We start from the raw sequence: 144179 nt of genomic DNA on the forward strand, positions 1-144179 counted from the left end.
GGCTCTGGGCTGAAGCTGCAAAATCCAGTTTTTCTTGACTTTACATATCCCCCAGCTCCAGTCAAGAATCATCTTTTTGAAGTTAGCGTATCTGTGAGGCTGTGACAGCTGTGACAGCACTGATGGGCAGCCAACCTCCTCCTTTCACTCTTGGTCTGTAGAAGTGAACCTGGCTTATCCACCCTCTGCCAGTGTCTGCCCCAGGTGTAGTCTGACATCTGCTTTTTTCCCCCCCTTCCCACTGAAGTTCACGTCTCATTGTTCTGACAAATCTCCGAGTTGTTTAAATCATCTACATTTATGATGGATGGCTCCTCATATTTGATATACCTCTTAGCTCCTTGTCATTCACAGATTGCTGTCAAATTCACATATTCCACCAATAAATAACAGAATAAATAATGTCACTGATAAATAGGGTGAGCGATGTTCACCTCAGCATTGATGCTGACGGAGTTGAACTGATCCTGCTCCATGGCTTGCTGCAACACCCTCTTAATGACTTGCTGCTCCCAGGATGTCAACTGGGGTTATATTCACCTTTATTTTATTAATAACTAGACAATAGTTCCTTGCTTTCTGTGAGCCACCTCTGTGTCAGAGATTTTGTTAAAACCTGACAAATGACTGCTATTCCACCACTGAAGTCCTCAGTTTTACTACCTATGCTCAGCAACTGCTAAGCTAAAAAAGAGCAATCATTGGAGTAATGGGTCCTAAACACAGAGTTAGTATTTGCTACATGAGTAAAAAGTGCAAACAAGAACCGTAGGTGACTCACTATAACACTTGGTGTGATGTGTTTCCAGAGGTTCAGCAGCCAGCAGAGCACTGTAGATGGTTCAATATATGACTGCAAAGGAAAATAAATTAAGTAGCAGGAAAGCCAAGGAGAGGCTTGAAGCAAGATGCTGATAAAATTACAGCAGAAATGAAACCCAAGCACTCTCTGAAGAGCTGAGTAACACGTATGGTAGAACTGTTAATGTACCTGACACAATACTTTTAAAAGCAAAATCCTGTTCATTTCCTCCAGTCGATCTGTTTCATACCAAACAGGACATGTAGCCAGAACACAGTATTTGAGGCCATGCAAGATGTGCTGGCGAGTGGCCAGCGGCTGCCTTTCCTCCTGGCTGGCCCCAGCACTGGGGCAAGGAGCTGGTGGCTGGCAGGATGTAAGCACCTGCAGGCAGGGCTGCCAGCTGGGGCTCCCTGCCGGACAGAGGGGTCCTGAGGAGGCCTCTTGGCCTCCATCCTATGTAGAAACAGCCTGAGCCCACTGGACCAGCAGAGGGGCTGCCGGGCACTGTACCCCTGCACCAGGGCAGCTGCAAGTCAGCACCATGTAGCACATTGGAGCCATAATTCGGGAGCAGCTATGCTGCTACCTGGTTTATGCCTTTTGTCCGGTAAAAATTCTCTGCAGCTCTTGAGAGAAAGTTTTGCTTTCTTTTTTCTCACCTGATTTCCTCATGGGTTACCATCCCCTTCCTTTTCTTGCCCATGGCTCCCCTTTGGTCTGGATTGCGTTTGGCCCTGTGGCACTGGCCGCCTCCTTGCCCTCTCCAGCAGACCCGGTGCTCTCTCCCAGGTTTGGGTTCTCTGCCACTTCAGGGAGACCTGGGGGGCAGCAGAAGAGAGGGATAGCTCAGCCCTTGGTCAAGGCTCTCCTCAAGCATCAAGAATGACAGATCTGGGTTTGCTGGCCACAGTATGACCAGCACAGCTCTGTCTGTTGCTGGGCCAACAGTTTCACAGGCTTGAGTTTTACAGTGCTATTTGAGCATGTAATTGCTTTATCTTGTAGCAACAAACCGGGTTAGAAATGGAGCCCAAATGATAAAGTACCTAAGAAAGGAACAGAAGTATTGGGTATCTATTCTCACTGCTGGTATTTTACAGTTTTTTCCAGTTGAGGGTGGAAAGTCAGATCACTGGTACTGTTCAGAAACAGATATTACAGTCACTGGGCAGGGATATGGAGAAAAAAAAAGAAAAAGCAACACTGGGGACTGTTACCTCAGCTGTAGATTGTTTGTATCTGTCCTGAGAAGCAATGGCTGCAGACAGCAGTGATGTAGAAGGATTTGGCCCTGCCTTCATATGAGCCTCTCATGTGTGACCAAGTACACATCATCAACAGAGGGAGAACTGGGTAACAGCAGTGGTTTTCAATGAGGTTTTTGTTTGAAGTATAGGTGGTTGTACTGACAACATAGTCTCTGTTTAATTCTTGATGCAAACTATCTTCTCTAGAAGTTGCTGCTCTGAAATTTTGCCCTCTAGAATTAACCCCCAAGTACTCCAGAAGGAGCCAGAGTAAGACACATCACTACCTCTCACAGACAATTTTTTTGGTTTTTTTTTACTGAATAGCATCATTTTGAGGAGGTATCCATTGTCCCTCTAGGAAAATGTCTTTAGGCATAGAGATTTTTTTTTTTTTTTGGAAGGAGGCAAATATTACGAGCATTCATTTTAAATCTGCTGGATTTATTTTTAGGCATGGAGCATTAATGGGACAAAAAACATTTTTCTGATATTTGAAAACACTCTTCCTCTTAAATGACATGCTATGTACTGATGTGGAATAATACCATGAAGGAAAACAAATAACAGCAAACAGCATTCCTAATTAGTCCTATGGACTTGAATATGAGAGGAAACTAAGTGCTCTGGAACATTTTTAAAGGATGATACTGCTGTTTCCTGATGGTACTTTTATATTTGTCCATAATGACTTGTTTGTCTGTTTGGCAAAGCCACTTCTAACGGTCTGTGAGTCAGGTCCTTTGGTAGACCTGCAACATTTCCTGAAAGTGTGCACATGAGGAGACTCCCAGGGACTCCCTGGCATCATGTTTTCTCAGAAAACAAACTCCAACAGAGTGACTTTCTGAAGTAGAAAAATTCTCAGGTTAAAATAAAGGACTCTTTTCACATCCTTGAAGGGCAGGTCCTTCCCCTAGTCTTGTTTTTGAGTTTAGTGCCTTCTGTGTTACAGCCTCCAGCCCACTCCTCTGTGTCCTCGGGAAAGCCACCATCTCTCTGTCACCACCAAGGCTGGCTTTAGGGTGCTCCCTGCTCCTTCCAGGAGGCATGTCAAGCCCTCAGGGCATTGCAATCACCTCTGTCCTCTCTCACACTCCTTCTCCAAAGTGGGGGGTCCCTGAGCTCTCTCAGGAGGGATGACTCCCCTCTCCTCCCAGGAGGCTTCACCAACCCAAAGTGCAACAGGGAGAGTGAAGCAAATTGGCAGCTTTCCTACCTGCCTCTGTGTCTGGCTGGGCCAGGCTGGGAGCAAACACAAAAACCAGAGCTGGGCCACCAAATTGATTATGTGGATTACTCCCTCTTTTGCAGAATTACCATTTGATGTGTTTTTAGAGCTGAGTTTTGGAGCCTCAGTGAAGTAAGGGCATGAAAGAGTGATGAGAGAGAAGATGACACCGTGGTATTGCCATGGGCAGCTGTGTTGGCTCCCGTGTGTTGCCCGTTTGTAGTGAGAGATAGTGGCTTTTGTATCGGGAGGGTAAATAAAAATTGGTATCAACCTAGTGTAGAAACTTGAAACTGCTTAGTAATATCCGGCTGCACAAGGTTGTTTCTCTGCAAGTTTATTTACATTCGTTTTCTAGTCAGAAGCATGAGGAAGTGCACTGTGGAGCAGCTCCCGATCTGCTGGTATGGGCTGAAGCGCCTAGACAGCAAAATTGCATTTCTATTTTTTCTCTAAATAACTGAAAGGGGGAAAAAACCCTAACATCTTTGTCTGTAAAGACTTTGTTTATATGAAGGAAAGTTTACACAGCTTGTGGAGAATTAATTTGTAGGAAATGAAACCTCTGTATCTTCTTCATCTTATATACATGGTCACTGCCTCATTCCAAATCATGCCACCACTTGGGTTAAAACTTCAGGGTTATCAGCAGGATTTCAGGTTTCAGGAAGAAATGCTTTTAATCTTAGATTGAGAAAAATGAGTAGAAAGAAGAAATGTTAAATCTTGCTTTATAGCCTTTTCAGGCACGGTAGACTTAGTTAATATCTTGACTTAAATCTGAGAGATTCTGGGGAGGATGCAATAAGTCCAATTTGCCCTACTCTTTGTGCTGTGGGACACAATTGCTGTTGTTGCCACCAGGTGCGGCTGGGAGTCCATTTTGTACTGTCCTTGCTCTGGCAAATGTGGGTGAGGGCTGTCTTGGTCTCACCTGGCAGTAGTCCTGCTGCTGAGCTTGGGACACAGAGGCTGTAGGGATGCTCAGCTGTGCCAGGCAGGAATGGGGAAGCATGGCCAATTTGTGGCCATGGGAACTGGGAGAGCTGTCAGAGTTGCAGGAAAGCAACATCAAAAGGATGGCCTGAGCTCTGACTTCCACTTCCCCCCAGCCAGAGGAGGGTCAGGAGAAAGCCATACTTTCCAGTCAAAACTGAATGGGAAACTTACAGTGTTCAGGGTCACTTTAAGAATGTAAAAAAGACAGACTCCTGAATGAACTTTTTATATCCTCTGATCCTCTGCCTCTGCACATCCTGCTCCCGTGGGCAGTGGGAATGACAAAAGCCTGAACTATACTTGTAGTATTTTTAGCCCAGGCTAAAAATACTACAGCAGCAAGAGGTGCTGGACATCTTATGGGAGAGCACATTTCCATGGACCTTCACAAACACTTGTTTTTATCCATAAGGCTTGGTAGATGTCAGCTGCCATTGGTGTAGGTGCAGCAGTCAGCTGAAACAGGGATGCTTGTGCTCATGAAAGGTACTTGTCAGAAATGAACATGGTACCTAAACAAAAACTGCATCCAAGGGCACTTGAAATCTGTGGTCAGTAAGGATGTTTTGGTCAATGTGCAAACCTTCTCAAGGTGCAGAGGAGGAGTGAATGACTCCACGAGTTCAGGTTTCAGCAGCAGCCGTGCATGATCAGTTAGAAGTGGTTCTGCACAGCTTTGGGAGGGTGCTGGGCTGTGCAATGCTGAGAGGCCTCGGCACCTCACACTGCTGCCCCTTGGGACTCTGAGCGTTGCCGGCTGGCCAGTAGCCTCCCGTCATTCCTCTGTGGTGCCATGTGAAACCTCCTGTTGGTAGAAACCTTCTTCACACCTGGAAATAAAACCCCAGTTGGGTTGATTTGATAACCAGGAAGGAAGCAAAAGCGTCATTTTGATGTTTTTGGTAGATTTGCCTTGCCTTTTCTGGGGAGTTCAAGTGCTCTCTTGGAGCTGGCTGGCCTCTGCAGATCTCCTGGCCTTCCTTGTTTAGCCTGGCACAGCTTGAAGTTTTCCACTGAACCATTACCAGGCATTCGTGGCAGCATCCACTCCCCCTTATTACATCCCCCCCCATCCCCTAGTTGTGGATGTCTTTTAAAAAACAAAGTTAGAGCAATGATAAATAAACAGTGCAACCCAGGACTCCTGTGAGAGAGAAGGATGCAGACTTAGTAATAATTAAGGGTCAAGACATAAAGGAAAGAGCAAACAGGAAATAATGGGGGGGGAGGACAGGTCGGGACACAGCAGGGGTTGAATGTGACAGGGGACATTAAACTGGAAGCCACGTTGCCAGCTGGTGGCCTCTGATCCAGGTTGTAACAGGTCATGGTGGGGGCCCTTGTGTTGAAGAGAAATCCGTGTAGTGCTGCTGTTCTGCCCAAAGGATTACCCCAAAAGCACCTCCAAGTGGTGCTAGCAGTCCCACATGGACTTGCTCTCCTGTGGACCGTGCTGGAGGTCTGCCATGGACTTGGTCCAGCACATCTCATGAGTACTAAATTCACTGCATTTTCTGAAGAAGAAAAAAAAATAGATTTATTTTCAAGATAGGTCATCATATCTTTTAACTTACTTTTTTTTTTTTTTTTTAATAAAGACCAGTGGTGCACAGAGGGAGGGAACCTCTGCCGCACAAAATCAATATCAATTACTACACTGTAAAAGACTAGGCTGTGCATATGTGCTGTGGCAATGACCAAGGCGAACCCCCTTTGTGCAGGGAGTACTTAGCTCTTTCATTGCATTTGTGGCTGCAGTGGTAGTCGAGCTATTACAGGAACAATTGATGAGGCTAGCTGACGTCAATACTTGAAAAGAACTTCACCTGTTTTAGAAGTAAAAATAAAAATGGATGCCTGTTAAAAAATATAATTTAGAGTAATCAGGATGCTATATAATAAGAGCTCTGTTGCACGTAATTGATGCTCCTCTCTCATTTAGCATTGTGGTTTGTCTATATTCAATTTCCTCACATGGTTTGGTTATTGCTTTTGATTATTACTATCCATATCTAATGACAAGTAAACTTCTTTTTCTCCTCATCCCTTTCAAAATGACCTTGTGCCGTTTTGCATTTAAGGGGAAAATACACATGTACTGACTGGGCAAAGTCCTAGCTAAGTTTTGCAGTCACAGTTTGGCTGGTTGGCTTTGGTGAGCAGCTTTGTGTGAGCACAAGGAAAGATGCAGGATTTCACCTCAGAGGTAAAGCTCTCACACCACTCTGGCAGGCTGGTGCTTCAGGGTTAGTGGTCTTCTGTCAAGGTCAGGCTGCAATTCATCATTTTAGGCTGAGCACCAGAGGCCCCATCCTAGTTTCCTAATCTAACGTGTAACTCAGTATTTCCCTGGATCTCCTGAACTATTCTGCTGAACTCAGCACAATACTTCAGGCCCAAAATTTAGCATTTAAACTTTGATTGAAACTGCATGAAAGTTCACAGAAGCATGAGTTGAAAGGAAGGTTTTAAAACTTTCCAAGTAATGGTTAAAGAGCCTTTCAAGCCCTAAAGAAAAGTACGTTTTGTCCTTGTCCCTGGCCATGGCAGATCTCCCTTTGCTGGCCACCCCAGGGTGGTGTTAGACCTTGCATGGCTGATGGCGGGGGCCTTGGTTGCCATCACCCTGGGAAGTGGGCACCTTCCTCACTGTGGGAGCTGTACTTTCTCCAGGAAGACACACAGACATTGCTCCAGGTAGCTGAGGAAATGCCCAGCCCAAGGCAAGGGAGTGACGACCACTCTACAGCCAGCTCCTCTCACCTGCCTCAGCTCAGGTGGGAATTTCAGAGGCACTAGGCTCTTCTTCCCCCTGCTGCTGGCTGCAACCTCTCCTGCTTCTCCAGCAAGACAGGCTGACCTCTCTGTTGCCCAGTGGGATTGGGCAGGAGAGGCTTTCTTTTACAATCTCCCTTCAGCAGAACACTCTTCTCCCTCAGCGCCTCCATACCAGCATTAGCTGCTTGTGTTATTAGAGTTCACCTCCCCCCCCCCCCGATGATCTGTTGCTTGGGTCTCTGTCCAGGGCATATTGATTTGAAAAAGAGGATCATCAACTTTAACAGCTTTCCTTTCCTGTGCCAGCTGCTGTAATTTCTCCTGTCACCTCTGGGGATTTTCACTCAAGAAGAGAGACCAAGCTGTGCAGAAAAGGCAAGAAAGTCCCTTGTTTAAATTGGGCTCTGTTGGAGGAATGTTCCCCCTCCCCAAGCAACGGCTGGATACTTTCCTCGGTTGTGTAGGAAGGGCCAACTGAAATGTGTAAATCCAAGTACCATATTTTGCTGAATGTTGACTCTTACGAGATTTCTGATGAGATTACTAGATGACCTCCTAAAGCCCTTTCCCACCCAATTATTTATGATTCTGGGTTGCTCTAAGATTTCATAATGGCTCCTTTATGACTCCTTACATAGTTTACTTGCTATTGAAGTTAAATGAATTGGTTAGTAAATTCCTGGATGCCCCTTTTTATAACTCAGTTGAGTGCTGTATTTTGTGGCTCTGAAATCCTCTGGCACCTCATCTGTTCTCCATGAACTTTCAAAAATCACTGCTCGAGGTATCTCACTTCCCTCTATTAGCTCTGTTAGTAATCTTGGATGCTTGTCATTCAGTCCTGTGGGTTTATAAATACTTTCCCAGGAATTCTTTTCATCTTTCCTTTGAATTTACTCCTGATTCAACCAAATCATCTGTAGAATCCAATCCTCAGAGTTGTTTCCACCCTCAACCTTGACTGTAAAAAGGCAGCAGTAATTGGTGAAGAGACCTCAGTTTCCCAACACAGGAAAAATGCTCTTGGTTAAGGCTGTCAGCTAAGACCCAGAAAGACTAATTCCTGCTGTACATTGAACAGCTTTTCTGTTAATGATTGCAAACAACACATTGGTCAGCACACAAATTAACCTTCTATAAAGGAAATTCATTGATGAACTACAAACAAATACTTGATTCGAAAATCAAGACTGTCATTGCTTGAAGAACTGACTGCTCTGACCACATCTCATTTAAGCATTTTGCCTCAAAATTCAAGTTTCAACAGCTCAGCAGTTGATCAGATGAGCTATAACAAAATGGGATTAATCAAGCTAATATCACAATCAGAAGAGTACTAATAAGAAGCCCGTAATACATTTAACAATCCACTGATTTAAAATGTTCTGAATTCCCTTAACAAGAACAATGATAATGACATAAATCTGATCAAATCTTCGGTGAACTGGGCTTAGTAAGGAATATGTAAAAGTTCCCTTGAAAGTGTGAAAAATCTTAAGTAATTTGGACAAAACTGTAATAAAACAAGTAAGTATTCAGATTAGTTTTGCCTAGCTCCCATATGTCACAAGCTAACCTGTAGCTGAATCTAGATGAAGGCAGTTCCCCATTATATAAAGGTACATTTAAGCAGATGAGAAACAGGTTTTGCAGCAATCAAAACATTAGATTAAAAAAAAAAAATAGTTCCTAGTTATCAGGGGCACTTCTGTTGAGGGAATCTCATGGCAATCAGCCATATGGACCAGTCGTATTTCTGACTATGTGCTGGTCTCAAAACACTCTGGCCTGCAGCAAAAGCTGTTCAGTTGTGCTCAAAACCCTCCCTGCACGTTTACAGTCAGAAAAATGTCCATGTGATCCAGGGAAGGAGGGTGCTGAGGTCATGATTCTATGCACACGCATATGTTTACACCCATGAATTAGAGTGGGAACGTTCATGTGCAGAAAGCTTAGCATATGTGTTAATCTTTGCAGGACTGACATGCCCAGTCCTGATACAGATCCTTGATGGAACTTGCTTCCCTGCCAAGTGTTTATCCTAAGCTCCAAATGGGCCAGTCCTCCCTCACGGCAGGGTGTGAGCTTCCCCCACAGCAAGATCTGCCTGCAGAGAGACATTTCCCGCAGCAGCTCCAAAAATATGTCCTTTGGAGAATACTTTTCCCCACCTTCTGCAAGTCTCAAGCCATGTGACATTCAAACTTTTTTCTTATGTTGCATCCCTTTTTTATAGGAGAGAACAACACTGGCTGCTTTTTCTCTTTCAGGCTTCTCCAGAGACTTGCTCTTTCTATTTCAATACCTTTTCAGTATAGTTGATCTCCACCTATGGATATAAGGCACAGCAGAGTTTAGTGTCATCCATCTGTACTTGCAGACCTTGGATTTGCTCTCAAAGTGGTGAGAGTGGAGAAGGACTTTTATAGAAATAAACAGCACTTATTATTTCAGCTCCTGGACTCCAATAGTTACAAGTGACAAGAACTAGATTATTAGATTTCACCAAATACAGGCATATTTTGATGTGTGGGTGTCAGTTGAAAAATAGATTATGATCTTTAGAAGAGCCCATTCTGTCGTATTTCTAAATAGTCCAATATCATCTTTGAGCTCACTCCTGTGATTCCAACTCTGCCCGTGCCCTCTCTGGTGTGTACCTTGAATAATTTTGTTGTAAGAAATCCTATCTAGTAACAAACAATATTTTGCTGAGATCTTCAGTAAAGCACTCATCATTTCCCCTCCTTCTTCCTCCCCCACACTTGCATTTGCTTTCACACTTGCAAATGTCCTTTCTACAGCTGATCTCTTACCATTAAATAAAAACTAGCCTGTAGATTTGTCTGAGAGAGATCGCAGGTGCTTACCATAACCATTGCACCCAAAGACCATACTGAGTGAGTGATGCACAGCTTCACCAACTGGTATTTACAGCTGAAATATTGCTGAAATGTTTGATGTGTATGTGAACCACAACAAACTTTCCATAGCCTATGTAAACAAAATCCTGTACAACAGAAACCAGGAGCTATCCGTATTCATGAATGCAGTTGAAGATTTTTTTCAATTAGCCATTTAAGTGGTACTTAGTAGAGAAACTGAATTGAAATCCAGGCACGAGGAAACTAAACAGGGTGGTAATAGAGATTCTTTAATGTACTTAAACCTATGTCATTTGTATTCCTAGAAGTATTACAATTTTCTGAGCTTCCTAAAAGTGTGAAGTGTATCTCTGTTTCCCACATACATTACTCCACAGACATAAGTCATCTGTTAAAATAGACTCTGTAATAGTCTGAGAAACGCCTCTGTATCAAGCACGTTTGTTTTGGCATTCATGCTCCAGGCAGATGCACAGGAGGAGGGAGTGATGGCTGTGCAAGGGGCCCGTGACACTTGGGGACAAGTAAGTAAAATCAAGACACTTGTGAGAAAAAAGTCCGCGCTTCCAATCCCCTCATCTCTTACAAACACAAATGGATCAACAAATCTGGGTGACAGTAATAGCCAGATTTGTGTGTGTGCATCCATAGGACTTCAGCCCCAGGACCTTTGCTTTGGCACCTCCACAAGCTTCTCTGATCTCTTATTAAGCAGCTGAGCAATCATTACTTTCATAGTGACCAGAAGCAGGCCCAGGACACATGAAATTGCAGCCCTGGCCTCTAGGGTCAATTTGTCCAAACCAAAGAGACATCCCAGTGCTGGGGTAAGGATGTGCAGTGGTGTGTCTCTGAGTGCTTTGCTAACAGCCAAAGACAAACTCCTCTGCTGCAGACTGCCTGGGGAACACACTGCCCAATCCCAGGTATAAGTCTGCTGCTTAGCACAGGATCTTTCCCTTGGGGATGGGTGCAATGGTACAGTTAACAGGAAAACATCACGTGGGGGCCAAAGAGGAGGAATTCTTGGAGTACTGTGGTTTTAACTTAGTCGTCCTGTGAGTTCTCCATTGAGTAAAACAGCGCATTTTAGATATTCAGTTCTTTATTACTTAGAAAAACTTTTTAGCCTGTTGAAATCTTCAAAAGATCTCATCTGATGTCCACACTGGTGCCTGGTACTATTGCAGTGATTGTAGCTGGACTTGGATTTATGACAAATGGGTAAGCTGTGAGCTGAAGTCAAGGTGGCACCAGCTTGTACTGCCTGGAATGACTTGCTGCAGCCGTGCCAGAGGGGCAAGGGGCTGGTGCTTTGAGTAAGGCAGGTGTAACCTGCTCTGAGCTTACTCCGTCCATCAATTCAGCAAACTGCTAAAAAGAATCAATTCTGGTTTGATTCTCTACCAGCACAGACCTGATGAAGGCGGGTATGGAAAGGGCAGCGTTCCCATGTAATTCAGTGGGGAAAAAAAAAGGCTAAATAACAGGATGCACTTTGCATGTGTGTTTTCAAAAAAATCCCATCCCGGCAATGGCAGTATGAACTGTGAAAGAAGATAATACCTGTGACTTTCTGTTCTCAGATGGTAGCAGATTAGCACTTTAGCACTTTAGCTGATTAGCACTTGAGTGTGCTTGGACAGCAAGGTGCACTATTTTAGCCTTTTCTTTACATTTCATCCCACTGTGCTTTGAAGGAAGATAGTTACCAGCATCAGGAGGAGTTGGAAGCAGCAGGGAATGGCATAGTTCAGCGTGCTTCTGCTTCAAGAGGGTACTGTTGAATTACTGCATAGCAATCCAGAGGCTCACTGCATCACCACTATTCAACATGTTCAATTACCACAATCTTTGCATTTTGTTATAGGATATTATTCATCAGTAACATAAATCAGAGGCAAAACAAAGCAAGCAGCAAAGAGCTCTGTAGCTCTCATTTTTCCCTATGAAAGGGATTTTCTGTGCATGACAGTACACCTGATAGAAATTGTAACAAACTAAAAAAAATCCAGATCTGGTGCTTGCAGTAAATCTTTGTCAATAGCACACAAACACCAGGGCACAAATCTCCATGAAACATCCCCAGCCTTAAGAAGCAATTCCTGCAATGATGTTTATTTGTGCCTTGTGATAGTACAACACGGCTGTTGCAGTTCGAGGGGTTTCTGGGGGGTCACTGCCAGCCGCTCTGTGAAGGTTTTCAGGGCTGGAATCACCCCCCACCGCCCGTCCCTCGTGGCAGGGACAGGCGGCGGAGGTACTTAAGCCGGGAGACAGAGACCACGCAGGGAATCCAGCAGCAAAGAAGAGCTTTATGCAAATTTCCCGCAGCTTATAAGGGCTGCTGGGCCAAAGAGGGGACTGGCCATTTGGCTAGCCAATGCAAGGAGACAATATAATAACTATGGCAACACAGAAACCAATGGTAGACAAGTGAGTTAACAACTTCCAAACCCCGGCACACGGCTACTTATGTAGACATTCCAGACATGAAATTACCTGAAATTGGGTAGCTGTCTCGGCAAAATAAACATTCCAACTTTACAGAAAGAGAAAAAAATTAGGAAGTATTCTTCAGTCTGCAGCAGTCAGCCCCGAACATAACATAGCAGGGGTTGGAAAGCATGCCTCAAGTTAATAGCTTCTCTGTTGTAGGTTCCACGGTGGCACAGGCTCTTCTTTTTGAAAGGGCTAAGAAGGAGTTGGTTCTCCCCATGCATCCTCAGGCTGTGCCCTTCCGTAAGTGCCACGACACACGGCCCTCGTCCAACTGTTTGACAAGTGGGCCATGTGTGCAGAGCATCCCTGTGAGAAGATGGCAGTGAGACAGAATTTCATTAAGATGTTCCTCTGAGCACATCCTGCTTTGCTGCACTGTCCAGCCCTTTTTTGGTGACTGCAGAGACCAGAATTAATCAGGGAAATGAACTGGCCTTTTTCACTTTGCAATTGTTTTTGTTACTTTACTCTTCATTCTTTGTCAGCTGTTTTTCCTTCTTCCCTACAACAATTAAGCAAAGAGGTGATGAAATGAAATGCCTTGCAGAAGGGTTCGCACACGAGGTTTGACCAGTGTTTTTGAGACAGGGAATTGTGTGAGTGGGAAGTGTTTGTAAGCTTTTGGAGACTTTTTTACACTGCTTATCTCGTGGTCTCAATGTTCTCAGTGCATGTTCCTGTGAGTGCTGTGCCAGAGTAGCACATGAGTGCTGTTAAAGAGAGAGATGCATCACACATTGTGTTCAAATTTGACTTCTTGCCTTCTCCTATCTTGGCATGGATATACAGACCTGCTAATTTTACTGTAAATACTGAGATGCACCACAACGACCAACCAATCCAGCCATGAAACTGTTTAAAGAGCTTGGATATGAAGTGGTTTATGGCCAAGGCTTTAACTGCTCACTCCCAGCTGTCCATTGGCCTAGCTAGAGGGTCACTGAGATGTTCCACATGACACTGAAAAATACACAATGTCATGGCATTACTAAGGCAGTCAAATAATAATAATACCTGTATGGCCAAGGAGAGAAGCATCTTAAGACATTGTGAGAGCCTTTTTGGTATACAAACCTGTATCCAGGATCCCCAGGGATGTCACGGGGATGCCAAACACCTGCCAAACGTGAGCGCAGAAATTTAATACTTCATGTGCAGCTACAAAGCAGAAGTGCCATCTGGTCAAAAAGCAAATACATGCAATATCTGAAAGATCTGGAAGCCAAGGAGAAATATCCCATTCCACTTTTAACCATGCAAGCGTGTTTCAGGCAGGATTTATGCCAAATCATGTAGCCTTAGGGGGGTGATGAAAACAAGACAAATCCAGGCAGGCTCATTTCAGAGGTAGGCACAGTCTGCGGCATACTGTCATTTGAAAGAAAGTGTACCATTTTTGCACAAGGCAAGAAAATACTTGAATTGGGACTGGCATTAGGAATTGAGCTGTTTTACTGGTGCTCTAAGCATGGCCAGGGAGCTGCTGGTCTATGGAGTAGTGGCCTCTCCTGTGACTGGGTGGTGGGAAGTGTGTGATGTGGAGGGAAAATCCAAGCTGCCTTTTAGCCATCCTACTTTTGGTCTTTTTTCTAAGTACTAGGTGTATTATCAGTGCGGTACTGATGCACACAAGGTTTGTGCCATGTTGGTGGTTTGGAAGTTATCCATGAAGTTATTTCCGTACACACCAGGGCGCCAATTCAGCCCATTCACAGAAACACGCTCGAAGACAAAACTAAGTATTTTTGAAATTTGAGAGGAAAAAGCACCTCTCACCCCTCCCCTTCCTCCCAGCTTTCGTCTATCACTAGTTTTAAACCATATAAATGAGTTGTAATGCCAGTCATTTCAGCAACACAGATGTTTGCAATAAGCATACAGCTGAGAAGTGTAAAGTGAAGATGAATGTATCATTAGTATGCATAAGTAAACTTTTGCAGCCCATTTGTCAGATCAAGCTGAATTGCATCCTGTCTTTCCAGATTACAAATGTCTTGTATTAAAGCAACAGGTTCTTAAGAAGGCTGGGAAAATGTCCTGCTCCAATTGCTCACTGTAAATAGTACAGTGCAGAAACTGCTCAGTCGCTTCTCTCTCTCGGCTTTGGAAGTAAAAGCTTAGGTAAAAGCTCGATTGTTCCCAGTCTGAGACCTCATTCCGTGAGAGGCTGGCAGATCCTTTCCTATCACGGAGAGGTCCTAGCAGCTATCAACTACTGCATCTATGACAAGATGCTGAAGTGATAGATAGATGTGTTCCTTCATTTGTTTTTAAGTTGCTCTTAAACACATTTTCTTTGGAGCAATGTTTCAGCCAAACGAGACAGGAAGGTAGATGATTTTTTTTTTTGCCTTTAAACTACTGAACATTTTTAAAAGTGAGCTATGCTTCAGTGTTTTTTGGCACACGGAATCCATCTTAATGTGGAGTATATAACAAAAAGTGCCATGCTTTCTATAAAGATCTTAAGGAGAAAGACTGAGCCCCAGTACCACATTGTAAATTAACTATTGTCCTTTGTCAGCATCGTGTGTGCCCCGTCATGTCAAATAACCACAGTTGGCATCCTGTCTATGAGCACAACCCCGTTCATTTCATTCACCCAGCAGTGAATAATTCATATAGCAAGTTTAACCCCGGGCAAAATACACTGACATCAAGAGTCACTAAACTATAGTCATTCACAGAACAAAATAGTTATTCATGCTTTCAATGTGAACCATTAAAGCTTGCCAGTTAAATTTAAGAATTAATTGAATTAATTCATTTAACATCGTCTGAGCTCACAACAATGTTGTTGTATGCTTGCTGTGCTTTGCTTTACTTTCCCCCTTTCTTTTCCAAATTGTTTGTACCTGGAAACTGAAATGCTGTACCAAGCAAGTTTTAGCAAGTCCTGTAAAGGCAAAGAGCTTTACAGGAAAGAAGATAATTCCTAAGTCGTGATGTGGCGCCCTCAACTTATAGCATTAATCATCAATTATTAGATGGTAATGTGGTTATTGGCAGCATTTAATGCAACTTAAGTGAGCAATGACTGCTCCTAAAAACCTGGACCTGGCTCCCAGTGTGTAGCAGGGCAGAGTGTGTTGCCTGCCCAGGCCAAGGGTCTGTGCCTGGAGCAGGACATTGCCTGTTCCCTTGGCGATGGTTTCTACACATCCTGGGGCTGGAAGATGAGGTGGGCCTGCATCAGAGATGGAGGGAGTGGATAGACCCTCCTGCTTTCCATGAGACCCTGCCTGGCACAGTGCTCCTGGGTCATAAATAGGTGATAGCACTGCTCAGATGGCAGAGGAGCACAGGGAAGTGAGGTGGAGCAGATGAGATGAGAGGGGATTACACCGAGTTCTATTACCATCAACTCAAGCTTCTTTTTTGTTGTTTCCTTGCAAGAAAGAAAACGGTTCTTGTCTGCTGATGGTGGCTCTTCATGGCTGTCACCACATAACCACAAGCACGAGGGGTGGCGTGAGCCCTCACAGGTGCTCCTGCGCTGGCAGGCATTGGCAGGAGGTTGTCACAGAGGCCTGGGGAGGGATTCGCGGGTGTTTTCTCAAAACACTGTCACTTACAGGAAGAAAAATGTTTCCTTTGGTGGTTTATCACATGGCAACAAACAGAGGAAGTGAGTTTTCCTCTGCCACGACCAAAAGAGCTGGTGGATGGGTGGTGTTGGTACGGTCCTGCTTAGTCATGTGGGGAGGAGACTGCATTGTTAAAGCTCCACGTGTGGTCGCTCTGTCCTTTCCAAGCCCAAAGTGGGATGGGAGTGGCAGCTAATTAGGAGTTAATAATTTACTCTTTTGTGAGTGATGGATGTGCAGTATTTGCGCTGCAGGCTCTCTGCCCTTTCAGTGTAACTGCTTTAACTTTTTGCATGCTGGTCGCTTTGAGAGTGATCAGCATCTGTGGCCTCACAGAAGAAGCATCTTCTGACTGTGAAGGGATTGCTGTGTGTTTTTTGGCTCTGTGGCTGACAACCTTTTCTCCCCAGCCAGCAATAGCCTCTATGCACATGTGCATCCCTTGGCTATTTCAATCAGTCTCCAACAGCTTCTGTAGCACAAGGCCCCTCACATATTCCTGGTTTTTGCTCAGCAGCTATTTTTTTTCTGTAAGTTGCTCAGTTTTCTTCCCAGATCTGTTTAAGTTGCTTTATTTGGAAAACAGCAATGAAAAGATGCAAGAAAAAGTCTGCTTTACCTTACAATGGCTACAAACTGTGTTGGCCTTGTGTTCAGGGAATCAGCTGAGGCAGGATGAATCCCTTGCTGCCACCACCCATTCTGCTCTATGTTCAGTCGAGTCTAAAATTTGGTGTAAAATCTTGAGCATCTTCCAAGCTGAGAAGTCCACTTTGGAGATGATTTCCTTATGGTTTGGCACAAAATAATTAGCTGAAAACTACTTATCATAGCCTGCTGGAAAAATAGATCATATTCCAAAACACCTGCTTCCTTCTTAAAAATCACAGCTTCTGATCTGTGTAACGTAACACTGACAAATCCAGGTCACCACTTTTATTGTGATTAGGGCCATATGTGCTGTGCTTCAGCCTCTGCTCAAGGCCTGCTGCCTGTGTGTGAGCAGGCAGTGTGGAAACAGGCAGTGGAGAGGGTTGGATTTGGTGCTGGACACCACGTGGCAGGGTCTTGTGGAGGTAGGACACTGCTGTCATAGACTCCGGTGGCTTCCTTTCCTCAGCACGGTACAGCAGAATTGTGCAGGATTGGCCTGTACCAGTGCCTGATCCCCTGGACAGGCTGTCTCACCTCAGCAGAAATGTGCCTGCAGCTGTGTGAGCCCCCATGTGAACTGAGCCACAGTTACTGCAAGAGCTCAGTCCTGCAGGCCCCGGGTTATCTGTTGGGCATGACTGATCCATCCAGGTTTATTTTGAGTTGCAGTTCACACGGAAGAGCTCCCCTGGGGGTTGGAGGAAGCAAAGGGATGTGTGTACATGGGGCCAGACTTCCCCACGTCCCTTCCCACCCCTCATCCCCAGTGCCCGTCCACAGGAGGTGGCAGTCCTTTGGTGCCAACTTCCCAGTGTGACTCTGGCAGAGGAGCTCTCAGGGGGCTTCAACAGCTCTGGCAGAGACAGCAGCGTCTCGCTGGGCACCCACTGGATCTTAATACACACAGCCCGTTGGCCATCCATAAACCAAACCAAGCAGAGCACAATTCCCTCTCCTCCATCCATCCAGTTGAAAGGGCACTTGTGTGCCTGTGTGGGAAATTCTGGGGGAAGTGCACTTTTTGTGGGTTATCTGAGGGCATGGGTTCTGTGTAGTCTTATTTTCTGGTACTTTTTTTAAGGGTGAGTGGTATGTGAGGTTATTGTTATTTTTAAAAAAAGGAAATTTCTACTGGAGGACTCATTTTCATTTTTGTAATCTACCTTTCTGACCCTTTTAACTTGAAATCGCTCTGGTGTCCCTCCAAAAATCATGCTCGTAGAGAGAATAGACCCTGCCCTCTCCGATGGCAGGCTCTGCTTTAGCCTCCAGGAGAAAGATTGCTGAAGAAGGCATGAGAAGAGACAGTGAAAAAACATTAAAGCTCGACAAATTCGGGCTCAATAAAGGTGTATATTTTTCACATTGGGCTTAGTTAACCATTGGAGCAACTTATGTAGGGATTCAGTGGATTTTCCTTCACTCGAAGGCTTTAAATCAAGCCTGCATGTACTATGATATGCTTTAAGAAGAGCTTGCAGACTTAATTCATAGTTGCCTGAGTGAGGGTTTTTGGTATGTTTTGTGCAGCTGGACAGAGCAGATGGTCAGAAAAAGATCTCCCTAAGCGATCTGTGTTTAAGTAAGCAAACAAATAACCCCCTTGAAAGTGATATCCACACATACAGATGGATGAAAATCGCAAGTCCTTAGCAATGCTAGAAAAGGAAATGTTTGTGTCTGCTGTAACAGACCGGTTTTGGTATTCCAGATGCTAATTTGCAGGGAAAAGTGGTAAACGGTTGGTGCTGAGAAGGACAGTGTTAAGATGTAGCACTTGTTAGGGGAATGACCCTCACACCCTACAACCCAGTGGTGTTGACAGAAAGAGCTCACGGTGGTGTATCCCTGCTCCCTGACTTTCGGATTCCCACCAAGCCTGAATGAGGTGCTTCAGGTCTCTGAGCACCTGGAGGGGGTTCAAGGCAAGGCTGTCCCAACTAGGTAGCACAGGGGGAGGCTGAGCTCCTCTTTAAACCCTGCTGCCCAACCTGGGTCAGTGTGTACAGCTCTCTGAGCACTTGGATCAGGCCCCTCTCCCCTAACAGCCAACTGAGAAGGCACCAGCCCTCCCAGAGAATGTCAGGGAACAGTTGGAGTCCTTCATTAGAGAGAACCTAATTATTTATGTGATTTTACATTAATGACCTGGCAACAAGATTTATTTCTCGACTTATTTGTTTCACAATGTGGTTTCTTCAGCAATCAATTGATATTTGGTTAGCTTAATAACTATCTTGTTAAAATTAAATTAAATGCTACTCTGATTTAACTGTATTAAAATAAATGTTGTCATTGTTAATGAAATGCAAATAACTATTTAAATTGTAGCAGTGCTTCATTGAGTTGCCACTGTTGGGTGGAAAGATGTTGAAGAACACACCAGTGAGGCGGGGGATGACAGGAGGTGCTGAGAGCAGGACCCCAGCCAGCACCAGCATGGCAAATGGGAGCTTCCCCTGGCTCCAGCAGGTCCTGGATGACAACTGCAGTGGTACATGAAAGCAAAGTTTCTCTGTTTAGATAGGCAATCTGACCCTTAATTTTCATTATTTGATACGCCTACTAGTCTACAAGCATCTAAATCCAGATGCAGGTTCCTGGTATCTGAATAAATGTTTAACAGACAATGAGTTAAAATGAGGGATCCTCAAGCTTTCCCTGTAGTGTGGGTCAAAACCTGACAGAACATTGGTCCCCATGCTTATTTACTTCCTGTCACCTTGGATTCCCACGGACAGAGACTTGTGCCCCCTGCTTTGGCAGACATGGATGGAGGCAGGGATGGAAGGAGGACTCCTCTGCAAGTTCCTGCTGTAAAACACCTGTCCATCCCACCTCCCCATCACACCCCATTCCTCTGGCAGGTAGCAAGAACAGACAGGGAAAAAGTCATCAGTGAGTTTGGTCTGGAAATAAGGATTTACAAGCAGACAAGCAGCTCACTTGTCTCTGCTGCTCCTTAGGTCTGAGGAGAAATCCCTGGATGCAGGCAGTGGGTTATCAAACACCAGCAAATTGTGTATCTCTGCAGATCTTTCCATCTCTGTAGATGGAGAGAGCGACGTCCATACAAAAGTTACAAAATGAGAACTTTCCACTGATATGGATGCCTAAGTGAAATAGTAGAAACGGCAGCTGGAGTCATCAGGAAACACGTCCCGATGTGTTGCTAAAGCTAAACGCTGAAACTACGCAGCCTGAGCTGTGTGGTGGGCAGGGCTGATCCAGCTGCCTTTGTAGTGGGCACTGATACCACTTGTGATGCAGCAGGAGCCAGGGCAGGGCTGCCCGGGGAGGGAGAGAAGGTGAGTGCAAAGACCAACCTCCAGAAGTAGGGCCAGGTGGACATCCCTGCATTTGAAGGGGTCTGCACATTTCCCGGAACAACAGAGAAAATTAAGGTAATAGTGCTGCAGAAGCAAATGGTTTCATCTTTTGTTTACACGTGCAGATAAACGATCCCTTGTATCCCTATTGGCCGAATTTGTATGCACAACTCTTTGTTACTGAGTTACAAGTACTGCAAGAACAGCACAAAGTTTACAAAGTTTGAGCAATACCCATAGAAAAATCCTTGAAATAAGCTAACTACAAAAAAGGATCAGCCACAGGGTGAGTTCCCAGTCCTTCTCTCTGAAAGCATGACCCCATCCAGGCATTAAATATTTACACAAACTGTGTAACCAGTTAACTGGGCAGCAAAGAGTAGACTCCTAACACAAAGCATGCTGCAGTTTGTAACACTTGTACTTTCACCTATGTGCATTACCAGTTATTGACAAAAGTGCAAGGTGCACACGTGCATGCTATAGGTTATTCAAGATGAAGTGCAGTACTGGATCTGCATTCCTTCCACAGTCCAGACACGGGCATTTCATCATAGACATGATTTCCCCACCCCCGCCCTGGATATAATGATACAACAGATCTAAGCCTGGGGGATATAATAGATAGAAGGAAAAATCAGGGGGGAAAAAGGAGTTAAGTTTAGCTCAGTATGAAATGTGCAAAGATTTAGACTTGGTGTTGTTTTTAATAAACTTAGATGAACAACATATGATGCCTTGTATTATATTAATCTTCCAGTGCTTGATGCTGCACGTGATTTTCCAGCAGCTTTCATTTATTGAATTCCCTGCTTAGATTTTTAGTGAAAAGCAAAGAAGATTATGAAACATCCTGTTTTTAATTCTCATTTAATTGCATACAATTAGCTAAATGCATCATTTGCTACAACTCCAGTTAATACATAGTTAAATGTAATTTTTACAATAGTATGCCAAATGACATATTAATAATATTTGGTATCATTAGCACTAGATTACAAAAATATTTGCATAGTGCTTATTAGGATGTGATATGATGTGTTTCCACATTGGTTGACTATGTAGGTGACTAAGGATTATGACATAATTCTCAACCCCTAGCCTGGATTTTAAAGCTTCCAGATTTGTTTATTTATTTTAGAAAAGAATAGTCAAGTTCCTGACGCTGTTTTTGTGGCACCGTTTTCTAGAATAAGTGCATTCAGCCTTATTCCTGTTCAGGCTACACTTTTGTAGTTATACTTAGTTTACCTCAGTTCCCTGAAGTTTGATTTCTTTCTTCTTCTCTACTATTCATTCTGCCAAGAATGAGGGGGGGGGAAATTGATCCTGCCTTGGGGATGAGGGACTAGAGTAAATGACCTCCGCGGGGCCTTTCCAGCCCTGTTTTTCTTTGATCCTGCATAGTCTGGAGCTATCGTGCATCCAACCGGCTCACGGTGGAGTCAAAACAAACCGGTGTCCACACTGGTCTGCCACGTCTGTCCTAAGAAAAAGAGAGCAGTGCAGCTCCAGCCATCCCTGGGTGCTTTTGTAACAACTGTGCCGGTGAGACAGGGAGATGCAGGGCTCTCTCCTGGGTTTGATGTTACTGCTGCTGCCCTGAGGGTACTGGGTTGAGCCCCTTGCCTTCAGGCTTCTCATTTAGCCCTGGGATTCTGGCTGTCTCCCAGCTGGAGGGGGCTGCTGTGCTTGCTGACTGTGCTGAACGCCCTTCGCTGCAGGGCCTGGGACATATGGCATGTGACAGTAATGCACTGTGCTGCACTTTGCAGACAAATTGAAAGTGTTTCCTGATGTTGTGCAGCACAGAAAAACAGTGGCAGCTTATGCCAAGGTGTGCCAGCCAGCGGTGTGCCAGAAACATCAGGATGTTGCAAGAGGGACTTGAGGTTCCAGGTTTCATCCTGGGTTTGAATTTTGTCTTTCCTAACCCTAGGGATGGCTCACTCCAGGGCTTTGGCCTGGTCCAAGAGCCATGACAGGAAGCATTTGCAAAACTTGAAATGACATTTGGCTTTCCCAGGCCACCCAGTGTCTGGGCTTTCTTTCCAGGGCTGCAAGTACTTCCAGGTGTTTGGGGCAGAGCCATATGTAAAAACATCCTTTTCAAGAGCAATAGCACTCTGCCGCTTGTGCTGTCTGCAAAATGGAAGTAACAACAAACAGGAAACCTTAGGGATGAGGGTCAGGCAGAAATACAGTTCTGGCAATTGGTTGGAAACATCTAAAAATAATGATTAATTTAGAAAAATCAAAATGAGGTGTTACTTTAATTGTGGTGTCAAGTTGCGGTCTGAGTGGCCTGGAGGCTGGAGCAGAAGCTGCAGCGAAGCAGGGGGACTCAGGATTTATGCAATATCTGACATTTGTGATTTTCTTTGAAATAAATTTTCTTTGAAAATAAATACAAGTAGCTGCAACTCAAGAAAAGCACAAACTCTGCCCCAGAGCTGCCTTTACTCTTCACAGGGATCACCTCTTGCTAGAGGGGAGTTTAGTCTATGCTTTTCCTGCAGTCTCTGGGCTGGATACCTGTGTCTGTACAGGTGGTAACCCCAGGCAGGCAGCAGTCTATGAGGGCTGTTTGACAGCTGTGGGGTGTAATGATGAGCTCATGGAGGAAGAACAATTGCTTTGGCTTTTATTGTGTCCTTCTGGATTTTTTCAGAAGTAAAATTGCTCATGGAGGGTTTCTTTATTTCTTTCCTTCTTTCTTTGTCTCTTAGCGTCTTGAGACAGAAGTATTTAACAACAGAGCTTAATAGAGTGTAAAGTTACAGCAGAGAGAAAACGGAGAGAAGTGAGGTGAACATGAACTGGCTTCCGCAGCCTTTGACAGCTCATCTGGTGGGAATAATGAGTAATTTATGTAGCATTCCCCACTTCAGATTATTGAGTGGCTAGACTGAAGCTGGGAAACTCTCCAGGTCCAAATCAGATACAACAAAGGGGATATTTGTAGTCCTTTGTGTATTCCTTTATTGTACTCATTTTTATTAATTTCCTGATACTGAAAATATTTGGGGTGGGGAAGACAAAGTTTCACATCCCACACACTGTCCTCATGGTAGCTGCTCAGGGTGCTGGGATCAGCACGTCTGTGGCAGGTCTGTGAGGCTGTGCTGCCAGGTTCAGAAGAAATTCAGTGTCAGGGAGCCTGTCCTGTTCTGCCACAGAACCTGCCCTGTCCTTGAGCCCACCACTGACCAGTGAGAAGAGACTGAAAAAATAAAGTGTTCAGGTTTAGTTTACCAGTAGGGAAGGGTCCCAGAGAAGTACCACCAAACCATTTGCTTGTCTACAAGTCTGCCTCTCCAGGTCCAGACTGACACTCGGCTGGTTCTGCTTTGTCCCAAAAACTGGCTTACCAAAGGATGGCCGCCTCCTCAGCAGAGAGCACAGACAGGATGAAACTGCAGTCCCTGTCTGCAATCTCAGCCCATAGGCAGTTTCTCCCCTGCTGTGTGTCTGACAAACAGCCTGAATTCCTAACCTCGTGGCCATACAAGCAGTCCCAGTCTCACCCACAGAGTCAGCATTGCTATGGGTACCTCGTCCTGCCCTAGGGAAGGATGAAGGTCAGAGAAACACTTGGCCAGGTGTACAACTTTTCCCAACTGTCCAGGGTATGCTGAAGACAAATTGTCAATTTGGAGCAATTCAGGGGAAGACAATTAAATCTCAGTAAGTTCAGAAAGCAGTGTTTTCCTTAAAATTCTCCAGAAAGGTGCTGTGGGATAGTGTGGTCCAGATGATTGTAAATGCTGACCTCATCAGCTGCTGCCTCCAAACTGGTCGTCCCAGCCCCATGCCTGCTCCTGGCACAGCTCCTCTGTGTAACAGAGACACTTATATGGGGCAGGACAATGCTCTGTGGTCTGAACATGCCAGGGGAGCTGGGGTGACCCACTCAGACCCCTGGGAGTGCTGTGCCTGCCTGTGTCCTGCTGTCCTCCTCACCCTTTGGAAGGGTTTGTGCAGCTGGGTTTCGGTTGCCTAAAGGCAAATGATACACAGTAGACTGGGAAACATCTTCTGTAAAAACAAACAAAAAGAACCCACAAAATCCAAATAAACCCCTTAGAGACCCTTTCCTACTGCAACTATTCCAGTATAAGGGGCTAGAATAGCTTTTGTTAGAGGGCGGAAAAAAGGGATTTTGGATGGCAATATATTTTGGCTGTTTTGCAGCTAACAAAATCACATGCTACCCATAACACTTAAGGGCATTTTACCTTACAGGTTGCAAATAACTTTTTTGGGTAACTTTTAAACAAATCCAAATGTGTCCTATTTACACTTATTCACGCCTGCTAAGATTACTGGAAATCTTTATATAAAATTTAACATTTCCTTTAATTTCTGAACACGTATGTCCTTGAAAAAAATACACCAGAAATTCCTCTGAGCCTGATACTCTCCAACTGCAATCCTTTTACACCATTGCACCCATCTTTTGTAGACAACATTACTTGCTCTGGCTTTGTACTAGTGCAGCTAGAAATAGAATTAGGGCTTCTACCTCCAGTCAGCATTATTCGGCATTAATCCTCTTTGGCAGAGGTAGCAGCCAGCTCACTGCCAGCTGTTGGCAGGCCTCTGTGAAGCACTGGAGCAGATGTCAGTTTTAGAAGTTGAAAATGCACACAGTGTTTAGTGGAGAAGTGTTGTAATTTTCTTCAAAATGAGTGACTACACTTAAAAAATTTAAGGCAGCTCTTAGGATGGGCTCTCTGCACTCCCATGAGCATTTGGTAGCTGATAAGGGAGGAAACTGAAAATTAATCATCCATTTTTTTCCATTCTCATGCCAATTTACTGTATTAGCATCTTGATATCTTCATTTGTCTATAAAATGGACAAATTACTCACCTGCACACTCCACCACAGAGCAGTGAGGCTTATCCAAAATCCTGAAATAATAATGTTGTAATTGTAGCAACCGCCATCAAAGGGGCTGAAAGTGTTCAAAGGAGAAATCATAATTCTAATTTTGTAAGTGGGGAAAGTGAACAGAGAATGGTGGTGACCTGTCAGAGGGGGTGAGTGGCAGCAGCCAGGCTTCCCAATGTCCCCTGCTTCTCCTGCAGGGCATTAGGTGTGATGCCAGGACAAGCAGTAAGGACACTGCCATAACACAGGAGTCTCCAGGTACACCTTGGAATACTCTGGCCCTGTACACAGCATACAGCTGTAGGATATTGGCCTGTGAGCGGGGGTAGCTCCTGCAGAGCCTTCTCAACCTTCTCCTGCAGGTGAGATCAACCATATTTTCCTTGCAGGATCAGGGCTGGGTCTGTCTGTTGTAAGAATCCATAGTTCTCCTCTCTAGAATTTGATATTAAGAGTTTCATAATGCCATTGCTTATGAATGCTTCCTCACCTTGTTCTCCTGGTATCAATATAAATCTACTTTTTCTCTCTCCTTTTAAGTACAAGGCTAGTATTTCTTTCCATCCCACACAATCTAAACCTAGAATACCTGCAGTTAGTTTAAACACTACTAACAAAACCTGTGTTTGCAAAGAGTTGGAGGCAAGATGATGTAAAGTTCATATATGAGTATATGAAAGCCAAACTAGCCTTTGGATAGCTATGGATAATTCTTTCTGTCCCATAAAAGACTGGTAGTTCATATTGTTTTCCATATTTTATTTGCTGGGATTTCATACCGATTATGGTATTTATTTAAAATAACAAGCTATGTGAGTCCGTCCAATTTCCAAGAACCCCATTGCCACTGTTCATTACAAACTATGATTAGTGACAGGCTTACATTGTTAATGTCCGCAGGTATTCTGAATATTAGACCTGCCTTTTGTGTGTAGTTCTCCCTTCTGGTTACCTGGGACTTGTCTGCTTGTATTCCCTCACCTCAAATTTTTACCAAGCAGAAATTATACACTTGTAAAACAGGCATACTGTTCTGTTGCAGGGAATCAATGGCTTTGCTCTCAGTCCTCTCTTTGTGTGTTATTAAAAATAAAAGTTTTTCTACATACAGCATGAGTGCTGTTGCTGATTAAAAGCTTCCACTGGCATTTGAATTAAATGCTCAGCACAAGGTAAAAGTGAAGGTAAAAGTTTGCTGACAGCTTGCAACTTCATGGCATGTTTCTCTGAAGCTGGAGATGAGAGAGGAAGATACAGTGATAGGTCTTAGGATTGGGTAATGAACTAGAGCTTTGTCTCCAGAAGATTGAGTTTTATTTTCTAGTGCAAGCTGGTGTTGGCTTTTAGACCATGTTCAGGTGCTCAGCTGGATTTTTGGCCAATTTGTGGTGTAGATCTACTGTTCTGATTCATTTGTAACATCCCTAGAATATAACTTAACTTTCTCATTAGCCTGTACTTTCATTAAGAAATGATATATTTAAACAGGGGTTACAGCTAAAACATATAGCTCCAGTTTCAGATTCTACAAGGAGAAGTCAGCAATGATCAGGTTTGCTGTGGCTCCTTGGAAGTGTAGGACAGCCCATACAGCCCAGCAGCAACCCCAAAGGCTTGTTGAATGTCAAGGACTCATGGTCCTAGAGATTTGGTAGAGACCCTAAAGATCATCTACTTCCAAGCCTCCTGCTGTGGGCAGGGATGCCACCCACTACATCAGGAATATATATGTAGGTATATCCAGGCATGGAGATATATGTATACATATATTTCTTCATGCAGTCTTCAGAAATGTGTGCCCTGCCCCATATGATGCGTAGAATGGTCTCTTTGTGGAGCCCTGAAACAATGGGTTTAGAGTATGGCAACAAAGAGAGCAGCATTGCCACAGTTGTAGGACTCAAAGGACAGGTTCGAGCTGTGTCTCACCAGAATTCACTTCCATTGGAAAGTGAACTGCAGATAATCTAAACAGAACATGTGCAGAAGATCCTAGTCTCTATATTACTGCAAGAAGAACAAGACAGTCTCAGTTAAAGTGAAAAGAAGCCCTCATTCTCAGCCCTGTATTAACATGTTTTTCATTTCTTTCTTTCCAAGTTGACCAAAGTGAAAGCAATCTGCCTCAAATTTCATAGTCAAGATTTTGTGCCAAGATTAGATGTAAAGTGGGTCAACTATTCAAAGCTGGTAATTTATGTGAATACAGGATTTGTACCAATTTGTTGTTATCTAAAATGACTAATGTTTCATGAAAACAAATTTCTGCTTGTGGATTTCTCTGAGAATGGCAAATACTGCTTTTGTACCAGCATGCCCCTCTCTAGCACTGTTTATGGGTGACTGGTGACTTCAGACAGGCAGGCTTCTCTCCCTCCTTGGACACTGGTGTTTGAGGTGCAGAAAGGCAGGGTTGCCCTTGAAACAATCCAGGAAAGAGTGGGAGTAATTTCTGGAGTGAAGGAGGAGTTATGCCAGATGGATTAAAATATTTTTAGGTCATCTAATGTTGTTGGGGGAAAAAAAAAGATACCTTTGTAATATATATTTGCAACCATAAAGCCTCCTGAGACTTGCTCAGAGCAGGAAACAGCTGATTGTCAGGCTTTTAGGTGTATTGAATTGATCTGTGTAATAATGAGAGGTGTAATGGGTACATTGAATTCATTGTTAATACCTGTCCTAGGTGATAATTGCTATAGATTTGATCATTTTATGTGCCCCCAGCATTGCCTGGGACCTGAGCAGGAGCCTGCCAGGCACAGGACTGCAGGGAACATCCCCTGCTATGATTCTTACACAAGTGTGGTCTGTACTCTTGCCCTGTCCCTTCCTTTTCCCATGCCTTCCTGCCCTGGCAGCAAAGCCCTTTGCCCCAGGGCAGGCTGTGGGGTGAAAGCATCTCCCTGTGGAGGGAATGAGTCTCCATGACACCCTGTTTTTGAGGTACCCTGACTGGCTAGGGTGGTCTTCAGCCGACTCTGATACAGGGCCATGGCAGAGCATCAAGAAGCAGATGGGTGCTCACTAAAAGCAAAGGGCCATTTGGCATGCAGTCATTAGCCATTGCCGAGTGCATTAGTCCTCTTATGTCTTTCAGAAAGTCATCCTTTTATAACAGAAAATTGCTATTTTGTTCCACGTAGACTTAATTTCTATAATAAGAATAAAGCCCCTTAATTAGGGCTATGAAGAGGCAAAATATCATGTGCTTCATAGGAAGGACAGTAGCTGCTAAGCTCAGGGAAGGGGTCATGGAAGGGACGCTGGGGCTGCTGTGGTGTGGTGCAGGGTAGGGCCCTGCACCAGGGTGGCTGCCACAAGTGTCCTGCAGCCCAAAGGGCTGCCCTGTGCCACTGAGACTGCACTGGCAAGGTGTACTTGGCCTTTTCTGGCAGCAAGGCTTTCATCTTCATGTGATGTGATCCTTGCGCCTTTCCAGCCTGCCCGGCACCCCCGCCTTCGGTGACCTTCCTGGAAAACCACTGCTTTTTGTCAGACATTAGGATGGATATTGTGCAGATTTAGCTCTGCCAGAAAAACAAATTTTCATCATTTATGTCCAGTTTTTGTGGTTTTGGGATTGGCTCAGCTATTGATAGTGAGGGGCTGTGAGCTGCTCCGGTGCGGCGGGAGAGGGGGATGAGAGCATCCTGCACCATTCATTGTCAGCCATCACCACCTAGTGGCAAAAAGGCTCTGTCTGGATTCAACTGCCAGCTTACGGGTCTCTTTCAAGGCTATTTCCTCTCCCCTCCTCCAAAAAAACCCAAACCAAAACAAAAAAAAAAACCAAAAACGAATGTTCAAATAGAGTACACATTTGCTGGGCTGATCACAGACTCACATGAGCTTTTTTAACAACGTAAAATTTCGTTTCCTGCAAGGAAACACTTCTGCCTCATGCAAACTGACATCCAAACTGACTCATATATGTTGTCTCCTAGACACCTCGACTGTGTACGCAGATAAAATGGAAGTGGTTTAGCTTTTGCCCAGAAGTGAACAGATGTTTTACACCACCCAGACTCATGTAGTAGGGCACTAATCCTCAAATCCAAGGAGATAGGCATCTGTGGTGTATGTTTTCATCTACTTTTATCAAAAGGAATAGAAGCCCCTGTCCCTAAAATGAAAGATAATCTGGTTCTTCTAAGTCCTTTAGTGGTGTACCCCAGAGAACAAGGGTGGCAATACTAAATGGTGTTGATGTAGGAAGGGCACCTTCATTTCCTTGTTAACAAATGGTTAGCAAAACTAAGAAACTACTGAAGTCCACTAAAAGAACAGTTGGGAATAGAAACTATATTGCTGTCCTGGTCTCTTCTTTAGCATAGGCCGTGTCAACCAGTTTCAATTGCCTCTGTTGCGTTTTCCTTTTCATTCTTCCCACCCACACTTCTGGAATCTTAAACTAATGCCTGTCCCCTGGCAAATGTTCCTCCTGGTTCACTGGGACCCAGGCTTTTGTCTTCTGCTTGTTGCCCTCAGCTGTTCCCTCAGAGGGGAGTCTATGGGTGAAATCCAGGTAGTGCCTGGTAACAACACTTTCTTTAGATGGAGACTACAATAAAACTTGTCACCAATAGTTCAATGTACTCACTGTGGCACTTAAATTAACTGACAATGGAGTTATGGTTCCTTCATTTAGTTGTGATTATCATTTTAATTTCATGATTTCCAAATAGATAAAATGCTTGCTGCCCTCAAGAAGTGTGTTGGCAAGGTGTTTGCTGACAGAGCAGGCTCCCTCTGCCCCATCCCTGAACTAGTGGCTGAAATACTCCTCTGCCTCTGGGGGACCAGACAAGGGCAGGATGAGCTTGTGTGTGCATGCAAACCGCCCTTTTAGATGGTCCCTCTGTGCCTTTAAAGCCTGTTTTCAAAGCTGCTGTGTGCAATAGAGTTTTTCAACCTTCGTCCCTGCCTCCCATTACCCCAAATCTTTGTAGGGTGCGTGGGGGAGCCCAGGCAGGCATAAGAAGTGCACAGCCATGCTGGCAGCCACAGGTGCACGAGGAGAAGGAGAGCCATGGCTCTTGTCACAAAAATGGGTTTGGCTTCTATAAATCCAACTTGTTCCAGCTGCCATTGCCAGGCTTTGGGTGATGCCTGATCAATCCCTTGGTTCCTTCTGCCTGGGGGTGGCCCAAACTTGGAATGAACGCTATGGCATACCCTGGCAGCCTGCAAAACCGGTGACTTTCATGTGCTCCTCTTAAGCAGGTGCCTGCACAAAGCCTTAGAGGGTGGGATAATTAAACCACGTCATATTTAGGAGGTCACCTCTATACCCTGGACCTCACAAGGATTTGTAGGCCAAGTAGGCTGACATAGAAACAATTACAGTCTCACTGGCGGCTGAGTTTCTTAGCATAAGCCTTGTGGATTTGGGGTGATACTGGTTCATGATAAAACATTCCAGGTTTTCTGCCTGCTTTTTCTAATTTTTCCCCCATGAGAAAAAAAAATTAAAAGTATCTTCTGAGCCTACTAATTTCTGCAAGGGGGAAAATTTCCCAGAAATTTACTACAGATGAATCTGTCCTGTGATGCCAAAAGTGATTTTCAGTGAAAGGTGTATATACAATTCCTGGTCTACCTTGTTGGTAGTTTTATTTTGAAAAGTTTTTTGGGGGGTTTCTATCTAATAGTGATATGATCTTAATGAAGAGTAAAATCAGAACAAAACAAACCTTGTTTCAGCTGTTTTCTTGACCCTCTCCTCATGTGTACACCTGGGCTGTAGTTTGTGTAGCACGTACGTGTGTTGGTTTTTGGCCAATGTTCAGCCTCCCCTCTCTTACCACCAAAGGTACTGGCTGGTGGGAGATCAGAAAACCCTTTAGGAGCAGAGGTCTGTGACACCTGCCGGAGCTGTATTTCAATGCAGGGCAAGTACCATATGTGTAACATTTTTGGGAAAATACTTCTGGAAGTGCAGGGCACTCGGCCAAGGTTACGGTCTTTCTGTGGCCGAGGGGTGATGGGCTGCAATGTCCTCTCCGAAACACACGCCTCTGACCTTTGGTTGGCCCACTGTGTATTTGCAAACAGGCACGAGCAGCATGAATGGCAGCAGGCAGGACTGTCACCCAGGCAGTGTAAAGCCAGCAGAACAAATGGGAATCTGCCACCTCAGTGCAGCAGTTGTCCCCAGCCTGCCAAAGAAAGCATTTTGCAAGTGCCTCTGGTGTGATGCAGGGACTTACTAGCAGGCTGAGGTCCAGGAAAGGCACTTGCTGCATGAGACTTCATGAAGGCAGAGTTGGCAGAAGGCAGGAGGGAGCTTGGGAAGCAGACAAAAAAATCAGCAAAATAATGTGAAGGAAAGTGTTGCTGTGGGAACCAGCTGATGGTCAGCAGGGCAGAGTCCAGGCAGAACTGCCTGACCTGGCCGGCTGCTGCTGGACACTGGGCAGAGAGCGGAGAGAGCAAGTGCTCCACCCCTCTTCTGAGAGGCCCCTGAGCACAGGCTCCCACTGTAAGGCAAATACTCTGTGGTTTGAACAAATACTATGGACAGAGTTCAGGGAATTTCTTAGAAACCCTCACGCTAAAGTCTATTACTCTGAAATTAGTGATTAGGCTGCAAAGGATTTGTCTAAAGTGTGATTTAAGGTTTGAACATGTCAAGCCACCTGTGCTGATGTTTTTTAGGTCAAAGCCCCAAAGGAACAGTGTAGGGGGCATGTCCTGGGGCAGAGAAATCAAGGGACACGTGCAGGGACAGACAACCCCATTGGTTAGAAGGTCAGATGGTTTTAGGGGATAAAAGGGGGCGGGAATTCAAATAAATTCTCTTTGATTTCCACCTCAGAAGAGCTTGCACATTCTTTATCATATAAAGACAGCACCGCCACAGAACAGCTGGCAGTAATGAGTCCCCGACCTTTCATTGCTGACTTGTGACTGACTTTCCCTCATCTCACACCAGCACACAGTAAATTCTTCCAACTTGCCACATTTATCTTGGAAAGTGACTTCTCAAGGAAGGGGAGTATCTCTCCTCCTATTTCCCTTCCCCTCTCAGAGAAGAGCCCCTTCCTCTTCCATAACATAATGAACTCAAAATCTGTTATATGTATTTTTTCCATGATTTTATGAAAAATTCAAGCCAACTTCTACCTGTCTGCAGTGTGAGATGGTAGGACTGAGACAGTGAGAGGGGAAAGGCTTGTCAAACCAACAGCTGCATTTAACTTACGTTGCTTGTTTCTCCCTCTCCCTGGAGAGACGTACAAATGAAAATTCAAGAGACCAGAATAAAAAAAGCGTGGCTAGGTAGAGGGTGGCATTAACAACAAAATGGGAAAGGACATTTTGTTTGCATTGCAACGGGATCTGTTTTTAAGAGCTTGATGTATGTTTCATGTAATAAAATCACTTCCGGGATTATTTTTTCCAAAAAAACCCAATAAAAAATAATGCCCATGCCCACTGCAGAGAGCACTAAAATAGTCCACTCCAGCCACTTCAGACAGGATGTATGGAAACAATCAGCATTAGTCTGAGGTAAGAACAAATAGAGGCAACTATCTGATGACGCAGAATAGAGAGAAGAGCTGGATTTTGCTCAAGTAGATTGAATGAGCCAGTGGCATTGGAAGGATTATTAGGGATGATGGAATTGATAATTTGTTTGACCTAGGAACTGCTCTAATCGGTGGCCATCCCTTTGAATATGAATATCCCGTTGAATATTTGCAGTAACTCTCCTTGAAACAAAACAAATGTGTTCAGATCTCCTCTGGGTAGGGGGGAGGCTGTTTTTACTTCTGAGATGGGGGAAGGCAATCAGATGTCATTCAGTGTTTTAAAAACATGCTCTTTCTTGAATTGGCAAGAGCATCTCAAAGTGATTGTTTTTTTCTATGTATATCTCTAATTAAAGGTCTGGGTTTCAATTAGTCTCTTGTTTTCCTGGCCTATAATATCACGTCGGTCAGAACATTTTGTTTTAAGCAGAAAGCTCACCTGTAAGGGCCCAGCCAGTACACATAGTGCTCTGAGATATTTTTAGCTATAGATGAGGTGGGATTTTAAAAATGAATATGGGAATGAGGTATCCGGGTCCTAGTGAAATTCACTTCGATGCAAGTATAACTTTAAAAATGAGCTAGTAAGTTATGTGAACATGAGCGGGAAGGAGCCTTTTTTCTTGATAAACACTATTCAAGCTCTCAGGTGTCAGAGGCACCTTGTCTCCTCATGAAGTCTTCTACAGCATCTATCCCAAGGGTTACCATCTTGACAGGAGCCTGGTTCCCCCACGGGAAAACCTCTCTTTCCAAGTCTAACCAGGGAGATACTTGATGAAATGATGACTCAGCAACTGGCAGTGTGTGAGGGAGCCACTATCCCCGATATTCCCTGGGAGCCCCTCTGCTCCTAATTTCCCTTACCTGACCCTTTCCTCCACTCCCCCCGCCTCTGCTTCGGGCAGGTTGTCTGACCCTGTGTGTCATCTCAGGCATGACTTTCAAGCATCATGACAGTAGGAGAGCAGCAGGTGACACGTGTGAGCCATGTGGGCAAGATGCAGTAGCTCTTTCAGGTTGATTTGTAAGCTTTTATAAGAAACACTGTATTTTACAGAGTTAAATGACACAATAACTGAGAAATATATCTTTATTATTAGAACATTTATATTCTAGAAATTTTTATCTGGGGTTACAGTACAATCCAATTTCTTCCTAATTAACTAACCTGGCATATTTCAGCAAGTAACTGTAAATTAGGTTTTGAGAAGTTTAAGAACATGCACCTTCTTTTACTCTTTTCCTCCCCCAAAAGGACAACTTACAGTCAAGATTTTGGTGTAATAAATAATAAAATAAACATCTCATTTGTGAACTAGTAGTTGCACTTAACTTTGGTGACTAACAGAGTAGATAGGCATTTAAAAATAAAAATATTCTTTCAGTGTCAAGTGGATAAAGAAACAGATTAATATATTTTAATTTATTATCCTTCTAAAGTTTATCTTTATTACCTTCAATAAAGGTAATTTTTTCAGGTTTCTAAAAGGATGTGGGAAGCAATAGAAAAAAAAACTCAAGGATGCTCCTATTTTGTAGTTTGCCTATAAAAGTTGTCGTGACACACAATCTGACCCAAGCCCATGCAACACAACGAACAACTCCTTTTCACCACACACAATGCGGAGCATAAGGCCAAGTGTGGCCTCGTGACGTAGTTAAATAAATATTAAAATATCATTACAACCTAAATACCTGAATCGGTTTTACACTGTGACTTTCTACTGAAACAGTGTTGAGAAACTTTAAACATATATCTGATTGTTCTCTATATACTATTTAAAATAAAAGTGAGGAATAAAACTCTCTTTCTTCACTCTGCTACTTTCTGGGAGGTCTGTACACTGGCAAATGTATGACATCTGTAGTTACCTGATCATAGCTGACTGATCAGTCATCTTCTGCTTTAAAAATATTGCAACTCACGTGCTTATTGCAGCAGTAATCATAGTGATACACTGTCTTTTAATACTCAGTTCTGCTTACAGACATAGTTATAAAAAATGAAAAACATTTTTCACAAATCTTTGTACACATACTGTAAAAATCACCTTCCACATAAACAATTTACATCTGTTATGAGCATTTAAAAAATAAATCACACAGACTTATCTCGCCTATCCTTTCTTTTTCTTGAGAAAACAAATCTCATCAGTAACATCATCAGGATGTTCATATCTGTAAACATGGCATAAGGATTCATGTTATCAAAAACTGTACACGCAAAAAATCATCTTGATAAATAAATACTCTGATAAATAAGGATCCTTTTAATTGGCACAAACCAATGTAAACATGTGCATTTCTGTTCTGCTATCACCTCTAACTTCCTTGCACTTGGGCCTTTAGTTGAAATTCAGGGATCTCTCAGTCCTGTAAAGATTCTTCAGGGATAAAAACATGAAGGATCTGGGTTGTGATGGTGGCTGTTTAGGCCTCTCATGCCTAAAAACAAGCACAGGCAGGCACTGAGCACGATGCCATGCTTTAACCCCTCACTTGCTGCACCACAGCTGAAAACCTGCCACTGGCACTTGGCACTGAAATTCCTCCTCCGGCTCAATTCGGTCCGTGCTTGTCAGAGCTGCAGTACCAGCTTCTGGTTTCCTTGTTAAGTGACACCAGAGGAGCCCAAACTTGTACCAACAGGACAATGTGGCTGCTGGCAAGATTGAGTGGTTTAAGGTACCCAATAAAACACGGAAATGTGTTTGACTGGGCCTATAGCAGGAAATCCAGGGTAGCAATCTACTGCTGTAAACAGCCTTCAGGCAACTCCATTAGACTTTTTGCATCTAAGTATGTCTGTGCAAGTAACAGTTAGTCATTGATCTTACACCTACCTTAGCTGAAAGATTGGATATTTAGGTGCCGATTAAATGGATTCTTCTGAACTTCGGCAACAACACAGATGGAAAATAAATTACCAGGCCACATGCTGCCAGTAAAATAAATAAACGTACAGCCACAGTACTGCCCAGCAAGATAACTGCAGTCATTTAAAATAAGGTCTATAAATGACTAAATAAATAAATAAATATGTGAATAAATAGAAAAACCTCCAAGTAAACTGAGTAAAATGTCACTTCTCTTACGGCGCCCAAAGAGGGAATGGCGTTACTAAATAATATAAATCTTCCATATGTATATATTTCTATATATTATATCTGATATGTTTTGGCATGGCCAGATGGATAGGAAAAAGTGCGATGACTAACTTCGTTCAATATTTGTTGTGTCGAAGCCAAGTTCCCGCGTCACTGTGTATTGCTCACCGCTCCTGTAGCGGCTTGGCCTTTTTACCCATCTTTGATTTTGAGCTCACTTTCCTGGCAGAGCAGACTGGGTCACCCTTCTTTTGTGCTCTCCATATCTCTCTTGGGCAATCGACAGGTTCATAGAAGCATTTTACTGGCTGCAAGCTGGTTTTTTCATCCTTTGCTTTTTTCAACAAGATTCTTCCTTTTTGAAAGGAATGAGGCTTTGCATCAGGGATGTTATATGAAGCGTGCTGACTTCCTCGGCTCCTGAAATTAGTAACAGTGACCATTAATAACTATTATTCAATCTTGCAAAGTGATAGGTCCCCGAAATACCCCAAAGCCAAACAGTTTTGAAGACAGAAATAGCCTTGTTTTACAGAATCAGGATGCATGTTAAAAACAGAGTTGCAAGATGAACCACATTTCTCAGTGCTCAAAAGCCTTCCTCACTAAAATAATCCCCACATGTGTAACTGGTGGACTCCTTATGTGTGTTCATCTAACTTTTACCCCAATCAGCATTCTGCTGATTTTGGAGTGCTGAGACCTTACTGAGGTCTGTACTTTGTGATCAGCAGGGATTTTAAAGATGCACATGTTCGCAGCAACCTTCTGCAAAGAATGAACATCCCATGGTCTCTGGAAGACCACACAGCACCTGTTACAGTAGAAGGCAGGTGGAGGAACTGTAGGAATTTCTTGGTGGGATCTTGGTGCTGCCTTGGAGCTCTCCCAGGGAGCTGCTGCTGCTACTAATGGTCAATGCCACAGGAAACTCCACACTCTGCTTTTGTGCTGACCACACATCTAAAGGGAAACTTCAGCTTTGCTTTTAGGCTTTGATTTGCAATGGGAGAAGAGGAAAGCGGAATAAAGCAAATTGGTGGGAAGAAGGGTGCGAAAGCTTAAAGGCCAAAGTAAGATGAATTCTTTGTACTCTCTGTGACGGTTCATGCCTGGCGGGATTTGCAGAAATTGGTGAGCTCAGGTGGAGTGACAGCACAGTGCCTGGTGCTGCAAAGGCTGAACCACGCACTGCTCTAAAATTTTACATTGAAACTGCAGTTCCACAGTTTAGCTAAGTAAGATCATTTCAGTCCCTTTTAACATAATTTTGAAATGTTTTACAGCAGATATATGTAGTGTAAGAGCAGAACTATGAACATAAGGCACCAGCTCATGTCTGCCCAGCTCCTGTGACTGAAGTGAAGAACAGATGTGCTCATGTACAAGTCGATCTCTTAAGGGATCCCACGGGGCTATTTTCCATAGCTCGTTATTTCTCAAACCCATGTATCTGTAGTATTACTTCTTCTGGGAGTTAAATGATATTGCAGCACAGTTGATAAAGCCATTTTTGGAAAAAGCTATGGTTATTCAAGTGTGTACAGAACAAACCCTCTCCTGCTCTTTAAAAAGACCAGAAGGGTGTCACGAGAGCCTCTGTGTTTGTTGATGGGAGGCGGTGAGGACCAGTTGTATTACCTGGTTGGCAGCTTTGCCAACTATAATTCACTAGGGGAAGTTTTGGGGGGTGAAATGCTGTGCAGGTCCAAGCTGGAGCTTGCAGGCACTGTGCCATGCTGGCCTGGTGCAGGCCTGGGCTCTGACCACTTGCTGGGACTTAGGAATGACTTGTGTGTCAACACAGGTGGTGGCCACTCCAGTTTACAGATGGTTCTTGGGCACTGTTCGTTACAGTCCCACTGTTTGTTACAGTTACAGTTTTGTAAAAAGATGCAGCACTCTGTTTTTCTTAGATGTTTTTGTAGTGAAAAAGTTTTATCATTTATTCCCAGAACACATGCAGGCATTATTGCAGGTGATTGCAGGTGCTGTTAGGCACTCCTCTGCTGCACTGAGTGATGCCATTAAAACCAGAGGGTCAAGGTTAATATGGTCAGAGGGGACTGCCTAAAGGGGCCAAACTGTATTTAAATTGAACAAGTTTATGGTAGAGAAGATGGATGTCTGTCCCTAATTCACAGTCAGGCTAAGAAGGTATTGATGGATGGATGAAGATGCAGGTCATTGCACATGAAATGCAACACTGCCATCTCCAGATGTGGGAAATACGTTTTCATTAAAAGCAGCAGCTCCTCGATACAAGTGACTGCAAGTCTGAACTTCTACTCAAACATATTCCTAACCTGTTGTGTTAAGGAGAATGAAGTCCCAGACCTGCTGTGGTGCAATGGGAAAAAGAGCCAACCTCGTGTCCCCTCTAGGAAAGGCTGCCCCAAAGAAGGACGCAGTGCCTGACCGCCACTTGGCCAAGCAGCACGTGTGATGCTCCAAACCACCTGCTGGGACTCATGACCAAGTCCCAAAGACAGGGAGACCAGCCCCAGTTGGTTCTGCTGTTCCCAGGACAGCTGCTGGAGTAACCTGAGATGATGTTAGTGCCCATGCTTTGTCAGGACACTTGTCTGCTTACACGTGATTTTTAAGTCTGCAGTGTTACTGTCAGTTAGCAAATGACAACTGTCTTTCTCCTACCTACAGAATGTTAAAGATATTTTCAACTGAAACTGGGTCTGTGTTTGCCAAAGAGATTCAAATCCTGTAGCTCTGCAGTAGGCTGTTACAGTCAGCAGGAAGGAGTAATTTGTTTAACAGAAAATTAGTCTTCTTTATTTTCCGTAGAGAGTATCTGATTTTAGCTTTAATTTAGCAGAAATCTGTTTTTCCTCTATTATATAGATCATAAATATAGATCATAGGCAGGTAAAGAACCTGATCCAAACTCAACCTGAATCAGGCTTTTGGATAAGGTGAAATGCAAAAGCAGAAATGTAAGCATGTCAACTTAGTGTATTTAAGTAAGAGAAAAAAAAAGAGATATACATACAGGCATCTGGGTTTCTTATTTAATGAAATGTCTGTAAACTGCAATGAAAATAAAACCAAGTTATTAATATCACATTATCAAGTAACTAAAGTACAAGGATAAAATATACACAGTCTTTAAAATTGTATTTCCATTCTCACCTGCTGTTAAAACTAGAAGAACATCCATGGAAGAAACTAAAAAAAATCCTCTTTTACAGAATATTACTTTTCCGGCTTATGAATATGTTTTTAAAATTCATAATATGTGAGTTGTTAGTGGTTGGATTTTTCCCATTATTTTTATTCTACCTATAATCAAAGTAAATTGCCAAAGTACTGTGGGCTGAACAGGGATCTTTCACATTAGATTAAACAGCCTGGATACAGGGAGAAGTAATCATTGTGTTTGAGATAATTAATAAGGGACAGTGCCTGAATAAGCTGTATTAAATTAACTTTCTCTCAGAGCCTTTAATTTTGCAGTGATACATTTCCTTTACACAAGTGCCTAGGAAACTCCAGCTACAAGCCCTTGGCTCTGCCAGAGCTGCACCGAAGGGTGGAGGGAGAATATGCAACATTTCTCTTCCTTCCCACTCCAAATCCTGAGACCAGCTAGGGACAGCACAGCCTCAGTGCCACTACGAATTTGCATGACTTCATTTTTTACAACAGTTTGGTTCACAGTGTGAAAACACTTTGTCTGGTCCCTCTTTTGGTGGGGGTCCAGAAAGGAGGTGTTTAATGCCAGTTCAGCTTAAATTGATATGAGTTACTAAATCGGTTCTTTGTACTGAGCTCCCATCAGAGCTACTAAACTGAGCCTTTGAATATTATTTAATGAAGTCACTGAGCCAAGCAAGTCAAATCTGGCATCTGAAAATGATTATGTTCTTATAAATGTTCCCTGTGTCCCTGGTATTGTCCACACTTTGCAGATGGATTTTTGCCCAGCCTGACTTTGCTTGTCATCTGTCTTGGATGGAGTCTGAAGCCATCTCATAGTGTGCTTTTCTGTAATTACCTCCTGAAGGTCAGGATGGCCAATATTTGGATGGATGACCTTAGAGGAATGCTGAAGTCACTCAAAAAGCAGGACAGCTGCCTTGAAAATTAGAGCCTTCCCCAAGCAATGCTGCTGAGCCAGGAATGCCAGTAAACACATCAAGAGCAAGGGAGATGATTTAATATTGAGGATCATCTTTATGGTCCCACTCAATCTTCTCACAGACACTGTTTGAGATGTCCTGCACTGGACTTCAGCACATCTATATTTATTCAGGTCTTACCTAAAGCTCTTTGTCTTCCAAGTGGCTACAGGAACCTTTCCTTTCCACCACTGCTTACCTGTTCATTTCTGTGCATGATCAAATGCCTTCCTCTCGCACCCCAGGGTGAGCAACTACTCAGCACAGGCAGCATGGGGTATTCATTTAAATGAAATGTTCTTTGGAAATCCTGTGCCTAAAACTTGCCATATAAATGAAATGCATTGTAGGAAAAATACTGAGTGTAAGTATTAAAAATGAGGGCTTTTAGAGAAATGATGCATTTTTAAAAGCAATGTTCAGACAGCTTTAGCTTCTAATCCATGGGGGGCAGGCCTGTGGGAATCCATTCACCATTACTATGTCTCCCATGATAGTTAACTAAAGCCAATTTGCCAGCAGGCTGATATGTCACCTATAGGGATCTGTGTTTTTCCTGAAAGTCTTTAGACATCCCAAAATATCTGCCAAGTCACTAAGTGACATAAAGAAAAGTGTTCGTGGCAAAAGGAACAGCCGCAGTAGTCAAAACTGGAAAAAAATTTAAATATCTGTTTCAAATGTTTCATTTTTCTCTGCTCTCCCTTTGCCACCTTTGGCTATTGCTGCTCTTACGCTCTCTGCTCCTTTCACTCATGGGAAGTGGCGGTTTAAAACCTAAATAAAACACACCTAAAGAAACACTATACATATGCACATCTGCCTGGAGTAGCAATCAGCCCGACCCAGACCCACGGAGCCCACCCATATTCAAACTGCAGTACTTTCCCTCTGGGGAAGGGTTTCAGGGCAGGGAAGGACTTTGGTGGCTTACCACGTGCTCGCTGCCGTCAGTGTGGTGGCACACCATCTGCTGATTTTGGTAATACTCCAGCTGCCTCTCCGCCAGATCCACGCGCTGCAACAGGTTCTCGATGAAGTGCTGCAGCCTGGCTTTCCCCCGCACTTCTTTTTCTGCTGCTTCTTCCAGGAAGTGGTTGAAAGTAACAACTTCTCTGCAAGATGGAAACATTGCAAAGAGGCCACATTTAAATAACAGAAGGGCCCTGGTCTCACCGCTGTCAAAAATTACTGATGCTTCTCCTGTTTTACATGGTGACAGCCTGTGGTGGCTCATTACTGTCCTTAAACTCTATCAAAAAATTACAACTTTTTTGTGGACAAGGCAAAGATCTGGAAACCCAAAAGCTGAATTTAAGTTTATAGGCAGTGGGTTTGGGGTGGGTTTTTTTCTCATTATTAGGTCTCTTGGAAATAGTCTTCAGGGGTCCACAGGATAGAAATGTCATTAAGTATCACCTCTCGAGGTGATGGAGACAGCTATATCTGCTTTCTTTTTTTTTTTACTTAACCACGAGAAACAGATTAACCCCCAAATTCATCTTCCCATTTCATCATAATCTTACAGTAGGAGTTTAATGTTGCTACTGGGGTGGTTCCTAACTTAAAAGGGCTACTGTGGCCACTGAGCTTCATTTGGGCTGCCATCCTGCAAGTACATCAAAGTGCAGTGTTATGATCTGGAGCTGGTGGGAGCACAGGAGATTAATTGATAATCTACAGATTACAGACCAAGGAGTGCATGCATGGGAAGTTTTAGGTCAGGAGTTTAGAAATCTGTCTTATCTGGTAACACAACTGAAAGGAACAGACAGAACCAGTGACTGTGAAAGCTCCCAGCTCTGTACTGGGACACTGCTCATTTCGAACCACTCTGCATACTATCAGTTTACTGTCAGTAATCAGGCCACCCTTTGGACCTCTGATATCAGAGGAGTACCTGGGTGGGAGAAGTCTGGTTACAGATTGAAGCATGTATTACAAAAAATGGCAAATCTGAACATGCAGGACTTCCCTGGTTAATAAATGCCAGGATAAATATTTCTTACTCTGGCAGTGAAACAATGTTAATTTTTTGCTTTGTACAGAGCAGAGCGGGTGGGAGTTGAGGGAACCGGTTCTTGCCAAATGAGAAAGGGCAGGATTGCTTGGTAGAATTACATCGCCTGAGGAAAAAGCCATTTTAAGTAGAAACCAGGAAACAGTTTGTAGCAGAAATAACCTTTCAAAGCTCAGCTTGTTTGTGACAAATCCTAAATTTCTCTGTGTTTCATTGTTTTAACTCAGCATAAGTGGAGGTAATCGGTTTAACACAGTACAGTTGTTTTAACAGTGTGCGATTTCGTACTAAGAAGAGTCGGGCACAAGTGGTCAGCCATGGAAATTCACTGTCTAGGATTCAGGCTGTGCCTGCCTGCTCTATACCACAGCAGAGTGCTGCCTGCCTGGCTGATCTAATGGCAGGAATGAGGTAAAAACAAGGATGTGTTGTTTGGATGAAGAATATTGATGAATGTTAGTTTATATTAACTCACCCACAAAACCTGGCTTAAGAAACAGAGAGGTACCTTGTTTGTTAAACTCAGCTATTCCATTCCATTTCAAGGCTCTGCAATTTCTGTGACTATTAGCTTGCCCAGAGCAACCTGATCCTAAAGAGCCACTGAGGAATGCTTAGGAACAAGCCAATCTAAACTCATTAAGGTCAGTTTTAGGGCTTTATTCTCACCGCACTTACAGCACTGTAACTTCTTTAATTTCATGATGCCACTCTGGTTTTGGGTTAGCATAGGAGCAACCTGAAGCCCTTGGTGCTCCATCAGGCTCCTCTTTCACAGGGGACAGGAAGCACAAAAGGACAGAAACTCAGCAGGCTGGCTCCAAATCCTTTTCCCTTTGGGTAAGGAAGAGCTGTGCATAGCCTGGCAGGATTCTGGCCCTCCAGGAGGGAAGGGTGGGCAGCGCAGGGAGCCACCAGCCTGGGACACCCTGAGGATGACCCTCCCAGGGACACAGCCAGCTTGTGTGTCTCACTGCAGTGGGAAACCACAAACATTGAATACCTGGCATTTATTTTTGGAAGGGTGACAGTTTCAAGAATGCTAACATTTGTAATTGTCTCAGCAAAGGTAATTATAAAGCATTCATTAATTGCCTGCTCTATGGCACAAATAATCACCAACAGATTTTCCTTTCCTACAAATATCTCATTATATATGCCATAAGGAGGCCAGGGGGGAAGCAGTGTTTTTTTCAGTAGATTTAGACGACTATCAGGAGGAGAACAGACTCATAATGGCAATAAATTCCTTAGTATTTTCCTTGCTTTCTAGATTACTAAAGATAACTTGGCATCCTACATGCCATTATTTGTTAGGAACTGTTATTAGCAGCCATAACAGCATATCCGTAACTTCTCTGTGTTTGTTTAGCTGCCTCAGTACAGCCTATGAACCTGCCTTTAATAACTTTAATCTAAATATTTTCCTTTGGGCTGAAATGCACTCTGTAAATTCCCCTTAGAAAGACAGGAGCCAGAACATACCCACACACTGGTCACACACCTTGTCCTGATAAGCAGCACTTCTGTCAGTTCAGCTACTTTCTTTGTTTCATCTCTCAGAAGAACAAGATCAAGCTCTGAGGAATGACTGCTAATAAACTCTCCCTACTTGCTCCAACGCCTCTTCATCACAGAGCTTGCTCCATGCCACTCCTGTGCCTTGGTTACCTCAAGGGAGTTCCCAGAAGAATTTTTACCCTCCTCTCACTGTGAACAACAGGGAAATGGTTCAAAGAATTCATAGCTTCCTGCAGCTGCTGTTTATCTGTCTAATTGCCTTCCTTGTCTCTTGTAGTTTGACCAACTTTTTCTTAGCCATACTGATGATCATCCCTTCAATTCTATTTCTGGATACCTATGATGAGTTTTTGCTTATGTTCTTTGTTTTACTTTCAATTTTTCTCCAGGCCTCTGCCAAGTTTTTGAGGATTATGTGAGATGATATCTTTTACTCTCAGCTCCTATGCTTGTGGAAAGATGGATATTCTGAGAGGCCAGACATGCTCCTCATGAAGTCTGGGGGAAGCTGAGGCTGTGAATATTGTGGGGCCCTCTTGGCACAGGCATAAACCAGAGCACAGCAGCACCAGCCCACTGGGCTCTGGGTCTTGACAGAACAGCCTTGTCCTGCCTTCACCTGCAACAAAGAGTCATTTTGTTAAAGCCTGGCTCAGACCTGAAGCATTGCCCTTTCTAATGAGAGGTCTCTGCTACCCTGTGCTGACTATTCTACATCAGGAGCACTGCTGCTATACTGAGAAAAGGTTAGGTGGAGTTATTAACTCCCCTCATGAACTCCTCTGCTCCCAGCACCATCTCTTTCCTGCTCTGCTCCTCTGCCCAGCAGCCTTCTGCCCCCTTTCACCCAGCTGCACCCTGGCACTTGCTGTAGCTCTGTAAGCAATAGAGCCTGCCACTGAATTTTCTGAGTGGAGTAGATGATGCTCAGTGCAGCTTAGATCTCTTAAATTTCTGTAATGGATGTCAGAGTGATCTCATCTCTTTGCTTATAGTTTGCTACACCAACACTAAGGTATGTTGTATGGAAAATGTTTTGTTAGAGGGCTGTGACTGAGCAGCAGGGAGAAAGGTGGGTTTCTTACTTTGTCTTGGGTGCTCCTGTCAGACAAAACCTTTCAGGAAGAGGGAATTGCTGCTGCTGCCCAGAGAGCAGAGGGCGCATTGAACTGCCAGCAGCAGGATGAGGCAGGTGAGAGGGAAAGACAAGGGGCATGCAACCTGGGAGGTATCCAAGAGGAGCAGGAGGTGCCTGTACTGCCAGAGCGTCAGAGAAGAGCTGTTCCCAGAGCCAGAGGAGCCCAAGGGAAATTTATGGCAGTGCAGCAGACAACTCAGAGGTGTTCAGCTGCAAAAACAAGTGCAGGGGGAAGGACGCACTATGGGCAAGAAAGACTTGCTGCCCAAGCTTTTATTTTAATCTGATTCTGCCAGGGAGTTAACCTGTTATAGTTAACCAAACTTAAGTAGTTTGGTGTTTTGCATTCCAACTGCAGCCTAGCTGCAGACAACCTGCACTGAAACCTATCCTCAAATCTTCTTTATGGGGGCTGTTACCATGAAACAGCATGAGATATGGTCAATAAGGTTACAAGTAACAGGCTGACTAGGTGACATTTATTCTTCTGGCTTTACCACTAGACTATACAGTGCTTCTTGCAGGATGAGTGAGCTGCAGTTCTTGTTTATTGGAGCAGTTGCTGGCATATGGACCCTGGGATACACTTGTATGGCTTTCAGCAGCTAAGCATGTGATACACTGAGTAGATGCAGAGGGTGGGACAGCTCCAGCTCCTTAACACCTGACAAGAAGGGCTAATGATTTCTCACATTGCAACCAAGCCCTCCTACTGATGCATAGTACTGATCCCAGGACTAATTACAGCAACTCTGACACCTGCAACTGCTCTGTAGGTGGAGACAAGCATGAGGCTCTGTGCAGATTCTGCACCCATGTATCAAATCCCTTTAGGGAATTACATTTAGAATAACTCTGCCTAAAAATCAACAGAAAACCAAACACATTATTTTACCTGAAGATGGGAAAATTCCTACTACAGTAAGCAGTAAAGTGATTTACTTGTAAAATATTTAATATGTACATTCATTAAGTACTAATGCCACTGACCTTATCCACCACCCAATTGGTGTTACTGCCAGAAGGCTGCTCTCTGTTATTCATTAGGCTGTGGTTTCACATTCCCACACCACTATCAGCACGTTTGATTTAAGAGGTTCACACCTCCGCCTCAGAAAGTTATTGCACCCATTCAGTGGGCTGTGCTCTAGATCTGAGCCCTGAACTTACTGGGGTGACACTGAAGATTAAAATACTTTATTTCGCAGAACCATTCTGTGGGACAGTCATGCCACGCTTGAAGCTGTGCAGCTGCCACGGGGGAGTAATCTCTCCAGTGGGAAGATGAAAGAAAAGGAAAGAGGGAGCAGGACTACCTAAAACTGAGAGTGGAAGAACAATGTGTAATAGCAGTTGTATTCTACTCGGAGCAAATCAAAACTGTTTTGCTGTACAACTGTAATTCACATTTTAAGGAAAGCTGTTTTAAAGCATAAATTGCAATGACCTCTAAAAGCCAGCTCTTAATGCCATTGTCAAGATGTTATTTGCACAGATAATTTCATTAATTGCAAATTTAGAATGAAGCCACTGGCAAGAATAACTACTGCCCACCACAGCTATTCTGAAACAACCCTCGCATTCCAGGCTATGTCAGAGCAGAGGCATGACCAACCTCAAAAGAAATGCATTAGACTGGTTAAAGAAATTACTGTCAGAGACAGGCCAGCATACTACATTAATGCTCTTATTCTATAATTAGGAGACAAAGTGAAAGTGTTTAAGTCACCATCAAAGGCAGCTTCCAGCTGAAGACCATAACTTCAAATGTTTACCCTGTTCAGACTTACTGAAAAGCAAACTCTACCAGTCTCCATTTTCTTACATAAATTCCAGAAACAAGCCTCTCAGTGTCCTCTAGAAGTTAAGTTCCTAGCTGGTTTTAGTTTCAATGCTTTTCTTGATATCTTATTCAACAAAGTCTTACTCCCTTTGGGCATGCTTCTGTGTTATCTTGAAGATCACAGTACTCACTCTGAGTTGCACTCTCCTTTATCAAACATTGAATAATCCCTTTCAGGGCACATTTTCTAATTAAATCATTCCTTTGCTCAGCAGCTCTGTGCTTAGACTGATACTACTTCGACTATGTATAAGTATAGTCAGTGTTGCACCTCCACCTGTCCTGCCCAACACAGTTCAGCTCCCCAGAGGCATAACACAAGTATCACAGCACGTACCCACGTGCATATTAGCATTGCCATTTTTGTAAGGAAACAAAAAGAAAATTCAACTACAAACATACCTTCACTTTATCACTGCCTCTATTGGACTACTAAAAGCCTTATTTAAAACAAACAAAAAATAATCAACTGACACATCTAAAGAAATAACCCTACTGACCCTACAAGCTCTTCAAATGGCAGCCCTGTTCCTGCTGGTGGCCTAAACCAACACAACTCCTCTCATCGGAATGAGAGGTCAACCTTAAAACCTGGGAGTGCTGTCCTTTGAAATTAGTGCTTGGATTTGCAACAACGGTGTAACTCTAAGAATTTACTCCCTGCAGAGTTAAGAAGTCTGCAGAGGTGCTGCTTGCTTGGAGAACAGATCAGAGAAACCAGCCTCTGACAACAAGGCCACATGGTAAGTCTCAGGTTTTATGTCTCTGTCCCCCGTGCTTGGTCCCGGCAAAGGCTCAGGACATGTGGGCTTTTACTGGTAGAACAGAGAAGTAGAAATGAAATTCCACCAAGTGAAAGTGCCCTCAGGTGCAAAGATCCTGCCGAGGAGGGCCAGAGTCACAGCAGTGTAAGGTCTGCCTTCGCAGGGCTGGGCCCAAAGGAACTGTGTGAGGCCTAGAACAGCTCCACCCCCTTATTCTGGCAAACCAGACATTTAAACCAAGAATTTAAACTTTTTCTGCCTAGGCCTTCTTGGGGCTTCCTAACCAAATTATTCTTGCTAACTCACATTTTTTCTTTCCCTCAGCTTTCCTATTCGACTTTACAATCAGATCCAAAATCAGAGCCGTTACCTACTGCAATTGTGCTGTTATTTTCTGTCATTTTCCTGTATACCCTTCTAAAGAGGAAGTTTTTTAAATACCAACTTTTTTTTTCCCATAGCCAATTTAGAGGGCACAACATAAACATCTGAAACTTCTTTATCAGGATATTGTTACTTTTCAAGAGTTACTTGAAAAGGTCCCCATAAAAGTTTTCAGCTTCTTTTCTAGAAGAGCTTCCAAAGAAGAGGTTTTTTGACCTTATGTAAGAATTTTTTTCCCCCTCTTTTGGATGGTTTGTGGGGGGTTTTTGGGTTGTTTTTTTTTTTTTTACTCTCACTCAGATTGATCTAGACTAGCTCTACCTCAGTCTCTGTGACATCTAGAAATGCATATTAATTATAAACCCTGTCTTGCCTTCACATGCACCATATTCCATGATGTGGTAGTAGGGACAACCATTCAGAGACCAAGGGAAGACTAGTTGCTTTTACTTTCTTAGAAATAGGATAAGGAGGTGTTTCAGGGAAGAAGGTGTTTCCTTTTTTCTCCTGGAAAGAAGTACAAATTTTCAGCAACAGTAAATCAGTGCTAATTTTAAGAAAAGTCATCCATATTCACAAGATTACTTATGGAAAAAAAAAAAAAAATCCAAAGAAACTGACGAAAGCATTTATTTCTGAAGGTCAGCAAGTATCAAAGCAGTCCCTAAGGGATGCCTTTGACTTTCCACAATCTGCAGTGAGAACTCCGGCTTCTGCAATTTCCATTAAGCAGCCTTGTTTGGCTTTCTAATCATCTGGACTTCTTCCAGAAATCAAAGCCAAAGTTGAAATCTTCCTTTTTTGAAGGAGAAAGTCTTTTTAGCACACCGAGTAAGTTTTGAACACACACTGAATATGTAAACAGGTCTCAGAATTTACCAACAGTGCATAAGAAAGCCAGACAAGTGTCACTGATGCTACCAAAGTCATGAACATCCTTTCTTCTCTCCTCTACCACAGCATTCCATCTAGTGCCTCCCTGCTACCAGAGCAAAGCTAAGCATCCCAGGCCTTTTTAGAGGTTCAGATTTGAAAGGCTGCTCTAGAAGTACCAGTCCTGCTCTTACAAAGCATTGTTTATACCTACCTTCCTTCTCAATTTGCTAATTATACAATGACCTTTCAACTGGAAAGCCATACAGCACATTTTTCTATGTTATCCCTCATGATGGGAAATGCAGGAACCATCTGAACAAGAAAAGAACCCAACACATTTCCAGTTTTTCCTAGGTGAACTCTACCTATTCTTACACCCTTTGCCTATCCTCTCAGTGTCCTCAGAGAACCTTCAGAGGCAATGCTACAGGGCCAATCACAGACACAGGCAGTAACCTACTCGGACTCCCCTCTTACCTCTTGGTACTCTGGGCTGATATTCTTCTATCCTGTCCTCTAACATGCATAAGGCACATTGACCTCTAGGAATTAACAGGCTGCTGTGTAAGAGCTCATTCCTATTGCTGCTTTTGATTCCAAGTCTTTTTATCTTTGTTGAAAGTGGAAGCGTAATCCTAAAAGAGTAATATGCTGGGTACTCTGGTGAAGCCTATTGTGCAGCTGCCTCTTTTGGTTAGTGTTTCTTACTAGCCAAGTGACCTTCAGTCTTCCCTGTAACACCAACTTAGGAGCTACCTCACTGGTTATGCATTCACTCTCCTCCTTAAAAGATGACAAGAATTCTATAAGCGACCATCTGCACTCCTGCCCCTTTCCTGAGCCTGGCAATGTCCTAGTGTGAGGGACAGTGTGTGCCCATTTCTCTTCATTCTGTGTTCAGGCTTTTCTGGCCTCAGAACCACAGCCTGACAGTACTGCTGGTAAAGCAGTCTGCCGAAGGGGCAAGTGGCCTCCTCCTTGTTCCTTTTCCTCATATAGTTAAAAATCACAGCTTTTGCTGTCTTATTCTTTTTACAGATCAGTGTCCTTTGCCATCCTCCCCATATTATACCCATTCTTTCTACCCAGATAACTCCATTCCCTCTTCCTCTTTTCCCACGTCTGTTCTTCTGCAGCATTGCAGAACTTTGGTTTTGCTCCACTGAATGGTTCCAGCTTTCTCCTGACATTCCTGTTTTTCCTTTCTGGATCCTAGCCTCAAATTTCAAAAACACATTCTGCATTTAGTTTGGGCTAAGATTCATACCACTGAACTTTAGATATCTGAAATTCTGCATCTAGCCCAGACAGCTGCTTATCGGAGAGCCCCTGTACTCTGAAGAGAGGAGAAAGACCTTCACAGAACAATCCCTCCTCCTCTAAAATACTTTTCTAGAACAAACAGGATGAATCACACTGTGAAAGAGCCCATTAGGGCAGTCTGGCTAGATGGGAATACTGCTTCAAGCTGTAAGTTATCTTCATGGCTTCTTTCCAGCATACTTTTAAATCTGCCTAAGTTATACTATTATCTTTAGTTTCACCTTAAATCCTTTAATCTTCCACGAGGATCACTTGATATTTCACGAATCAGAGGTTCTGTTGAATATCCCCTCAAGGAAGACGCACACCCCAGGGGCTCAAAATCCCACCCCCTTTATGTGTCCTCTCTTCTGGAAAATCTATAGCACTGCTTCAAGATAGATGCTCCTACTGATGTGGGAGCCATCATCGTCTTTTCTTTTAGTCGTTAGACTACAGGAAGGAATGATGAAAGCTCTCCAAACTTCCTACACTGCACTCCTACACCACCTTCCTTATTTCTTCTAAGATCAGTGTCATGGCAACTAGCACTTCTCATCTTCCCTTTGTAAGCCGATGAATTGGTTTAGAGGCACTCCATTACCAATGCTCCTTATTTGCATTTCTCTAAAATAAGTTGTGTTGCTCTGAAAAGCCTGAAAGGTTTTAGCAAGTGCTGAATAAACTAAGTAGTTCATGTATAAATAATATATCAGCTATCACTACATTTTTAATGGATGCATCATGAACATATTTTTAGATAGCTTATGTTATTCAGAACGGCTCCGGCATCTGCTTCTCAATCCCAATTCCAGTTTCACAGTTCTGCGTCCATCTAAAACATTAGACATGAACTACTTGGACATGGCCTTTTCAGTACTGTCTCCAGTACAGCTTCACTGTTGCACAGGAGACCATCCCACTCCACAGGCAGCCTGCTGACCATGGTGGGATGGCTTCAGGAAAAAGGTGCTATTGGATATTCTCCCATACTTCCTCCAGATTTATCCACCTATATCTTCTTAAAAAGATGATGCATTAGAGATGTCACTGTAAATCAGATGACATGCTGATGAGAGCTTCTACTTCTCCCTACCCTCATGAAACCAGGGGCACAAGAGGCATTGGGAAGCGTAAAAGTCAGTCATGGGGTAGTCAAGTACGAAAGCCACCTGCACAGGGAGCTGTCCCCTGCCCTGTTAGTCACTGGAGAGTCAACCATGAAAACCACCTGCTCGGGGAGCTGTCCACTGCCTTGCAGGGACACAGTCACACGGGCTACAGCTCTAGAAACGCAGAGCTCTGAGCTGGTGAGCTCCAGGCCCTGTCAAACTCAGCAGGCAGCTGAGCCATCCCCTCTCTTGTCCTCCAAAGGCTGTGACTCACACAGGGCCAGGCCAGCCTGCGCCAAGCCACTGGCTCTCGCCTCCCCACTTACTCCTCTTTGCGGTGAAGCTCCTCCTCGGACTCGCTAAGCCGCTGCTTCAGGGCTGCGATCATCTCCACGGCCACGTCCACCTGCCTGCTCAGGGCTCGCTCCCGCCGCTGCACCTCCTGCTTCTTCTGGGACAGCTGCACGAACGCCGCCCGCACCTCCAGCAGCTCCGCCGTCTTCTGGGACAGCTCTTTGGTAAGCTTGTCGATCCGCTTCTCGATCGTTTTGTCCACGGCCTCCACCATCCTGTTAAACTTTTCCCGGACGTGTGCCTCGAAGGCGGCTTTGGAGTCAGTGGCTGGGAGCCCGGGTTTGGATACCTGCTCGCTGGGAGACTCAGCTGACACATAGTTGGCCAGATAGGAGCCGGGGCGCTCCGCGGGCAGCTCCCGCGGCTGCCCGCCCTTCCCGCTCCCGCAGGACGCGCCGCCCAAGTTCAGGAAGGGCCCCGCGGAGCCGCCGGGGCTCCCCGGGCTGCCCTGGGGCGCGGGCTCCGGCGGGGACACCAGCTCCGCATCCTTCAGCGGCGAGAACAGGCTGCTCCTGGCCAGCAGGCTGCTCTCCTGGAAGCTGTGGCTGTACTCCAGGTGCACCCGCAGGGAGGAGAGGCTCCGGAACCTGGTGTGGTCACCGCATCGCGGGCAGCGGAAGGGGAGGCTGACGCTGCCGAGCGGCTCCGGCCAGGGGTGCCCGCCTTCATCCCGGGCCGTCTGTTGCATTCCTCGCCAGGAGGGAACAGCCCGGGTCCGCGCCCGACGGGGAAACTTGGGAAACTTTCCCGGCGATTCCTCAGGGGTGCCGCGCCATCTCCGCCCGGGGACGCGCCCGCGCGGCGCGGCGCTCCCGCCGCCTGGCCCCGGCCGCTCCGCCCGGCTCTGCTCGGAGCGGCTCCGCTCGCCTCTGCCGCCGCCGCACGGGCCTCGCCGGAGCTCGGCGCGGCGCGGGCCTCGGCGCCCGCAAGGTCGCCGCACTCACCCGACTTGTTGCTGGCGGCGGCGGCGTTTTCAGCAGAGCCGTAAATCAGCCCGGGCGCGGCGCCGCCGCCGCGGGGCGGGGCGGGCGGGGCGGGGATGGGCAGAGGGGACCGGCGGGGATGGGGATGCGGAGCGGGGATGCCCGGCGGGGGATGCTGCGGGTGGCAGCACCCGGCCGAGGCCTCGGGGCCGGGGTCGCTCCCCTCCTCCTGCCCCCGCCTGCCGTGGGCACCAGGCCGGGGGGTCCGCGGGGGGGTGTTTGCAGGGCGCTAGTAGCGGTCACAGCAAAGCAATGAGTGAGCTGCGCGGGGTGTGTCGGGGAGATGCTGAAGGATAACGCAGTTAAAAGCACTTAAGCGGCAAGATACGACTGGCACGTGCAAATAGGTATAACCTGGCCTTGGCTTTGGGGGAGTATAATTGTTTGTGTGATTTTAAACCATAGAATCATAGAATCAGCTAGGTTGGAAAGGACCTCTGAGATCAAGTCCAACCCTTCTTTTTTTTTTTTTTTTTAAATCCAGTCCGGGTTTCCCCCCATTCCGTACTCCGGCCTAAATCCAGCCTGGGTTTTCTCCCCATTCTGTACTCCGGAAAAATCCAGTCCTGGTTTTTCCCCATTCCGTAGCCCGGAAAAATCTAGTCCGGGTTTTTCCCTTTTCCGTGCTCCAGACAAATTCCAGTCCGGGTTTTCCCCCACCCCCGAGAAATTATTCAAACCGTCTTAAATGGGGCCTGAACGGGAATGGAGGCAAGGATGGAAAGGAGGTCCTGCTCCAGGACTGTTCACAACCGAACGGAAAGAAAAGCGCCACAGGTCCTCTCTGCTGGACAGGAGGTACGCGGTTGCAGGGACAGGGCTAGGTAAGTGCCCGGAGGTAAGAGAGCCTCCAGATCGAAACAAGGCTGCTTTAAGCAACCAGGGGAAGCAAATAGCGCCGAAACAAAAAAGACGGGAGGAATACCTGCCCGGAACAAAAACTGCTCAGGGAATGGGGTCTGAATACACGCCGCCCAGCCCGCGAACTCGTTTGCAGACCGGCTCCCTCAGCAACTCCGAGCCAGCCAGCACGGCCCCGGACCTGCCTTTCCATCTCCGAGGGTGAGGGAGGCAAGGAGGACCAGCTCGGAGGTGGGGGGGGCCGTACGTAAGTGATCAGGAGAGAAAAGCAAAATCTCTCACTCTTCAGTCCTTTTTTAATCACTTGTGGGTAACTTAAAACCAAATAATTGCATTTTACTAAAAAACGGGTATGCAAAAAGCTTTAGGGGGTTCTCCTGGGGAATGGGTCTTTGTGGCTAAAAGTTGTAGTGAAATGCATCGGTCTGGGCTGTAATTTGCCCCTGTGAAAACCTTCTGCCAAAATATCGTATTAAACAAAAAAAACCCAGAGTTTTGGGAAAAGGAAAACAAGCCCCTACAGAAACAGTTTCTGTTAGGAGAAAAAAGAGAAAAAAAAAAAAGGTAACCCTTCTGCTACAGACAGCCTTAGCAGAGTAAGAGAGATACGCTGTTAGTAGTCACACAATAAGACTAACTTGTTGCCTAGTAACCAGCTGAGAGATTTGGATCTCTCCGGCCAGAGAAAACTACATACCCAGAAAAATTTGAACTGTCAGTTTCTCGGGAGAAGTAGATTCTCTCGTTTTCTGCCCCTGTTCTGGGGAAAGGAAAAGGTAAAACCCTCCTGCTTCACACAAAAACTGCAACTTTGCAACCTTCTGGTTGGGGAAAGAAATTATCTCGCCTTGCAGCCCGGGGTGGGGGGGGAAGGACAGAAATCCTAAAACCTCTCCTCTCTGGCTTTCAGTTTCCCTGCCGTGTAGAATGGGGGAAGAAAGGCACTGCAACCGGAAAGCCCTTATATCACTCAGTTCCTTATCGGTAGCTAGCTTCTAACAAGCCCTTTTGGGGGGGGGGGGCAAACCCAAAACCTCTGGGGAAAGAGAAAAAAAAGGCTACCTTCTTCAAAGAAAGTTTAGAAACCAAGTAAAGCTCCTACAAGCTGCCTTTATACTGTCACCCTCTAAGATACTCCTACGAACAAAAGTCAAAGATGAAATTGTAAATTTATAAAGTTATTAACCGTAAAAGTCTAAGTTTGTCTCACAAACCAGAACCCTGAATGTGTGCTTGAACAGGCAAGCTGCTTTCAGCAAAAAGGAAAAGAACTGTTACCAGATTCCTGCGATATCTGCAAATGAGAAATGAAATCGACTTCAAAAACCACACGGAACGTGAACTCGGACAAGCAGCAACAGACCAGAAACTGTAAAGTAAAAATCACCAAATACCTTGCCTTTTGTGTTTGCAGCAGAACCTCTTAGTGTAACACATAATATTAAGTTTTGTTTTGTTGTTAAGATAATGTTTGCCTGTATTTCCTAATTGTTTCAGCAAAAGAAAAGATTCCCTAATAATTCATTTTAAGGTTCATGCAGGATTTCATGCGAATAATCAAATCAGGTTATACCAAAACAGCTCACAGCATCTGCTTTTAATAAGTTGCCACTTTAAACACATATTTGCCTCATTGCTTTTACCCTAACACACACCATACATCACTGACAAACTGCAGAGATACAAAAGGACTAGAAAGTTGCAAACAAGACCACATCACTGTGACAGCTATAAAGGGCACTGTGTTTACATACAGATTGGATTTAAAGAGTTTTCTAGGTTTATGCAATAAAAACAGGTCCAACAAAGCAAAGTTTTTACAGGTTGAAGTGAATAGCAAGACTTTCATATGATTCTTAAAACCGACTATAAAGATATGCAGGCACCTTTAAACAGCTATGACTCCTTCATATGCCTTTATAATGCCAAGCTTTGTGACTCAAATTATTCTGACATGTATAATCCTACTTTCCATTTCAGGTATAGAAAAAGCTACACATTGCCTTGAAAAAAGAGTCTTCTTGCTAAAATGAATTCTCACTTGTGGTGTTAAAAGTAAGGCTGTAGAATTTTGTTCTTAGCTCATTCTAAGGCAATACATCAAAGCATTGATAAGCATGTTTAGTTACCTTGATAAGCTTGTCAAATAAAGCATTCAGTTTTGGACCCTCACACTGGATCATGCAATTATTCAAACTGTCTTAATAACCCTTGTAACTCTCCAAGCATACAAGGAGTAAATGCAGTATAGAAGTGTGCATCTGACACTGGTGTCCACCTCAGATTGGTGTGAAGCAGCCACGTTACTCTATCAGTTTCATGCATTTAGCTGTGCTGGGTTTATATAAATATATATTTAGAAGCCAGAAAGCTTTGTGGATTTTTTGTTTGTTTGTTTCTTTGCTTGGTTTGGTTTTTTATTATTATTTCTTTTAAATATGACCCTAATTTAGTCTCAGTATTTAGGGAGGGGGAGCAGTAATAATGGGATTTCCATTTGGAGTATGAGGAATGGATGTCACAGACTTACAGAATAGTTTGGTTTGACCCTTAAATGCCATCTAGTCCAGCTTCCCTGCAGTGAGCAGGGACATCTTCAACTAGATCAGGTTGCTCAGAGTCCTGTCCAACCTGACCTTGAATGTTTCCAGGGATGGGGCATCCTGCACCTCTCTGGGAACCTGGGCCAGTGTCTCACCACCCTCACTGTACAAAATTTCTTCATTATCTACTAAATCTAAAGTCTAAGTCTTCTCTAGGTCTAAATCCATGTGATTGATGTTAGAGTACACAGCCAATATGTTCTCTCAATAGGGAAATATGCTTCTAAACTTTTTTTATGCCACAGATGTGTTTCTATTTTTATAAATTTTTGGAAACATGGGCAAGGCTGGTTGTAGAGTAGCAGCCTTTTTGAGGTAATAGTGAAATATTGCACTTCCAAAATCTAGTGCTTGAGGCCATAGTGGTAATATGCTGCAGATTCTTTTTATTACTGTGGGAGAAAGCACTGCAGTAAAGTTTAATCCTGTACTAATATGTCTGTTCCTTGAGTGCAATATACAGGCAGAGTCCTAAACACTGAGAAAATCTGAGCACATTGATAGATGCCTTTGATGTAATTAAGACATTCCCAGTATATTATTCACCAGATGGCACATCAAAGGAAGTTACTCAAATTGCATTTCAGAGCTTCAGCTAATCTCTAAAGTGTGTGGGCTACCATCCAGGCTGCAACATTTTGCATGAGTTAGTTGTCCTGTATCACCTTGTCTAAATGTGGTGATTTTCCCTTCTTTTGTCCTCAAGCAGTACCAAAAACCAGAAGGGAGGTCATGAGGGAATACTTTTAAATTGTTTGTTTCCAGATTCAGGGCTTCTGACTATTTCTTTGTAGGAGGCCAACGCTGGCAGGATGTGACCCTGCTCTGATTCCCGTTTTCTTGGTTGTTGTCCTCTATTGTCCATTATCTTTCTCTGTTGTGCCCATAGCCTTCCTACCTTCTCCCCACATCAGGGGAAGGTGTTTGGGGCTGAGGCTCCAAGGTGCAGATGGATGCTGTACAAGTGAGGTGAACTTAGTATGGTGGGATTTGCCTGAGGCTCCATCCACATTTAGAAGAGCTGACACCCTCCTACCCTCTCCAGCCAACGGTAACAAGAGACATCATGGTCTTAGGAACAGAAAATGTCGATGACTTTGAAGGAGCCCATTGATCTGCAGCCTCAGCTACATGGGTTTGGACAGTTAGGTCTGAAATCCATCAACCATTTAGTCCCAGCAATTCTTCTTTCAAGGTTTCTCAGGGTTTACTGCACTCTAAATATTTGTTTTGCTGGATTGGGATCCAGCTCCTCATCTCTTCAGTTACCTACTCGTGATGCTCCCATTTGGATGCCCAGTTCAGCTATTCTCTCAGCATTTGGATGGGAACAGCCCTCCTTTTATATACCAGTAAGTGTGCATTGTACAGTGGAGGACGTACATCAACCATTATATGTCTGAGCTTCATCCCCTGTGATTGGAATCTGGAGTGGGTAGAATCTAACACCATCACTAACACAAAGCCTGGATTGACACAGCCATAATGCATGACTCATTCGTGAAAGTTTGCCAAGTGCTAGGGAGGCATTATCCAGCTTATTTGTATGCATCTCTCTCTTTCAAGATCTCTTTAAACACTTTGCAGTATGATTTCCAGAAGGATAAAAGTTACTTAAATAAAACCAGCATATACCAACCTGCTGGTGCTGTAAGGAAGGTGGAATATTCATAATATTCAGCCTTTTTTCAGGTAGTGATCTGTATCTGTTGTACAGGTCCCATCTGACCTCTTCCTATTTTGAGGGTTCCTACAAGCTTAAAAATCCCACTTCAAAAGTGAAGTAAATTTTGTTTGGCTGTGTCATGGTTTGAGATAGCCCCAAAATCTAATTCCCTAGTCTAAGCCCCCTCCCACATCCCATCCTAATGTGAGATGGGTTTTTCAGACAAAACACGCCAGACTCAGAATGGGGCAAAGGGAATATATTACAATGACTGTACAAATAAATATTATAACACATTATACACACGATCACAACTGTCTCTACCATGACATACAGTATTTACAATGGATCAGATCTCCTCTCCCCTCCAAATAAAAGTCCAGGAGGGAAAGAAGGACAGATCCCTTCCAGTCTCTAAGCAGGAGAATCTTCTAAGGCAGCAGGTTTTCCTCATCTCATGCATGGAGCAGTTTTGGCTGGATTTCTGCCAGCACTCACGAGGGAGGTATCCAAACTCCCTTGGCCCCTTGACGCAGGCAAAGGGGTCTTCCGTGGGCTACGTCACCCCAGACAAAGGTCGTTCCACCACGGTCATATCACGAAGACGCAGGGGGGTCTTTGTGACAGTCTGATATCTCCAGGAGATTCAAGCTCCTTGCAGGGCCTCTGTGCCCTGTCTCAGGCTGTGAGCTTCCCTGTAGCTTGCAGCAAGGGAGGGCCCCCAAGGTCACCCTCTCCGTATTCCTCTCCATCCTGGTCCAGCTTCCCAGGACGCTTTTGAGCTTCTTAGCTCCTCTCTCTCTCCGGTGCTGCATGTCTAAAACTCTTCTCCAAAATAGGAGTCCATGTACTCCTCCTCTCTCTAGGAGGGGTCTCCAAGGGAGTTTGGGGGGGTCTGGTATCAGTTTTTACCCCCAAAAACTCTGTACCTCTGCTGCTGACTCTCCTTCCAGGAGTTCTCTCCTGCTTGGCTGTAATGCTTCTGTTGCTTCGTCTTATCTCTTCTGGCTCTGTGCCACCGTTTCTCCATCCAAATGGGGCTTGGTCCCATCTCCAGATTAACGAATGCCTCTGTTAAACGCAGGTGAGCCTTCCCAGCATGCAAAATTCCCCCTGCAGTTTCTCTCCAAGGCTTACATGAAAGCTGCCATGCTACCCAGGATTAGACTCAGCTGCTCCTTCTCTCTTGAAAGATTTTATCTTAAACTCAGGCTGTTTGGTTAGATCAGTAGATTTAGTTTAGACGTGCCCAGAGGTGAAACCACTGGCAACAGAGGGAATGATTCATCCCTTACAGAAATCTGATCCCTCAGAGCCGTAGCTTGGAGAAGCCTGTTTGCCATGGATGACTTTCTAGCCAGCTATTGGGATGACTGACAGGAAAATGCAGTTGGTGACATGTAAACCAGCATGGTGCCAAGTATGTATGAAACTTATTACCCCTAAAATGGTCAAAGATGTAGTTGTTCTCCACCAACCTGATGATGCCATGTAGTAAGATAATTTGGAAGGAATGCCTAAAAATCTGTGTGACTGGAGTGGTGATGAGAAAAACCCATTTCGATTAGTAACGAGTGTACTGCCTGCATGAAAGCTGCCAATGATGTTCTGGGTGCTTCAGTGCCTGCTGGTGCCAGTCAGCTGTTTAAATCCATCCAGCAAGAGCGGGTACTTGTTTGTGTAGCAGGCAGAGGCAACAACACACATATGACAGCAAAAGAACACATCCCTAACTCAAAAGTGTGAGAGATGTACATTTGGGGAGAGACATGGAACAACACAAAGGGCAGTTGAGGAGCAACAGCCCACTCATACCTTTCAAAGCTCACTCCTGGGCTGGTGTTTTAAAGGTGGAAGTTAATACATGTCAGGAGGGGACTATATGACAGAGCAGGGGTGTTTTTAAAAAATTAAGACTGTAGTCCCACTGCCAAAATGGCGTCTGGACAAAGATTCCTCCCAGATCAAAGGTGCCACCACAGAAAGCTCTTGCTGCCCATGGAGTACCAAGGCTGGCCCACCAAGTGCACCAGAGAGCCAAAGGTTGCAGGCTTTCTTTCCTGGGGATAAGGGCTCGTTTGCTTATTTCAGCTCAAGCTGCCACTCCCACAGCCAAAAGTGCATAGGGACGAAGATTCGTCCCGGACAAAAGGTGCCAACACAGAAAACTCTTGCCGCCCACCGAGTGCCCAGGCTGCCCCACCAACTGCACCTGAAAGCCAAAGCTTACAGGCTTTCTGTCCTGGGGCAAAGGGCTGCTGTTCCCTGTAGTGAGTGTCCACACTATGAGATAAATGAAGTTAGATTCGGTGAGAGAAAGCTTTAGCAGAAAAGCAAGGCACTACCTAATGCCTTATCTCTGTAAGTAGGATGACTCAACGTTGCAGAGATTGTTGATGGACAGGGATATGAAAGACATTTCCCAGTAGGGAAAGAATAAAAGAAAGCGGAGATTGTAAGTTGTTTGGTAAAACTGCCTTAGTGCATAAACAAAGTTTGCCCAAAAGTATTTGGGAATTATCTTAAACAGCTGGTCCTCTCTGTCCCAGATCACACTTGGATAACTTCCCCTCTGGGTCTGCCTTAGCTGTTGAAAGAACCTGTTATTAAAAATTTACTTGCTCTTTGTTGGTCTTTCTTTAAACAGCCTGATTGTTTTTTAATGACACCGTACAAACACATCGTTAGAGTCAAGTGCTAGAAATAACTTCCTAGAACTGAATTTGATTTTTAGAATAAGAAAGTAAATACGTGCATGTGTGTAAGTCATGCATGCACCCAGGCAGAACTAGTTATTTTTATTCTTCTAGATAAAATTGTCTGTAAAACATGAGGTGCTATTTGTTGTTACCATAATTCATTATTTAAAATGCTAATGGTGACATGAAGTGTTGTCTCAGCTCATTACAAGCTATAAGATGGTTAGAAGAATGACAGAAATCTCTGACAAACCAACTTCAGGTAAAATACAGTTACTTATATTTGCTACTCAACCCCTGATTTTTCATAATGGTGAGTAAAAATGGGTCATATTATTGGGTGAAAAAATACAATCATTTGCAAGAAATGTTTCCGTCTCACAGTGAGGAGAGCACAGGTACAACCCAATTCCATCCTCTCCCATGGTTTGACTTTAAGGGGAACTGGATTAAGGGAAGAAGTAGCTGGATTGGTTTTCCTCTGTGAAGCCATGGTGAGCTTGAAGAGGTGTGTGGCCCATCACCTCAGCTGGGGGGCGTTCACAGGACATAGTGTCTTTTGCAGCAAGTTTCTCTCCTTAGATCTTTCCACCTTATGAAACAATATTTTAGTTCCTCGTACATGTGAATGGACAACTTCAATCCAACTCTGCAATGATTCAGCAAAAAATCATCACCTGTATAAAAGCTGTTGTCTGTGACACTGGGGTTATTCCTAGGAACAGCCTTACCACTCTAATGAGGTCCTGGAATCTGCTGTGCCGCGGCAAATAGTTTTTGTTACAATATGGCTCTTTTGAGGTTTCGTGGAAGCAAGTTGTTTCACAGAGGTATTGCACTCCACAAAGGGGCAGAGATTGGATTTAGGGAGAAGTTTGGTGGAGACACAGGGACTACGGATGCTCAGAATGGAAAATTAATTGTCAGATCTAAAAAATTTAAATCCTCTTATCCCTGTGGAGGTATTTCTTCAAGCACTTGAGTGGATGAACTGCTCACTATTTTTTCAGTATCTATTACTGTAAGAAACAGGACATAATTTGCAAGCCAGATTTTCCTTAGGGGCCAGAGGTTTTAAAACCTCAGATAGAAATTTCCAACCACAAATGGTTATTATGTTGCACATATCAATAAGTATATTGATAGTATTGAGATGTTATTTGGTTTTTACCATTATATTTTCATGAAATAACATTTGCCTTCTTTCTTTGGCTTGCTCTTCCTTGGCCTGATCCATACGACAAATGTCTGTTTACGCAGTTGGAACCTGTGGCACTAAACCTGCATTATATGGGAAAACTGTTGTTTAAACATGTCTTAAAATGGCTTTTTGTGGTCTCTTTGCAAACACGTGTTTCTTCTTCCCAAGACCCCCCACGGTAGTGTTATCTCAGGAATGTCCTGAGAAGGTGTCCTGAGGTGTTCTCATTGGACCTTGTTAACCCCTTCCTGTGATTGGGTGTTCCTGTAAGCCCCTTGAGACTTCTAATTGGTTATTTTGTGAATCCACCTAAACCCTATAAATGTAACATCCCCAACAATAAACTCTCTCTTGCCTCCTCTCCACGCCCGGTGTGCTGTCTCCGTGCTGGCCATGGAACCACGTGGGTGGAAGGAGGGGAGAGCATCTCTCCCCTCCAGGCTCAGGGCCTGAAGAAACCCCTGATGCTGGAGTTCCCTTTCCCTATCCTTCAAGACGTCGGAATGGTTCCTCAGATGGAGATGGAACTAGAACTGGGCCGCCCCACGCCGTGGGTGGGGAAAGGGATCCAGAGGAACCCAACTCAGGACTTAGAAAAATGCAGAAAAACTGCAGCTCTGTGGCAAGGCAGGAAAAACTGCAGAGCTCCAGATGGTTATAGCCCCAAGTGTAACGGGGAAAACTATTGAGACAAGCCAATCTCTTACTGATGAGGAACATTTCTTGGGGCAAAGTGAGATTTTGCAGTGAAGTATAGATCTCTACCTGTCCCCCTTCGAATATCCTCCCTGAGGGAGGAACAAAACAATCCAAAAAGTGTGTGAAATGCAAAGAAATGGATTCACTAGTCCACCGGGCTATTGTGCCTCAGTTACCTGGGACAACAGCTGTTGCCCCAAGATGTGCCTTGGTAAGGGACAGTCACAATTTTCTTCCTCAGCAATGCTGCAGTGCAGGGGGAGCTTGAGTGCCTGTGGCTGCACAGAGGGCAGCTTATGTTGCTTGGCCTTCAGAGCACGTTGCAGTGCCATGTTTCTCTCCCTAGACACCTACATTCCAGTACTTGGAAAAAATCAGACCAGACTACAAACTCACTTCAGGCAGAGTCTGTTTGCCAAGTATTGTTTTCTGCAGAGATATTCTAAATCATGTGGGAAAAACAGAGACCATCTGCAGATACTCAGCCTGTATCTACCTCCAGACAAAAAAAAAAAAAAAAAAAAAAAAAAAAAGAAAAAAGTCAATCCCAGAGCCAACTTGGAGAATTGCTCCTTTTTCCTGGGAGATTGCTGCAAGAAGTGGGCCTGCATCTGCTCTCCAAGCAATACACGGTAGTCCTCTGCCTATCAAAAGGAAGGTGATTTTCTGTCATTATTTTCTCATATGGGAGTCTATCTTTAGATCTATGATATTCTCAGTGCACTTATTCCCCCTTTCAAATTCAAAATGGAAATCCATTTAAATGCCCCAGTGACTTTTAACTTGCCTGTGCAATATCAATTGGGGAAAATCATAACAGACCTGATCCTGAAACCGGAAAATAAAGAATGCCCAGTTAGATTCTCCCATGACACAAACTGGTGACTCCAGAAGCTCGCTGCCCAGCAAACAGCTGGATGCAGCTGTCTCAGACAGAGACTTTATACAACAAACACCACCTGCAGTAATGCACAAGAAGCCAAAGCAGGACTCTTCACTCAACAGAGGAATCCTAGTCAAAAGCATGCCATGGGAGTGACACTGTAGAATCTCTAGGAAATCCTTCTTGTACTGAACATCCCCTTAATATGGAGCAGCTGAAAGGACCTCTCTGTGTTTCCATAGCAGTATCATCTTTGCATGACCATAATTTCTCTGTCTGTATAAATGTCCCCCTATTAGCAGTGGATCCAAGCAGCCAATTTCAACCAGCTTTGATTTTGAAAGGAACTAAAGATAATTTCATTCATTCAACAGCTGTTGAGATAGGAAGTAGAATTGAAAAGAGAGACCATATAAATTTATAAGCTTAGGGAAAGGCTGCAAAAACTCATGCTTTGTTAGACACTGTGCGTGCACATTGTCTTCTCAGCTGGAGAAAGGTTTCTAGTGAAGCTGTCAGTCACCAGTGAGGATCCTTGTCCAACAGGATACTTCTGATGGGGTTGATTCTGTACCTGTGTGGGAATCACATGTGAATTGGCTTCAAAACCAGTGCCCCAGTTCTCTCAAGAAGAAACACAGGAACACATGTGACTGGTCTACCTCAGTCAACCACCCTTCCTCACCTGTCTTGTGCAGGAGCAACTTTAAGACATAGAGGATGATCAAATTCCAGTTCAAAGTCATGCAGTGTTTAATTTGATTTTTAATGTTTTCAGGTTTGATCTCAGAAACTGTTTTCCAAATTCATATGGGGGTGGATTTTTTGTAACTTACAATTTCTGTTATGAAAAGTATTTTGATTGCATTTATCTCATACATGGTGACTTAAAAAGGCTACAGCAATTCGATCTGGAGGCATTTCAAGATCTGGTTGATGTCAGGAATACTTTGAGGAGTCAGTTTCTGGAATCTTATCTGGAAAAAGGAAAAATAATTCCTCATACTTTTTTAGCCTTCTACAGTATCTTTTAGAAATCCTATGGGAACATAAAATGATTGAAAAATAGTTCATTGAAGCACCTGGCATCGAAGTTTTGCTGGTGGCATCATAGAGAGATGCAACCCCCGTGCCATTGGGAGCACTGGAGCAGTTGATGGAGGACTGCAGAACATCAAAAAACCTTGAGCAGAAGATGAGAAAGCTCTCGATGTAAAATTAATCTGAGAACACCAGAAATAGTAAGAGTTTATTCTAGGATGTTCTGGCCTCTGTGTCTATTTATCCAGGAAAGGTAAGGATGATGCATCCTAGCTGATTTAGACACCTGTATGTTACAGGATGATGCCTTCAACGACTGGCTCCATGACTACCCTAGAGAAGATACCTTCTTCACACTGCTCAGGTAGGTAAGATGGAGCTCACAAAGTTTTCTCTTATCATTGCTTTCACCTTGATGGGGTTGGGCTTTAGCTCACTGTCATTGGCCAGGTGATTAATGTTCACCTTATCTAATCAAAACTGAAACTGAAGTTCATTACAGTAAGGTATTACCCATGCTTAATTTGTTTTGTAGGTCTACATGTTGCCTTTCTGCCCAGCTACGAGAATGGAAACACTTCAACTGACCTCAGCAGGCTGCAATGGAGAAGTGAGTTACTGAGGCTCCAGTAAGCATTGAGGTAAACACCCTAAATTCCAGTCTCTGCCCATTGGAGCAATCTACAGTGGTCACATACCATGGTAATCAAAGTAAGTGGCAATCAATGGCAACAGTTTGCTTTTCGGTTTAAAATTAATTAAGTCAATTATAAAAAGCCTTTTCAAATTCTTTCCCATGTGTCCAGTACAAATCTTCATATATTTCCATTTAGGCTAAATCTGAAGAGGAATTGAATAGATTTCTGCTGGCACACTGATGATATTCAAGGAGTAGGTGTAGCAAGCTGTGGGAACTAAGAAATTAAGAAAAATACTGCAGTGCTGTCAAGAGTAGGTGTAGATATTTTGTACCTGCTAAACCAAAATGATGGGCCTAACACTTAAAATAATATGCCGATCTAACACTTGAGCAGAACAGTGATTTAGATAGACAGTGATCTTTCCTCTGCTATCCAGTTTCCCTAATACTAGAAGGAAGCCAAATGCTTTGCAATGCAAATCGAGTGGCAAATGAAAAGATGGTGTGATTCATCTGAAAAAAATGTTTCACTTAAAAACCCCAGAAGGCAGGATATAGATCCCCTATTTAATTCACCCTATGCCCCCATTATGACTTCTCTGCTCTAGCAGCAGTGACTGTGCAGGATTTTCCTTGTTTTGTAGGTTGTGCCTTGGGTTTCTTTGCCCTTCAGTGGAGGCTTCTCTGGAGATAAAAAAAAACATGGTTACAATGCTTCCTTTTTGATTGTTGCTGTCTGCTGGAATTACTCTTCAATTAGGGAGCATAATAGTTGCTAGCTGAATCCCAAATCTCTGCATAACATAGATGGCACAAAGCCTTCTTCATTTTAAGTTACTTTGTGTGCTGCAGCAGCAGCAGGAGAGCGTTGTTGGAGTCAGACTTGGAGTGCGGAGAGAACATCTCGCCTCGTCCAAAACCTGCAGAAATGCCTTTTAAAGCCTCAGTCTCATGTTCCCTTAAAAGATAGAGCTAGAAGTCTGGTGAAACGTTTAATTTTTTAATTAAGCCTCTGATCCACTGAATTTTATAACAAAAAACCCGAATGTCTCCAGAAAGTGAATACGAAGGGGGACCAAAGCAGAAGCAGGTACAAGAGTGTGAAAAGCCAGACTTTGCAGTAACATTTTCCTAACATAGGGGAAAACTGGACATTTGAAGCAGCTGAAGAGCAGGCATGCACTGAGCTTGGGAAGACACTATTTGTGTTGCTTAGGGCTGAGTCCTACACATTTAGCTCCCACTGCTTTCTTAAGGGTTCCAATTCAAGTCAATGTCAGCAGGAACATGTCAGCAGGAACATGTAAGGGCTGCAGGCATGGGCTCTTTATGCTGCTAGCAGTCACATTTTTGGGCTTTATTAAGGCTAGGATTCGCTGAACAGACTGTACTGCAAAACCATGCTAATTAGCTCCTAAAATTCTTGAACTGCTGCCACAGATTCCTGGGAACCGTCTACACCACCAGCGAAAATGCCTTTAAAGATGCTGATTGCCTGGAATAATTTTGGGCATTACTTGTCCTTTTGCAGTGATTTTTGTTGCATCCGTGTAGCCACTCTGGTTTTTGACAAAACCCTTTCGGTGCTGTTCTCAGGAGTTTGGCAGGGAGTGTTTCTGGAAAGCTTGAACCAGTGGGTTCCAGGCTTGAACCAGGAGTCTAACCTGAACTGCTTGGGATAGTGCTGTGTGGGAAGTGTTCTGATGTGTCTTTTTCACAGGTTGCATCAGTTTTCTGAGGTAGTGCACCATCTTATGAGTTGGTGAGTGAGTTTTGGCAAGGTAGAGTTACAGTAATTCTTTCCTTATTTGTTTATCTCTACAGTAAGGTTATCATTTCCAGCTGCTCCCAGATTTTACATGAAACTCATCAAAGGGTTTCAGCCATCAATATTTGTTGAGTCTGTACCCTCACTTACTTTGGTCAAACATTGTTTCAAGGATGATGCAGTTCAGTTAACTTGAGACTTTCACTTGTTTTGTTCAATTCCACTACATGACGTGCTCTTGTTTCTAGTTTTTTCTGTAGCCTAGAAAATCACTTGGAGATTTTTGAGCCTCAAATCCCATCCCCGACTGATTCAGGGGAGACCAGACCACATCTTAAGAGATAAGCCTTACTGTGATTCAAAAGGGCACTCTGATTTGGCATCTCATGTTGTCCCCTTGTTTGATGGGTTTCTCTTGATGTGTCTGAAATCTTGAACTTTGCAGCAGAGATGGAAACCCAAGGTTCATGCTGAGACGCAGGAAGCACCAAGATTAGATAGAGACTTTCCTTCCAATCTCCCTCAAACTCACTCTTAGATATCTTGGCTGTTTATATACAGCTCTAAGTATCATACTTCGATGAAGCAAAAGCCTTTTGGCTCCCTGATGGGATTTCTCCACTGGATGTACTGCAGAAAGACTAATTTTGGGAAAGTCACAGTACCTAAAGAACAGAAGGGAGTATCTAAACATGGGAAAAAAAGGTAGTGCCTATAAATAAATAACCTAGGGTAGTGCTTCCCAGCTGTGGCATGCATCTTGCCAGTGGTATACAGAGGACCTCAGGACGGGATGAAGGTATTTAATGAAGCTCTGAATGCCTCCTTACACTAAGAAACGTGGCCCAAGATGGAGACAGGAACTGCTGAACAGCTGCTGCTGCCACTTCTGCCTCCAGGTGACACTTGAGCAAGTTGGAGGGAAGTAGAGCTCCCTGTCCTCTGCCTTGCAACAAGGAATACATACCTTTGGTCCAGAAGTTCCTGTTTTTCCATCAAGGCTAGCCTCCTGCATTTAAGCCCCAGTTGTAAATGTCAAGGGGCAAGCAGAGCTGCAGAGCAGCTATGTGAAATCCTGATCAAGCAATGAGGTTTTTAAAATTTTTCCCTTCTAACTGCATTTTCTTATATTTTAAATAAGCATATGTTAGCCTGGAGACTTCTGTCTTCTGTAGAAAGCTGTTAGCAACACTGTATATCTCACTCATTTCAGCACATTTTACTTCCCGCAAATGTTGACAACCATGTGCAAAGCAATGAGGATCTGTGCTTCTGACCATCACCTGCCGAGGAGGAATTCAGAGAGGAAAGCCAAGAAATTTGGTATGAGGGATGGATGGGAGACACTGTTTTGGCTCATTTGTTTCATCTGCTGAAGACAGAGCTGCAAAACTGGCAGCAGAAGAGAGAGATGGCTCCCATTCGTCTCCAGTCAATCCAATGAATAATTGGATTGCACTTATTAATGTAATATATAATAATATAATTAATGCACTTATTCAGTATATAACAGTATAATATACTTTTCACAATGCATGCTACTAGTGCAGCTATTGGAAGTACCAGCACATCAAAGATGCATAATTAGATGAACTGCAGAAAACCAAGAACACATTTAAAAATTCATGGCGTGCTTTGGACCAGCAAAGCAGCCATGAGCCTCTCCTCCCAGCTCCCCTAAAGAGTATTCGCCAGAAAGAGGTGTCATCGCCCTTTCCCAGAAAAGCAGATTAACGAGGAACAAGGGAGCCAAGGGAGGTTTTGTCCCGGCCTTTATTACTGGCACTCGCTGTTGTAGCTAAACACCCCGCGGGGTTAATGCCGCGGTCAGTAGCAGTCCGTAGCGCTAACGCAGTGCTGCGGGTGTCCCTGCAGAGCCACACGGGTGCTCGGGGCCGTGAGCGGTGTCCCGGTGAGGGTCTGCCCGGGGAGGTGCGGGGCAGGGCGGTGCGAGGGGAGGTGCGAGGGGAGGTGCGAGGGGCGGTGCGGGGCAGGGCGGGGGGCGGTGCGGGGTCGGTTTAGCCGCGGCCGTTGCCGGGGGCGGGAGGTTTGAACGGCGGCGCGGCGGGGAACGAGACTGAGCACGTTGATGAGGATGGAGCGGCCGGGCGGGCCGGTGAGCGGCGGGGCCGGGCGGGCAGGGCAGGGCAGGGCAACGCAACCCCGCACCGCGATGCCCGCGGGAGTAGTGACGATGTCGGTGTCGGTGTCGGTGTCGGTGTCGGTGTCGGTGTCGGTGTCGGTGTCGGTGTGGCGGGCGGTGCTCGGGGCACGGGAGCTGCGCTGCCCCCGAGCTGGGCGGGTCTGTGGCGGCCGCGGGCTGCCCCGGCACGGCAGGGCTGAGCTCCCCGCTCACCCTCCGCCCGTGCTCGGAGCTGGTCCTTCCACCTCTTCGGTCCTTCAGCCTGTGATGGTTTCACTCTAGTGGTTTTCCGGTCAATGAGTTGTGTCTTTTTAAACCTGGAATCAGTTACAAGTCTGAATTGGTTGAACTCGGCAGCGCCTGCAAAGCTGTGGCTGCCGATTGCAGCAAGCGCTCATTCTGGTGCTGAGCTGCAAAGTGCACAAGCTGATGTCTTGACTTCACAGCCCCTGTTTTAGAAGAATACTCACTGCCTGGCTACTTGCTTACAGGGTTTAGATGTAAGCCACTGTGGTGGTAAGTCAGAAGTGTACCTTGGAATAAGATTCTGAAAGCCTGTGATTAAGTTACCAATTAAATGAACTAAAATTTCAATTTGTCCTGCCTTCAGCAGTATCCATATAATTTTTCTTAGCTCTTGTTGGAATTCTTTGGTTGTTTTGTGACTGCATTACCTATGTAAAACTAGAAATCCTTTGAAATTTCTTATACTTGGTATAGTTAGGTGGGAAATATAAAGACACTTTCTGGAAGTGTTGCTGAGGCAGTTCCTGAGTATGGGGCTGAAAATTTCAGCAGCTGTTAGTAATCTTGTCTGTGTTGTGCTGCTGCTGGTGGGGAAGGATGGAGACCACAAGGGAAACAGTGCATTAGTAGACAGCATATGGCAAAACAGTGCTGAGTTGTTCCTCCAAGCCCAGATGGTGTGCTCGTATTTTTAGAAGGAATGGGAAAAGAAAGAAAAGCTGACCAATCATTTTTGCTAGGCACAAAGAACTTTATATATTCCAAATCAGGCTGCTAAGTTCTTCCTTCCGATGAGATTTATATGGTGTGGTTATTTAAGCTGTGGCCCAACAACCATTTACTGCTAGTCTGGAATTTTTTTATGTGAGATGTAACGTGGACTGAATGCTTTGCATGGTTCTGAAAGTCCCAGTATGGATACATGCAGATGCCCCAAATTAGGAGTGTTTATTTCCTCATCATATTTAGGTACCAGGTGATAGATGTGGAGAGGAGCAGGGGCTACTGCCCTGGGAAATATTAGGAGGGAGTACTATTTTCTTCTTCTGTGCTTTGTAGCAGCTGATTTATAAGCATAGGCTTAAAGAATAAGTAATTATTTCTTAGGGCCAGGTGTAGGCCTGGCTTAGGTTTTCATAACTGTGTAAAATTTGACTCAGAATAAGAGAAGATTGACAAAAGCTATTTATTGCTCTCTTTTTTTTTTTCCTGGGAAGAGTCCTGAAAAAAAATGTGGCTAGAGAAGCAGATGCTAGGGATGCAGAGGTGTTGGTGCCCTGCTTTATACTACTCTGATTGTGACTGAAACTTTAAAAAGCAAATCCCTGAGGGAGAAAACTCAGATAGCCTATGGTGCCATACTGGTTCCAGGCCTTCATATATCAATTGTAGGGAATACCAGCAGAACTTCTATGGAAAACACCTCTGATAAGACATTAGGGAGCTATTCACCACAAAACAACCCATTGGTGCCAGAGAGCCTGTGTCATGGTAACCCGTGTGCATTCCAGGCATTTCTCATGGGGTCTCTCATTGAGAGTTATTTTCTGGAGAGTTCTCTACACCTTAGTTTCCTCTGTCACGATGGTGTCTACTCATCATCTGTGTTCTCACTGTGTGACTAAATTGCCTTAAATGCTGGCAGATTCATAGGACATATATTTGTCCTGCTTTGCCTGGCTGCACAAGCCTGGGGTCTTTATCATCATGGGTGAGAGGAACCCACCTCCTTTATTACCTGAGGAAAATGAGAAGCTGTACCGCAAGTTTCAGACAACTGCTTATAGATCCACTGCCCAAGTGCTTGTTTTGGGTTCAGACTGTAAACCTGAAAACTGACACGATCCTGGCAATTCCAGATGTAGCTGGGACACTTGCTTAGTGTTGACAAAGCTTCACTAGTCACTGACTTGCAATTTATTTGCAATGCTACCCTGCAATACAGTGATAACACTGTTCTTCGTGTGCTAGTAATATTTGGTTTGGCCAGGAATGGCCACATAACAGGGAAATTTGTATCAGTCATCAGTGGCATCTAAGCACACCTTTGGGAGACAGTAAACTGTGTGTGATCCTTCACGTTAATTATCTTCTGGATCGGTGTGGATTGACCTCTTTGAAGTAGCAAGTCATTTATAAATGTTTGTTTTCTCTGAAAGTAGGCAGGAAAAAGCTAACTTTCCTGAAGTTTTTATAATACCTTTAAAGACATCCTACTCCTTCAAAAAACAGTGATGCAGAATTCTAATGACTTTCAGGCAAGTATAGCTTATTTCATACTTTGAATGAAAACTGTGCGTGTCATGATCCCTGTATAGGGTTGAAGCTACCACAGTTGTCTGACCTGAAACATGTTCATGACCTGAAACAGTCAAATATTGGAATAGTCTCCTTTATTTTTGCTTCTTCTCTTGCCTGAATTTTATATCAACCGGAAGTGAAAAACCCTCGTATTTCTTCACTCTTTTTCAGATGGCCAAAGAGGTAATGAGATTAAATTTCTGATTTAAAATATTTAAGACATTTTTCTCAGTTTAAAGTTTATTTAATAGGGTTAACTGCAAAAAGTGGGGTGTTAATTTATAAGTTTGGTTCAGTTAGGCCTCTCAAAGACCATATGTTATTTTTCTGTGAATGACACGAGTGACTTTCAGATGCTACAGTGAATTCATCTTACAACCTGGTTTGGAATTTTCATGTATAATGGATATAGTGAATCTGCTGCATCCCTTGTTTTACTCTTTTGTCCCCGAAGAGAGAACTATCATTGTTACATTCACTAATCATTGCAATAGCTGCTCATAATTAAAACCTAGAGTTTTCTATCCCAACTGTGAAATAAAAAGAGCCTTTAAAAATTCGGGGATATTGTTAGTTGTTGTTTCGTTTAACCTCCTGTTATTTTTTTGCGCCTCTAGGAACGTGACATCCAGGAGAAGATTGACTTTGAGATCCGGATGCGTGAGGGCATCTGCAAGCTGCTGGCAGTGAGCACCCAGAAGGACCAGCTCCTGCGTGCGGTCAAGAGCCTGATGGTCTGCAATGCTCGGATACGGGCGTACAGGACACAGCTACAGAGCCACGCAGGAGAGCCAGACCCCTGCAGAGCTGCAGAGCAGTGAGTTAATGACGGCTCAAATGCAAAGGCAGCAGTGTGAAGCAGGCATTTTTTTTATGTGAATTTTTAGCAGCCTGTTTAAGAAAAGTGGATTTAAATCCTTCCTTTAAACTCTTTCTTTCTTTTTCCCCCACATAACCATAAATTACAGCTGCCTCAAAACGTTACTTTGTAAGACCATTCCATAATCTTCTTTTTACTTTAGGAAAATTAAATACTAGTCGTATTTTTCTGGGTAGATTATTGACACTAAACTGTAATTCAGTATCAAGTAATACAATAGTCATATTTTCTTGATTACCTTTAGCATACAGAAAGGTACCTATCCAAGTCTGAAGGAACAAAACAAAGCTATCCAGGTCAGAATAGAAGTATTTCTACTTTTCCTTTTATTGCTACTAAGGGCCCTTTAATGAGGGAACCATCATGGTTAATTGGTACCCTCTGCTGGCCACTTTTGTTAACTACAGCGAACTGATAAAAACAACACTGAATAGGAAGGAAAATTAGTTGAAAATATTTTCACATTACAACTCTTGAAGGAGCTAAAGTATACGTGTTTTATATGATTAATGTTATAATTCTTTTGCCTAATCGAATATTTTGGATGCAATGTTGAGAATCATGGTACAGAGACACTATTGCTCCCAGGTTATTAATTTAATGGAATATTATATTGCAGTTTAACATAGAAAATCTTTGATACATGCTTGATTCCAGTTAATTGTATCTGTGGGAACAGTTCTTCTACTTTTTGCTTTCAGAAATGTGGTTTTATAGGAGAAATTTGTTGGAGGAAAGAGCTTTCTACCTGAAAGTTGATTTTGAAAACCAGCACGTAATAGATGTGGTATTCTGTAATTATTGTGGATGTATTGCTTTTGCCTACTAAGATGAAGATCTTTATAGTGGTTCACTATTTATGTTTTTAGTGATGGAATAATATCAACTATGGATATATGCTGATTTACTCAACTCCTTGTCTTTGATGTCAGTGACCACAGAATGCTGATGGCACATATCTGGAACAGGGCTGAGATATTTGGAGATGTATGTGAACAGCTGTATTGTTTGCTTGATTTGTGACTGTCATGCACTGCCTAAAGTTCGGGCTTCAGAAATCCCTGGAGTTTTCAGTGGAGATGGTTAGAAGAGGTGCATCCTATAGTGTTATTTCTCTATCATTTAAATTGTATCTTTGATAGTTGATAGTCCATCTGCAGTTCTTTCTTTTGGCATTTGCTCAAGACTGGAATTTGGTTATAGCTTAATCGTGACTGAGTTTTCTCACTCTAGGGTTTTCAAATGGATGTTGTTCCTGTTACTTCTTGTGTGGGTCTGTAATCAGTGAGTTGCAAAAATATTCTAACTGCCTCTGGAAGTCATGATACTAGTAGCAGCTAGAAATTTTCATTTCTCCTTATCTGGTTAGGTGTTAGGAGCAGTGGCAGAGGTGAGGAGAGCACTCTTGTTACTCATTATCCACAGATTTTTTTTTTTTATTCAATTTAAGGTTGACTTTGAGGTCTACAGCAAACTGCCTGCGTGGAAAATTAAAATGCAACATTTTATAATAAGTCTCTATTAATAGAGGAGGAGGCAATTCTCTAAACAATAATAGAACTGATTAATTAAGTTGCATCTCCGCTGATGTGTACAGAAGGGAAAAACTGATATTTGGTCCTGTTGGAGCTGGAAAAGACACGGAAGATGAATCTACTTGTCTTTTAATACTCAGGTTATATAAGCTTTGGAGTAAAATCTTCTAGGGAATTAAGAAAATTGATGGTGTACCTTCCTCCTAGATTATCCTTAGGAAACTAATGACTCATGTCTTAGACCAGAGATACCAAAATTAACTTTAAAAAAAAGCACTTGAAATGAGCTGTGATATGAAGACTCTGACACTTTTTGGTGTTTAAAGAGTTGTGTTTTAGATGTCTAAATGCACAGATCTCAAATCTTGTTTTTCTTTTCTTCTTTTTTTGCCAGGTCTTCAGAAAATGGGACAAAAGACCGGGTGGCATGCAGAGCAAAGGTTGCCATATCAGGTAAGTGGCTGAGTAGTCACTCTATTATAGGAGCTAATTGGCTGGGCAGTGGCTTGTAATACAAACTGTACAAACAATATGGGATTTTTAAAGTGTACATGTGGTTCAGAGGTATAAATCCCCTAGTGCTTCAAGGGAACTTGTGCTAAAGTCACACACATGTGTGTGAAATACATACCTTGTATTTCTGTTTTACTTACAGGGCCTTCTGCAGAGGGAAAGACTTTTTTTTCTGTTTGCCACTAAACACTGAATACATTTCAAAGCTAAATAAGTGTGAATGTGCTGAAAACTTCTTTCTCCCCACAACCACGGACTTTGAAGTGATAGTAGAGGGTATGTCCAAGAAATTGAGGGCAGAACTATAATTAGTATGCAAAGGTTACTCAGGTAATGCAGGTTACATGACTATAGCAAAGGTATAGTGGTATGGCTTCAATGCAGGCTAGTGACAAGAATATTTAACAGTGATTTCTAGTGGGCTGGTACACTGTTTCCTAGCCTGTTCTCAAACTTCAGTGCTGTGGATTTATTAGTTTGTTTGCCTGTGCCAGTAGTGGATGTTACCACATTCAGCATTCCTGTGGCTGTGCTGCCAGCTTTACTAACAGATCTGTTTGTGCTCTCTGACCTGCCTCATTAAGAATAAAATAGTGTAGAAGGGCTGACTACTGAAACTGTTTCGGTTAATTCTGAATATTTTGTCATATCTTTAAGCAAGGTAACTTCTAGTAGAAGAAGAGTGATGAGCACATGGTTCAATAATGTTTTCTGCCAGCACAGCTGTTTGCAGAATGTGTATCTGTCTTTCCTCCTTATGGTAGTTGGGTGAAAGCATCTGTTTGACTGTCTGCGCTGTGGTTGCACCTTCCTCTGGATTTACAGAGTTATCTGCAGTGAACACTTCAGGGTCGTCATAATAATACACTTCTGCTATCTTTAGAAAATCAGATTTTTTAAGGACTCTATTTTTAGTATGAGAAATAAGGGTTTTTCTATAGATCACCTGTTATTAAGCCCTCAATTTCCACCATCAAGTAGTCCACCCACTTATAAATCCATTAGCACATCATATACGGTTAGTACATGCCTGAAACTTAGACTATTACCAAAAAAAGGGGAGTCATGTGACCAGCACCAAAAATTCTGGAATAGCTCTGCAGGACTACTGAGGAAAGTGCTCCTATAGAAAGTATGTTGGATACTGTGTGGGGAGTGTATTCTTTAATCCAGATTTTCACACTTGTATCAATTTTACTTATCCCCGACACGTGTGAATAAATGACATAATTTATGTTATCGTATCAATTGATTTTGCTTGTCAGAAGACAGTATATTAAATGTTGATCAAAAAACATGATCATGGTTTACAGTCATTTCAGAAAGGAATCATTGGCTTTAAATTTGATTAAATGTGATGCTTGAATGTATCCAATTTGCATCCACACGGATTTACAGCTAATGGTAACTGAAATTAAGGTGTGTGAAAATTGATCTTTGTTTTTGATAAATGACAGCTCTTTCAATCCAAGAATGAATTGAAAGCTGATTTACAATTATTGTGTTAAACTTGTCCAAGTGATAGACTATCTATGTCCTGATGATTTTCTGACTAAGATATAAATTTTTCAGCTAGCAAGATATTGAAAGTGGCATACAGAAGTAATCTTTAATCTAGTACTCTAATTGCTAACAAGGCCTATTGAGTGCATTGAAATTGTCATTCAGAGTTTGCTATGATTAAAGAGGAAAAAAGGCTTTTATTTTTCATGTGTTTATGTAAATTTAAGACCGTCTTTTAAGAAAGAAACATTGTGTGCTTTATCAATGACAGACATAAATATATGTATTTTAAAAGTTTGAGAGAGGCTTCTGTAATGGTTTTAATGAAACTAATTCTCTTTATTAAAAAAAATAATTAGAAATGCTTACTATGCAAAGGCATCTTTAGAAGTGAAAGGCAGTTTCGGAACGTGGTGACATATTGATTTTTAGGAATTTGTGACAGTTTAAAGCTGCCTGCTGGCATTTCGCTGGAAAATTCATTAGTTTTCATGAATGGTTAGAAACAGCTGAATTTCAAATTTTCAGAACTGAAATAGCATTTACGATAATACGTCTCATAATCAAAATTAACTTAAATTCGAATTTTTCATTTAATTTCTGGGACAGAGTGACTATGCGGTTTCGCTTAAATCAACAGGAAGTTTTGTGGGCAAACCCCTGTAGGAATACATGACAACGTGTTGCCAAAATGCCACCACTGTTTTGCATATGAAGATCAGCTCTGGAGCCAGCAATGCTCCTTTATAACACTATTTAAGGGTTTTATCAAAAGACAACTGAGCTCGTGCTGTTCACTGCTGCCATCATGTGTCGCTTAATATATTGCACGTACTTCTAAACGGCACCGTTGTACTTCAGAAACCAACTCTGGGTTTATAAAGCCCCCACCGCTGCATTTGTCTTTTGACGAGGGACTAATAAGAAACATTGTCTAAACCTGATTCCTCAGAGCTGGAGGAAAATGTCACTCAGTGCTGTGTTGGATTGAGCAGATAAACTGGAAAATTTATTGCAGAAAATACTTTCCTAATATTAAAATGACAGGCACGATTTAAAATAATGGTTCTGTAATTGCCTCTCTGCTATGGTTCTGAAGTAGAACGATGTTTTTGAGGTAAAAAAAAAAAAAAGATTTCTAAACTCTTTTTATGCCGACTAAGACAATTCTGACTTGGACTGTGATTACAAGTGGCATTTTCTCTGTGGTTAGCAAAGCAAGACTTAAGTGTTTGCAGTATAAGTATCCCAGTCTTTTCATTAAAACAGGAAGGCTTTCCTCTTGCAGTGGGATGAGTAGTTTCCAGCACAAGGCAAGCAGAGTTTCAGTTTACATGTATGCATAATAATGGCCTCAGAGAATACATCTCAGAACTATGTTGCACAGCCACTCTGAAATGTTATTTTAGGTACTTTCAAATGAGATTTAAAATATTCTTTATTCTAGCTTAATTTCTAAACAAAAATGACACTTCAAATCGATGAATTTTCTTTTGAAATGACTAATAAACTTAAAATAATTATGCTGTTCTTTGGGTGGAAGGTCCTGTTACCACCAGAACATCAGAAAAAGAAACTTTTTGTAACTTGTTTTGATCACAGATCTACAGTATTGACTGTAACTTAATTTCCCCATCTTTTTTTTTTTTTCCCCTTTAGATATTCGGATACCATTAATGTGGAAAGGCTCTGATCACTTCAGCAATAAAGAAAGTATGTAAGATCATTATTAATTACTCTGATAAGCAATTGCTTATGCCTGTAAATTTGAACTGAATGGGGAAGTCCATACTCATTTCAACCCCTTCTTTGACCTTTCATTAGGTCCATATTTTGCTCTTTGTTGTGTAAATGCTCATAACTTGAAGTTGGTTGTAGCAAGTTGAGTTAGTTCAGTTCTGTGCTTCTCTGTGTTTAAACTCTAGTCTCTGAAGAGACTAATTGCAGAGGAAGCAATAAAAAAATGTTATTAAATGGTTAACTGAGAAACTTCTGATTAAACACATTGTTCTATGTCTTTTCTACACTTGGGAGAGTATATTGCAGCCTGTTTCCAGTGAGAAATTTAAATGAGAGTTGTCTGTTGGTGTTGAGTGTATTATTGGGTAGTCTTCAAGTACATGCATTTTGCTGTGTCATGGAGATTAACCCTAAATCTGTTCCAGCTGTCACCTGGCATTGATTTCACTTTGATTTTCAATAGGGTCAGAGGGGCAAAGCATGGCAAAATAGTCTAATCCTACATAGCACATTCATAAAATGATACAGACTTTGGATCAAATGTTAGGTCGGGGTTTTTTTTTTGGTACAATTAGTTTTATTAAACAAAATTACATTTTTACTAACATTTTTGAAGTTGCTAGCACAAACTACACCTGATTACTCAACTGGTTTCTTTTCTTTATTCATAGGGGTAGGTATTTTTTCCCTCTGTGAATGTTGTTGTACCTATACAGCAGCTTTGATAGGTCAATTATCATAAAATCCTATGATGAAAATTTATGGTGAGAAGAACTTGAGGGCAATTCCTTAGAGGTGTGGATTACCATTTAGTATACTTTGGTTTACTGGAAGTGTTCAGCACTGTGTTGTGCAATAGGGCTAATAAAACCTTTCTTTGGCTCTCTCCAGAATCACAGCGCTATGCAGTTTTTTGTTTGTTCAGAATGGGAGCTGAGGTTTTTGATACTGAGGTGATCATTGTGGATAAAGCAATAACAGACATCTGTTTTGAAAATGTAACCATATTGTGAGTATGATTTACTTCTGTTGAATGAAGCACAAATATTGCTGTTTTCTTTTGGAAGTGCCTGTGAATAAGATTGGCTGAGGTCCACTAGGTTTTGCTGTGGGCCAAAGAATCGGTAGAGATTCTGTTCATTTTAGTGGGTGGTGCATCCCCACCTCTGGAAGGCTGGGTTTTGTGTACAGGATGATGCTGGTTCTGGATGTGCCACTCAATGTTTTCGTTCCTTCTCTTTATTTTCATTTTTGCCATCCTGAAGCCTTTTTCTTCGTATAAAGAGATAAACTTATATCTCAAGGACTGAATTAAATTGATGCTAAAACCTGAAAGCATTATGAAAGTATAGGCATCAACATTGCACCCAGTGTTTTAAGTGTTATTCTATACAGCAGGCTACAATCTCATTCCTCATGTAACACCTCATGTTCTATCACACCTATCTGAGCATGTGCTTAACTCCCCTCCCCCCCTTTATTTTTTATATCAACAATTTAGATTCAATCTCCTGAGGAAGACTGAACATGAAAGCCAGAACTACCACAAACTTTAAATCAAGATCCTGAGTTTAAATCAGATTTTAAACTCTCTTAAACATCTGTTCCACTTAAGAGTGGGGACAAAGATTTAAATCAGCTTCTTCAAAGATATGAGACTTATCATTATGAGTTTCTGTGAAATACTGCAACAAAAGCAGAAAAGGCACTCTGACTTGCCTTGTATCCCCCAGGATAAAGAAAGACTTGTTATAAAAGCTTTTGGCATGCTTTTGTTATGGGCATCTGTGTCGTGACATGATTTGTACCTGAAAGATGAGGCTGGGCTTCTGGTTTGATGACTAAGCTTGAGAACAAAAGAATCAGTAGAACTGAAAACAGCGAAAGGCTGTGGACAGGAGGATGCAACAGTGGGTAGTTGCGTTATGAACGACAGATTTCATTAGATCTAAGCAAGACAGGACCTTTTTCAGTAATGTGAAGGGTGTGGGGTGCAACTAAGATATCTTTAAAACAGTTCAATATGATTTAGGACCATAGATACGGATAGGTTTTCAATCATGTGATTTTTGTGTAACAGTAGAGGGCAGATTTAAGTGTGTTTGAATGTCTTGCCTGTGTATTTCCATAACATGGGCTGGTTTTTTCAGTTTTTAACCTAAACGTTGAATTTCCTGTTTGTAATTGTTTATGGTTCAATTATAACATTCATCTCATGACTTCAACACTAAGTTACTGCTGTGTACTCTAGTCCTTAATTCCATATTAATGTATGTCTGTGCCTGAATCTCATGGCATTCCTCCCCTTGATTGTAAATACGTTATTTAATACATAAAGTAGCAGCAGCATTCCTTGGCTGCATGCACAGTTTATTAACAAATGTTCTGAAATTTTCTCCTCCCCCCCCTTCAGCGATGAAGCAAGACCAGATTTCCAGGTGAAGGTTGAAGTGTATAGTTGCTGCACAGAGGAGTCTTTATGTATAACAAACACTCCTAAGAAACTAGCAAAGAAGCTTAAAACGTCCCTCAGCAAAGCTACAGGGAAGAAACTCAAAGCTGCCCTGGAAGAAGACGGCACTGAATCCCTTTTGCCTGCTGACCCAGTCATCCTGTAAGCCCTATATATTGATATTCTGGTTTTATACCTTTTAAAATAGAAATAAGCCAAATATATTGTAAATTTTTGGAAAACTGCCAAGAAACTGATTCTCTGTGTATTTGCCCAAGTGAAAAAAATTTACATTTTAAATAGGAAATGAGAAAGTAGGTGTGAATTCCAACCATGTAACTGAGCCTTGGGGCCTGGTTCTGGTCTTGAAACACGGGAGTAGGCTTTATCTTTCTGCTCTGCAGCTGGTAAATCCACTATTCTTTGAAAACTCTATAATATTTTTGGTTTGATCTCTAGAAGAAGTCAAGCTTGGACAGTCAGTCTGTCTGTGTCCCTCTGTCCATCCAGCTTTCCTATTTACTCTCTCCCTCATTCTGTTTTTGCACCTGGCCGGTTTTGCTCATACTTGACAGTTGACAGGTAGACGTGTCTAAAAGTTACAAGTTGTGTGAAATAAAAGGTGTGTATGTAGGAAGGAGAAACCACCCTTGTACCCTCTCCTCTAATTCCCCTTCCGACTTGTCAGTAAAACTCTGGACTGCTGAAGGCACTTTACAGTTACAAGCTGCTTAACAGGAGATTTCTTAATTGCCGTTAGCACAGAATGTTTTAGAATGACTTACTGGTTTTCAGTGTTCATAGATATAAGTGCTGTTCCCAATAATTTACCTGTTTCCTTTTAAAAATGATCTTTAGTCTTGCATACATTTTCTAATGAAATTAACTGCCTTCTAATATTTTCCAGCTACTTTAATTTCATTGATATTTAAGAAGGCCAAATACCTAATTGGCAAATGCTAATAATACTGGTGGTTTTTTGGTGTTTGTTTTTTTTTTCTTTTTTAGAAAGCAATTTTTTCAAGGAATTACTTTTTTTGGCAGCTGAGAAGTAAAGAATCAATGCTTAATGCTTGCCAGGTGTTGAGTGTAGTCTTAGTCTAGCTTCATACATCTATTTCCTGTGATTTTTGAAAGGAAACATTCAAGCATATTCTGTCTTTGTCAAACTGATTCTACTGTATACTGATATTACTGTTTGACTCAAAAATAGACATCCAAGAGATCTTATCCACCAGAGCAAAGGGAATTTTATCACTAACTTTCCAGTGGGTTCCACCTAATGACAAGGTATTTTTCAATCTGCATCATGTCAGGTGGCTGTGCTTTCCACCAGCTTCAGCTGGGCCATGACACGCTGTCATTAGACACAGTTTGAATCAGATATAACCGCTGGCTTATTTGCTTGAATATAGATTGCCTGTCTTTTAAGGAAGAGGCACCATCAGACAATTTAAACAGCTGCCTCCTCCCTTGGGTTTTGCTTTTGGTTTCTCGGTTGAATTTTCCTTTCTTCTACCTTGGAAGTTTGTTGTTTCTGCTGTGGATAATCGTCTCCTGGTGACTGTTACTTTCTTAACAGAGTTAAATGAACAGCGAAGTGTTTAATGATGGCTTTGCTGGGTGATTAAAAAAGTTCCTTGGAAAGAAATGGGTTATTATAGGCAGAAAATAAGTTGTCAATTTTTTTATAGGCTCCCCTTAGGATTTATATTAGTAAGACCCTGGTATGTAGCCCTTATAAAGGGGAAGAGATTGCAAGATTACAAGAGATCTTTCAAGTATTCCCAGAGAGTTTTACCAGTCCAGCAGGGGAAATTAAACCGCAACAAAAAGGTGAACTTTCTGTATTATGTGAACACCTTTTCTCTGTAGATTTCATTTGTACAAACCTTTTTCGTTTCAGAGCACACATGAGTGAAATTCTCCATTTTCCAAAAACTCTGTGATCCCTCTTTGTCAAACTCCTTGGCTTAGAAATCTCTCTGGTTAGTGAGGAAACAGTCAGACTTGTAACTTCTTGCAAAAGCTTAGTGAAAAAGTGCTTTGCATGGTTGCTTAGGTTGGTTAACTTGAGTTATATTATCTCTTAATTATCTCTCTTTTAATTTGTAGACAGTCTTTTGCCTGCTTAATTTTTCTGTTGTATTTTAAACATTGTTTTTTTTCTTTTCACATTTGTCATAGAGGAAAAATCTTCAGTGCAGTTATACTATTGAATTTCAGAGTAACAACGTTGCTCGCTGGATAAATTATTGGAGGGTCTCCCAGAAGTGCATGTTTATTCACTTGCAGAACTGGCATCACAGGCACTTGCTGTTGGGTTTGATGTATTGTCCCCCACTGGGCTGAAGGCACAGCTCTGCTTCCATGTTCTATGTTTGAATTGGCAAATCCCTGGTGATATTTTGCAGGAAGTACATAGTCTAATCTAGTGGCCTCACTTTTATCGTTGGGTTCTCGTTAATACCTGAAGGTTGTATTTGGTTTTACTTTCTATTATTTAAGATCTGATTGAAAAATGAGCGTGTTGGATTTTTTTTTTTTCTTTGACTCCCTGATCTTCCACTTGATCTATTTGAGTGAGTGAACAAAGACAGGGATTCTAACATTGGGTTTAATATTCAGGAACAGATTCTGAAATTGGAAATACATTGATTAACATGCATTTATAGAAAGGGTGGTATAGTTACACCTTCCCACACCAGTGTCTGTGTGGCAAATTCAGTGCCTGTGTCTCTTGATCAGTAAACAACGAGCCTTTGCCAAAGGCATGTTGTGGAGATGAGCTGACTTTTTTTTTTTTTCCCAAATGAAATTATTGCATGGAAAAATACTACAGATATGCAAAATACTGAATGAGATGCAGCAGGCAGATTACTCTTTGTTATACAAAGAAACTGCCATTTAAGGCAGTTAGCTAATTCTGTGAAATGCAGACGAAAAACATAGTCAACAATCCTGATTAGCCAGTTAAATTTGAAAAATACTTGTAGATAAAACTTTTCTAGATTATATTGCAGCTGCCTGAAAGGAATGACTTGTATTTTAGAATGAAAATGTTACTGTGAAGCATATTTTAAAAGTGAAGTAGCTATTTATTTTGGCAAGGTTGTTGTTGTAATTAGTCATGCTTTAGAAAAAAAAAGCAACTTTAAAATTAGCACAGCAGTTTTATCTGTGAGAAGAAACTGAACTTTTTGGTACGGTTTAGATAGAATGGTAATGCATTGCTCAACTGCATGCCCAAACATAATCACTGGAGAATCTTTTGTTAGGGAACAGTCAAGCAGAGAATATATACAAATGCTGATGAGTTTTTGTTCAGATTGCCCTCTTGAAATGCTTCACAGCAGTGTTTTTTCACCCAGAATGTTATAACATATTTAATTTTCTCTTTATTCCCTTGAGACAGATGTGTATCAGACCTCCCTGCTCACAAACTTGCTCCTTTTCCTCCTCCTCTTCCATTAGGGTTAGGGGTAGGCAGACATCTGCCTTGTTCATTGGCAGAGACAAAGATTTTAAAGCTGTATGTTCCCACTGTGCTGTTAGGAAAAACAAGATTTGAAAAATATTATGATAGAAAACTATTTTTTAGTGATTTGATTCAGTAGTGTCTTCTGACCTTTTACACCACCAGGCTTTCTTATGCACTACTGAAGATATCGTAAGGATCTTGTGCTAGATCCTGTTAGGGAGAGTAGTTAGTGTTTTTTGAGGGGTTTGTTTTCCTATGAACTCTGTTCAAGCTGCCATTAGCCAGGTGAAATTCTTACTGCATTGTTGGGCTGTAAATCTGTTACTTGGTCTGATGAGTATTTTAGGGAAAAGGTGAAACATACTAAATTTATACCAGTTTATTCCAAGAATTCCATTCCACATGCACTGTGCTGGACTGTAAGAATGATTCCTCCCCCCCTCCCGCCAGGCAAAACACAAAACAAAGACGAAACATTCTGAAACCTGTAAACACAATAAGGGAAAAAATTCTTTATGCTACAAAACTGACTGTAGGATTTCTGCATGGGACGAATCCATCTATTAGATACTATTAAAAATACATTTGTCAACAACTCTTTTATAAAGTGTAGTCTGCACAGGCAAAGTAAAAGAGCAGAGCAACATGGAGAAGCAGTTAATGCCTTTTAATTTTTAACCTGTATTTTCAGATAAAGTTTATTCCATCGGTTGTTCTATTAACTGTAGGAATTTTTGAACCTATTACCAAATCTAATTGCTTTAGACCTAGCAATAAGAGCTGAAAAACTATTAAAAATTAATTGATGTCTGCCTAGAGGAGGGAGATGCTTTGAGCATCCTCAGGGTGCAGAGGGTTTGGATGGCACAGCCTTTATCCCTGGGTTTGGCAGCTGCTGGCTCCCCAGGAAGCACGTGCCCAGCTCGGAGGCAGTGGCCTCAAGGGAATTCTCCTGGCCAGCAAGTCCCAGAGAGGAGACAATGGAAGGAGCCACTTGATGGGGCCTCTTGGCATGGGCCTGGAAGTTGTGGGGTGGAAGGGAACTGGAGGTACACACAGCATGGAGGCAGGAGACAAAGATATAGCAAGGAGATGAATGGATTATGGAACAGAGTTTGTTCACAAGGAAAACCAGAAACATGGGAGTTGTACGGAAAGAGGTTGGGGGGTGGCAATCTGTGGTCACTGAGAGGTGCTGCCTTGCACCTTGGAGTTCCCTTGTACCCAAATATGATATCTCAGGCCTGTCTAGACTCCCTTTAATTACTGCCTGAGCAACATGAAGCAGAAATGTCTTAAACGTGCCTTTTTGTTCACATTTAGTGAAGCAAAGTACAGTTTGCTGGCATATACCACTTTGGGGCTGGAGAGTGCCGAGGACAATTTCAGGACCCACAACCTTACCATTACAGGAAATGGTAAGTACATATGGTACCAATTTAAGGAAATAAAAAACCAGTAACATTTTGCATTAAGCTCTTGTAAACTAAGGAGCTTAAAGAGATTATTTTTCTTGATACTTAATATAGAACAACTTTAATAAAATACTTAACGGCTCTAAAACAGGCATCTGTACACAGCTGAATAAACTACAAGTTGAGTAAAATTTCAAGTCCAGATGAAAATTTAATTCTTTTGGGAGTTTCTTCTGTCATTTGCATCTCAGTCTTACGTGAGCTGTAGCTATATACAAATTATTTCACCTTCCTCACAACCAAGGAAGGGTATCGGATTGAAAAACAGCTTTTTTTCCTCTGCAGTCAGAAGGAAAGAAGAAAAATATCTTCAGTTCAGCGAGGTTGGTTGAGGCCCAGATTTAACACAGGGCATAAGCTGTACTTAAGCTCTAGGGCAGCTCAAGTTGGGAGATGCTGCCACTACAGGGACTGTGATTATGGTGCAACTGATGGTGGTGGTTTAAGTTACAGTTTTTGGTACTTTGTCTGTTGTTTTCTGCAAGGATAGCCCCTCCCATAATCCACCCTCTAACTGTTAGTTTAAGGCATGGGACTTTCACTGTTGCTTCGGGGAACTTTCTTTTACTTGGATAAACTTGACCTCAGAGGGAATTTCCTACTTTACATTTCAGTATTCTGAATATGTACAGATTTGAAGATTTATGGGGCATTTGTTTCTTGAAAGGTTGGATGAATAATTTTGAGTATCTTTGATATTTGTAAGCATTTCTTCATTAGTACTTTAAACTCTCTCTTCTTCACGTTCCTTTTTCTGTCGTTAATTTACTTAATTTAGTCTGGTGAGAAAGGACATACCTGGATATTTTGGTTCATTACAAGCAGTTCTAAACCATGAACAGAGATAGAGTTACGTCAATGGAACATTGCATTACCTACTTCTAATTACAGAGAGAGCGCCTATGACTAGCAACGAGGAGGGATATTCCAATTCATTAGAAACTTCTTGGAATCCTAAATGCCCTTCTAGTGCTAAAGACAGAACTAGATACAAATTCTGAGCTGTAACAACCTGAAGCAAAGTGCTCAAGTGTAAATGTAGCTGTGGGCCACAATGGGACACTCTCTGGGATCCTCCTAGATGAGAGGGCCAGGGTATTTATCTTTCAAAAAGTTTCTAGCTGTGAAATGAGATTTAAAGCTATATTTTATGTAACAACGACTTGTTCTTGAAGAACGATATTTCCATTTTTACTTGAAGTTAGTTTGGAATTTTTTTTTATTAAAAAATCTTACTGAGGACTAAACATCAGTTTGAGTCAAATACTACAGGATGAAATCTTTTCCTTAAAATGTGAGAAAATGCTTATTTAGATTCATAATCTTAATGTAAAAATGGAGGTAGCACGCTAAACAATGTATTTAGGGCCAGTATTCAGAACTTAGTGTTTGCCTATCTTTTTCCTGTGTTTTTTTCCCCCAGAGGAATCCTCTTTTTGGCTCCCCCTGTATGGAAACATGTGTTGCCGTTTAGTTGCTCAGCCCTCCTGCATGACCAGGGATATGATGGCAGGATTTCTAAATCAGCAGGTAAGAAGACCTTGCTTGTGTTTACATCCTCTTCTGTTAATAGCTGTCACTAAGAGTCAATTGCTAAAACATTTGCTTTTACCTAGAGTGGTTTATTGAGAACTGTTGTTTTTCACCCATTCTACCTAGAGCAAGAAAACTCTCACAGCTGCGTTCACAAACAGTACCTTCAGTGGCTAAGCATGGAGAAGTAAATGTTTCTTTGGTGTGCTTATCAATAAAATGATTTAGGCTGCTAGTCAAAGATCAAGTATAATTGTTGTTTTCAGAATTGGTTTAGGCTGGTGCTTGATGGCAGCAGTTCTAATAATCCTGCAGCTCTCATCCCTGTGCACACCTCTCTGCTGGCACAAGAGTTCATATCACAGCATGGTGAGTCGGGCTGGGGAACTGAGCCGTGTTTAAACTCATCCCTTCAGAAATGATTCATGTGAACTCACTTTACTTCTCTATTTTGGTTCGTTGCACAACTAGGCATACGAGAAGGTGATAGCGGAGGGCCAGAGGGTCTGGGTCATTATCAGGAGTGCTGAATTACAGGCTTTAAGCTGGTTGTGAAACTGTAATGCATTTATGAAAGCTGTTCAGAAAATTCATTTGAGAAAGTGGAAATTCTAGACAAATGTCTTTGCTTAACATTTGTTGAATGTACTGTGTATTTCCAAAGTGAAGTACTCTTTTTATTTCTCTTATTGTGCAATTATTGTAGCTAATAAAGGTAGTTTCTTTCTTACAAGAGACACCAGATATAGATTTCATTCTGTGTGAACCAGCAGACTCTGTACTGTTAGTGTCACATGGCAATAAATCTCCAAAAACTGTAAAACACCAGGAGACATATAAAGTACTGCTAACATTTCAGAAATCAGTGACTGAAGTGTTCTGCAACAGAGAGTCTTTGTTTTAGGAATGAATTTGGTCTGGCTAACTTTTGATCATCAGGTCTGATATGTGTATACCTTGTAATATGGTCTTGTTTTATGTTTGTTTGGCAATTTCTGGCGACTTCTTCCCTTCAGCAAACAGTAGGAGGTCTAACGAGCTGGCGGAGGCTGTATTGTGTACTAAGAGGTGGCAAACTCTTTTGTTATTACTCACCAGAAGAAATTGAGGCCAAGCTGGAGCCAGCATTGACAGTTTCCATCAACAAGGTAAATTTGGTTGTATGGAGCTTTTGGTTTGGGGTTTTTTTTTGGTTTTTTTTTGCTCATTTGTTTTTTGTTTTGGTCTTTTTTTTTTTTTTTTTTTTTTTTTGTTTGGGTCTTCTTTTTTTTATTTTGGTGGAGGTTCTTTCTGGTTTAATGCCTACATAGAGTCATTTGGGCTCTAAGCAGCTCGTATGCAGAATGCTTTATAGGTAGCACGTGGGTGGGATGTGCTTCAGCGAAATTTTCAGTCACTGAATTTTTTATCAGGGATGTTACATTTCTTAGCTGTGGATGTAAGCTCCTTCCATTGCATTAGACTGGTTAGCATAGAGGCAAAAAGGAGGATGTTTTTATTTAGGACAAGCAATAACTTCTTATATTACAGTTCCGTAAGACAGCCCTGCTTGCAGCCCCCTAGCAATGCTAGGGGCTTTTGTCCTCAGCAAGTTGGAGTTTTAACAAAAGCTTTTTTGTTGTGGTTTGTTATTTGGCCACAGTCTTAATTAGAAGGAGAGCTGGAAAATTGTTCAAAATATTTTAGTGCCTTAAAATAAGCTGCTTTTCTTAATACTGGTTTTGTTCAGGGCACAATAACTTTGGAAGTTCTGTTCTTCAGGATGACATTACTGCTGTTTTTATATACCCTGGTTGGAAAGGCTGAGTTTAAAACTTAAAAGTTAAAGTGTTAAAACATGAAGTTAAGTGTTATTTAGTATTTGGCTAAAGAAGCAGAAAGTATTTAATCTGAAATAATATTTAAATGTTCACTTCAGGAGTGTTATTGGAGGGACCTTCTAGAATGGTGAGCGTTAGAGGGAATAGATGCTCTCAAAAACTGGTTCTGGTGTAGTCATCAAGGGTTAATTTCCCATAAGGATGGGCAGAGGAATTTAATGTTGTTTGCAATCGACATAGCTGGGTTCATCTTACATAACTAAACAGACACGTTTGGAAGCTGTGTTAAGCACAGGTCGATCTGGATTCCGCTGCCGTGCTGCTGCGAGCACCTGGTGCCAACACTAATTCTGAGGGAAGCATTCCTGCCGTCCAGTCGCTTGTTCAGCTGCTGTGCTGCTCCGTGCCAGGGCAGGCACTGGGGCAGCTGACTGATGAATTGGACAAGGGAACTGATGTGGGTTAAAGTTAGTTCATCTGGGGGGGCACGAGGAGAGGTGGCTTTGACTGTGGTTCCCTTTAATAAGTTCTCTTACCCAGTTCATTACATGGCTACACAAGTGCTGGTGTGGTACAGGGAAGGGGCTCAGCAGTGATTGGGAATATGTAGGGACACGGAGTAATAAAGGACTGCTTCTTACAACAGCAATATCAGCTTTTGGTGGCTTTAATGTTTCTGGAAAAGCCAGCTGCAATCTCACCCAGAGTGAGACTGGTATATAACCCAAATGTTTAAACAGCGTGACTTGTTTGTGTTAGGACTTATTTTTTAACAAGCTAAGATTTAAATTTATTCCTTAAATGAAAATACCTTTTTTTCTAGTGCTATATCTTTTAACAGAGCCATTTTTTCTTCCAACTATTCATACATTTAGGTAAAATAAATATTTAGATTGTGATATGTATTTAAGTAGGTTACTTGCTTACCTCTTCAGTCACTTCTAATTGCACTAGTCAGCCTCTGCCATAATTCTGTTTTCCAGCTCTTCACAATATCACTTAAGAAATGGCAAACTTCTGTAAATTATAGAATGACTAAATCCATGTTCCAAATCGTGACAGTAATATTTTTTAAAATTATCTATCAGACCTGCTTCATATTTTTCCTTGGAGGTCTCTGTTTGAGTCTATATCCTAGTTTTGTATTTCCTTACAAAATAACCATATCTGCTAAGATATTTCGCTCCTCCAAGTTACCAATACACTTAGAACCTAAAATCCATCTTAATAAACCTTTCCTGAGAGACTGTCCTTTTGTTTGCAGAGTATCCTTAAAGCTAACATCCAGAAGGTACATAAATCATATATCTTATACCATTTTACAATTGTCAGGCTGCTATTCACTGTCTGTGAATCTTTCTTCAATTTAAATTAAAACTAGAAAAAAAGAAATCACAGTTGAAAACATATTTGGATACTTTACTACTTAAACAGTTTCTCTTGAAAATAACTTAATGCCTGCAGATATTTTTTTTATTCCTTTGTTATGAAATTTCTCTTATGGATTAAATGAAAACAGACTAATCATAAGGGCTTGTCTGCTTCATGTTGTTATAGAAACAGCAATTTCGAAATGAAAGTTGAGATTGAACACCAATTCCAGACGTTCTAACTAAAATTTCTTCTGGTTGCATATGTGGCATTTTCACTTGTAATGTGAAGCTGATCCTTTACATGTAATTGAAAGATACTTTCTGAAAAGTAATGAAATCTGGATTTATGAGAAACTCTCTGGAAAATATTCACAGTGATAGTCTTATTTCCCATTCCTTTTGAATGGAGACTTGAAGAAGCTATTAAGACCAGCAAAGTCATTACTTCAACTTCAGATGACTTCACTGCTACTGCTGTTGAGCAAGAATGGTTCTGCAGTTCCTATTATGCAAGTGCTACTATTATTGTTCCAGCTAAATGTGATTATAACATATTATATTGCACAACTAAGTAGGAAAAGAGAAATTATATTTTCTGTAGCAAAGAAAATTTACTGGAATCCAGTTTGAAGAAATATTCCTTATGGGCCAGTTCCTGATTTTTTTTTCCGAGTTTTCTTTAGTTTCTAATGAAAACTAAAGGACTTTGCCTATGCTTGATATCTTAGCAAATTGGTACATGTGCCAGCAGTTCACATGGTTTCTCAATGTTTGGAATACATTATCTATTGTGTTCTGTTCATAAATTGTAATTTTCTTTTTGTGCCATGGATGCTTGAAGTATTGTGGGGTGTTGATTCAAATTGCTGTAGTTCCATGATTTCCTTCCTGGCATATTTTGCTGGTCCCATCTTAGTCCTGGTGCCATGCAGGCCCAGAGCTGTCTCCATGTCCGTGCTGGTGACTGAGGGGTTCATCAACCAGCTGATAAACTGTGCAGCAGGAGGGAAAGGACAGAATCAAGCTGGCCTTGCCTTGAGTGACAGTTCCTGTTGGAACATCTGTTCTGGACTAGGTCAGGTAAAGAAATTCGCTGGAAAATGTGGCGATGGTTGCAGCAGCATAACTTGGAGGGAGCCATGCAGTGTTTCTAGGGAACCAGGGAGTTCATCCTTGGGCTGGAGCAGGGGAATATGTATATGAGTTCTTGGCCATATAAGCTTTTAGGGACCCAGCAACATGAGCAATGTTCTCTGTATGTGTGGGGAACTCCAGCACAGGGAAACCAGATCAGCCCTGAAAATATCGATATTCTTGATAGTAAGGACTTTGTCCCACTGCTTCATACATGTGAAAATATTTTGGAAAAGCACAGACTAGTTAGGTGCCTCCAAATATCTGGTGTCTTGTGTCCCATTGCTCAGTTTAGCCTTGCAGTTGCTTGAAAGAGATAGTGGACGTGGGCAGGGGAAGCAGAGAGAATACCCACATCCCACACGTGTGCTCAGATCAAGGAGTTTGGAAGCTGCTTTATGGCTCCCTGGTGCTCCACAGAACATTGCCAGGTCATGTGTTGCCATCTCCTTCTCTGTGTTTTCAGCTGCTGTGGTGCTCCACAGATGGCTAAAATGGCACAGATATCCTAAGGTTGCTTTTCCATGTTATACTAAAATGTTGTACTTACTGTCCAGTGGCCATGAGGATGTTACATTAATACAAGTTCACAAAACAATGAAGGGAGAAAATAATACCTGATAGAGTGATTTTGGTCTTGTGCATTAATGTGTTTGAAGAACGCAATTTTAAATTTAACAATATTTCCCTACTTGCCCCAAACAAATGGAAATTATTAACATTACAACAGGAACCAATGTGTGCACAGGTTATACTGGGTTTCCATTGCTGTACTGTTATTTCTTGGTTGGTTTTTGGTTTTTTTTTTGATACTAAAAACATGAAGGAATTTTGTTAGATATTATTTGATTTGTTTTAATCTTAAAATAGATACATGGAACTGGGTCTTAGGTTATTCAATATTTTTCTCAAGAACTGTAATTTGTTTTGATGTCTTCAAATGGTCTTTATAACCAGTGCTTCTTACTGTGTCAGGACTGGCTTAGCAGGAAAGTGTTGCACCTCAGCAACCTCTCTCTTCTTGGTTTTGTTTTCTTTTTAGCTTAAAATATGAGCTTTTCAGAGAGGTATTATCAGGCAAAGAGGTTTTTTTATTTGGGGGGAAAAGTATAAAGGAAGGTTCTTATTTTACAAAAATCATATTATTTTCCCTTTAAGTCTTTCCCCATCTTCACAGGAATAATCATTTGCATATAGAACATAAAACTGGCTTCAGCTTTCCCAGAACAGTCGCTTGAGTTCAAGATTTAGCTGTTTTTCCTGTTCTGATGCACTGATTCTTCTGATCTTTACACTTGCTATAGCAGAGTTGGTTCAGTTGTCTTATAAGACTGGGAGAGATTGATCATTATTAGAACACGGTAACTTAAAACACTTTTTGTTGTTGTTTAGGGGTGGGGTGGGTGTTTTTGTTTGTTTGTTTAGTGGCTTTTTGTTGTTGTTTTGGGTTTTTTTGTTGTGAGGTGGAACTGGGCATGTAGTGTAATTCACCCAAGCTTGGTAAATTCATCAGCCCATTACTGTAATGGCATCTTGTATCACTGCTGAAATATCCGAGCATCAGATAGAGATTGTTGCTTGAGGATTTATCTCCTCTGAATAATCCCACAGTTGTGGGATAAAACCTGCAGCAAACATCATTAAATAAACTTGTGTGTATGGTATGCTTGAAGTTCTTACCTGTCAAATGTTAATCTATTTGATTTCATTTTTTTGCTGGTATCTATGGTTACCTGAGTTAATGGGATATAGAGCACTTATGGATGAATTACTTCATCTCCTATTTTTAGACAGAAGAATTTAAATGAGCATATCCATCAGATATGCTACAAGCAGCTGTTGGTATTTCAAATGGTTACTTCAGTAATGCATTTAAAATCTGGGGAATGTTCTGTAGAATAATTTTTGTTTTTCTGAGTATCGGAACTAGGCTTATCCCCGTGGGATCCCATGCGTAAACCTAATTTCTGTAGGTATATGTTTAACATCTTTAGCAGATGTTTGACATCTGGTTGAGCTGTGTAAAACGGAACTGATTGTTCTGTCCCCACTGTATTTTGAGGAATGCCCCGAAGCCACCTTTTGGTCAAACTCCTCTGAAGAGCTGTGTTGTAATGGACCATTGCTTGTTCAGTCAGGTTGAACTGTACGTGCAAAGATATTCCCAGTTTTTCTGCTTTACTTTTGTAAGTAAAGTGGTGTTAGTTACTTTAATTTGCTCATCATGTTTGTGATGAGCAGCAATGTTGACCAGTTGCGTTCTGGAATTTTTTTTAGTTGCATTTTGTATCAGACTTTTTCTTAAGTCTTTCAGCATTTTACACACAAAAAAATAAATCACTCAGTTGGGGATAAGTGCCTTTTTTTTTTTAATCGTAGTAATACCATAACAAAGAAACTAGATACTCTGAAAATACCACTGGATCTAATCTGGATGGTAAAAATCAATTGAACTACATCCCTGAACAGAATGGAAAACCTTGGCTATAACAGTGTTGTGTAATCTGAGAGCCTTTCTAACTCTAGCTAAAGAAATTTATAGACTTGTCATATACTTCTTTATATGTATTTAATTCTTTCTATATAGCTCTCCCTAATTAAGGTAAAACTCAAATGTCCATTTTGAAATGGACTAGGTAAGTTTCTTTTTAAATTTCTGTCACTGTTTTTTTCAGCCCTGAATGTTCTGGTTCACTAAGGTGAAAATAAAATGGATAAAAGTTTAGAACTGGGTAAACAGTATCCCACAGAAATGCAGTAGGAGACCTGAGTAGTAGCTGTAACAATGTAGTTGTCCATCTGAATCATATGGAGAAAAGATGCTGCTTGCTGTTATTTTAGATTATTTGCTAAACTGCTGTGGAGAAAAGGGAGCAGTGTGAGATGAGCAGGTGAAGGCAGAGGGAGGGGAAACACAGAACGTACATCCTGTAATTCAGAACTAAACTGCAATAATTGCACTCCATTCCATTACTATTCACATATTTTGTGCCATTTGAATAGTTTTATGAGAAAACGTTTTTATCATCAGTTCCTAACATTAGTTCATTTTTTTTTTAATTGGAAATTAATCTGGATTAGATACAAAGCCAAATGATACCTTCCTTACGCTGTCATTGGCCGTAAGGTGATGCTAGCGTGGAGCTGAAGCAATAACTCATTACCACAGTTTGTCTTTCCTAGGAAACCAGAATTCGAGTCGTGGATAAGGACTCCAGGAGGAGAACTAATAACTTCTCTGTTATCAACCCCGTGTCTGGAGAGGCTGTGACGCAACGCTTTGCTACTGACAGTAGGGATGAACTTCACAAGTGGATGGAGGCTTTCTGGCAGCACTTTTATGATCTGAGTAAGTAAGCAGGCAGTGCTGGCAGCGCGCCCTCCGAGTGGGGCGTTATGTAACATCAAAGGGATCTTTGAGCAGTTGGAATTGGAATTGCCTCATAAGCCTTTGTTTGCAACGATGAGAAGAAAAATGTTCTCTGGGATAATATTGGGTGGTGGTCTAAGCCGTTGGAAGGCAAATATTTGACTAAACCAAAGTCCGTGTGTTCAGTCTGGTTTTTTTGCAGGAAACCAGAGGCAGAATGGGCTCATCAATCTCAAAAGGACTTGGTCTCTTTTGGAAGTTTTCTAGATAATTCTTTTTTAAGGACCGCTAAATTCTCACCATCTCCTTCCTTCACTGTGGTGGGAGGAGTCCACTTCTGCCTGGACATCCTACCAGTGGTGTGTTGGTTTTGTGAGATTCTGCAAGCATGAAACCTTAGTATGGAAGCCTCAGTGGGAAGTGGTGAGGATGCTGGAATCATCTAGGTTGTGGATTCAGCCAGCTCTTTCATGTAGTCGTGTGTCCATGGGATTTCCTTGCTCAGCAGTGTTATGGATGAATTAAATTGCAATTTGTTATAATAGGGATTACTTGAATCTGTTGGTTCTCCCTGAAACAACATCTCAGCCTTGGCCATATTGATCACCATAACTGGTCTACTCTGGCCTCAAATCGGGAGGCCTGGAGACACACCATCTATAACGCAGCTGTCTCCTTTGAGAACACAGCCAGGATCACTCTCGAGGAGAAAAGGCAACGCAGAAAGAATCGTGTCTTGCAGAATACACCATCTAAGGAGTCTTTCTGCTGTGCCTTTTGCAATCGGATATGTCTGTCATGTATTGACCTCATAAGCCACCAGCGTGCCTGTAACAAATGTGGATAGAGCCTTCCCAAATCTTCATTCGCGAAGCCCAGCCATGAGATGAGAGGAGATGATTCTGTTGGTAATTCAAAGGTTTCAGTACCCCTTGTCACACAGGAATATGCTCACCAAGCCACACTCCAGTCCAGTCATGCAAATACAGGCTGCTTACTTGAACCTGGCAAAAGCTGTACCTGAGGCTTTGTAACAGATTTTAAATTGTTACCCTGATGCTTTGGCAAACCTCTGGAACAACACTGATCTTACATGAGAGAAGAAACTAATTTATTGGTGTGAAACAGTGAAACGTTATTAAAATAGTATAGTGTGTTGCTTGTTTAACACCAAATATTCATTGTAACAACTACACAGATTCATTTGCCTGTGTCTTTTTCCTCTGCTTTAGTAGTTTGACCCATAGAGTTATTGAAAGTAGAGACTGTCAGCTGTTGTGCTGCCATTGACAAGGTAGAGTAGATTCCTGATAGTCATTTTTATCAGGCCAGAAAACAGAACCAGGTCAATTAATGAAATACCAGTCTTTAGTCTGAGACAACACCAATAAAATAAGTGAATTGAGATTGTGGAAACTCGGTATTGTAGTTGTAGTTCTAGTTATTTCTAGCTCTGGTTTACAATGAGAAAGGGAACTATCAATTAGAGAAACACACCAAGCAAAAACTAGGGCATCTTCTTTAAATTATCTGTAGAGTGGGGTAAAAGAACTACTTCTTATTCATTATAGATAGAATACCCATGGATTTTTTGAGACATTTTCCTTAGATTCAGAAAAAATGGGTCACTTGGCATTTAAATGCCTTTTTTCTTCCCTGGTTCTAAAATTCTCTTAAAATTAATGTACTCAGAAAACTTGGAATGATTGGTATGAACAAAGTAATTTTACTGTGTCTTGTTTTCCTTAAGGTCAAAATATATTAATAGAAAAAGAGGTTTCCTTGTCTGCTAATGGATAAAAGGCAAGTTATCCTCTATTAAAGACAGAATGTTCCTTTGCCATAACGTTGTTACACAGCTGTATAACATCCAGCTTGCAGGATATTTGATATTGTCCCTCATAACTTCATGAAGCTTCCTGAACCTTAAATTTTTTTTTGGTGGTGTTTTTTTTTTCTGATGGATTTATACTTTGTTTGGAGTTTTACTGGCAAATTATGACCATTCCCTTCATAGTGTAACAATAGTGCTGGGATGCTTAAGTTACAGTAACTCATGATCTTTGTGCTAAGAGAATGAGTACAGAGGTGAAAATACAAATGCATCCTGAGCGTTCCTGCTAAACAGAAATAAGTGCTCACTGTTTAGTATTGCTTTGGAGATAGTTTCCTAACACAATCTAATAACTTCCATTTTTTTTCTAGGCTGAAGTGTTTAAGTTCCAGTCATTGTTCTCTTTTCTCTCTCAGGCCAGTGGAAACATTGTTGTGAGGAACTTATGAAAATTGAGATTATGTCACCACGGAAACCACCTTTGTTCTTGACAAAGGAAGCGACCTCCGTCTACCATGATATGAGTAAGTGGGATTTGCCTTTTCATGTTGCAGGGTAACAGAAACAACATTCTCTGTGTTCAAATGGCTTCTGGTGTTGATGTTGAAATACTGAGTTTTTCAAGGACAATTCAGACAATGAAAGAGCACATAATTGCATACCAAGGAGTTCATATTAAATCTGAATTTGTAATAGCACAAATAATGAATACATTTTTATAGCTTGAGCTAAAAATTCTGCAATCTGAACTGTAACTAGAGAGCCCTGAACACACTCAAAAAAGCTGTCACTAGAAATAAACATTCATGGTAAGAGTAGTACAAAGCTCAGGAAATGTAAAGGTAAAATAGTCCAGCCTGCAAACCAATTGCATGAAATTAATCTGCTGATATTAAAGCTATTTAAAGGCTTACCTAGCATAACTTACCTAATTATTTGGTCTTTGATACTGAAAAATATGCTAGAAAAACCTAGCTAGAGTGTATTCGAGACTTGTATTTTCACAGAGCAAAATGGTATGCAGCAGGATTATTTTAATAGTTTCATTACAGAAATAATATTTACAGGCTAGAAAAAGTAGGTCACTTTGTTTTAATGGATCCAATGCAGTATTGACTGAGAAACCCTGTACAACTGTAAATGCCTGACTGCTTCCTGCTTGGGATGGGAACTGTGAAGATGCTCAAAATGCTGTGTGGGTCATTGAGTTACTGTGCATCAGAGCACTGAACATTCAAAAGAGTCTTATCTAAGCTATGAATGCAGGGCAGAAATGCAGTAAATGAACCACATGGAAGTTTTACAAAGGTACCATGGTAGCATAATCCCACTGATAGACCAGTACATCAGTGAGGAGCAGAACACAAACTCTGCTTCACTCTTAATACCCCATTTTCTTTCCTGCTTATTTATAGTATTTGTAGTCCCCCGTACTTGGCACTGGTGAGGACATGCCTCAAATCTTGTGTTCAGTTTTGGGCCCCTCACTACAAGAAAGACTAACAGGGCTGGAGCATGTACAGCCCTGGGAAGGGCTGGGGAAGGGTCTGGAGCACAAGTCTGATGAGGAGCAGCTGAGGGAGCTGAGGGTGTTTAGCCTGGAGAAAAGGAGGCTCAGGAGAGACCTTATTGCTCTCTAGCACTACATGAAAGGAGGTTGTAGCCAAGTGATTCTGTAAGTAAAACACTGTGTTAAAAATGTGTTGAAAATCATTAATGTGTGGCCTGCAACAGAGATGGTACTACTGCTGTTTGAGGCTGGTATTACTTCAGTATACCTAGAAAACTCAGAAAGAGGAATAACAAATGGAGCAAGGCAGTCTTAAACCACATAGAGAAAAATGATATATGTAAAGATGTCCCATTTTCAGCAGGCTAGCAGCACAAGAATATTTAGTCATAAACTTTTTCATGAGCCTCCTGTGAAACGAAATTTTCAAAGTACTATACAACAAAATGTGTTTAATGTCTGATATGTACAGGTTTCCCAGTACATTATTTTTTCTACTTTTACTTGGAAAGAAATATCACTGGCCACCCTGTTGCCTACATGCCAGTTGTCACAGAAACAGTTCCCTCCTGTCACCTCAGTTCTCTCTGTGAAAGCATGTCGTCTTTTCCTTTTCATCCATTAATACTCCTAAAAATAGTCCAGACTTCATGAGACATAATTAATGCAGTTTTGTGTTCTAAGTACTAATAACAAAATAGGTAGCAGTAAAATCATTGGTAGTGCTTTAATCTGAGTTAATTGCTGTCCCTTAAAATTACAGGCATTGATTCTCCAGTGAAACTTGAGGGCTTAGCTGATATCATACAAAGGAAAATTGAAGAGAGTGATGGTGAGTTCCTTCTTGGCCAGCAAAAGGAGTCTGCATCTGCCCTATGGGCTTCACTCTTCGATGGATCTCATGAGATGACTGTTCAGAAGAACATGCCTCTGGACCCAAAAGGAGATACTACAAGTCCTAATGACAGCAGAGGAAAGAAAAGAAGAGCTCCACCTCCACCCTCCCATAAGTCACCATACAGTGCAAAAGCACAGGTGAACACAGAGCAACTGGGCAAAGAAAAATGGGGGAAGCCTGACCACACATCTGCCAGTGGTTCTTCCCTTGAGTCAGTGTTGGCTACAAAAATGCAGCAGCTGCAGACACCTGTTGCTGCTCCTCGCAAAATCGGTCCTTGTAGAAAAAGCAGTTTAGCTGGTCAGGGGAATCCCATTTCTCTGGTTAACAAGAGCAGGTCTGAAACCAAACCAGTACCAACCCCTAGACAGAAAGGCATCACAGAACTGCTAGACCCTAGGTCTTGGTTGCAGCCATAGATGACATAATTAACTTACAGAGTCCCTGGAATTTAAAGTTTCTCAGCCTTCTACTAATACTCTTGGTAAAAATAGATTTTAGCATATAGCTTTTCTGTATTGAGGCTACAGTGTTTTTCTGTTTGCCAGGGCATTGCTGGTAGCTGCAGTCTCAGCTGTGCTCATTAGCACTCACATCTAAATAATTGCACTAGAACAGGGGAAGTTCTCTCTATCTGGAATAACGGAGCTATTTAGGAAAACAGTGGTTTGGTACTTTCCTCTTGAAAAACCAGCAGTGTTCAGGGTAACTTCAGTGTCCCCACAGCCCAGGTGTTACCGATGCCTTCTATCAGTCCCACAGCTTAGCCCATCCACAGCTCCTGAGACTACTTCAATTGGGAGTTCACACACATTCAGCACAGATCTTGCAAAGCCGATTTTTCTTGGGCTCCACGCTTGGCTTAACCTAAAATATCCTTATCTCTCCCTCATTGTTTGGGAACCACTGCTTATATGGTAATCTACCATGAAAAGTTACCGCGCCGTTCTGAAGACTCCGTATGGATTTCTGAGGCAGTTCTATCAATTATTGTGGGATTTCCCGAGTTCTTGCTGGTTCATGTGCTGTCCGAATGGGCCAGGGTTATCTGTCTGTGAGCAAGGATATGATCCAGCACTGCTGCTTATTTCAGACTAACACTGTTCAGAAGCAGTGCTGTGTATGAGCACTCAGGATTTCATCTCATGGTTGTTTTTCCTGATCAGTGTGGCTCTGTAGCACAGCTTCTCCTTTGTGGAGCCCCTCAGCTGCTCCTGGTAGGGAGCTGGTTTGTAAACATGGCAATGTTACTGGTAAACAAACAGGGATTTTCACCACTTGTTCTTTCTGCAATAGCAGGGAATAAATACTTCAGGTGAAAATACTGAACTTTGATATTCTTCCCTCAGACTGTTCACAGTTTCTGTAAGACGTGTGGGTTGTCAGGGTTCCTGTGGCACCTGCAAAACATCTATTGCATACAGAAAATCTGTGTTCTTCTGGATCCACAGCTTAAATACCCAACCCTTTTCTTGGCTGATTCATTTATCTGAGATGCTGGAATTCATCCACCAGCAAAGGTCTGCCTGCAGTTCTCTCTCTAGAGCCTTGGTACTCAGACCTGTCTTGAGAGGATCATATCAGCAGCTGTATACATACAGTTCATTGATTATTATTTTTTTTCCTAAGGGTGGATGGCTTTGGGAGCTTTACCGTTTCTCCAGAAGGTAGTGTGGGCATGGTTGGTTGGTTTGGTTTATCTATTTTTTTGTCTTCTGCTAAGCTCTTGGCTGCACAGCTGTAAAGGTATCTGCTGAATTCCCTCAGTAGTTCATTGGCTATATGGGATAGGGCTTGAGAGGCAGGTTTCATTTACAGATCCTTCCACGGGATTAAAGCCCTTTGTTTCTAGAATGTCCTTGTTCATTCTTCGTTTAATCACATTCCATTTTCCCTCCGAAACAACCATAATCATTCTTACAATAAATCATGCTGTTACTTAAGTGGATGGTTTGTGAATGGTTTATAAATAGGAACAGAAAAACTGAAGAATAACTACATGATTATGTAAATCAGGCAGTCGACTAAGTGGACAACTCTGAACAAGAAATAGGAAAAATAAACGGGGGGGGGGAAGCATATTTTCCAAAATGCAGCTTATTTAGCTTTAAATCTGGTCTTAAATGCTGCTGTGCTCTGAAAGAAAAAAATACCTTTTTCTTGGTAACCCCCTTCCATTTAGTGGTTATATTTAAAAATAAATCTCATAAATATATAAGGCAAGAAGGCACCATAATGAGGATTTATTTTTAAATTCAACAGGCCATTGAATTTCAATGAGCAGTTTCTCTATTAAATTCGGTGGCTTTGTTTTGAACTGAACATACATATTTTAGCAAGGCATTTAATATTAATTTGAAGTCTTCAAGTGATGAGAATTCAGTTATGCCTCCTGTTGCAATAGTTAATTACCCCAGGTACATTTTTCACTTGATTTTCTATTTGCATTTCTAGCTCCACCTTAAGTTATTTTGGTCTTTTTATGCATTTGATTGCTTATATTGATCTCTGTAGTATCAGCTTTTCTAATTGCTTGTGTGTAGCTGTAAATCACGATTATGTCCCTTTTAACCTTTTCTCTGATGAGACGTACTGAATTCCTTAACTTTCTTGTTGCAGTGAATGTTATCCAAGACTAATTAATCTTCACGTTCTTCTCTGTACTTCTCACGTATAGAAATATTTTTAAGGCTGACATCTGAATGAGATGCCACATGTCAATAGTGATCCATCAGGACTGTATAGAGACACAACGTGATCCTCTTACTCTGATGAATATCTCCCTCTCCTCTTTCTTCAAAAATTGCATTATGCTTTTTTTTGTGGAAGCATTGCCTTGGATGCTGACTTTTATGGCTCAAGGCTTCTTCGGAGTCTTTCTCAAGAATGCGGTACATCATCCTCTTATTATCCTACCTTATATTTTCTTAGAAATACACACTGTATTTTACCAGCATTAAAATACTGCTCATGAAGTGATCCAGATTGCTCTGTATAAGTGACCTGTCCTCGTTCTTTACTACTCCAGCAGTCTGCATGTCCTTTGCAAATTTATTGCAAGTGATTTTTACAGTTTCTTCCAGATCATTGATTTTTAAAATTGAATGCAAGGCAAGGTTTGTAGAGAGAGGTGGTAAGTTTTTATTACATCAGTGACATGGGTAGGAGGTTGGGGAAAAGGAAACAGACAGGCCACTGAGTTGCTTTTATCCCAGAGCCTTTAGAAAATTGAGTAAGATGGAAAACAGTTATACTTGTTGCTGAATTCCTATTAATACTGTATTTTGAAATTAGTTTTCTGTCTTCAGCAAAACATTCTATATTTATTTGATCTAGTACTGATATTTTTAGGGAAATTACACGTTCACTGGTTTTCAGTAGGTGACTTAGGGTTCTTGTGGGTAACACCTCAGTGCAGGTGTCTTTGCAAGCCAAACTTACTATATCAGAGAGTGAAATGCAACCTGTTGTTCAAGACCAGTTCTTCATGAAGATATGTTTATTTATATTTTATATCTATCCTTAAATTAGAGTCATGTGGGCCAGTTCATGATATTGCTGTGATCACCACTAAACAAACTAGGCCATTAATTACCCTAATCATCCTGCTTCAGAACTATAAAATCCCTATTATGAAGCAACAGTTGACTTCAGGTTTTAGTATTTATTGTTGCTGACTTAGTCTTCCTTTTTTTTCCCCTATTCTGTATTGCCATTATTGCCTTTGCATTTTCTGTTAACCAAGATGGTTTAACTAATAAAACCTGCAGGCTACCAGCCAACACTGGTCTTAGCTGTACAGTAAAGTCAGTTTTAGGAAATACATTTGTACTCAGCTTTTGTCTATGCAAGAGAACATAGATATTAGTAATAAAAGCAGAGCACAATTTTAGGAATATAATTAGAAGATACATCTGTGAGGAAAATTGATGGGTTTTGTCTTTTCCATATAGTTTCAAATTGTAGTACTTTATTACTGGTACTGGTCCCTTTTCATTGCATAGACTTCTTCAGAAATTAGAACTATCAATTGGGTTCTTTCACAAGTTTTCTTGACCATAGTGAGGATGAATATTCAAAACAGGAATTAAGACCAGTAAAACACCATAATGTTTTAGATTTGGCGCTGATTCAGGTCCCAGGCTGTGAGGTTTGAAGGGTGATGGTCATTGAATCCCATCTATTGGCAGCACATGGAGCTAGGGAACTCTTGACTTTTGTCCTTCCAAGGAGAGGTGAGGGGAGTCAAGAGGCAGAAGGTGCCTGTTCCATAGGGGAAATGCTACTTCTGGGCAGTGAAAGAGAATGTAACCATTACACCATCTTATCAGCTGCACTCAATCGTGAGGGTGCTCTGACTGCATGACTCAAAATATCAGGGATCAAAACCCAAAAGTCACTTGATAACGCATGTAAATGATGATGAAATAGGAAATACTTCACAAAGGCGCAGGAGACATTAGCCAGCCTCCTGCTGGGATGAGGCTTGGAGGACAGCAGGAGGCCTGTGGCTTCTCCCAGCCCTTGCATCCTATTCCCCACATTTGTGCAGGCAAGCTGGAATGCTGCTGCCTGACAAGGAATTCCATGGAAAAATGGTATTTGTTCAGAGATCCTGAGCCTGGAACAAATGGCTCAAGAGACTCAGTGTACCACAGGGAAAACACTGGTGGCATCTGCTGAACTACATGTGAAGAGGTACTTCTCTGAGGAACATGTCAGGCCTGCTCTGAAAACTGTACCTGCTTGTTCGCTGGTGGAACGAGTTAATGCTGCTTAAAAGCAAAGTTAAGTACTTGAATTACTGTCTTGAAGTCGGGCAGAGATAGGAGTCAGCCTGAACTGCTTTTTTAGGAAATACAACTTGAAAGTAATTGCTAGTCCAAACTTGAATATAAATTTCATGGAACGTGAACAACTTTTGAAATATTGACTGAACAAAGCCTTAATGTGGTAACTTCTTATATTTAGCTAATGTTTTCAGCTGTTTACTTGGTCTTGGAATGGTAGACGGTACCTTTTTTGATTTTAAAGGCATTAGCTTCAAATGTTTACATTTTTACTAGTATTGTGATTTTTTTTTTCCTATGATAATAAAACTAACATTTTATAGAGGTTTGTACATATTTGGAAATGCTGTCCTAGTATTCACAGGTGATACGTAATTAATGCAGATTGCCTTAATAGAAAAATGCAGATTTGGACACTAACGTATTGTGAAATGTTAGAACAGAAATCTTCCTTTTTATTTTTTGCTGCTAGCATATTGTCGTTCTTTTAAAATATGCAAGTGAAATTAAAAACGTTTCTAGAATGAAAGGGTTTTGCTGTACTTTTCTTCAATCTGTAACTGCATTAAGCTTTGCTCCGGTGTATAAACCCTGGGTGATGGCTGCTGTAAAATCAGAGAGCTCAGGGATAGCTACTTTTGCCCTGGGCCCGTTGTTACTGTGCCCCTCTAGGCTTGAACTGGCAACAGCAAACAGTATCAGCCTCAGTTTTCTGAACTGGAGGAAGGGAGGAAAAAGCATTTAACTGGCTGAGCAATCAGTGCTGGCTGCCATGCATTTACTCAGCAGATGGGTCCCTGTGTGTATAGGTAAAGTCAGAAACGTTACCCGAGAAGCACCTTGTTTCCACAACATTTTAGTTCAGGTGCTATCTTACTTCTCTCATGGACTTTCAGGAAAACACGCCATGAAGCAGATTTACGTCATTTCTGTCTGCTTTGTAAGGTGACTTTATAAATGAGCCACTGGCACTACTGATCCCATCCATTAATTGTTTTTCCTTTCACAGGCAGCCTTGTGCTGAAGGGGAGCTCCTGTTTGCCTCACTGGCTGGAGCTCAGTGTGGCTTTGCTAATTCAAAGCCAATTGTGCCGCAAAAGTTTTATAACTTTTGGCCCAGTTATAAAATAACTGTAATAAATGTAGAGGGAATTGCTAGATATTTTAATTTTGGGATATTTGACTGATTTTAAGAGTCCATGAAAAAAACAAAGTGGGATTCATAATTGCAAGGCAAGGCAATGCAGATGAGTGATTTAATGAAAGTCTTGCTGCAGCTAAAGCTGCTGCAGTTTGCTTTAAGGGATCATGGTAATGTAAGATATGATGATCTTTTCATATAACCATTAGCAAATGGTTAAACTGTAATTGTTCCATATATGTATTAAATACTCACAGAAAAAAGAGTTTGTGAGACATCAAAATAAATTGCTTTTCATGAGGAAAGAACAATCTTTCATGATTTTATATCAAGATAGCTTTTTAAATGTTCTTTATGTACCTCCCCAAAGGGAGAAAAATTATAATAACTAGTGAAGTGTCTTTTATTCTGTTAAGGCTTTTCTTCACAGTTCTATAAACTTCTTGCAAAATAGTTACAAAATAATATTATTTATTGTATACATTCTCTCATCTGTAGGGTTTTTTTCTGCTCTTGTCCAGTGTCAGAAGGTGACACAGGAATACCTGCAGAAGGAAGTTGTGGAGTTGTTTCATACAAAGAGAGCTTCTTCCCAGCCCTTAGTAATTACAGGCTCTTTTATATTCAGACGTGGGAAGCCTTTTAGTCTGTCAAAGTTTCACTGTATGTCTCTGTCTGGACATGAATTCATAGTGGCAGTTGAAAGTAAAAAATTGTATTTTTTAATTTACTTAAATTTTGGCATCACTGTTGCCTCATAGCACTTGCAGTTTGATGATATGCCACAAGAGTTTTCTTTCCAAACTTTAAAATTTGTATATTTTCTTTTGCTGAGAGGGAAAGAGTCAGCATTTGTCATCACATTCCTTTTTTTTTTTTTTTTGTCACTGGCTATAAAGGTGGTTCCAAAACACAAACACCTACTTAAGTTTTTTCACCCTGAAGGCACCATCCCAGTCTCTTCCATCTTTTTTTTTGATTATATTTTCCATTTTCTAATTAGCGTCTGTTTCAAAATCCCACATGTATTTTGACAATATCTTTCTTGAATTGGGTGCCCAGATCTGAACACACACTGCTCGCTCAGGGGAACCCTTGATTTACAAGAACAGAATATGTTCATTAGTATTGTCTGTGTTTTAGCTGCTCATTCTGCATTAGCGAAAACCAAACAAAAATGTTTCCGTCGCTCTGTGGCCGGAATGGTCTGTGCTTAAATAAAGATGTAACTTGGGAAAGAGAAGAAGATCTTAGTGCTGTTATGGTGAGCTTAACATCTCCCTCACAAATTTCTCAATAGCAGGAAAAATTGTTCTGGCTGCATGGCTGGCACGAGTGAGCTCCTTTGTCCTCACAGCATTTGTTTTTCAGATGGCAGCAGCTGCTTTACTTCCTCCGGTTTTGAGTGATCATTACTCTTCAGTCCCTCATGTCTGTACGCGAGGGTTGAGAGCTTTTGAAATAAACTGTGAGCAATTTAACTGACCTTCCCATGATGTGGATGGATCAGCTGCGGTGCCAGTTGCCGAAGCACTGGGCTGACAGATTCTTAGCCCACATATTTGGCTTTTGGGAAAACTGAGGGCCTGTGGCAACTTTGCCTTTCCTCTGAACCCCGACTTAGTGACTGGACCCAGAGGATGAGGCTGCTCTTTTCACCACCGTAGCTTTGTCACACAGCATGGACCATTTGACGTGGAAGAAACTCTGCTCGAAGGTTAGTAGAGTCTCAAATTTTATTAACTAAATGGAAAGCCTTTTATTAAGGACAAATCCTAATAATGGTATTCCATGCACAGTTCCAGGTTAAATTGGATTTATTATACCATGCCCTAATATATCAGGATTTTTCTATTATTTTAATAAGAGTTCATTTGTGTGTCTAATAATACATCACATTTTACTCATGACCTCTTTAGAAAGTTTCTTAAATATTTGCTTGATCATTACCCTACAGTAAAGAAGGATAAAGGTCTGCTGTCTTGGGAACACCTCAGGTTTATCCCAGCTCATGCAATAGCCACTTGAGCCTATAGACTCATGCACACTTTTCCATTCATTCATTTAAAATAATTGTATAATTCCTTGGCAAGTAAAGTTAGTGATTTCCAAGCATTAATGTGTAACCTGCTATTTACATTTTTCATAAGGATAAACCAAAACATATTGGTCTCCTGCTACTCTACAACTTGCTTGAGTGATTAATATAAATTTTAGCAACAATTTATTTACTTGCATTTTTCTACATTTCCTTCACCAGGGCAAATTCTGTGAACCATACCTGCAAAAAAAAAAAAAAAAAGGAAAAGATAGAGCCAATTATTTAGTTAGGCTCCATCTGTCTCATGTTGAAGCATTAAAAAGAGCCAAGAGGTTGCTGCAGAAACAATTATTTGAATCAGGGTACATAGCTGCAAGTGTATAAATTCAGTTTGGGCTCTTGCTGATATTAAACAAGAGTCAATGCAGGGGCCATGGCTTCTCCGCTCCTCCTTTATAGATAGGAACAGTTGTGACAGAAGTTTTCATCACACTTTTTGAGACATTAGTCCTTAGTGGTGCTGGATTTGGCAAAACAGTTCATGACTGTGACTTAAATACTGCTATCCTCACAGACCTTCTGAACTGGGGGCATGCAGGAAAGGAAAAAGAATTCTAGTTCTCCCCGTTTCTAGAGAGGTGATGCTAGCAAAGCTACTTTTAATGTAAGAACTGGGCGGTTTTGAAAAGTTGACTGTTACAAGTGTGATGTGACCCCCAGAATCTCAATTAGGATGTTTTCTGAGAAGCCACCTGATGTTATTGCTGCCCTTCAGCTTACTGGGCAACCTCTTCAGCTTTCTATAGTGACATAATATTCAGAGATGATGTTGTTTAGTCCTCATACTACACTTTTGAAGCCTCTTACTACAGAGAGCTTTGAAACCTTAAGCTCTCCTTCCCTTTTCAGTGTCACTGTAGGAATTAGCCTTGTCTGTCAGGAACATATTTAATCTCGACTGACTTGCAAGACACATGGGGTTACAGCAGCTGAAAGTGTGGCTTGGGTTTGGCCAGAGCATTGCAGGCTGGGACTTGTCCATGGAGCAGAGTTTGGGGAAGCAGAGTTTAGGACTGTCTCCTATGAGACACTCTGGTCCTCCTCATGCTGTTGAAGGAGCAGCAGTCATGGACAAAGAAGCTGGAGAGATCAGAAACCCCTTTCCAACTGACCTGTTCAGTACCTGCCTCAAGCTTCAGCACTGATCCCACCATTTTCTACAAGGCTCTAGTCCCAACAAAGCACCAGTTTGCACACTTGAGATGCAAACTCTGCTGATGCTGCCCTGGACACGTGTCAGGGAGCAAATGGCACTGGCACTGCTGCCTTTCCCCAGTGCCACAGCACACCAAGACACTTCTGCCCAGCCAGGTCCAGAGCTGAAATTCCAACATGCTTTTTATCCCACTCCAGTGCAGTTCTCACAGGGAGAAAGTTTTAAAGTGCTTTATAATGATTAACCCTTTGGGTTAATTATTTGTATGGCAGGAGAAGTCATCCACAGAGGTTACATGTATGAAATATCCACGTATCAGCCTTATAGACCTGATCGTGCTCAGGTTTGTTTGCCCTTTTAGCAGCATCCTGATCCTATAATCAAATTGTATGTATAAGTTCTGGGTTTGATAAACTAAAACTTAAAAGAACAAGCAAATGAGCTTTTCCACGGCCTCCTCCTCTGCTGAGTGCAGTGTTTCCAGGTCCTCATCCATAGCTCCCTGGAGCAGGGCTCCAGCTTACAGAGCTGCAGTCCCTCCTGGCATTCTCATTCATGCATTCTATCAAACATTTTCTTTGATTTTTTTTTTTATCAAGATCTTCTTGACTGAGATCTTCAAAGCAATTAATTCAGTGCTCCATGATTGCAGCTGCTGAATAATTGTTTGTTAGAGTGTTTTCTTTCCCAGGCAAGAGATGTAAAATAGTTGCTCCCCTCAATAAACAAGTTGTCAAATGTGATTAGTTAATGGACCTGTAATCACGCGATAGCATAAAGGTAAGGATTTGGTAAGTGTGATGTGAAAATGCATATTTAAATTAAAGGTATAGGGGAAAATTTTCCCATAGGAACTCTTTCTATCGATGCTGCAATAGACTATTTACCATTCATAATGATTAACTGTAGATCATTATTAAAGAAAACAAGAGATTAGTCATCAAGCATTTCAAATTAAAGATACATTGATTGTTTGAGGTACTTTTAGGTCTGGGTGGGAGATCAGGTTAGCGCCCAAGTCCCCATGCCTCAGCTGGCCTTCCCATATAAAAACTGATATGCAGAATTAAAAGCCTTTTAAAATTAAGGTCAAAAATTTACTAGCCAATATAAGCTCCAAGACCCTGAAATGTGATCCTCTGTTCCTAGTCACTACCCCTGTAATTTGTCAGGCTTGGTCAGACACGTGTTAAGAAGCAGAAATGGAGCACCTGGGCTCGTTGTTTCATGGGGAAGAGGGAACATTATTTTTTGGCAAGTGAATGCTCATTCCAACCTAAATGCAGTTACAGCAAATGTGTATTATAGCTCAAAAATCTAATTAGCTCATTTTCATCTCTAAATGATAAATCTACCTTTTTGCTAGCCCTTTAGAAGAAACCCAAGACAATCCTGCAGTGGCATCTGTGGAAAGCCAAAGCCCGGTGCAAAGGAATTTTGCAAGGCTGAGGGTTTTTCCTTCCACCCTCCCTTGGGAAATGTACATTCAATGGTAACATTTCCTAAAAGAGTTTTCCTTGACAGAAAAAGCAAACACTTCTATTTTTTGTTTTTGTTAAAAGCTGTATCTATTATAGAAATTTAATTCTTCATTTGGGAATTACAAACAGTAATACAATAATAATAGTTGTTGGTTACCACACGCTAATTTCAGACTATTGCAGGCAGCTGCCTTCTGCTTTCTGTGCAATCTCTTAGCATTAGGCTCCAATATAAAATGAAATTACTCTGAACTGTCTGCCAAATTTGACTATTCTTTTAAAATCAAGTAGCTGTTACTCACATTATGTAATAGCAACTGGGGTAATTTAATTACTAAGTCATGTATGAAAAATAAGACTTCAGCTTGCAACCTTCAGGTAATTAACCACCTAACTACTATTAAATAGAAAATAATCAGGGCACATAATGCTGGACCAGTGGACCTGTTAAGGCCACTGCACTGGGGACGTGCTGCATGGCCGGAAGCTGTGGGGCCATTGCTGCTTGTGGCTCAAACCTGTTGGGTTTTTGTTTGCTTTGTGGAGGACAGGAGAGGCAAAGCTTTGGTGAGCTCAGCAAGGAGCATCTCCTCTGATGCCTGCCAGGATGAGACCCCTGCACGCTGCCAGGCCTCACACCCCTGAGGCACACATACCCTGAGGGCAGTAATTCAGGAGGGGGCTGACACTCCCCTGGTCCCGGGAGCTGCACTGGGAAGGGCACCGGGGTCCTCATCCCAGGACTGTCTGTGGTCCCTGGGCTCCCTTGCAGCCTTACTCCCACCTTTGGGGGATACCTCACCAGCACAAGGGATAATGGAGATTTAAGGGGTAAGTCCCTCTGCAGGGCTCCAGCTTCTCCCTCCTTCTTCGATGTTTTTCACAAGATGAGCATTTGACCAGGACTACCTGGTATATGCTAGTAAAGCAGGTTTATAAGCAAAACTATTTGCTAAGAATATTCCTCTTTGCCAACCCAAAATCCTAATACTGAGGGCAGCTGACTTTAAAAACATTAATGCAATATTTTTGGAATTTTGACATTTTGGCTGTTCAGTCCAGTAGCTCACACTTCAGAGGCTTTTCTCCTCCAAGGCTCTCTTGCCATGAAAGTTGAGACCTATGAATAAGGTGGTTTTAGACACAACTCCACAAGTTACCTGTTTAATGCAAACCTGCTGTGCTTCAGTGTTGGCACAGTTGCAACTTTACCCTATTGTTTTTCTCCAACATCCCTCCAGCCTCATTTCCTCCATAGGTTACTTCAGGGGCTGTTCCACTCTTCTTCTCCCTCTTGGATGGCTCCTGGTGTCACAGTAGGCTCCTCTGATTCCCCCTTCCTCCCCCTTACACCTCTGCTTTTTCTGGTGTAGTAACTAAGGACAGTGGTTTTCTAAGAGAGTGTTTTGAGGTACTGGACCTTCTAGAAGTGATCAAGGAGCCAAAGGGTAGATCATACACACAAAGCCGTGGTTGACTGCAGGACTGCAGCAGCTGGAGCGTGACATAGATGGCCAAATGTCATGAAGCTCACAATGGTATCCCCCGAGCTGGTGAGACCAGGGTTAGGACCAGATTACTTCTTTGGATAGCCGCATTGCTCACAAAGAGCATCCAAGCTTTCCTGGAAGGCTACATGCTGAATTGAGTGGCTGCATCCCTTCTTTGCCCACACGTTGCTCGAGAGCCATCCTCATCCTTGTTAGTATGCAGCTGGTGCGGTTCACTGGCTCTGCCAAGCAGAGCTTTTTAATTCTCTCTCGCTGGAGAGAGGAACTTCTGAACGAGAGAATGATTAATGGGGGGAGAAGGAAAAAAAAGCAAACAAAATTAAAAAAGGAATAATAAAACCCCTCAATGAAAGTGAAACGATCAAGATTTATGAGAATTCTATGAATTCCTCGCAGACTGTTCAAAGCAGGGTTGCGTAAGCCGCAGCACACCGCACTCGGCACATCCATTAAAGAGAATGGCCGTGTTTACGCTTTCATTTACATCGCCTCCATGCCCGCAGGCTCCAAGCAAGGCTTGTTCACACACGTAAGGAGAAAACAGAAAGCCGGGCCTGCGTAACTCGGGACCAGCTGGAAGGTTTTTGGCTGCGAAGGGTGGGTCCTGCCGGCAGCACAGCTTGGAGAGGCCGCCCAGGGCAGCAGCGCCCGGCGCGTGGACAGCCAGGGAGGGGGAACACGTACCAGGCACTACAGAGAAATCTGGTTTTTTTTCACAGCTCCAGGAGCATGGTATTTGGATAAATCCAAGTTTTCCTGGGAAGGTTAACCAGTTTGCAGTCAGCAATGTTCAGCAAACTTCTCACCCTGGAGAGGTTTGTCAGGCACTAGTTTTTGTTCTATCCCCTTCCCAGTTTTGATGGAAACAGATTAAATGTTGCTGGTCAGGTTTCTCACTGTGGCTGGGGACAGGTGGCCTTCCCTTGCTCCTGCAGCAGTGAGCACAAGCCAAATTGCAGTGAGGGTGCCTCCAAGCTGCCTGAAATTAGAAATCATTGGAGTACATATTCCCTCGCAGGTCTTTTTTTCTGGAGAGAGCCCGGCAGAGAAGAATATCAGTGGTAAGACATTTGCAATGAATTGTCCCCATATGAAATACTGAATGTGAGTAATATCCCTCCACTCTCCACCAAGTAGTCTCTTCACCACTGAGCTCTCTCTAACACAAGGGGGTGAAACACCAGGATGACTTGGATGGTACAAGCTGGGAGAAGCCCAATCACTGCAAAGCATGGCTCTTACATAATCATGTTTGTGGGCAGCTCGAGCTCATGTTTGCTCAGGGTGGATCACAGAAGCTCTCCTGTGTGACATATTGCAGGATAACTGATAGAAGAGTTGGTTGTAATTGGAAGAGACAGGCTCAGATGATATCTGCACACTGAAGGTCTCAGCTTGGAGACAGAGGTCACACCTGATCTCCTCCTCGGTGTAACTACTGGTTTCAAACCTTTCTGAATAGGTTCAAAAGCCAAATCAAAATGTTACAAGTTAGTATGATCTGAAACAGAGTGTTTAAGAAGCTGCCATTCCAGTTACAGAATATAATTCAGGGGCTGTGAAGAGGAGTGGTGGAGGAATAGATATTGCATCCATACTCACTTCAGATAATAATTAACCATTAACTTGAGGATGAAATTTTAAGGTATTTGTCCTGTCTATTGTGTGCACACATGCGTATGCATAAGTTTTAACGCTGCCAGCAGCCTTTTAAGGCACACACAGTGGGACTCCAGACAGCTGGGCTTGTAAAACACAACACCCAACTTCTCCGCCTGTTCCTTCTGCTCCAGGTGCACCCAACAAATAATATGTTCATCCTTTCCCCTCTTCCTACCTTCTCAACTGGGCAAGGAAAATAAAACAAAATGTCACGAGCACAACTTTTCCAATTTCTATGGGCATCTATACCAGTGTCTAGGCTGGGGGCTGCTCGCCTGGTGAGGACGGTTGTGTTGATGGAGCAATCCTCACTCAGCCAAGGGACACTGGTGCTAATTTGCGAGGTGCATCTTCTGTGCTGGTCCTTGCGCTGCACAGCAGGGAGATGTGCAGTGGTGTTCTGTCCCATTCTGGATGATCTGGCACGTGGCAATAGCTGAGGCCCTGCAGCCATCAGGGCATCATGTATTCTATTGCATCGTTCCAGCAAGTACAGTTTGCTTTCGGGAGGCCCAATTAGCCCAGGCATAGCTTCTTCTTAAAAAAGTTGGTTTCAGAAAAAATAATAAAAATGAAAATTAATAACATATCCAAACTCTGCAACGCCAGAGAGAGAGAGCACCACTGAAGAGTGGGGGTGGCACTGAGGGGAGTGGTGGCAGCAGCAGAGCACAAAGCCCACAGCCATCCCCTCCAGAGATGGGGGGGCCAGTGGATTTCTAGTCCAAGTAACCTTGTTTCTTTGTTTGAAGTATCCAGCATGCAGTTGTAATTCCTTTGTGCCTGATCCATATGGAGATGTATCCTAATTCTAATAGTGCATAACTCCCTCGGCCTTCTCTGGGATTTTCCATACACAGCCTTATAAGGGCCTGTCTGAAAAGCCGAATTTGTACTGAGTTGGGAACCCCTATTACTTCCATACTGATTTCAGTTCTTTGATCCGTGTAATTCCTCTGAACAGAGGAGGGCCAATAATCGATAGGTGCTACAGACAAGCTATTTAGTGGGACTCCATCTGAACTTGGATAAATCATTTGATCTCCTTCTGCCTCCATCAATCCCATAGCAAAAGTAGCTTAGCGCTGGCTCTAAATGAAGAACAGATGCTCCTTCCGAGCGCGGCTATCACACACCAGTGAGGAGAGAGGGGGATAAACAAACACATCCTCCAAATCAACCAGTGGAAAATACAATTGGTGGCTCCACTCTTGGAGTTGTTCCTCCATCTCCATTAGCAGATGAAAGCAGAATATGCAGGGGAAGACAGAGGGACTGTGAGAATAATGGCTGCTTTCTCAGAGACCCCCCAGGACCTGGGTAGCCAGTGGCTCAGGACATGGTGGGTGGAGACTAAGGGGGTGTCAGGGTCTGCTGCAGCACAGGACACAGGTACTCTAAGGGGTGAAAGCTGAATGCCTTTCACATCACATTTTAAGTTCCTGGGAGGAAAATCCCTTTCCCATTGATATACATAACAACGTAGTGAATTCCCTGTCTTCTCATTTCTGCTTCAGAGGCCCTTTGCTGCAGTTCAGACTCTTCTTGTGTACCATTTTTATGTGTTTTTTACTAGTTTGGAAAAGAGTAGCATCTGCAGCTGCCTTGTAGGAGATCTGGTTTGGATCAGAAACCTGTCCACACCAAAAGAGATTCAGTTGATGTCACCCAGGTAAACTCATAATGTAGTGGGTTGTTGTCAGGCTTTACTTATTTCAAGTTTATTTTATATCATATGGGTAGTGTTTGGTGGGGCTGCAATATAATTCCAGATGGGAAAATGTAATCCACTCTTGTTCGTCTCTTGATGGAGTAGTGCCAGCTTCTCATTTTCACATCACATGAAATGGGGTTTTGTCTAATTCAAAAACTACAGTAAATGAAAAGAGAAGCATTCAGCAGTTTTTACTGCACACCCCCCACTCCTGCCCTTCAGCAAGGACTAGGATTTTATTGTGTGATTATCACGTCCTGAGACAAGATGTCCATGGTGGCAAAGCAGATGGCTGCCCAGCCACAGCATGCGTCGGCAGCCTTTTCTGGTTTTGCTGATGGGGGACACATTTTGTAAGTATTATAAGATGAAGTGTTGGACAAAACTCTTCACAGGGTCTTTCTCCAAAGGGCCTCTCATGATCGTTGAAGGCAGGCTGCTGGATGGGCCACGCAGCCACACCTGGCTCCCAGGTCACCCATTGCTTACGACAAAGCAGATACTAATGGTATAGGATAACAGGCTACAGCTGGATATCTGGAGTCATTGTATATTAATAACCTAAAGTTAAAGCCCAAATGCACAGAGAAGCTGATATAAAATCACCCAGCCCTCACCCTCCTCCAAGCCACTCTAACCCTGGATATGGATGGGTTATACGAGCAGGATCCTTGCTGCTGCAGATCAAGCACCAGGATGAGATTCCAGCTTCAACCTGGAAGAGGTGTTCTGTTTGCAGGGACAGAGCGGGATGGACACCACTCATAGATGGGCATGCGACTCCAAAGTGCCCGTGTTCAATCCCAGGGCATGGCAAGAGCAGGAGCTGCTTACGCAGGAGTGGTGTGTTTCTGTGTGTGCCTGTGTATGGCAATTTGTTTGTTGGTTTCTTCCACATAAATTTTGAAACTAACAGCAACCAAAAAACCTGATAAACAATCCCAGCCACCAGGGACAGAGGAGCAGCAGTCTCAGAGGTAATTATATATTTACATTATCTATTTATACAATGAAAGTGTACATATATATTTACGTAAATATAAGTATGTAAACCTATAGAGAAAAAATATAGTATCCAAACAAATACATACTTCTACATAAATTATTCTGATATATTTATTGCTTGTATTTATATGTTTATCTATATTAAAATGTATTTAACACTTCATTATATATGTTTATAACTATATATTTCTTATTGCCCAGAGGCATTATGAAACCCTGCAGGGGGATGGAGAGGTGAGGCAGGTGATGCCCCCACCCCAGGGAAAGCTGAAGCACAGGAACAACCTCAGAGGCACTGGGGAACCCCCAGGGGAAGAACCACTGGAGGGAAGATGCAGAATAAACCCTCCATAAAAAGCCCAAGCCCCGCTGGGCATAAAAAGCCCAAGCCCCGCTGCATCCACCTCTGCCCATTGCTATCTTTGCTCACGTGGTTGAACCCCTGGTACCTGTCAAGCAGAAAGAAAAAAATATCTCTTCTCTAAAAATTCACCATCTCAATGTTTCAGGTAAGCACTGAGAAAAACATCCATTTTATGCCCTCCAAGGAAGTTTCACAGGTAAAACAGAGAACATTAGCCTGGATATTTTCTGTCCCAGAAAAAAAGCAACCCTCTTCTCTCAATTTTGGGGGGAGAGGATGGGGCGGGGAAGCAGACAGGGATGATAATAGGGACTAGGTGGCACTTGGGCTGGAGCCATTTCTCCTGCATCACAAGAAATCAGAAGCATCAGAGATTATTTTTGTCCCTTTTTTGTAGGTCACCTTTAATAGAAATGTTAATAATGCTGTTATCTGTATATCTGAAATCTTATATGGTAGCTCTGTAATCCACTGTCTTTATCAGCCTTCTTTAATGTATAATTTAATGCTTGTATAACTATTTTGTTTGGGTATGACTCTCAGAATTATGACTAAAAAAAAAAATCTGTATGCTAGTTAAGTACTTTTTATGGAAAGCATTTCTTTCATGTTATTTTAAAACCATGGAGATGAGGGAAGTATTTTATGGACCACGGAACCTCACAGGGTAGTTAATTTCTGTTTGAGCTGGTTTCTCTGCTATTTTAAAGGATGCCATCAAGATCATTGCTATTTCTCTTGGTTGGGAGCCAGCTGACTCTTCTGCAGTTGCGACACATCCTTGCACTGCATTAAAGACAGGGAAAATAGCAAACACGGGAGCTGGATGCTGCTGGGTTGAAGGCAGGCAGGAAGGTCTGCAGCCTCCAGCCTGCCCAGGGCACCCCAGGGCATCCGCTCCTTGAAATTAGGCACCAAGGATGCTGCAGCTGGTGGGTAAAATCTATTTCATCTTGGGAATACGGGGGGAAAAAAGAAGATGACAACAACTCACATATCCACTGTCACCGGTCCTCATCCCAGCCATCCCGTCAGCCAGGCATGGGGGCCCGGCAGGCTGGCGCTGTCCCATGAAAGATGCTTTCTTCCCACAGGCAGCAAATGGGTCTTGGCCACGTGCATGCCGTGGGCTCAATGGGGCATGTGGGCCTTCACTGTGTGTGCCTGTGCTCGGAGTTAGAGCTCTAAAAGCAGTAATTGGGCAGTTAGCTGAGCCCTAGGCGAGCTTGGGCGATGCACTAAATATTCTGCCTTTTGTTTCATAATGAATTATTTTGTGTATCTAGAGCAAAGGGGGTTTTCTTTTTTGGTCTTTTCTCTGCAGTTTGTTCCTAGCCTACTTGTAGGGGTGTGTTGAAATCTTTGCTTTTTGCTTATGAGGTCAAGTGCTTTAATCAGGAGCAAAAAAAAAAAATTGCGTGCTTTAGTCCCAAATTCTCTGAGTGGCTGCCAAATATAATTAGAAACAAATGGCTTTATTCCTCATTTGAGAGCTCCACAGACACTGGCAGGGGGCAGAGGGGGAAAGCTTGCTTTGCCTGGCTGTTTTTTGGGGAGCTTGTAGACAAAAGCATTGCCAGAAAACGAGGGAGCACTGTGAGAGGAGTGCCCTGTGGTCCCTGCAGAGGATGGAGGGTTTGAGCAGAGGTGTGGGAGACAGTGCTGGGGAGACAAGGCACTTGTGCGTGCCTCCTTTGCCAGAAGCTAAATAATTCCCCCCATTGGTACTGAAGAGTGGAGGGGCCGGCGTAGGGTGCCAGCCCAGAAAAGCCACATGGCCATCACCTTGTGTGACCACACATTCTGCTCATGCCAAGGGCCCAGCCATCCCAGTGGGAGTTGACTGGTGTGTAGACACCAATGTGCAGGGCAATCGAGGGATTTAGCACTCCCTGGGCTTTCCATCCCAGACCAGCAGTGGCTAAACCAAACTGGGTGCACACATGATGTATAGGTTCCAAGAGCCAAATTCCGCTCTGAGCAACACCATCCAGCACCTCTCACTGCAGATATCCCCTGCACCCCTGCTTCCACACACCTGGGCTGCTGTAAATTCAATGAAATTGTGTTTAGGTGTATCCATGAACCATCCACAGAACAAGAGAGGTGCAATAGTTTCATCTTCATGGCATGGGATCCCACTGTGTTCTTCAAGTACCCTTTAGGACCTGGGGTGTGTGCTGGGAGCACAGCATGGCCGCCCTCCACCTTTGCTTCCTGCTCCCACTTATAAAGCTCAGCCCCATCACAGCACCTGCCTCATGGAAGGGATATGGCATTGCCTACTGGCACTGTGGCTCCCACACCCCTGTATGGTGGCCCCAAAATAAACTGGGGCTGTTGCTCACCCCTCTGGTGTTTCCCAGCATGAGGCGGCATTTGTGGTGTGCCCAAGCCCCTGGGCGTCAGGAGATGCCTGTATCAACAAACAAACAGTTTTGGCGTCAAAATGGCTGAAGAGCAGCTCTTACCAGCTTGTGCAAGGTGGGAAGTTTTGTAGCGTTGCATCACAGCCTGGCATTGCCTCACAGCACCCCCTCACGGAGTGGCAGCCCCTCACAGGATCACCTCATGGCCGGGCAGTTCCTCATGGCATGGCATTGTGTCATAGCATGGCAGCCCCTCACAGGATCACCTCACAGCAAGGCAGCCCCTCATGGCATGGCATGGCGTCACAGCATGGCAGACCCTCACATCATCCCCTCATGGCATGGCAGCCCCTCACTGCATGGCGTCGTCTCACGGCATTTTCTCATGGTGAGGCCTCAGCATGGCATCGCCTCATGGCACAGCACTGACTGACGGCTTCATGTCACCTCACACTGTCACTTCGCACACGGTGCTGCCTTGTGGCAGGGCCTGTGGCAGAGGAGGGCATGGGACAGCCTCAGCAATGGGTGGGGTGGGGGATATTTTTCCTTTCCCGACTAAATTTCAGAGCAAACTGAGGAATGTTTGCAAGTTCTGTGATTTTTTGCCCCTCTTTCTTCCTTTCTTAAAGTAGACCCATATGGGCTGGGCACCCTCAGCCACCTCCTTTCCCAGGAGAGCAGCCCCCACGCCCAGGACAGTTTGTTAAATGCTTTGATGCTCATCACCAACACCAAGCAGCTCTGTCAAGCTCTGCCAAGCAGCTCTGTTCCCAGGAGCAGCAAGAGGAGGAGGAGGGAGTTACCAGGATTTTCCTGCCGGTGCCATAGTGTGGGAGCCAGGGAGCACGGTGCAGCACCCAAGGACAAGGCACACGTGCTGGCCCCTGGCCACCCCTCACCCCGGTGAGCAGGGGGAGATCTTCACAGCTGCCACCACACAGGACTTGTGGGTCATCTGAATGAGGCATTTGTACCTGAAACATTGGTTTTTCAGCAGCCATGAAAGTGTTCATGAATTTGTCCAACCCAGTTTTGGGCATGTTTGTCCTCTGCACCCCAGCCTGATGGCCCCTGTGGAGGGTCCCATCCCCAATGACCCATCCACCAGGACAGGGGATCCCCCCACTCAAGGCTTGGCCTGTGACCCTGGGGGTTCATTCCCCAGGTGAGCACTAGATGGAGCATCTGACATCGCGAATACCCTTTTTTTAATCATAAAGGATAAATTGAAAAGCTAAATGAAAGCACAGATTAAGCTGTATCCAGCAGCCTTCACGTCCCTGCCTGCTCGCTGGACACGTGCTGCCTGGGCAGGGGGCAGGAGGGGACACTGCCTGGCCACGGCAATAGCTTTCTCCTACAGGAATGCAAACCTACAGCAGCCACAGGTCCAGGCACACATGAGGGAGGCTGAGGATGCTTTGGGGAACACTGCTTTTCTCAAGGCCATCCAGCCCTGCCATGTTTCTCTTAATCTGCAGAGGCAATATGTACCCATAGCATCTCAGTTGTAAGCGTGCCCAAATTGGGGATGGCAAACATACAGGTTCTGTTGGTTTTGCTTTGGGAAGAGCAAAAGGTGTCTGACTGATATTCCTGGAAAGCCTGTGGGCGAGCGCTGCATTTCCCAGAGCAATTACTGTGCCAGTGAGGATTACCAGTGATGTCTGTGCATGATCAGCTCCTCCTAGCACCAGCAACTTTCCTATAAAATGATCCTGAAATATTCTGGAGCAGAGAGATCTCTGGTGAGGCAGAGATGAAGAGGAAGGGCCCCATTCCCAACAGGTTGGCATCACCGGGGGTTACAATTGGCCCCAAAATGCTGCCAGGCGATGCAGCTACTGCTGAGCCACACCCCACAAGATCCATCCAGGGCAGGGGGATCCTGCCCCACCCTCTGTGCCCTGCCTGCTTGTGCCAGACTTGTGAAGGTCCTGCAAGGTCCTCAAGGAGTGTGTGCAGCAGGCACACAGCTGCCATAGCCCAGAAACCAGAGGAATCCAGAATCACTGCTCCTATTCCTCCTGCAAGTAGCCCGGCACAGGGCACTGCTCTGTAATTACAGAAAGGTGAGACAGCAAGGGACAGAACTAAGAGCTCTCAGCCAGGAGAACTGAACTGCAGCCAGCAACACCACACTGTGCACTTCTGCTTTGCTTCAGCCCCCCTGAAACTGCTGCTGGCAGATGAATTGAAAAATTGGTGTCACCAGGTGACAAACCCCTTGTCCACAGCAAGCCAGCAGCATAGCATCCGTTGTCCTCTCTCAGGTCACTGGACATATCCCTCTCAAACCCCAAAGCGGTTTCAAGTCCCTAATATGGTGGCAAACTCTTCTTGAGTGTAGTTCCGCCCTCGCAGACCCCACCAGCCCACAGTGGGGTGTGCTGAGCCCTGAGGAGGTGCCCCTGTTGCCCTGCAAGCACTGAGGGGGTTGTCAACACAGACTACTTCACTCCAATGCTTGCACATGTGTGTGGGTGCACTGACACCCAAGTAACCCCAACAAACTCACTGGGATGTGCCCAGCCCAGTCAAGGGAGGATGCTGTGACCCCCTCAGTGCCACTCACAGGCCAGGCTCATCTGGGTATAAAAAGCTCCTGGGGTCATTTTCCTAGCCACACTCTGTGGTGTGGGTAGGGCAGCTCAATGGGCACCCCCAGCACAGCAGGAACAGGCAGCGTTAGTTTACATTAATCCACAGATTAGGAAGGGCTAAGAAAAGCAAGGAAGCAAGCAGCATTGAAAACCAAGTTACTTTGGCCATCTCTGCACGTCCTGTAAAAGCTGGCATCCACTGCCTTCAGGTGATCACCAGCTGACAGCATTTTCAACATGAAGAGAAGAAAACACCTCAGCTTGGCAAAGACAGAAGTGGATGGGGCAAAAGGTTTGCGAGATGGTCCCATCTTCTCCCATAGCTTCACATGTGGCATAATTATTTACTGTTTCTCACAATACAAGAATAAACACGATCAATGGAAATGAACATGCAGCAGGTTAAACCAGAAGGTTTATTTTGCCTGCTCATACACAGTGCATGCTGTACAGCCCCCAGGGCCACCCATGGCCTCAGCTTCTCGGCCCCCAGGGGTGGGGGAGGCTTCTCTGCTGCACACCTGCTCCAGAACCACGAACTTAACCCACTTAACTTAATGGGGGATTAGTGGGTGCCTGTCCCACTGCGAAACCACGCTGAGCAAGGGCAGTACCCAATCCTGACCCACACCCACCCAAATGATTTTCCCATCTGCGGAGACCAGGAGTGTAACAGCATTCGCTGTGCTAATGCAAAGGGCCCCCAGGTTTATGGGGGCTTTTTGGACCTGTCAAGGAATACAGTAAAAATTAAGTTTATTTGGTGGTTGTTTAGCGTCATCAGCAAAATTACTAGTTAGCATCAGACTCCAATATCTTACCCATGGCTGAGCTGGGAAGAAGTGGGGGCAATTTTCAGGTCCCAGCTCCCAGGCCTTCAGTACTGGTGGAAAAAATCCTGCTCTGAGATGCAAACACAGCAAATTTGGTAGTGGAGCTACTGGCTAAGCATGGATGTTAAGCCCTCAAAAGCTATTCCTACAGTCAGCCTGATCACAGCCACACTTTAATGTAAGCACATTGCAAAAACAGAGGGGCACTGACTGAAGATCTTGTCTCTTCCTCTTTTAGGAAATTGCAAACTTCCATTTCTTTAATCTAATCATTTGCAGGAGGAGATACCTTCTCTAGTAAAGCCAATATAAGAGGGCTGAAAGGTCAGATGGGATAATATGTAATCCATTGCGATAAGGGCTGTTTACAGAATTATTAATCAAACACAAAAGGGAACAGATAGTAACATTTTTTATTAAATATTACAGTGGATCAAAAAGTACAAAATATCTTTTGCCTGCTATGTGATTGGGAAACTATTGGCACATAATACAGTATCAAAAGCATTAATAAGTACAATTTGGAAAACATACAAAAATTGAGTGTTTATAGTTGGCTCAGCTTTATTTCTGGTAGTGTTTAAACTAACGCAAAGGTTACTCAATAACCTTTTAAATGGGAAACTATATAATATTACTGGGCCATTTTTGTATATACAAATCATCACCTTACAGAGCATATAGGCTACATAACTTGAATCACAAAAAGTATACAATATTTACAACAAAAGAAAGTTAAAAAAGTATAAACAGCTAGTAGATTACGCTGCCATTATTAGAACATATTTAAAACTGCGGGGCTGGGGGGAGAGGGGAGAAGGAGGAGGAAGAGAACGAGCGAAATATCAACCACGTGTACAGCAAACACCGCCGGCAGCACCCACGGCAGCGCTGCCAATGCCGCCCGCCTCACACCAGCGCAGGCAGTCCCACTGCTCACCAAAATCACCAAATACCAGGTGCGACCTCACTGACCACTGCAAAGTGAGAGAGCAGGCGAGGAGGGTGAGGGACCCCAGAGGTGTCTCTGGAGGTGGCAGCCCCACGTCCCCCCAAACGGGGCAAACCTGCTGGCAGAGGCAGCACAGCACTTGCCTCCTGCTCCAGTAGCCGCCAAGCCAATTCTCTGCAGCTGGGACAAATGACTCCCCAGGCACGGACCCACCCGGTGAGCTTCTCACACCAGGCCAGCTCACAGCCGTGACGGACCTGCCGCAAACCGCCAGCCTGCTCCCACTCAGCCTGACCAGGGGTACGGATCGCACCAGGAATCGGGCCCTACTTCCCACATGCTTCATGAAGCTCGGCTCACAGCATGGCCAGAAGCTACACACAAGCTGTTTGTTGCTGGGCCTTTTCCTTTGGATCTCACAACCTTCAGCATCCCTAATGCATCCTGGACATAGTGCGTTTGAATTGCAACATTTCTTGGAACTGGCTACTAGTAAATAGATTTATGACTCTATTGCCAATTAGGTTCCGCAGTTTCCTTTACAAACCTACCAATAACAATGGTCTGATTGCACAAAGAAAGGCTTGTGCAATTTCATTCAATAATAAGGCCCCTTGAACTCAAACAATGCAAACAAAGCCCCATTTAAGACATCAAGGAAAAAAAAAAAGACTTTTCAACCAATAGAGAATTCAATAGTCTGTTGAAAGATTTCCAAGATTTCTGTTAAGAGTTCTTAAACAAATAATGCACCGCTTCTGTTGGGGGTTTATGCTACCATTTTTTTTCCTTTGCCCTGACGTTTTGCCCAGTATATTATGAGCTTCCCCAGCCAACAGTGGCCAGTCTCCTCGTGGGGCAAGCGAGGAGCCTTCCTCCCCTCTCCCTGTCCCCCAGCTCTGCGTTGCCTCAGCATGGCTCCAAAAAGGCTACCAGCAAACTCCAATGGGACATAACCAAAAGGGACACTGGACACTTCGCATAAACAAATGCACAACTCCAGGACACACAACTTAACCAAAACAAGGAGAAGCATTTGCTTTGCCAAACACACGACAAGCTTCTGTTTGCATTTGCTGTAGATTTTTATATTCTCTCCCCCTTTCCCCCCGCCCTCCTCCCCCCCATCCCCAAACCCCTGATTCTTACGTGATTCAGATCTAGTGCAACTTTACTAGAGATGTCCTCCACACTGTGGCCTCTGCCTGGATGAGCCTGCAGTTCTGTTTCCTGTACGACTTGTGGAGCAGCAGGATGCTCTGCACTGGCACATCCATGTTCTAAGTTCTACTAGTCTGTTTATCAATCAATTAAATATAGTTTTACCACAGGAATATAAAGTATTTAATTGAAGAAGCTGGATTTTTAACAGTAGATTAGTATATTATTCTGGTTTCCACCTTTGGATATTATGTATGATACATTATATATTGTATTTGGCTTCATATCACGGGAAAATTTAACAACATGCCTAGCATGCAAAGCATTTCTTAGTAGTTCCCATTTTTCTTTTCGTATTGATTACGCTGTCTTTGAACAGTAACTGAGATGGTTTGAATCACAACCAATTTTCACATTGTATAAAGCCTCCAAGTCACACTTCGCTTTACTGATGTCTGTGCTCAGCTGCGTGGTGGTGACGTCCCCGCAGAGTGAATATACATCCATAGGAAACTCTTTCACCAGGAAAACCCAGCTCCTCCATGCCCAGGCTTTCCCCCTGTGAAAGGATGCCCAGGGAGAGGCTGAGATCCTTGTGGGAGTGTGGAAGGACCACCCCGACCACTGCATGGAACCCCCTACCCATCCTACCAAGCCCAGCCTGCTTGTGAGGCACAGGACCCAACCCGTAAGCCTCTGATTCAAATCCGCACTGGCTCCTCTCACAATTTCTGAAATTCTCGACATTCTCGCAAACCACAAATCCGTTTTCTGCACTCCTTTGTCATCCAGAAGCTTGTGCCAGGGAGGTTTTGTTTTCTAGACCGTTTCTCTGGTAGGCAGGAAGGTTTCACAGCCTAGGTAAGGTTAAGTACAATGCTCGACAAATTCACGGACCACGATACAGGAAAGCAAAGCTCGGTGGGAGGTGAGGAATGGCGTGGGAGCCATCGCAACAACGGGAGGAGGGCGAGAGGTGCTCAGCACCTCGCAGGGGTGGGCTGTGGGGAAAGGAACCTTTTTCGCATCCTTGCACCATAACATCACCTACAGTATGTTTATAACCATTAAGATTAATCTGAGCCAGTTGCTTCAGTTTGTAAACAGTAAATGTTACCACAAAAACGAAACAAAAACGCTGCTCAAAAGTATAAAGAAACTGGAAAAATTACAAACACATAATAAAAAAAAAAAAATTAGGACAGCCACAGCCTTTAAAAAAGTTGCAGATAAAATGATACTGTTTAATTTAAAAAAAAAAAAGAACCCAAAACAAAAAAAAACAAACATAAAGAGCACAGAATATACTGGACAAACGAAACTATATAAATTATTGTGACCAAATGTGACACTGGTAGTTTACGAAGTGGATATGTACAGTCAAATTAAACAGTGTTTACCCTTCTGTTCTAATAGTGTTAAAATGAAAAAATCTATTGCCATTTTACTATACATTGCATTGATTGAATCTTTAAAAGTCAGGAAAAGTTACCCCAAAAAGCACATCCACTGATTGTACAGATTCTCGGCCCGCTTCTCCTTTCCAGGTTCATCTCAAGTCCTTGACTCATTGGCAACAATGCACAGCCTCTGGTCCTTGGCTCAGTGAAAGGCAAATGCAGCCCTCACCAGGGTTTCAGTGAGCTCAGGACTGGGCCTGCGTTTCCACGGCTCCCTTTGAACATCTGCTCTTACCATGTTCAAGTCCTTTCAGAAAACATATATGCAAAATTCAATGATTTTTTTCTTTCTTTTTTTTTTCCTGTTTTTTTTTTTTGGTTTTTTTTTTTTTGTTGGTTTTTTTTTTTTTTTCTGTTTGGTTTTCTTTTTTGTGGGGGCAGGGACAAGGGGTGGGGGGGCTGATGTGGGAGCCAGAATTAAATAAGCAGTCCTGTCTCCATCAAAACTCCGAAGTGCTCCTCTCGGTGGGATATGACTGCATCCTGGTTGACAAAAATACAGATCACTAAATCTGTGAGACATCGTCGTCACAGGGGGAGGAATGTCTCTAACTGAACTTTTCTCCTCAGACCTCTTCTTGTGAGTGAGGGGGTTTACAGTTTTGTGCTGGGATGTACAGAGGATAGCTGGGAAGGTGGGAACGCAGCTTGAGGGTTTATAGCAGCTAAAGGATAAATGCTGTTATGCAAAAGGTCACCGTAGGAACTTCCTACAGGTGTTGCTGCAGCTAAGTGTCTGTACAGTTGCTGGGAGTTTGCTGGGGATGTGAGGAATTGTCTCTGCACCATGAAGGAGTGAAGAGCCAAAGGCTGCATTAGTGGGGAGAGCACGGTCTGGTTTTTCAAGTACTGCAGGGGATGAGAATACCCGGGTGGGAGGCGATTGTTGAGCCCTGTGCACAGGCTTCCCGGATACAAGCCTGGGAAGATGGGGGCTGAGAGGGGAAATTTGTGGCTTTCCAGCATGTTGCCAGAATGGAGGCCATGCACTGGCTTGCTGCCTTCCCCCTCTGGGTCGGGAACCTTGTCTTTCACTGGGGTCTCCTTTGGTAAGTGCAGAGGAGAGACAGCTCGGATTTTTTTTTCAGAAATGACTTTGTCCAAATCTTCCAGGCTCCGTTTCAAAGGCCGGGCAGCCCCCACGTTTTGTGGGCTCGTTCTGCGGCTGATGATAGGATGTACCATCCCCTCCATCTTCCTCAAGTTCTCCAGCCTCTGGGCCTGCTGCTTCCCAGACCTATGGAGCAACTCACTGTGTTTTTTTGGGACTGTCATGGCCATGGGGGACACGCGGCAAGCTTTGGGGTTACAGTCTAGGCTCACTGCCTGGCTGCTCGCAGCCTGGAACCCGGAGATACCTTTGCACTCCTGCTGGGCCATGGATGAATGAGGGAGGCTGGAGCCTAGAGCCTTTGCAGTCTGTTTGTGTATGCTCTTTGGAAGACTCAAATCTGTTGGCTGATCATCTGAAGAGGCCTCCACCGTTGCCTTTTTTTCTTGCTGATGCAAAGATGGGCGATAATTTAAATTTAGTTTTTCTTGGTGTTTGTGTTGAGTAAAAGTAGAAATATTTTCAGACTCTCTGAACATGTCCCGGGGGAGGTACTTTGATGTCTGTTCATTATTAAGGTGGTGTTCTGCGTGCCTATAAAGGCTGTGCAGATGAGGTGATGAATAAAAATCTGCCAAGAAAGTGGGCACATGGGAGTGCTGCAGTGCCCTTTTCTCACTCATTTTATCTTTGCAGTCCTGGATATCTGACTTCGGTACATATGACTCGGCAAGAGAACTGAGGTGATGTTTTGAAAAATCACAGCGCTGAGGATCTGGTTTACTTAGCATGTCATGTTTAAAAACATCATTAATTGATTTCCTTTCCTCCTTGGTTTTAAAACTCTGTACATGTTGTATGACTGAAGGCCTATTAACTGCTACAGGATCAGAATTAGGGGCACGGGGACCTTGTGATATGCCTGAGGACAGTTCATCTCTGCTGTTGAGTTTCTTTTTGCTGATCAAAGGCGGAGGAGAACCGTAAGGATAGCTACACGACAGCGCTGCCCCGCTGACCTGTGACAGCAGCTTCTTCTTTGCCAGGGGTGACATGATGCCTGGATTACCCTTGGAGTACAGCAGTGGTGTGTAACCAAAAGTGGAGTCATCATTCATGGTCCCAGGCAGTTCCTTTTCCTTGAACATGTCGAAGTTCTGCACCACCAGTACTTTGGGCGTTTGCTTTAGTGCATTGTGGATATCCTCGTTTCCCAGCTGGTCCACTTTCACCGTGCAGTTTGCGATGTAATCGGCCATCTCTGGCAATTTCTCGTCTTCCATGTCACTCTGAGTGGGCAGGTGGACTGGGAAAGCTGTGAAGGGCATTTCTGGAGGTTCGCTTTCCAAGCTGTCAGTAAAAGCTTTGTGTAGTCTTTGTTCAGGCTTTGTGTCTTCTGGGGCATCTGCTGGGGGGTGCAATCGCTTTGTGACAGTGGCATCCAGCACAGTGTCTTCTTCTGGGGGCACAGATATACTTGAGAAAGAGGAGGAGTGCTGAGTCTCCTCCTTGGCTTTCTCACTGTTGGTGCTGTTTTCTGCCAAGTCTGTCTTTTCCAGAGGCAGTGTTCGAGCTGTTTCTGGTAAAAGAGGTGGAGGGCCTTGCATGGATTGTTTTGTCTCTCCCACTGCAGGGTGTTCGGGGAAGTTTTTCTGGTCTGTTGATTCTTGATCCTTCTCTTGTTCTGATGAAACCTAATAAAATGATTCAACAGACAGTAATAAGAATGCAGTACATTTCAGCAGACTGTAAGATTATACACAGTATACTGCTGGCTATTTCTAGAGAAGGACGTGCCAATCACCTTTCTGGAACATACACGTATTGGATCAGACAAAGAGAAGAATCTCCTGGAAATATTAAGAAATACACCATCCTTGCCAGGGTTACAATAAAGCATTTCAAAACAGCAGATATTTGTAACCTGACGAGAGGCACTGGTGGCTTGACCAGATAGCTAAATGCTGAGGTTATACACTTTTAAAATTAATTAGGCAAATGCAGGAGAGCAGATTTCATAACACAAATGATAAGGCTATAGAAATTTCTCCTGGTATCCAACTTCAACTAAGAAAATGACACAATTCCCATGTTTTTTCTTACTTAAAGTCTCTCTAGCATAGCTATCTTAAAAATTCAGTGATCACAGAGGAGATCATTCACACCCACTTCTGCATTAAAGTGTGAAAATGATAGAAATGGCATACTAGGAATCCCTATTGTAGGCAGCAAATCACTGCCACAGCTTAACTAGGACACACATTTTTTTATTAACGGATTAAAATGAAGTTGTCAACATTCAGTAAGTGTGTGTGCCTGCTATTACAAACATGGCTTTTATGCGTTATCGTCAATGGGACCGCAGCTCGTTCTGCTCCCCCATTAATACAGCTTGTGTGCACAATTCACACTATTCATCCCATTATGTAGCTGGCTGAACTGTGACCCGCAGAGGTCACCAGAGCGTCCCATCTGCGATCCAGCTGACTGACAGCCCTTTTCAAAACTGCTGTCACTCTCCTCTGACATGTTGTGGTGGAAGACAGTCATAAAACAGCAGCATTGTGCAAGCCCTTTATTATTATTGTTTTCTTTCTTCCTTCATTGTAAAGATAAGACGCATCGAGAAAGTTATCATCTAAATGCTGCTTTATGGTCTGTCACAGGAGCAGGGAATCAGAGACGGTCCTAATGAATCCAACCCTCTCAGAGATTTATTTCTTCACAGCTGCTTTTAAATATTCCTGTCTGTTTGGTTGGCCTATTAGTTACAGTGTCTGTTAGTCATCCTAACTTCTTCTTCTTAAACTCATAGTTGCCTTTTGCAGCCAAATACCATCATTAGGTCCTTTACAGAGTACCATCGCTAGTCTCTTGAGCTTATAAAATTACAGGAAAATACCAGACAGATGAGCAAAGCAAGGAGGAGGAAAAAAAAAAGAGAGAACCATATTTAATAACTGTACATTCTGCTCTTTGTTTCTGTTAAGCAACACCTTGATTGAAGTTTCAGCTATTGTGAGGAAATGTGCAGTTTAAGGCTAATAGCATTTTGTCTGGTGTCTTGTTACACTGACAATGTCATTGTGACGGCAGGAAAACAGTGAAGAGCACAAAGGCAAATGCAACCCTAATAAATTAAAGTTATATTTTCTCCCAATACACTTCTCATGGTGAGAGTTGAACATGCAATCGAGAGGACTGCACACTTGTAACTGGATTACCCTTTTCCAGCTCACAGCTAAGACCAGCTTCCAGGCCACATGCAGAAATGGTTTCAGTAGTGGCTTGGTTGGGGATGCGCCTACATATCTTCATGGTGGCTACAGAGGGTCCCTCTGAGCAACACACCATCACTGCTGTGCCTGAATGAGGGCTCAGGAACAGGGTTCCACTGCCAGGGGATGGCGGAGGTGACAGAGACATACGACCTTCTGCAGGGCTCCAGCAGACTTGGATTTCGCTCCACCCAAAGGAGCTGAATGTCTCCTTTCTGCTAGCCCTGTGAAGTGCCACATCCTGGGCACAGAGGCCTCCCTATGGCAGAGCACAGATGAGCTCTGCAGCCCTACACCCACCCCAAGTCGAAGCATCCACCCTGCAGACCCCCTCACTGCGTGGGCGGTGTGTGACCACCAACCTGTACAGCGACTGACATGGAGGCTGAGGTCCTTAATGGCTCACCCTGATTAAATATAGGCAGAACACGTCTTCCACCCCCGTCAGGGAGGAGACATTAATTCTGCCATAAAAGGTACCATTTTACAATAGGAAACTGCCATAACTGTACATTTTTATTGTCTTGTCTAGGTTCCCTACATTTCCGATAAGCGCAGCTTAGGAACTCTTCCTGCAAACCACACAAAAATAACTGCAGTTTAAGCAGCAGGAAGTTTGAGATAGGGAACAACAAAAGCAAGGAAATTCAAAGTTAAGGCTGTTGCTCTGTTGCTGACTTGTTATGCTGGGCTTAGCAGTGGCGGTAGAGATAATGTGTAATGCATCTTGCTGATCCAAGACCCCTCAATAAATAACCAGGCATGAAGGAATGACAGGGGAAGGGAGTGCAAGCCTTCACTTCACTTCTCTCCTCGTTGCTTTGGGCAATTTGTGTTGCAACCTTCCAGTGACTGAAGCAGCTTTGTGCACAGTCTCCTCTCGATGCGTTTTTGGGGATTTTACCCCAACAGGGTTAAAATTACAATGTTTCAAAATTACAATGCAAGAGAAAACAAAAAGTCTCTCTGTGGAGTGCTCTTACATTAGATATTAAAGGTACTGTTGATCAAGGCCATCTAAAACAGAAATTCTGCTTTGGATGGGAGATGCAACTGCCCTTGTAAGCACAACTTAAAGACATAGTGGGACATGAAAACCAAAATCTCCTGTTCTCAAAACTGGGTACGTGAAGTCTCAGAGGCATCCATGTTTGCTGGTCCTGCATTGTTTTTTTAAAGCAACGAAGAGGAGGATTGTTGGTAGCTGACTCAATACCAACTTCCACAGAGGTTTAGAAACAGGACTTCTGTACCTGCCAGACGGCAATGAAGCCAAAGGAGCAGCCATAGTCTGCCGGGCGCGTCATGGGTTTCGACATTCTTTAAATACTTACTTTCACTGCAACGCCTTGAAGGCTGCTGTCATCCGGCAGACTGAGACAAGAAAAGCAACGTGTTTTGCAGGGGTTGTGTGTGAGGAGCTTCACCACCTCCTTCACATGGGGTGCAGGCAGGGCACAGGAGAGAGTGGGCAGGATGTGCAAAGGAAAGTGCTTAAGAAACACCGGAGCAAAAACCCCATTGATTTTATATTACTTAACAACACTTGAAGTTTACCCTTATTTGCAGACAAGTATGAATTCTACCATGTATCCTACCCTGTGCTGTGAATGTACAATCTCTTCCATGAGGACTGTCCTGTGCCTGCAAGTAACACGGCTCTATGTGGAAATTGGGGCCTGACCATGTGAAGCAGGTGACAGAACAGGAACCCATTACGTCTGAATACAAACCTTGGCTGAAAACCATGAGGGAGGTCGGTCTCAGTTAGGGTTTGGAAGGTGGTTCCCTCAAAATGTGACCTTTCAAGTCCAAAAAGAATTTTAGTATAACATAATAAAAATCCTTGGGAGTGATATGTTTTTTGACAGCCGTGCACACATCTGTGAGCACAGAAGGGCTGATCCAGAGGTTACCATTATAAAAATCAGCTGTGTCCAACAGCTACCGCAGTATTATCAACAGTATTAGAGGTTCCTGCACCCTGTACTTAGATTAGGAAATAACTGTGGTAGTTGTGTGGTTTCCCTTTGGCAGCTGCTGATCTTTTAGTGGTGGCCACTGTATAACACAATGAGCAGAAATGGTACTTGTTAGATCCAGCTCTTGGTCTTCTGCCATCACTGCTGTGCAATATGGAGCTCACTGGCTGCCATTCGTAGTCCAGCAAAATCCCAGCACAGACAGTACCACAAGAACTGAATTTCCATTGCTGAGCAAACTAACAGGCCAACTGGTTGGAATTCTCCAGTTTAAATTATGTATTTTATCATTGGATTTCATGTGATTAAAGCTGTGCATTTTTAATTGAAAAACTGAAAAGCAGGGAAGCAACCGACCTCAGATGCATCTTGGGGTTTCTGTGCATTATCTTTTTCCTTCTTGCTCTTTTGGTTTTCATTTTTGATGCGTTTTGATCCAGACACTTTTGTTTTCGCTTCACCCTCCTGGGAACTGTTATCCTGTTTTCGAGGTTTCACTGGAGGCAGTGGCTTATCTTCCTCTCCTTTAATAAATCTTTCATATGGCAGGATTAATCTAGGGGATTAAGGAACAAATAATTGATCAGGTTTTGCCATTCTAGCAAAGAAAAAAAATGTATCTACTATGAGCAGTTTACTTAATAAATCCATTTTCTTCCATGCCATAAAAGCAACAGTTTAAACTCTACATCTATAAATCCAAGTATAAGAAATCAATTTATTTGGCAAGATTATCATGTGGCATAAATTCAGTGGAGTTGGAGTTGGTGTGGATCAGTTGTCAGTAACGCCGCAGTGGTTTGTGTGGGTACACCAATTTGTACCAGATGAGGATATGAGCCACTATGTTTAAGACTGATTTAAAAAAAATAAAAAAATATCCACCATTTATTTTTGTTTTCCCTCCTTGCCCCTAACAGCACGCAGCAAACCCCAGGAAAACACCTACAAAGCCACAGCCAACTTGATAACGGCCACACAATTTCCAGGCTGGTGGTTCCCTTGAGTGCAAGGGTGAGTGCCAGGAATGTGGCAGAAGATGGGAGAGCTGGGCTGCACGAACCCTACAGGGGTGGGCACAGCACCAGCCATGCTGCCACCCGTGCAAGGCACCCATGTAGTGACAGCCACCACACTCCCTGCCTTCGCCGGGGAGTCTTATTTTAAGGAAGAAAGGGAGAGGAAAAGAGTTAAAAGCAAAGGAATTTTTCACTGTGGAACTGTCTGCCACAAAGTGCACGTAATCGCTCTAAAAAACCAAGGAAGAAACACAAACAAAAAATATCCTCCCCTTGAAAGCATCAAACACACCGAGTTTTAATCTATCTGTTTTCCCTTTGCAATTTTTGATCTGAAAGGAAAAATAACTGATATAATTAAAAGGGATGGATTGCATTACAATCTCAGTTTCAACTTCAGTGATTAAAGTTTTTATAATGCATTTTGGTATGATTAATGACTCACTGTGGGATTAATACAAGACTCAGACTTTAAAAATATGAACTTTAATACAGAAAACATAATTTGTTAAAAAAAAAAAAAGACAAGTCGACTTTATGAAGAAAATGTACTTTGCTTATAAACAACATAAATCTACTCAAATACCAGGAATCCTTAATTATCTTTAATCTAAGACTCCAAGGCAGAAACCTCTTTGGTTCAGATATTCGTTTGTTATCCTAGAATCAGTTTCTAAGCATGCAATTTTGATTTACATACTTAGATGTTCAAACACAGTTTGGGCTTAAGAGAGCAGAAATTAGATTGCTCGTGATCATAATATTTTACATTTTAATAAAATACAACATAAATTATGTTAAAATATAAACCTAATTTATGCTATATTAGAAACAAAATTCATTAACTGAGCATGCTCTGACATGGTATGTGCAAAGAGGCGTGAATAATACTTTCTAGCCCTGAATTTGGCAGGGCTCCAGTAATGAAGCTAAGCAGAGCCCACGGGGAATATTCATCTTCAGATCCCATTACAAACTGAGTTTAAACATGTTACAGCTGCTAAAACTGGAAACTGCTCCCTCTATGCAAACTTAGCAAAATAATACGTAGTTGCCAAATACCTGCTTCCCACTGTAATATTACAGTTAATGTTTATATAATAAAAAGCATAACTAAGCAGAAGAAGAAAAAAATAATCTTGTTCATACTTGAGGCTGCTACATTTCATTCGCAAAGTGCAAATATTGGTGAAAACACCAAATTCCTCCCCGCGCTGCACAAAGCACTTTGGACTTCACTTGAGGCAAGGCTGGGTTTCACACAGGGCAGCGTCCAGGCTGCTTTGCCATGTGTTAAATATTTAAAATCGCTTTTAATAAAAACACATTTTATTACAATAATTGTTAGCACTGCGAGGGGAGTGTTTGACTTTGTTTTGTTTCCATGGGAACATGCTGCCCATTAAAACTCTACATATTCCATCCAGGAAGGTTTAAGACGCTGTCCGGTACCCCATGGGACATGGAGATGCTCCCAACCCATGGAGCGGGCCTTTCCCCGAAAGGTGCCAAGTGATTAACCCCGTGGCTCCAGCCAGGACGGGAGCAAGGCCTGGGCCGACACGATTAATCACCGCTCGCGTGCTCTCCGTCGAGCCTTGTAGGGTAATGCGGGACACAAACTCCTCCTCCTCCTGCTTCTGCACCTCACCAGAACTCATTAGCTTGGGCGCTAATTAGTTACCGTGGCTTAAATTTCCTTTTCTGATCTTAAGGGTTCATGTGGGAGTACAGGGTTTTCATTTTAGTTATTTTTCACTGAGCTCAGCAGTTGGCAGGCCGACAGCAGTAAAAATACATTTCACATCGCCGGTCAGTGGCCTGGAGCCAGCGGCAGGAAATCTGGAATTAAATGTTTCGTGTATCGGGGAGGCGGCATGACTAAGGTAAAACTGAGTCAAAACACAAGGATGGCTTGTTCTAGGATTTTCCCCTCCTCGCCTGAAAGGAGGGCCGGCGGGCTGCCAGTCCCTGTGGTCGAGGTGGCTTTTGGGGGCGGCTGGCGAGGAGCCGGGCAGGAACCTGGGCTGCGAGACCCCGGGGAGCAGCACCGAGCCCAGCAACGCCGGCAATTGCCGCTTCACATAGAGATTTCCGTTGGTTGCAATTTTCACTGAATGTTTTTTCAGTTATCCTGTCATGGTACAACACAATTACCCACAGGATATGATCTTATCATTTGATTATTAGAAGTTTTTATAGCGCAGGAGTAATAAAGCTAATACAGCTCTCGGAACATGTAAGCAGCCGGCTCACATGCCATGAAAGCAGCCGGTTTAACCAATTTAAGGTCAATATTGCCCAACACCAGAAGAATGCGATCTGCTGTTAGCCAAATAGTTTAGCAGAATGTGACATGTCTGAAACCAGCACAAGATTTTTTTTTTTTTTTTTGGTCAAATATTTGCAGTGCAGGTAAGATTTAATCAATCTTTGCGCAAGGAGAGGTAAAGACAATGTCCAAAAAAACTGGATTGAGGTACTTCAAATGGATCGTATGTTGGAAACAACAACCGTGTTTTCCGTCACTTTGAACTGTGGCTGTATTTCACGACAGGGGGGGAAGTATCAAAGTATTCATAAAAAAGGAAAAGAGGGGGAATATTTCGTGGTCCAAAGAATATTTACTTGTAAAGCCTAGGAGAAGACCAAAAAAAAGGGTCTTTATAGTGATCAAGATTCCGATATTAAGATTATTAAAATGTATTATTTATAAGTCAATTAACATAAATAGAATATGTAAGCACTAGTGTATTAAAAAAATCTTTCCACAGGCAGCAGATTTTTAGCAGCATGAGGTTTTTTTTTTTTTTCCTGGAATAATACAAGAATAACATTTTCCAGCCAAGAGCAGAAACAGTAGGGGAGTCTTTGCTATCACAGGGCTTCTTATTAAATTCAGTCACTGTGAAAAGCCAGTCTTTTTCTTTTTTTTTTTTTTTAAATAAAGACAACTTAAAATCAATACAAGTTAGATTAACAAATCAGTACTATACTAATCCTGATTTATTACAATCGGCAATATTAAGTTTAATCATGTATAAACTGCTACTCAAAAAAAGATTTTCTTTTAGTAAGTCCTGAATTAAATAATGGTGCAGTGTACTGAGTTTTTAGATCTGCATCATCTGATATTATGAAAAATTCAATGTACTTCTCTGCAGCAGATGTCAGAGGTCAGCAAATCTATTACAGTAATGTAAGTAATCTGGCTTTCTGCCAACGTTTTTTTAAAAAACACTGAAGCAGATAATTTTATATTTACAAATTCTAAAATCCTCCAGGGACTGAATCTCTTCCCCAACAAAAAGCAGAAACTTCACATTAGAGAAATGTATTTCACAGTATATCAAACATGTCTTCATCATTAGCATTTCATAAAAGGAAAAAAAAAAGCCCTTAATCTTTATTAGTCAACATTTTTTTTTTCCCAGCTACAGAACTAACAATACAAGATCTCATCTGAGCCAACAACCACTACATGTATTGATTATGCAGAATGAATGACTTTTTTGGCCCGACTTTGCTTCACAGGACACATGAGAGCACATCTATTTATAGGCATGATAAAAAAAGTAGTTACAATAATGCAAAGGATCTGACCAGCCCAGAAAGAGGAAGGAAATTAAATGTTAAGGCTGCCAGTTTCCTCTTTAATTCTCCCTACTGTGTATGGATATGACGGGGCTCTGGGGCCAGGGAGGAACCATATGCCCAGGACACACAGGGTGAAGGAGGGAAGGAGGGAGTTCAGCACAACCCCTACAATATTTTTTTATATCTCTGTTTCAGTATTTATTTTTGTTTTGTTTTTGGCAGAATAAAATATTCCAGCATGTCTCCCATCGACATCATTGTACTTTCTCAAGGGCTTCAAGTCCAACACCAAATAGCATGCAATGGAGCCTCTCAGCCACAAGAATAATCTTGGAAGGACAAAGTACCAAAGGCCATTCCTTGGGAGATGTTGCCCCATTCGCATGCTTGGCCAGGTTAAGGAGGCTAATTGCAACTGGAATGGAAAAAGATTTAAATTTGCTCCACCAAATGAATCCAGCAACCAGTTAACCCATGGAACTCACTGCCAATGGATATCTTGGGGCCAAGGGATTAGTGAGATTATGCAAGGATTAGATGCTAATGTAAATCATGAGAACATTAAGCTGTTAGAGCTTCAAAACGCTGAAAAGGGACAGGCAATAGGACTCTTTACAGGTAGGAATTTGGGAAAGGCTTTCCTCCTGAGCACCTTAGGCCACAGTGGCTCCAACTCCCTCCTCTGGAGTTGGGGGACAAGACAGCTGGTTTGCCTGGCTCCAGAGGGCAACCATCTGGTTCAAGAGGTCCCCACAGCAGCTGGGCAGAGCTGCCCACAGCCCCTGCAGCCAGAGGGTCCAAGCACAGGGCTGGGAGGAGTGGTCACTGAGCCAGAGCAGCTTGGGGCAGCTCTGGCAACAGCCCCTGTGGGGCAAAGGGGCCCCCATCAGTAACCCTGGCGAGAGAAACCGGAGTCTTGTCCCCTAGAAACTCAGGAGCAAAACTGAGTGGCAAAAATTCAGCTGTTTTAAGGGACCAGCAGGAACACCTGAGCTCTGATCCCAAGAGAAGTCTCGTCTTTTTTACCGTGATGCTTTTCAAAAGGATAAATCTCGGAGCACTGGTGTCGGTGTAGGCAAGAGAAACAAGGCACCTTCAACAGCAATCAGTTGGTGGGGATAGCCAGGAGCAGGAGGCAGCTCTCCTGGACACCACTGACACATTCCCAGCAAAGAAGGGAAACTTTAAGGTCTCAGTCTGACTGTTTTCCAAAATGGAAATATAAAATACATTGAGGAAATGAAGCAGAGTGTTCCTCAAGTCTGATTTCCCTGGATTGCATTGTACAATGGAGGGGTTACGAAAGCAAGCCTCACATGCTTTTGTGCAGAACACAATAGCAATGGCTTGATTTGCATTTGTCTGAAGTACAAAACTGGCACGTATTTTATCAGCAAAGACAAAATATGTTTGAGTTCAATTTTCTTTCCAAAGAACTTTCCTTCCTTAAAGAAATGGCTCTTTCATCCTTTCATCAACAACTTTCCTCACAGCCCACTGGGAGTGCTGGTGGGTAATGAGAATGGCTCACTGCTGAAAGGTGGGAACTGCGCTGCTGTAAGAGAATTCAAAGACACTTTGTTTTAAGTAAACTGGAAATTAGTGACATTACAAACACAGCTGTTGATTTAGCTGCACAGCCAGGCTAGGGAAGCTCAGGCACTTCCGATCCTAGGGCTCAGCAGGGGGAGATGAACAACCCCAGTCTTTTGCCTTTGGTGCAGATTTACTGCATGTGAAAGACTCTAAGGAAAGGTGATGGGCACAGAGTGGCTTCCCCAGGTCACTCTACCAAAACTGCTACAAGCTTCTGTTTGTCCAGTCACCATTTCTGCATCTAAAGACATGCATTTTGTTTGGCAGGTTCACAGAGTCCCTGCAATGCTAGGTCCCTATGCTCAGGACAAGTTTACAGATGCCATTTTGCACTGCTTGTGGGGTGCAACTCTCCTGGAGAGACCCCAAAATCCTGTTGATTCTCCCTTGGGAGCTCTGAGTCACATCTCCATTGCTCAAAGCCAAACAAACCAGGGCAACCCACGCCATGTTAGCAAAATCCTGAAGTACAAGGTGGAGATTCCCAGCAGCCCTAGGGAACCTGAGGGGAAAGATCTTACTCTTCATCACTGGTGCTGCTCCTGCAAAGGAGAATGGCACGTTTCCCACTGTGCAGCACCCTCCTGGGGCAACTCAGCTCCCAGCAAGGAAAAGGGGCTTGTCCACTTGTGTCAAGCCTGTCCCTACTCCTGGATGTCAAGAAGTGGTTACCAGGTGTGACACTGACCAACTCCAAGCACTCAGCTTGGTGACTGGGTGTGCTGGGACGCCAAAAGCAGTGGGTGGCACATGGTATGCCACTATTCTGCTAGGACAAACTCCTGGGTGGAAGGCAGGATGTAGCTGGGAAAACAACTCCCCGCCAGGAGAGAGATCATCTGTTTCCAGGCACTAAAAGGTAGCTCCCTACTGTCCAGAACTTTGCACCCAAGGACTCCCGCTGACTCCAGTGCTGGCCAGTAAATCTCTGAGGCTGAAACCCCAGAAATTTTGAAAAATATGTGTGTTCTCAGATGTTTTGAATGGACAGTTAAGGATCTATTTTAATGGTAAACAATTATGTTCCTCTGTCATCTGATACTTTCTAAATTTTGGGGAGGGGGGAAGCTTTCTGAATTTTCAATAGTTCCTTTGTTAAAGCATCTGTTACTCACATAATTGAAAAGATGTTTGTTCAGTGGTATGCTTGAGAGTACAGTTATTTAATCTTAATGATAAAGCCCTGAGGGCAGAAAATCATAAGTAGAAACCTCTTGTTATTTATCAAAAAGAAAAAAACCTCCAAACTAAAAACCCAGGAAAAAAAAGAGAGAACTGAGACACCTCATCCATCTTCAGGCTTAAATTCGTGCTTGATGGAAAACTACTGAGACAATTTGCAACTTGTGAAGTTTTCTGGGAGTCTGGGACTAGCTGAAGTGTGAGGGGGGCAGGGAAGTGGGGTGAAGACAAAAATAAAACAACCAGAAAAAACTGTTGCTTGGCAAGTCTTTTTTGGGTCAAACAAAGAGCTAGTTGTAGTTTACAGCATGACATAACATTTGATTAATTTTTGCCTGAGGATGTTTTCACACTTAACAGTGTAAATCAAAACCTTCTATTAATTACAACGTGTATTAAAAGATAACCATAAGCAATTTCATGTAGATGCCATACTAGCCTCCTGCTTTTTTTTCTCTCTAAAAATTGGCTGCTATTTCTTAACAAAACTCCACTGAAATTCTTACACGTTTACCAAAGTTATCCAAATGCTTTAACAAAACCAAACAGCATTTGCATGGAACACAGGGCTCTCTTGCATATTGAATTACTGCACAATATCCTTAGGGTAGACAGACTTTACAGCTGTTAAAGGGAAACCATGTAAAGGACTTATTTTGACCTACCTTGTGTTTCTGATAATATATAATATTTATGTGAGCGATTTAGAAAGAAAAATGGCAGATTGGGCTCTGAATTGCACAAGACACTTTATCTCCTGGGGTTTAGTCCCCTGGTAAGGGACAGATGTGCAGGGTGCTCTGCAAGTACCCAGGGGCCACACTCACAGCCAGAATAAAACCCTGCACAAGTCAGTGTCCAAAGCACGGGCACGGCCACCCTGCCCCACTGTGAAGAACCACAACCCATCTCACCTATCTGCTCCTCCTCAAGTTCCCAGTGGTTGTGGCTCCGCAGAAAGCTCTCCCATGCAGCTGCCTGAATTTGGTGAGAGCACAAGGCCTAATAAATCCCTCTCTAGCTGGGTTTGACCAGGACACAGTGGCTTTACAAGAGCGACTCATGAGAGCCAGAATATGAGACACTGCTGAAGAGCAGGACACAGCCTGTGGGAGTCTCTAGGTCCATCCCCGCTGGAGATCCCGAGGGAGCCCAGCTTCCTGCAGCACCCAAAGAGGTCAGGAGGCTACTGGTCCAGCTACTTGCCATGACACCTTCCAACACAGGCATGTCTGTCTACCAAAGAGGCTGAGGAGAGTCACTGTATGCCATTGCACACCACAATTCCCCAGCCCATGCGTGTTTGTGCAAAGCTTGTGCACAGGGCTTGCTCTGGAGGAAACCAAGATGAATCACAGCCAGACCTGGAGACAGAAAAAAGCCCCAACAGGCAATTGCTAGGATTTTTGTTTTGTTCAATTCGTTTTATTGGGTACTTTACATACCTTGCAAAATAGCAGGTTGGGTTTTTTGGTTTGGTTTTTTTTTTGGGGGTGGTGGTGGTGGTGGTGTAATATTTATGAAAAATCCCTAACAACAACATCAGCAGCACTGCAGAAACACAGCCTATTGCTCATGCCAGCAAATTAAAGCTGCTGATCATGTGTTTTGTGTAAAAGCGAAAAGAGACCTCAAACCCTGCATGTGAAAACCACATCTGCTTTATTAGGGGAAGACGGCACAGAGAAGAGTGCTTCGCAGAAAAGTAGCCGTTTCTGAGGGTTTCTCGATAGGAGAGAGAGATGTAGGGTACTGACAAGGGCTGTAAGAGTTTCACAGGAATGGTACAGGCTGAATCAGCTCATACCAACCACACACACCTCTGGCTTTCTGTGACCGTGCAAGGTAAGTGCATCAAAGGAGCACAAAGAAAGAAAGTAACGATCAAAACAACAACAACAACAAAAACAACACATAAGCTCTGTACAGTCCAAGTGGTGCACAGAGCACAGCCCCATGATGGGAAAACATTAATGCTTTTTATATTGGTAATCATCTGTAACATGAGCAATTAAGTGCAGTACTAATGGACTATAGCCAAGAGCCTGGTACTAATATTAAAAACTGACAGAGATGAATAGGTTTGGAAGGAAAACTAGGCTGACAAAGACATTTTTATGAAGTGCTTGGGCCTATTTGGAATAACCCAATCAGAGGCAGGTCCAGACCAGCCATGCCTACAGTGACAATAATGCATTCACTGGCATTATGCGATGCCTGCTATGCTTTAAATAAAAACACCCATTGCTTCTACTCAGAAACCTGCACTTTCATTATTATACTCATTAATAAAACAAAAGTTGTCTAACTAATATACAAATAACACTTACTGAAACACTGGCAGCCTTGCCTTGTTTTAAAATGAAAACAGTTACTGGAAACACAAACCATATTATATGATAAATGAATCGGCTGAAAATGCACACAAAAACCTTTCTTTCCCTTTAACCAGGGAAACAAAGCAAACACTGCCCCAACTGAAGCATTCTGCCTGCTTACAGCACACCAGCAGCTACCACCACAAGTTCTGCTCCAAATAGGGGGATGCAGAGCAATACATTCCCCACGGCCTTTAAATCTGGCTTTGTTTTAGCTTTTGGCATCCTTGCTATCATGAGTCTGCAGCAACATGGTGGTTTTGTAGAGGTTATAAACACCTTCAGACAAAACTAGTATCTCTTCATGGGATTTGCTAGACAGAGAGACAATTCTGCCCCTCCAATTGTTGTGGTTTGTGTTTGGTTTTTTTGGTTGGTTGGTTGGTTGTTGTTGCCATTTGGTTTTTCTCTCTCTTTTTGCCCTTTGAAGTCATGTGTAAAATTCCACCTTTCAAAGGGAAACCTGGAGAGGCCAGGAAGGTGGGATGCAGTGCTTGAATTGGGACATACATGCCATTCCACTCCTCAGCATCCTAAGGATGTCACCGGAAGTGGCTGCCACCTAAATAGCCTTGGTATGCTAAAGCCAGTGCAAACAGGAGTTCCTCTGCCACCTTGGAAAAGAGCTGGCTAACACAACATGGACACCCTTGAGATGTGGTTGTAGAGATGAATGGCAAGGGTAAGTCAAACAGCACCAGGGTCAGTGAAGTCAGGAAACTGCCTATTCTGCCTCCAGTAAGCAAAGAAAGGCCAGTGGGATTCAAAAAGGAAAAATCATGAGGTTTATTCAGCATTTACTTTCCAGCTTAATTCAATTTCCAGTTTAGCTTTACAGCTCACAATCAAGTTTGAAAATATATGTGTGTCCTGAATCATGAGCGTGTGTTCCTGCACTGCAGTTCTAGTTTTAGATTAAATGTCATCTGAGCACTTTGGCTATAAATGAGCATTACATTTACAGGTGCTGTAGTTAGAATTACCAGCCGAAACAAACCATGACAATTTCATTTACTTTTCTCCAAGTCTGAGGCTTAATACAGCTTTCCTGTAGTGGAAAAAAAGCATCTAACAGTAGAAAATTAGAGACTGGATGAGTCACTGAGGTTTTTGTATACGTGTTTTGGTTTTTCAGACCAAATTTGGTAAAGCACATTTTAGGTAAGCTCAAGGCTAACCTAAAAATCCTGCAAGACTTTTTCTCCAAATGCCATCTTCTGACAGCCTCCCAGAGTCCTGGAAAATAGGTGCTGCATCATATCAGACATAACCCAGAACTACACGATAGGCTGCCATCCGAGAACTCAGATTTGAGCTCTCTGGTTTACCAAGACCAATCTAACCATAAACTGAAAGACTCTTTCCTCAGACTGGCTGGAGGCAAGCGGAACTGCTTTTGGATAGCCTGGAAAGGGTTTTCAATCTTGAAGGCATCGTGAGTCTGTTCAGGTTTTCTAGTGAGCACAGTGGGGTTTGTGGTACTTTGCAGCACACCTCGAGTAACTGCTGAGTCAGTCACAAAGATGAGTCTCTCTGCATGGAAGGGGAGTGCAATTCAGGGCGTTTGCACGTAAAAAAATAAAACACTAGCATGAAACACTGTCAGGAAAGCAGAAGAGAGAGACAGGGGTTCATGAAGTATTTGGAATGGCTCATTTATTTTTCCACAACTACAAGACATGCATGCTCTCAGTGACTCCAGGATTTCAACACAGAGCTCAGCAACGCTCGCTCCCTCTGCGACCTAAACCGGCAGAGACCTAATGCTTATGTGTGCCTGGGTCTCCTCTGTCAAATAACATCCTCCAAAGCACATCTGGCGAGGGAAGAGCCAGACTGCCAGTTGGAAACTCATCAGCTGGCTTGGGTGCAAGAGGAAGCCCTGAGACTCTCGGGGCTGTAATGATGGAGGGGAAGAGCTGAATACCCACAATCTGATGAGTCAATAAAACAATCTATAACATTTGTCTGCAGCGCGAGGGCAGGGAAAAGCCCCTCCTGACACGTGCAGCAACTCACTCAGCTTGCTCTGCTGCTTGGCTCAATCTCCAGAAAGCTTCTAACTTTTATAGTGGCATTCATTACATGCAACTCCTTTGGGCCCCTCTGTTGGAGGTGTCTCCTGTAAATGGGCATGATCAATTCCCCCTCCCTCCATGAGGATGGCAGTACGTCCCTTGGAGAGGCCAACATGGAAGGCACTAAAATAAGGAGCAAAACTGCCCACTGAGCACAGCTCAGCCGTGCTGCTTTCTGCACAGGCAAGTACAGTCTCTTCCTGACCCCAGCAAAGTAACTTGTTTATGCCCAGGAACAAGAGACTGGACTTTCCTTATCTGAGCCTGAAATTGCTGAGCTTTTATTCGCATTTGCTTGTCTAAGGAAAAAAATCAAAAACAGAAGAAAGAAAAAGAAAGAATAAAGATAAAAGAAAAAAGAAAAAGAAAAAAAAAAAGAGAGAGTTGTTTCTAAAAACCATACCAAACCAAAACAACATTCCAGCTCCAGTACTTTATTCAATGTGTGCTGGCTTCACAAGCCCTGGAAGTTATTATCTACATGGGAAGAATAAGAAATCAACAGTTCTGACCAGCTACAATGGCTGCAGAGAAAGAGTGTTTGGCAGCAGCTCGCAGGCAGGGAGGAGGGAAGGAATGCAATGAAGAAGAGGAATGCAATGCTCGGCATGACCTACAATATTAACAGCACCCTGCATTGTGGGCCACCCCATTATTTTGATCACAACCACAATTTGCTTAATTGGTATTCCTAAAAAACGACAGATGACAAGTGTTTGCATCAATTAGCTGTCATTTCTTATTTTTTCTTGAATATGTTTTGCTCATTTTTTCAGCTTCTTTAACTGGAAAGCTGTTGCAAAAATTAAGATATATACCAAAGAAGAATCAGATGCTTGTTTTATTTATTTAGTCACTGGAGACAGACACTCTGGTTTAAATTACAATCTGACTAAACTGTTGGGGGAATATTTACTATATCTTTAAGAAGCCTCTCTCTCTTTTTCTCTAATTCTTTATAAAATGCTTTGAAGGCTTTCCAAATTAATTTTTTCATTATTAAACAAGCATTTCAGATTTGTTATCTTACCTTTCATAATGTCTGCGAGTACATGTAGCAGCACTTGTGCTTCCAGGGTTACCACCTAATTCATCATAAATATGTTTCCATTGTCGACGGGCTGTTATCTGTAAAAATGGCAATGGAAAATTTAATCTTGCATCTTTATAGATTCTACAGTGTTTGAGTTCACAACAACAAATGCATGTATGACACTTTCAGAACAGCATGTACTACAAGCACTATAAAAGCCCCTACAGAATATACAGAGTGCACAGAGCTTTGGGTGTCTTTTTTTTTTTCTGTAAGTTAGCACTATATCTATTTTCTTTCTAAAATGGAGTGATCTGACTGATTCATTATCAAGTCACAAGCAATACAGACTCACAAAAGAGAATTTCAATCAATACGGGGTCATTAACCATCAGAAGTTATGCAGACAAATCCCACGGTGAATTATGAAAATGAAGCTCAAACCATACTCAGCACAAATAACGATTACATAGTTTTTTTTAACTGAATTAGAGAAAATAAATCTGCTGCAAAACCCAAATCCACCACAGAATTCCGAAAATCCACAAAAGCATAGTCCGTAACTCTGTATGTTACAAGCTGTTTATTTTTATCCATTTATGTCAGTAAAATATATAGATCAAATACTAATGAAATCTTAACATACTCCAATGTTAATATTTGAGCTATGTACTTTATTGGACCGTGCTGATGAAAATAAACATCTCGTAACATATTGAGTTGCATACCATGGTTCTGTTTTTTTGTACAGAAATTAGGATTATACAGAATAACAGATGGAAGACCTGGCAAAAGGATTGTTTCTGGATACCACTTCATTATTTTACATATTCCACTATATTTAAAACAGGAAGAAAAACAGGAATAGGACAAGCACAACAGA

General features: G+C 42.9%; 3 protein-coding genes across 8 annotated transcripts in view; 1 reads left to right on the top strand and 2 right to left on the bottom strand.

Moving 5' to 3' along the window:
* Nucleotides 1-33526: 33526 nt before the first annotated feature.
* ZNF365 (zinc finger protein 365) lies at nt 33527-51781 on the bottom strand. Its single transcript, XM_017826038.1, has 4 exons — nt 50984-51781; nt 40632-40812; nt 38569-38606; nt 33527-35981 (listed from the first exon to the last, which is right to left on the bottom strand). Exons 1-4 carry the CDS (start codon nt 51697-51699, stop codon nt 35726-35728), a joined length of 1191 nt encoding a protein of 396 aa, XP_017681527.1. The 5' UTR covers nt 51700-51781; the 3' UTR covers nt 33527-35725.
* A 972-nt stretch (nt 51782-52753) lies between these two features.
* On the top strand, nt 52754-105060 carry RTKN2 (rhotekin 2). Of its 3 annotated transcripts, none has more exons than XM_017826036.1 (15): nt 52754-52818; nt 63621-63847; nt 63930-64011; nt 64183-64358; nt 71363-71562; nt 73555-73613; nt 76836-76889; nt 77808-77925; nt 79330-79530; nt 84173-84267; nt 85748-85854; nt 86874-87005; nt 93368-93533; nt 95805-95912; nt 97662-105060. In XM_017826036.1, the coding sequence occupies exons 4-15, from the start codon at nt 64347-64349 to the stop codon at nt 98213-98215; spliced, it is 1806 nt and encodes a 601-aa protein (XP_017681525.1). In that variant the 5' UTR covers nt 52754-52818; nt 63621-63847; nt 63930-64011; nt 64183-64346; the 3' UTR covers nt 98216-105060. The 3 variants fall into 3 exon arrangements, with proteins under 3 accessions (XP_017681525.1, XP_017681526.1, XP_017681524.1); XM_017826037.1 differs by having other exon boundaries at nt 64183-64288; XM_017826035.1 differs by lacking the exons at nt 52754-52818; nt 63621-63847; nt 63930-64011; nt 64183-64358 and adding an exon at nt 68110-68171.
* Nucleotides 105061-123865: 18805 nt separating this feature from the next.
* ARID5B (AT-rich interaction domain 5B) overlaps nt 123866-144179 on the bottom strand; it is a 121377-nt gene continuing 101063 nt past the window's right edge. For all 4 annotated transcript variants that reach the window (XM_017826152.1, XM_017826151.1, XM_017826150.1 and 1 more), the window contains 3 exons: nt 143294-143391; nt 130771-130969; nt 123866-126847 (listed from right to left, as the gene is read on the bottom strand). In XM_017826152.1, coding sequence (XP_017681641.1) covers nt 124697-126847; nt 130771-130969; nt 143294-143391 — 2448 coding nt within the window. In that variant the 3' untranslated portion in view covers nt 123866-124696. The remainder of the gene's footprint in view (nt 126848-130770; nt 130970-143293; nt 143392-144179) is intronic.

Source organism: Lepidothrix coronata, unplaced genomic scaffold (assembly GCF_001604755.1).
Source record: "Lepidothrix coronata isolate B3197 unplaced genomic scaffold, Lepidothrix_coronata-1.0 Scaffold124, whole genome shotgun sequence".
Classification (NCBI taxonomy): Eukaryota; Metazoa; Chordata; class Aves; order Passeriformes; family Pipridae; genus Lepidothrix; species Lepidothrix coronata.

Coding starts and splice junctions, on each gene's coding strand:
- ZNF365 (XM_017826038.1), bottom strand. CDS start 51,699: ATGCAACAGACGGCCCGGGATGAAGGCGGGCACCCCTGGCCGGAGCCG. Junction 40,813..50,983: donor GAGCTTCACCGCAAAGAGGA/GTAAGTGGGGAG, acceptor TCCATCTTGCAG/AGAAGTTGTTACTTTCAACC. Junction 38,607..40,631: donor CTGACGGCAGCGAGCACGTG/GTAAGCCACCAA, acceptor TTTTCATTGCAG/TTTACAGACATTTCATTAAA.
- RTKN2 (XM_017826035.1), top strand. CDS start 68,145: ATGAGGATGGAGCGGCCGGGCGGGCCG. Junction 76,890..77,807: donor TCACTTCAGCAATAAAGAAA/GTATGTAAGATC, acceptor GGCTCTCTCCAG/AATCACAGCGCTATGCAGTT. Junction 95,913..97,661: donor CTCCGTCTACCATGATATGA/GTAAGTGGGATT, acceptor TTAAAATTACAG/GCATTGATTCTCCAGTGAAA.